The sequence below is a fragment of the Sebastes fasciatus genome, chromosome 6 (genome assembly GCF_043250625.1).
Source record: "Sebastes fasciatus isolate fSebFas1 chromosome 6, fSebFas1.pri, whole genome shotgun sequence".
Taxonomy (NCBI): Eukaryota; Metazoa; Chordata; class Actinopteri; order Perciformes; family Sebastidae; genus Sebastes; species Sebastes fasciatus.
Window position 1 is genome coordinate 22840794 of NC_133800.1, and position 142005 is coordinate 22982798.

A 142005-nucleotide genomic window follows, 5' to 3' on the forward strand; every position below is an offset into this window, starting at 1 on the left:
ATTTGTCATTGTTTTGTGTTGTTAATTGATTTCCAATAATAACTATATATAAACACTTGCATAAAGCAAAAATATTTTAGTTTCAGTTTATTTAGTTTATCATGTTTTGTATTAATAATCTGAAGTTATCAAATAAATGTAGTGGAGTAAAAGGTACAACATTTCCCTCTGAGATGTAGTGGAGTAGAATTATAAAGTAACAGAAAATGGAAATACTCCAGTTAAGTACCTATAAGTACCTAAAAATTGTACTTAAAGGCAGGGTTGGTTATTTTGAGAAACCAGCAAGGGTACACAAGATTTTTAAAAATGATCCAACAACCGAAAAACCCAGCCCAGTGGTGCCAACTCTATTGCAGTGAAGCTAGAAAGCAGCACTAGCTCTAAATTTCACTACACTTTAGAGTGAAAGTTGCCAAGTCGGCAACACTGACAGTCCGTCCTTTCAGGCCTCCCTCCGAAGCCACTCCCCCAAAATTATCATAATGAACGTAAACAACAAACATGGCTATTGTTAGTACTCACAGCTGTCAAGCTAGCAGCTTGTGGAAGACTCTGGTGACGTGCAATGAGTGCACGGGCAGAGTGCACGCAGGCAGGCCGGTAGATAGCCCGTCCAATCATTTCATTTGGGCCGAATGCAATGATAGGATGGATCAAATCTGATCAGATTTTTTTTTTGAATTTTTTGAATTTCAACTAATATAACAAAAACGCTACCTTTAAGTACAGAACTTGAGTAACGTGGTTTCACGTTCTACACAGAGAGCTTTGAGCACTAAGTGAAACACCATGTAAACTAAACACAGGTCATTGCTAGTATTGCAATATTTAGTGGCGTGTGATTATTACAGCCTCTGTATGCCACATCTAACTAATGTGCGCCCACTGCATGTTCCCCTCCTGCACCCATCCCCTCATTGGTCTGGCTGCAGAGACGGAGGGCTGGCAGGCTGGGTGGAGGGACTGAATCAGTATCCAGGGAGAAAGAGGGGGGATCACATCTGGACCACAGACTGAGCGAGAGGAAGAGCAGGAGGAGGAGGATGGGTGGAACATACACTCAGTTGAATGAATCATTGCCCTAACACACACACACACACACACACTCACACACACAGCGTCACCCCGTGTACCCTTCCCCACAGCATGTTGCACCCTGCAGCACCCACTGCCATACAGCTGCCGACCCCCCTTTTAAAAGAGTCTAACACGGACTTGGTTACAGTGCATTCAACTCACATAGAAGCTCAGACAGCCACACGCGTGCTGTATCCAATCTAATTTCATATTTCTCCCATCCATCCAGCTCAACAAAGGAAACTTTATAGAACGCCACATTAACGCTCCTTTTCATCAGCGCCAGATTTGCATTTATGCATGCTTGAAATTTTTCGGATCAATTTAAAGGAGCGCCCTGTGGTCATGTTTGCCCCGTTGTAAATACCAACTCCCAGCTAATGGCATTTACACTGACATTTCTACCACTCTGTCTGCCTCCACAGATGGCGTTAATGTTTTTGGTAATGCCCAGCATGATGCAAAGCCTCTTTATAAGAACTTTGCCCCTCAGCTTTTTTTCCTCCGTGTGTGTGTTTGCGTTATCCACAGACACGTAGGCACAGTCAGGCAGTCAATGGAGCTCCAGTGTGGTGCGGTGATTGTGCTGGTCAATGTGCTCTGCTGTGTGACTGCATGCCCCCAAGACTGAGGCTGAGTCTAGACACGAGTCAGCCAAGCCGCCCTGCTGACCTATATCCTACAGTTACACTAAGCGAGAGACATAGAGAAACAGAGAGAGAGAGAGAGAGGGGAAGAGCAAGGGAATAGAGAGCGGGATGGAGATGATGTGTGGGGGGGGACACGAAGAGAGGATGCAGAAAGTGAAAGGCTGCCATAAAGTAAGAGAGTAAATTAAGAGAAGGGGGACGAGACGGCAACGAGAGACAGAGAGCGAGCGGAACGTGCAGACAGGAAAGAGGGGGATGGAGAGGGGAAGAGAGGGAAAGTGAGGGAGCGATGCGGCTATGGATAATTCAGAATGAGTTAAAAGGGGGATGGGATAGGAGGAGAGGAGAGATTGGAAGTGGCAGCCACTAAAGCAAAGAGAGAGCGGTGGCTAAGTACAGTATGTGAAGCAAAAGAAACAGAAGAAAAAAAAATCCCAGGAGGAGGACGACAGACGCATTAAATTATCTGCATAATATCAGAGAAAAGCATCGAGAAGAGGCATCAAAACTTGTATTAGGATATTACCTTCCAACCCTCTTTAATGTGTCATTATTGTAAGATATTTCTATATTTTTATTATGCTAATAACAATTTTGTTCGGAATTTGTGATTCAATTTTCAGTTGATTTCAGTAGCTGGTAAGAAGTCATCAATTAACCATTTATGAACTTTTAAACTCAGCACAGCAGCATTTGTGTATAACCTACAATTCCATTGTTTAGCAGTCATTAAAGTGTGCGCAAGTAATATTAATTATGGCTGTCAAAGTTAACGCGATAACGCATTAACGCAAATTTGTTTTAAAGGTACTAATTTCTTTAACGCATTAACACAACTTGCGATTTTTAGGTTGTTTAGGAGACTAAATGATGCTCCAAACTTGTGCTATATTTTGGTGAGGAAAAACTGGCATGGCCATTTTCAAAGGGGTCCCTTGACCTCTGACCTCAAGATATGTGAATGACAATGGGTTCTATGGGTACCCACGAGTCTCTCCTTTACAGACATGCCCACTTTATGATAATCATGCAGTTTGGGACAAGTCATAGTCAAGTCAGCACACTGACACACTGACTTTTTTATGCTAAATGCAGTACCTGTGAGGGTTTCTGGACAATATGTGTCATTGTTTTGTGTTTTTAATTGATTTCCAATCATAAATATATACATACATCTGCATAAAGCAGCATATTTGCCCACTCCCATGTTGATAAGAGTATTAAATACTTGACAAATCTCCCTTTAAGATACATTTTGAACAGATACAAAATATGTGATTAATTTCTGATTAAATATATATATATAAATATTTTATTCGATTGACAAACAATAAATATTAATCATTATTTCTTATTATTATTTATTTATATATATCATTATTATTTTTAATTAACATCTGTTGATACTGAACATTTGGTAAACTGCAGAACCAGTCATGGCCATTAACAGGTGGGCTTTGAATCATATGACTCAAACTGTATTCAGTATAATTATGAATGTTGTTTTCTTGCATTGAATTTTGTCAGGAAAACACACCGTTAATATAATAATACCATACTAAGAAAAAACATCCTTTTCTGCAGGGTGAGGAATCGCAAATATACATCAGTGCTGAAACCAGTTAGGTTTCTGTTAAGTTTTACTGTCTCTCCAGTAGCATCATATGATAGTGAATACATGATCGGTGATATTGTAAATACACAATCCTATTATTTTAAGCACAGCAGCCATCCTTTTGTTAAGATGTTGTACACATCCACACTCACTAAAGCCACTCTGAAGTAACTTAGTGTTTACCATCTCAACCATAAACCTCAATGGACAAATCATCATCTGTGTCTTTCCAATTTTTCCTTTCTCTTTTCCCCATTACTCTTCCTCCCATGTATGGGAGAATGAATAGGCCCAGACAGAAGAGGACAAAGACTTAACATGTTTTTCTCTCTTTTCTTCTGCGCATTGAGAGGATGAGCTGGACTGTACTAATAGTCTTTGTGTGCGTGAATGGGACAGAGGGCTTTTTGTGTGTGTGTTCCAGACAGCGGCGCATAAGGCAGGACTTAAGTAGATGTTCGCCAAAGCGTACGTAATTCCAGGGAAATATCAACTAATCCCTACACTTTTCTACTCTACACCCCTCCCTCAACATCCATTCTTCTCCTCCTACTACTCATCATCACCATCATCATCATCACCATCATCATCCTCCTACCATAACATTAAACTCTTATAAGTAATATTTCTCTCTAATTTCTACATCTGACAAGATGTTCAGGAAAGGAAGTGTCAAAATCAAAATTCAGACATGCAATCACACACATGCTGTACTGCACTCTCTCTCTCTCTCTCTCTCTCACACACACACACACTCACACACACTCGCACACTCAATGGGGGATTGTTGTTGTTTCTTAATCCTTGTGGATTAACAGACTAACAGACTCATTTTACCTCAGCCCAAACAAAGAGAGATGTCAAATCATCCACCCAACGCTAAAGGTGATGATGGTATTAACGTGATGAAGCTGTGTTTGTGTGTGTGAGTGTGTTTGTGGGGGGGTCAGGGTGTGGTGTGGTGGTGGGGGAGTTATGGCACCCACTGCATGTCGATAAAAAAAAAAAAATCAAAAATCATAACACCTGTTGGGAAGTGCATAATCTCGCTCAGAGGTGTACACTCTTTCTTCCACACTGCAGAATCTGACATTTGTATATACTATACATCCACGTCAGACCAGAGCATTAAAGCACGCGCCGGCCCTTTGATTGCATAGGATGTCGTTAGCCAATGTGCTAACTCCAATATTCTCACAGAGCTGTGAGTGTAAACTGCTTAAAGACGTAATCTTATATGCTCTGTAGGAAACGCGGCGTTCTGTCAAACGGTGGTGCCGCAGAGAGTCCACTAATCCACATGCTAGACTCCAGATTAACGAGAGGGGATGGGGACGTGGGCGAGGGAGGGGTTAAAAAACATGCCGTCCAGACCCACCCCCACCATCATCACACGTACACACACACACACACACACATGATCACTCCCCCTCCCTTCAGATTATAGTGCTTAGTGCTGGCCCTGTGCGACAGACAGTAAGAGGATCTCTGGGTGGCGTCCCCCAGGGCTCCGTTATTGGTCTTCTAGAAAAGCCCCCCCGGACTGGACACCTAAAGGATAGGGTGGGGGTCAAAGGTCAAGGGGTAGGGGTGGGAAGGGTATGAGATGAGGTGGTTATAAAAGATACATCTGTTTGTTTTGATGAGAGGGATTACTGTCACAAGCCGGTGATGCCTCGAGAGAATAAGGAAGAAAAAAAGCCGAGAATTCACTGAAGCATGACAAAATCTGATTATGACTCCCCATTTCACAAAACAACAGTCCAGGATGTGACATAAAATGATTTTTAATTGTACTCGAAAGGCTACGAACGCACAAATCAGACACACAGTTTCAGTGGTCCTCTTCAATAACGACTGATAACAGGAAGTGTCTCTCTCTCCAGAACCGACCCGTCGTTCACAAACCATCAGTGAATATCAAATGAAGACGCTGATTTGCAAAACTGTTGCCGCACCCTCCGTTGGTTTATATCATTACGAACCACTTCTGAAAATCAACATAACTATCAAGTAGCCCTGAACATGAAAGCCTCACACAGTCCCAGTTTGCAATTTCCTTCCCGTTTCAACGTCAACGTTTATTAAGCTCTCCCAAAGAAATCAACGACGACTAAATTATTTTGAGAGAGAGCCTCGGGCTACAGAAGCATATTCAATATGCCTACCAAAAAAAAAATTATTATATATATATATATATATATATATATTAAGAGGAACAAGGAGAGAGGAGAGAAGGGGAAAATGACTGACTCAAAGTAAAACTAGATTTAATATCTTAATGGCTTTGTGTGAAAAAAAAAAAAAAAAACAGATAATAGAGAAATCCAATTAAAATCTGATGATTGGCACTGTGAGGTAGAGACATGAAACTGTTTGTCTGAACCACTGGCTCTATATAAAGCTTTGATTAGATGATGCTAGTAATAGTACCAGCCAGACTAATAGGTTGTATATTTTTAACTCTGATATACCACAGGCTCTAAGCACTTAACACAGATGTGCAACACTGAAGCATCAAAAAAGGGCTCTGACAAAAAGTGTCTGAATACAAATAATGGAGTAACTCATTACAGGAAGACAAGAGGATAAAATATGTGATTTGCATATGTGTGTGTGTGTGTGTGTGTGGTGGGTAAGCGTTTCCCCTAATGCTTCTCAAGGTGACTTGGCCTTCCTCCTTCAGGGCTTTCCTTTCAATTCTTTTTGGGATTGAAATTATGATGAAGTAATTTTTCTACAGAAATTGCCTATGTCACTTGTGGTATCTCTCGGCAAATTTCTCAAGTGTATTTTCAATCTCTCCCTCTCTCTCTCTCTCTGTGTCCTTTTCTCTCCATCTCTCATCTCTCTCCCTCTTTGGCTTCCTTTCTCGTTCTCCGAGCTCTCACTTGACATGTCAATGCGTCAATGTCACATTACACGGGGGCAATATACGCAAAACAATTTGGCGCATGATAGAAGAAAAAAAAAAAAGAGCAACCTCTTTATTTCGTACTAGCAAAACAGCCCCCTCTTTGAGGTATACGGCCATGCTCGCATACATATATATAAAATGCATAAAAAGACACGTGCACACACACACAAATACACTCACAAAGTCACAGGCACACGTGCTCGTACCCCCCCCCCACACACACACATATAGTCTCACAGTGAAAAATCACCTGCTTGTTTCAGGGGAAAATAAAGAGGCAGTGTGGAACATGTCGTCAGATTGGAGAGGGAGATTCCTCAGAGACCTGTGGCCTAATTTCTTATTTTCAAGAGGAAACTTATCTAATTATATATAAGTTAACTTCCTAGTGGTCGATTCAAGGGCAGCACTGACTGGTATGAATGAGAAGCCTTAAAAGAAACAAGGCTATCACGTCCTGCTCTCTTAGGGCTAATTGTTTTCTCTCTCTTGTCTTTCAACATATCTCTCCACTGGTGTTCTGTTCTCAAACAACAGCAGCTTGCTCATAATGTTGTTTTGTTGTTACGATACTCCAAATAATCAGGGAAATTCGTTCTGATTCAGTCTTTTTTTGCGCTGTGTTTGAGTTGCATTCACATTACATCCCAACTCAAAGATGAACAAATCCAAATTACCTTGCTTGCATGCGTTCATTCAATCCACATAGATTATCATGTTTTATTTTTTTTAAATAGCCTTATGATGCAGATTAATTCAGCAAGGTGCTTTAAACTCTAATCAGATCGACTCTATAGGGGGTGACTGTAGTGAAAGTATGAAGTTGTCTGCCACTGTAATTCCATTTCGCAGCAGGCGGCGGGATGAAAAAAAACACATTATTTGCAACGTAGTGTCTGGAAAAACTAAACTTACACATATTGAATATGTTTGCAACACGTTAACCGACTGCTCCTGCTTCAAAACAACATCTCTGTGTAGCAGGTAGGGCGTTAGATGTTAGATGTGATGGTAAAGGCTTTGCAGGAGAAAAGGTCAGTGTTTAATGTTACAACAACAAAGCCAAACGGAACAAAGACTTAAGCCTTGTCTACACAGAAGGCATTTTAGTTATCCGTCTCACATGCGTCTTACGGAAGAGTTACGCATCAAGCCTGTTTTCTTCCATTTTACTTGCGTAACTACTAGAGGTGTCCTGAGTTGATCCCAAGGATCAGGGCATATTTTAATGTTTGTGTTGCAGCACCGGGCTCTACACTATACAAGCATTTCGCTGCATATGTGAGTGAAAATGACAATTTGTAAATGTGAAAAATTATGATTTTGGCACTGGTGAGTGACTGAGGTTGGCAAAATGTAGGGATTCACTAAGTGTCAATGCGAATTACCATTAGAGCAGTGTACAACACATTTAAGTAGTATGAACCAGGACCTCCAGTATTTGGATCACGTAGCTCATGAAAAATAAGGTGTCAGATTTAGTAGTCAACAACTGTTATTTAAATGTGTCAGATACATATTAAATCAAAATTTAGGTAAATATAAAGACCCGATTTGACTGTTATCAGGCCATTAAATAGGGGTTATCGGTTGCTATAAGCACCTAGATGCCGGTCAGTAGGGGCCTACTACACCCACCATGTTGTAAAATTGAAAGCGAAACTTAAAAGCAACACATTTTAACACGTTGTAAAAGTGAATGGAACATTATGTTTAGGTTTACGCAACAAAACTACAACTTTTTTAGGTTTAGGCACCAAAAACACCATGTTTCAAAAGCAAAAGTGAAACCTAACACTTGTAAACATCTACATGTTCACACGGGATGCAAACCCCAGCCTCATGGGTGAAAGCCCTATGTTTTGTGTCCAATCCATCGGCGCCCAACCTCCACTCCATTTGGAGTTTCACGCTGTCAATACTACAGTACTACTACCGACTTCCACTTCTGCTCCTGTCATAATTACTACAGTAGCTAGAGGTCGCTGTCATGTTCTTTTCTACCTAATTTAGGTGTTCTACCATGTGAATAGATGATAAAACCTAATATTGGGTTTAGTAGGCCCCTAATGACCCACATCTACAGTACTGTTAGCGACCAATAACGCCTATTTAATGGCCTGATAACAGTCTAATCGGCTGATAAAAGTATCGGATCGGACTCTGCAAATACCCAATACTAAAGGACTCAGATTGGGAGGTGGGCCAAAAAAACTTCAGGACATCTCTAGTACAGTGATTGTGTATTGGGCTCGCAGCCTGTGTAGATATTGTAAGAATCTATACAGCCATGCTAATGGCTCTGTGATGCTGTACTTTGGCTAGCACGCAAACATTTGCTAAACAAAATGTACAGTTGATGGGAATGTCATTTGTTTTTTAGGTATTTTGCCATGAACCAAAGTGTTTGGCAAAGTAAAATTTTGACATCTTGGTGGTGGTGGTGGAAAAGTTAACGGATCGTCAACGTCATTAGGATTCATCCTCTCTGGGAACCATGAATGTCTGTAACAGTCTCCTGACAATCCAGCCAATAGTTGTTGAATATATTACAGGCTGGACCAAAGTGGTGGACCGACCGACAGATCGTCATCGTCATGCCTAGAGCCACGCCGCTAGTGAGGCTAAAAAAAGGGAGGGAGGACAGGAAGGAAGAGACAAACTGAAATAAACAACAACAAAAAACTGCACAAAATAATAATGACAGACGTGATGCTCACACAGCAGATTCACAGCCAATCAGTTAGTATAAATTTGATGACCTTCAAGGAAGGAGGACAGTCAGTCAGACAGGTAGACAGACTGACAGACAGAGATAGATGTAGCAGGCAGGCGATCAGGCAGCCAATAGAAACACACACTGAAACATAAAGGCAGAAGGACCTAAGATCCCATCTCGGCGCAGAGTGCTGCTTTCTCCCTCTCCAAGTTCAGCCCTTAGGCATGGCCCGGTCTGCTTCTCCTGCTCCCTTCCTCCCTCTTACCACCATATGGACAGAGCAGCCTACACTCCAGTATATCTCATCAAACACAACCTCCATGCTCTTTTTTCCTCCCATCCTCGCTCAACAGACGACGTACATATTTGGCCATGTTTAAAGTCTTTTCTCTGCTATCTTTGTAGCTTTGGGAGAGCAGTGAATAGTTGGCAATGAGGGGTAATCCTTCTTAATGGAGTCCCCAGCCCTCAGATGGATTCAAGTCCACGCAGATCACATAAGGACACATTTTATAGCTTTGACATAAAAGGGATGAAGCCTTTATTGTATTTTGAAGAGCTAACTAACCCCCCCCTCTCTTTCATTTCACCCCCCTCCCTGTCTGTCTTTCACTGTCTCTTCCTTTCTTTATCTCTTTCTTCTGTATGCCTGTCTTCAAGCGCGCTTCATCCTGACCAGTCTGGGATTTTATCACGCCTGCTTTGGTCATTACATCACAATTATGGCGCTGTTGGTACAGGAGAAATAAGAGATGAAAAAAAAAGGGTAGAGTGGAAAAAAGCGACAGATGAAATATAGGTCAGTGGAGATGTGCTCGGGGCAGTTTCTCTCTCTGATTCTCTCTGTTTCTCTCTCTCCCTGGGCCACAGCTAAAGAGGCTAAAAGAGACTGGGGGTGAAAGTGGCTCTCTCACCCACACCTGCCTCTCTCCTTCCTCGCACAGACGCACAGAAGCTCCGCCAGTGTTATCTCTTAGAAAACCGCTCTATTGACAGACGGCGAACGCCGGACGTGACGCTAACCGCGTGTGACAGGAGTGGCTCTTTTCAGACACTCACTTCTGTCCGTTCATGACATGATCAGTTTTTACATTTTCTTAAAATTTTGCTGAGCAGAGCGCCAGAGGTCACCAGGAGTCAGTCCGGGGTCAAAAGAGACCTGGTGACCTTTTTGGCTCAGTCAGTCAGTCAGTCAGGGTCTAATAGCCTTGTGTTCCCTGCTGTGGTTGTAAATCTGCGAGTACACTGTAATGATAAGAAAACAACACTGTAAAATCATCTGATGGCTCAGCTGTCCCTGTTTAACCTTAAAAAATACAAGTCCAGCAAGTCATTAAAAATGTTATCTCATAGTTTGGTGTACATATTGTACAATGTTCTACTATAAGGTCAAGCAATTTATTGCACTAAGACAGTATGAGTGTGTTAAGAGTGAATATACATTGATGATTGACATAACGCACACTGAATCATACACTGCACGCCAAATTTTTTGTTATAATATACTGAAAATAAGCCTGAAAAATATATTAAAGAGACAATCATCCATCCTCGTAGTTTTAATCAGTAAAGCAGGAGGTGAAAGTCTGGATCAAACATAGTCTACTGTACATGCATTTTAATACGTACAGTACAGTGGTCTAACATGGACCGACTCTTTCTTTTTCCAGGTCAGTTTCTCAGAGGAAGAAGAGGACGACCCCACCCTGAAAGCCATCCTGAGGACACCTGAGACAACTCCTGTCACCCGAGCTGCTCTTCTTTCTGCGACATAAGATCGTTTAGCCTCTCTCCAGCTCTATAGGACAAATGTATTGTCTTAAATACATATATACTTTTATATAACAATCACAGCGTCACTTACTGTAATAATCAGCATGAGGTAATCTGTTTTTCTGATAAAACATCCTGCACTAATCCATGCACATATTTACTTAATAAACAAAAAAATCTATTTAGTTTACATTCAACAAGAACTTTATGTATTTGGTTCTAAGTTCCTGAGTTTATAGTGAACCAAATTAATAATATTTCTTAATTTCACTATTTTTTTTAAATGCAGTGCTCAATAGTCACTTCAATTTAGACTCTTTCATCGACATTTTGGTCACTTATCAGCTTTTTTTTTTTTGAATCACTCTAATATTTGAATCACAAGCAACCAATCAAGTATATGACTGTTTTTAAAGCTTGAAACTATTTAACTTTTATTGTTTTTACTCTGTTTTTATTGTTGCTTGCTTTGTATTAACTTTTATTATGGACATGTACAGCACTTTGGTCAACTGCGGTTGTTATTAAACGTGCTATATAAAAAAAGTTTGACTTCACCAATTTGTCAAACAGTGTTGAGACAACTGATCAGGTTTGTCCTTTTCTTTAAACATACATGTTTCTATGAAGTTTCTCATACAAATAAAGCTGCAATGGGACCAAGAGGAGTAAATAATCTCTTCCCACTGTGTAGACTGTAAGATTTCAGTAGCCTCCTGGACATGAGACCGGATTAAAGATAAATATTACATTTTTTCTGTGCATGCATGGAAATAGCCTAAATTTCATGGAGCTGACTAAAAATGTGGAGAGGGTGACATTAAAAAACGTTGCTGTGGTGATTGTGTCTGTGTAGCCTATACTGTAGTGTATTGTAAACAATTGCTGTTAATTTACAGCAGGATTTCAACAGTATTAACCTGTTATTGCTAAAAACAGTGCTTTACTGTTAATACAAAAGAAAACCTGTTAAATTACGCTCATAGGCCGTTTTTTAACTGAACTATAATGCATTCTTAAAAAACAACACTTTACTGCTGATCAGCTGTCTAAAGTATCATCAGTAACAGTTTCATGCAGTATTTTTTTTATTCTGGGACCTGATCTGCTCATGTGAGGCTTGTACATTGTACATGATTGTAAAATCAGTGAATTAGCTTTATTGTTCTTCACTCACATGTTGTTATGGTTTGCATTCTGTGCTTGTAGCCAGCTATAGACAGACATTTAGGGAAAAGTGTCAACAAGTCTATTATAGCCTTTTTCCTAACAAGTGCCTTTAATTGTATTTAGTGTGACTATTCCTATGTCTGTAACCTGCTAAGTCTATTCATCTAGGCAAAAAATAATGTTTATTAAAATGTATGTAAAAAATACAACCTAAATAGTGCATTAAAACAAATCAGTAAGATAATGTAAAAGAAAGGTGGAAAAACAGATATATAATGTATCTTTAAACAGTAAATGAACTGTAAAATACTGGGAAATTAATAAAGTTCAAACAGTATTTTTCATTAACAGTACAAAGCTGTAAATTTCAGCAACAGTATAATAATGTTGATTTTACAGTAACATAAAGGCAACCCTGCTGCCAGCTCTTTACTGTTATTTTACTGGGAAATTCTTAACAGTGTAGATATTTGTTCTCTATGCATGCATGAAAATAGCCTAAATTTCATGGAGCTGACTAAAAATGTGGAGGGTGACATTAAAAAACTTTGCTGTATTGACTGTGTCTGTGTAGCCTATACTGTAGCACCAGTGTGTGTGTGTGTGTGTGCAGGCTGAAGAAGGAGAGAGAGAGAGTGGGAGGAGCAGAAAGTGCTCCAGTCCAATCACCACCGCCGGGTAAAGCCTCTCCTATCCGCTCTCTCCTCCCTCAGACCGGCAGAGAAACAGTGAAACCCTCCCATAGAGGTGAGAGAGCGTGTATAGATGTCATGAGAAAAGCGACCAGAGCACAACCAGAGCGCAGCAGCCACCGACGCACCGTCCGACCTCAGCCCGACTGCCTGCGCTCAAGTCTGGGATGCTTTTAGCGCAGAGACTCCTCCACTCAGGGCAGCCAGAGGACGTCGACGCAGATCACCAAGAACACTCTTTTTGTTGTTATTTTTAAACCGAGGATCTTCACCACCACCACCACCACCAAACGACCTCCTCCTCCCCTTCCTCCAAGCATCCCCCCCACATTTTTTAAGTGTTTATGTTTGTTTCTTCATGACTGCTGCTTTGGGACACGAGTCTCAGCACAAGCTCCAGCAACGACGGCTACCACTATGCGAGGTAAGACCATCAACATCACCATCACACTGCTCCAAAAACACCATCACACTTTCACCCAAAAGCTTCATCCTGCTAAACACACATGCACACACAAACACACACATTGCACGACAGGCTTTATCCCACTTTTGACCTTGAAAAAGTTTATTCTAGGGAGTTTTCTGTCACTTTTTCCCAGCCAAAATGAGGATGTGTGTGGTGGAATATCTCAGCACCTAAATGCGTAAAAGTTTATTTGGATCACCCTGAGTGCGTGTGTTTTTGAGTCTGAGTGTGTGTGTGTGTGTGTGTGTGAGTGTGTAATAGGCCTACAGTTTTTTACAAATTCATGCGCAAAGGCTTTGGACAAGTCCACACTTGAATTCAATCACTGATCAGGTTTGTCCTTTTTCTTTAAACATACATGTTTCTATGACATTTTGTTTTATACAAATAAAGCTGCAATGGGACCAAGAGGAGTAAATAATCTCTTCCCACCGTGCAAAACTGTAAAATTGTAAGATTTCAGTAGCCTCCTGGACATGAGACCGGATTAAAGACAGATATTTTTTCTCTGTGCATGCATGAAAATAGCCTAAATTTCATGGAGCTGACTAAAAATGTGGAGGGTGACATTAAAAAACTTTGCTGTGTGACTGTGTATCTGTGTAGCCTATACTGTGTGTGTGTGTGTGTGTGTGTGTGTGTGTGCAGGCTGAAGAAGGAGAGAGACTCCAATGCACCTTTTACACTGTAAATGCGTAAAAGTTGCTTTAGATCACCCTGTGTGCGTGTTTTGAGTCTGTGTATGTGTGTGGAATAGGCCTACAGTTTTGCAAATTCATGCACAAAGTCATTGGAGTCTGGTGATTGCAAATGAAAAAAAAAGTGGTGCATGGTGATGTTTGATTAAAGCTTTAGAGCTCATTTGAGCTCCACAACCAATGAAAACAGCAGATATAGGCTGACACCAGATCAGATCAGACTGTGCAGGAAAAAACTTTATTTCGTTTTGGTCTGGGGATAAACTTTTTTTGGAGACTTTTCTGGCGCTCCACTAAAAATTCAACGTCAATGTCGTCCTGCAGTGCGCACAGACGCACATTAACACAACTTCCCACTCTCACTAAAGCCTCTCCATACAGTCGTGCGTAATTTCCCCTTTAAATCTGGAAAAAAACACGTTTATTCGTTTCCCCTCCATCAGTATATCTGCAGTTTACAGGTCATTTTAAATCCCACAACAATGTTTTAATATTTTACTATCCTCTCTTGAGTGTGCGTGTGTTTGGATTTGTTTTTATTTACCTCTCTTCTCTTAGTGTTGTGCAATTATCGCTGACGCAGAGAGAGAGAGAGAGAGAGAGAGAGAGAGAGCCGCAGCACTCGTTCAACTGGATGATCTTGAACTCTTAATTTAGAAGTCAATCTGTTTTTAACTGGAGGAGCCTCCTCGTGTTAACCTGCTGTGGCGTTTGAAACAATTACTCTGATTTCTCAAGAATGCTTTGACATCCAAGTTGGAGACGCAAGAGAGTGAAATTGTTCACATAAAAGCTCAGCAATATAATATGGGATGTCAAACTATAAGCAGCAGACAACAAGCAGTTTGCATGTGCTTAAAAAATAATAAAAGACATGCTTTTACTGACTTTTTATGGCCATATTGTAAATCAGATGTATAGTTCTTGTAGTAATAATATCAGATGATAAATGATTGGCCAGTATTATTATTTAACAAATTCGTTTTTAACATTATTAATTATGGTAAACATGAGTTATTCAACTAACAATACTATTTTATGGGTTCAACTTGATTTGAATCCAGTTTTTAGTTAAGAAATAAATGTCAAACACACAGTAGCTAAACTATCTATCTATCTATCTATCTATCTATCTATCTATCTATCTATCTATCTATCTATCTATCTCTCTCTCTTTCCGGATGCTTTTTGTGTCATATAAAGCTTTCTGTTACCTCAGCTTCAGGCCATCAAACCTCGGGCAGGAAAAAACATGAGAAGGCCAAACACCCCCCACCTCTCTCTCTCTCTCTCTCTCATCCCATGGCAAACTCCTCTGTCATGCACCTTGTATTTTATCCACATTTTAATGGGCCTCGCGACCACTCTCGTGCATGGGAGGCTTTGGGGGGGTATACCGAAAGCTCCTGCTTTCACTTTATAGCCGTGGTTGGCAGAAGAGGCCCCCGAAGCGTCTCTCTCACCCCTCTTTCTCCATGTCTCTCTCTTTCTCTCTCTCTCTCCCTCGCTCTCTCCATCTTCCTCTCTCCCTCTGCACGCCCCAAAGGGTTTTGTCAGATAGAATTAAATCAGTGTGGGCCGTGCGGCCCCCACTCTCAACCTGTGTGTGTGTGTGTGTGTGTGTGTGCGCAGTCTCGGCTGCCCTTACACAGAAATGTGCTCACAACCACAAGGTTATAAAAAATAGAGGCCCCTCATGAGCCGTGGTAATTATCATTTAACAATAGCCACTACTCCTGAAGCTCTGACCGAAGATGATGTCACCCCATCGCCTTACCAGGAAAGAGACAAATAACACACATTAATATCATCAGGGCCTTTTCTGCATCTCAGAAAATGGAGCATTGTGGGTTGTTGTTTTTTTCAATATGGCTCAGTGTTGTGTAGGATTTTGTAAACAGGATAATTATTTCTGTATTTTCAGCGGCAACAGGATGATGCTGTGCTGTGAATAGTGCTCCTGTAAAACCCAACAAAGAAGTTGCGTAATGAAATGGCATCAGTAACAGTGGCGTTATATTTTCTGAGTGGCAAAAAAGTTTCGTTGTTAGCAAAGTTTTATTTTCAAGCAATAGTCATATAATAATCAAACCTAAATGGACAAAAAAATAACAATTATTCTATTTTATTTTGATTTGAATTGATAATATTTTTTTTCATCATTGCATTTAAATGTTAGATATCTCATATTTTGCCAGAAATAATTTGTCCAAAGCACAACATCATCAACATCCTCCAACTAAATGTTTCATTTTGTTATAATCAATATAAACAAAGTGCCTCTACTGAGATAACCAAATGCATATACACACTTGGAATCATATAAACATTTACATAAATGTACACAACCACACAAACATAAATTGGTATTGTAGACATGTATTCTGCATGTCAATAGCTTCCTTATATTGCTGTTTGTGTATTACTGCTTTGTATTACTGGCATAAGCCTAAGAGCTTCTACACCACAGAGATGCACCCGGGTCAGACAGGTCAAAGAGTTCAGCGATGGAGGCAGCATCAGAGGGAGGAGCTGTTCGCAGAGCCACTTGATCTCCACCTCTGCTAGCGATACGTGTCAATCAATCACAGTCTCCCATGCTCGTTCACCATGGGAAAAGATAGGATGACAGAAACTGGGAGAGTGTGACAGAGCGAGAAACCAGTAAGGTGATGACGAGCAGTGTCAAAAGAAAAGCACAGAAACCACTAAAAATGTTAGAATCTACAGCGAGATGGCATACAAACGCATTAAGCACTAAAAATACACACACACACACACACACAGACAGCTGCAACACTACGCATGACGGCCTCATGCCAATAGAATTAGTCCCATCCTGCTTTGCTTCGGAGGCTTGTGTGAGTATCGATTTGTCCGATTCTAAAGCATCCCGGGATCAATGTTTAGTCGAAGCCAACGGAACCAGTCTGTTTAGATAAATCTATGACAAATGACTTGCACGGCTAAAAGTCTGTAGGTTTAGATCTACAGGAAGAGATTCAAAATATGTATTATTTCATTTATTCTCAGTATGTTTTCCTGTTATGTTTGTTCCTATTATTTGTTATACTATGTATGAAATTGGACAATGTGTTTAGAAGATATTAATAACAAGCTTGTTTATAATCATTTATAAGCAAACACTGAATAAGTGGTTTATAACATAATTTTAAGCAGATATAAATGTTTATTTATGCATTTGTCAACAACTATAACTCCTCCTGTGGGCACCAATAAGATAAAACACACTTGTAATAATATATAATTTGAGATGTTATAATTGTTTACAATTCCTAAACATTAATAAACACTTAAAAGTGTCCTTACATCTGCTTACAATGACATTATAGTGCATTATAAACCATTCATTAAATATTTCCATAGTGCTTATAAATGCTGAATGGGGGGTTAAGACATTTAAAGTGTCCCAAAGATGATTAAAATCATTCACAGGACGTCTATATGAATCACCTGTAATACCATAAATTGGTACCAAGAATGAACACAAACAAACAACTGGCACACTTCATACTGATTGATGAGGGAGCCTGTTTGGAAACCAGCATCACCGTCCTCAGTCAGAAACAGCAGGTTAGCGCCAGCTTGTGTCACCAAATCACTGTTTCCCATTGTTGCCATGAAATCACTTATTACGCCACAACAGTTGGCACCTGGCCCGAGTGAATGTACAGTTTGTGGCGTTGTCGGGGTCTGTGTGGTCTGTTGTCGAGCTCGGTGTTGTCGATTGTGTTGTTTATTGTGCGTTTGTGCTGACTAATGGCCCGGTGTTATGTAAGAAGAGAGGAGAGATTACCCCAAGCCCATGCAGGCCACACTGTTAATCCCTCAACACAGCCCTACTGACTGACTGAGGGACCGACCGCCACAGCGTTGCTGTTGCAACACACGCAAGCTTACACTCAGGACTCACTTTCCACTGTCTGTGCACCTGTCTTCAATCTACTCCTCACCCAGCCTGACCTTTTTTCAAGCCGTCTACCAAAAACATCCCACCATGCTGAGTGTGTGTGTGTGTGTGTGTGTGTGTGTGTGTGTGTGTGTGTGTGTGTGTGTGTGTGTGTGTGTGTGTGTGTGTGTGTGTGTGTGTGTGTGTGTGTGTGTGTGTGTGGCCTGGATGGCACTTCTGTGGTCCCACTGAGCCGCTATCATCACTCGTGTTTGTTTAGCATGTGCTCAGCGTGCGCTCCATGTTGGTTTTATCCCTCTGCGGCTGTCTGGGGGAGTCTAGGCGAACAGTTTTTTTTCTCTTCAGTCAATTCTCTCACTCTCTCGCTCTCTCTCTTTTTTTTAATCTTTATACACACAAAGCGTGGGCTATACGGCACGCTTTGGTTTGTGTCTCCGCTTTATCTTAGCCGGGAGGAATTTCAGCCTGAACCACTCCTAAACTCTAAATCTGCCTTGAAGTCATAGAGTCCTCTGACAGCTCCTTCTGTTTCGTCAGTTTTACTCATCCATGAAGCCAGCATGTCTCAATGGAGCCACAATGATATTCAATATTCGCATTTTCCTTCGATTTGCATTGAAGTAAAAAAAAGCCGGGGGAAGAGGGTGACTGCGCTTGTTAAGAGCAGAAACCGAGTAACGTATGAACAGAGAGTCCGCAGATATTATTGGATGGGTAAAAAAAATGTGCTCGTGTCGAGAACACTTGAGCAGGAATTGGGTTTTGCTTTCTCACAATCAGTCAGAGAACGTAATGTTTGATAGTCCAAAGTCAGAGAGCGTGTACACCTGCACTTCTAAACTCTGGTTTCAAGAGTCATTTAGAACATCTACTGTTGGATTAATGCAGGAGTAAATAGCATTGTGGCTAGGTCTTCCATTTCAGTCTCTTTGTGAATGAAACTATGTCCTTTTCTGCATCTACTTTGAAAAGATTGTGAATTATTTGAGAATCGAATTGAAGCGAATAAAAGAAAAGAGTATTAAAATGCAGGAGATAAAGAGAAAGCAGAGAAGGGAGAGTGTGAGCGAGTGAATGAGTGCGATAAGAAAAGAGAGAGCAAGTAAGAGAGAGACTCAAGAGTTATATAACAGTGCAACCGTGCATGTGTGTGTGTGTGTGTGTGTGCGTATGTGCAAAAGAAGGGATAAAACAGTAGATTGTGTTTACTTGCATGCACATTGACACACACACACAAAGATAGACTATCCCGTCCTCACATTACACTTGCACACTGGAGCTGCCCTCAGCAATGAATAACGCCAGCAGCACCCGTAATAGTAGTATCCAAAGTCCACACTTTGCAAACCGCCTATTAGACTTTAGCTAGCACTCAAAGCAGATTAGTCCATATACTGTAGGCTTGTGTCGGTGTAACGTTCCAGTTTCTACTTTATACATATAGATGAAATGCTCATTTATGGGTTAAGAAACCTATTTCTTAGGCCTTGACATTTTAAAATGTATTGTTACTGGGACTACTTCTGCATGAAAAAGCAGCATTTGTCTCCCCATAGTTACAATGAAGATGCAAAACAGTTGAAACATAAGACTGTGTTGCTAAATGCCTATACTCTGTGAAGGTGTTCAGTGTTAGCAGGTGCATAGCACGCACTAGCAACAATAAGCCTATAATATGACTTAGCCTACTGCGGCATCTTTTCTTAATGACAAAGATTAGCCTGTTTTAGTGCTTGTAATCTCATTGAAGAGACTCTTATTAGGTCTATCTGTCTTTCTCTCTCACTGTGTCCAAATCCTGAGTTACCTCTATTAACCCATCTGTGTGTGTGTGTGTCTGTATCCATGTGTGTGTGTGTCCCTGTTGATGTGAGGTCTCCTGTCATTCACAAAGAGAATGCAATTATGAAACTGCTGCTGCTGCTTTCGCTCTCTCGACTCAGATTTAATGTTCATAACGCATTCTGTTAAATCATCCCACTAGAGAGAGAGAGAGAGAGAGAGAGAGAGCAGGTGAAGAGCAGAGCAGGCCGGGCCGAGCTGAGCCGAGCCGAGCTGTGTGATAGTCTTTGTGATCAATTTGCCTCTGTGAGAGATGCCCCTGGGGCCACTTTGGGGAGAACCTTGTTAGGCTGAGTTAAATTGTTGCCCGAGGCGAGCTATTAGCGGCCATCCCTGGGAGAGGACACACACATAGACTCGCACACACATGCGTGCTCACACAGTCGCTTAAACAGACGCATTGAAACGCACACATACATTAAAACCTTTATTAAAACAAACGCACGTAAACTCAAACGCTCACGTTCAAGCAGATAGTTTCACTCAAAGGAAGACATAAGCCCACCACCAGTGGGGCAAGAATCTCTACTGAGGTAGTATTAATGAAAATACTACTATAATTAGTGAAAATACTCCACTATGAGTAAAAGTTGGGTTATCACCATAACATTTAATTAGAAAAATGAGGGAATTAGACAAAGTACTACTAATGCTACAATGCGCTTGCATGCTTTGGTTGGTTGTATGGAAACATACAAAAAATAACCGGTATGGTCCTTTACAAATACAGAAGTATAATTAAAAAATGTACTGAAAGTATCAAAAGTAAAAGTATTCATCGGTGGCCCTTTAAGAGATACATTATATTATGTCAGTACTATGTCATTTGGACAATAATTATTGATGCATTAACTTATAAACTGTATTTTGGTCGAGGTCCTAAGCAAATCTTAAGTGCTTTATATACTGTCAGGTAGTTTAATGTAAAACAATACATCCTATTTTATTTGTTGATCATATGTTTTGTTGGTAAAATGTTTATCTAACTAAGTACTTGTAACTGGTTTTCAGATAAATGTAGTGTAGTTAAAAGTACATTTCCCTCTAAAATGCAGTAGAGTAGAAGAATAAAGTAGAACAAAATGAAACTGCTCGAGCAAAGTACTTCAAAATTGTACATTAGTACTTGAGTAAGTGTACTTTATTACTTTATACCACTGCCCACAATTGCACATGTTTTGCATGCACACACAGGTCTATACATATATATCCTGTTTCTATACATTCTCATAAACAACTTCAACAACACCAGTAAGACTTTCTCTCAGTGATTTCATTGTTTCTATTCACACACCAAGTGCTGCTCTCTTCATTAGAGCTTTAAAGTCCATTCAACCACACTCATGTTGATGTTCCTGTTTTATCTGACCGACCGCCGACTATCACCATAACGGATGCGACACCGAGGGCAAATGTCTCTACACCTTATGTAAGAACTAAAAGCAATTTTCTGTCTGTCTCTCCATGGATGTCCCTCTCTATTCTCTCTATCTCTCTACGCTGGGATAGCCACCTTTCCTCTCCCTTCCCCCTCAAAGACACACACACACACACACACACACTGTCATCTACAATTAGGCTCAAGAGAAACACCACAGTAGGAGGAGCGTGAGTTTACGGGAAGATGAGGACATGGCCGAAGCCAACAAAATGTTATTTCCTCACCTCGGAAATGAAACGACAGGATTTCGGTCAGTGTGTGTGTGTGTGTGTGAAAACATATTCTTTTCTGCATCCGGACAAAACGTAAACACCACGACCCCCGCTCTGTGCTTTAACAGCTCAGTGTGCACACATGTCGTCTGCTATCGTGAGGGTGAAGGCGTGAGAGAGGGAAAAATAAATATATAAGAGAGAGCTTAAAGCACTCTGTGTGTGTGTGCGCGTGTGTGTGCATGTCAGCGAGTGCGCTTCAGTGTGTGTGTCTGTGTGCATTCTCATGGCTGATTTCAGGACGGTAATGACCAGATGCAGACCTCTCACACTTGGACTCGTTGCTTCCACTCTGATGCACTCGCTCAGTCCTTAAGGAAAGGTCAAAGGGCATCAGGGTCCTACAGGTCACCCAGGGGGTTCGAGTGTGTGTGTGTGTGTGTGTGTGTGTGTGTGTGTGTGTGTGTGTGTACAGTGACCATGAGAGGCAGATCTGAGGAGGCAGATGGGCAAACTGTGTGTGTGTGTATATATGTGTTCAGGCAGGGGTTGGGTTTACCCTGTGGATTTTTTCCCACGCCTCCATCTCCTCTTATCCATCTGAGGACACATGCTACACTGGGTGGGAGACTGTGTGTGTGTGTGTGCGTGTGTGTGTGTGTGTGTGTGTGTGTGTGTGTAGGGGGGGGAGCGGGCCAGCATAAAAAATCATACTGTAAAGTCTGCTTTTTCAAAAGCAGTTTGCAGTAATGTATGCATTCAAGCATGTCTGAATGTGCCTCTGTCTGTCTGAACGTTTCTCTGCGAGTGTGTGTGTGTGTGTGTGTGTGTGTGTGTGTGTGTGTGTGTGCGCCTGTGCATGTGAATCGATGCACTGGATGACAGCCAGTGGCCCCCTTCTGTTCCCTCTCCGTGGCGTCCAATCACGCCGCCGCGCAATATTCTATGAGCAAACCGCAGCTGATCCCAGACCTGCTATCTGAGCAATTACCCAGAGTGCTTTGGTGCCGCATGGCAAGCTGGACAAGCTCATGCCCTCTGACATACAGCGAGAGGGGGAGGGCGAGAGAGACTGTTTTTCTGACTGTTTGTATGTGTGTGTGTGTGTGTGTGTGTGTGCGTTGGCAAAGTGTGTGTGTGTGGGGGGGTCGATGACGATGGACTGATAGGAAAAGCGGAGGTTGGGGGTGGTAGCATTAATGCTCATGCAGCAACAGTGTGACTGTCTATATTACGGAGTGGACAAAGACATGCATGGCGGCGAGGGACGGTAATGGGGGAGGGGAGATGGCATTATGATTATTACTATATAATAACACACAAAACAGCGGACTGTACTAACGAAGACAGAACCGGTACAGGACTGCATCGTCTTATATTAATGAGGTTACGTTACGTCAACGTTAACGTTTATCAATCAGATCTAGATGTTTGATGATAAGCACTGGCATTGAGTTCACTTCTGCTGTTTAGAGCCGCAACCAATGATTGTTTTCATAATCAGTTTACCAATTATTTTCTCAGTTAATTCATTAAATGCACAATAGAATGTCAGAAAATAGTGAGAAATGCCCATGACATTGTCCAACACTTGCTCTTCAACATCTTCAGTTAACTTATTTTGTCCCACCAACAGTCCAAAACTCAGAGAAAATTAATTTCCAGTGACATAAACCAGAGAAAAGCAGGAAAGCAGAGAAAAGCAGGAGAGAATGATTAGCAGTTTTGCTTAAATAGTTGCCAATTAATATTCCGCCGATCAACTAATCGATTCGTTTGATTAATCGTTGCAGTTCTACTGGTGTTTACAAGCGGTTTTCTAAATACATTGAATAAAAGCAGTTGATCAAGCAGCAATGCTATCAACCAGCATTCAACATTGTTATTGTAAATTATAACATAATGTTTATTTATCCTTGAGAAAGTGTTGAGCAGGAAATCCAGCATAAAGCCAATACATATGGCTCGGTATATGTTTGGTACCAACCAAAATTTGTCTGTAGCACTATGTATTATCAAGTACCAAAAGATGGCATCAAATGCCTGGTCAGAATTGTAGTCTTTCAAATATTAACTGATTTTAATCATATTTGTGCATATTTTAGGACGTATTTTATTCCTGTAATGGCATTTGTTTAGTTGTCGTTCAGAATTTGAGAAGTTTGTTCTCTTGTGTTAAATGGAAAAAAGGGTTTTGTTGGAGTAAATATTTATATTCCTCATGTTAAAGTTTTGAAAAAAAGTATTGTTTCAGTTTCATATTAGCACTATATTGAAAAATTGCAGTGGTCAGTTGTAGTTTTTTTTTCACCTAATGCTTTTATTTAAGAACAGATAGAAGAGACAGACCGGAAACGAGGTGAGAGAGAGACGAGATGAGATAGCCGGACTCAAACTTTGCAATTACATGGTCAGCGCCTTAAACCGTGAGGCCACCAGGGCTCCCAAACAATGACTTTTATGGTTCATCCTGTCACACAGAGAAGTAAAGAGGACATATGGAGTATGGAGGACGGATGAAAGTGAGTAAAATGCACTTTTTTTATATATATATTTCTTAAGGAGAGCAGATAGTCCACCACTCTTCAATATATGTTTTTTGATGTTTCAGACAGGAAAAACAGACAGGAAAGAGAGAAAAGTGTGACAGCACATAGCGCGAGTCCGTTTGAAACCAATATGCAGTGGCAGTGCTTCATTGATTTTAATGGGACAGTATGATGTGAAAACATGACAGGAGACACAGGGGAGATAACCCAAGCAGCACTGCTATACGCTATTCCCAGCTGTATGAGTGTTAATCCACTCAGCGATCACGCCACCAAAAGTTTTTCTCAGTGTTTTTCATCATCGGCGGAGGGAGAAAAAAAAAAAAACGCTTGTTCCTCTCTAAGCTCTCTATGAGACGAGGAAGACGGAGTAGATGGAAATAGATCATGAAATACAGAAACTGAAATGATTTCCCAGTCACACAGCCACTTACAGCGAGAAGGAACAAAAAGTGGAATGGATGGCGAACAGTGATAGCATAATTCACAGTGTATAGACATCTGAGGCCGGCGCCGGAGTTGTTCAGATTTAACAAGGAGTGGTGGGGGGTAAAGTGCTGATCTCCTTCCTTTTCCCGGAAGATATCTAGTTAACTGGCAAGAAGCTATGCATACATTTAATGAAGTGGAGATACCACCCACATTCATCCCTCAACAGATCAACCCCTGGGACTACAGTAGGAGTTGTGTTAGCATTTCTTAAGTGCCTCACATTGGCAAAAGTTATGCTAGAAAGTGATCTCAACTGTTCCATAAGCTGCGCCAACCTCTAGTGTATAACGCTGTGTTGTGTTACTGCATTATATTGTGTGTGTTGCTCTGGGTGTGTTTCTGTTGTAGACCCACCCCGTAGGCTGAATGAATGAAACATGCATGTCCAGTCTGCCCATCTTGAAACACACACAGAAGCTAAACATGTATAGCAGCACCTAGTGGCCTTCATTTGCTGTTACATTGTCAGTATAGACGGTGAGAGCTGCCCTTTAAAATGGTCAAGTGTGAGTAACCCTTACTCTGTGTGAGCTACTTAGATGAAGTATCGTTAACATATTGGTGGTAGGCTGCTGCTTTTTTTCTGCAGCGCAATGTAGATAATTAGGACTCTATTTAGAGAGAGGGCCAGCCCAGGAAATACACAGGAGATCCTCGCTTCATTAAAAATCAATTATCATAACACACGTGCCAGCGCAATACAGCCCTCATGGCCACAATCAGCTACACACACACACACACGCACGTGTGCAAACTCTCGCTGTAGTGCATTAAATGTAGCGCACACTACGACTCTTCTTTGTGAAATTCATCTTTAGTTAGTTCACTCCATCTTTTTTTTCCCTTCCAAGAGATTGTGCGGGCCTGATCCTCCTCTTAGCTGAGGAATCGCCAGCGCTGCAGTCCCGCTCTTACATAATAACCTCAGGATAACACTCGCGCTCTCACTTGGCAGAGGACGCTGTCAGTCACTCGGCTCAGACGGAGTCAACTCAGGTTGGAAAGAAGGCCCTCTCACTCCTGTGAAAGACATGTAGCTAAGAGCAAAATAATCTTTTATCCACTGAGGTTTTGTTTGGAATTGGAAGCCTCCTTTCTCTGAAGTCCTAGAAATTCACTTTCACGACTGCTTCGAAGCTATAAGTTTGTTCCTGTAATGTAAAACCGTGAAAACAAATACCCCCAAAAAATCCATTATCACACATCCTAACTTTGAAAACAATAAGAACACATCCTCCTTGAAACACCCAACAGATAACACGTCTTAATTCTGCCGTAATCCAGCACTGCAGCTAAAGTGTAACAAGGCAGCAAGCATGCATTGTTGACTGGATGTGGAAGTGGGAGTCCTTTGGTAAACAATTCACAAAGCCTCCGCCGCTGAGAGAGGGCGACGGGACGAACACTGATGATGATAACACCGAGTTGGCTCCGCACACCGATGACATCACTTCCTTTAAGAGTGTGACAGCTTAGCACATCATCGCTGTGACAGCCAGACGAGTGCAGCGAGTGGGTGGTCACCCTGGCAACAGCGATGCTGTCATGACCGTCTCCCTATATCCTACCTGACAGTCCCCGCTGGCAACGTACACTCAACAATGCACACACCCACACACACACACACAAACACTTTGTCAAACGCACGTACACACGTACGCATGCTTTTTCTTTTCTGCGTCTTTTTTATAAGTGAAACGCTCAGTCAAACCCTCTCGGAAACACACACCGAAACAATGCACATGCCCACACGCCCGTGCTCCTTTGGGCATAATTACGGGATACAAAGAGGAGTACAATCTCCCATGGGGTAAAAAGAAATACAGTGAAGATATAATGTAATCACTGGAGAGATACAGTAAACACACACTCCTCTAAGGTGGGAAAATGTAAAGAGCTTCTTTTCTCAAAAATCAACAGAAATAATAAGTATGTATATCCACATCACAGCAGCAGCAGGTGTGGGCTGAACACATTCAGATCGTCTAAACCCGTAGAGATTCACTTGTTTGTCCAAAAGTATGTGATAAACAGTCAAAATCGCAAAAAGAGTAAAAGTAAAAGGAGTAAGACTGAAGGTGATAAGAGGCATCGCTGTGCTGTCTTCTGTTTATTGCTCACATGTGTCTGTCTGTTGATAACAGCCACGTCCTGGGCGCAACTGACCTGTTTTGCAGACTATAAATAGCGTGTTTCAGGCCACATTCATTGACAGCTCTGTGTATGTGTAGTCTGTGTGTGTCGTCCCAGTCCAGTGCTCCGCTCCGCTCTGACCCAGTTTGGAGCCAGTTGGCCGAGAATTGGTGGAAATGGGTCACGTCTTGAGCCGCAGCAGAACTCACTGAATGAGCTACCTCAAGCGAACAGTCAAACTGCATGTCGCTCTGTCCATAGGTCATTAAACTGCAGACAGTCTACTGCAAAGGAACACAGTGATCTATTGTTGAGGTACTAAATGTAAATTATAATTTCACAAGAGACAAATAAAGGGGCTGAAGGCCCATTCACATCTTGAATGGCAACTATAAAGATAACTATAACAAAGCATAACGCAATAGACATGAAGGACGGTGCATAGTCCAGGGTCAAGTCAGACTGGAGGTCAGTTTGTGATTTGTAGACATGTTTATGCCTCCTGATGCCACTAGGGGGCAGATAGGCAAGTGAATGAATGAATGAAAATACAAACAAATGAATGACTACATGAGCGAGTTGTGGATCTATTAGGTTATTTGTTTCTATAACTTTTCCATCATTATCTCCATGTTCCCAATTCTCTTAACCCGTGTTGTCCAACAATGTCTCTACAAAGTTGTTCAGGTTTATGTAGAGATAAAAGTTGGTTGTGGTGAGTATAGGCATGGGTGTATTGAGGCAGGGATGTAATGATACTTTGCAGGTGAAGCAGTCAAACCTGAGGTGCAGGTAGAGCGTATAGGCAGCAGTGACTGACTGTTCCTGCTCAGTCGCTTAGACAGACAGAACTGTCTCCATTGATCCTCATATAGGATTATCCAATTATATACTGTATACTGCACACTCATTCCTCCGCAGACTGCATACCTGTGTAGTGCACACACACACACACACACAAACAAGTCATGCTGTCAAACCAGAACATATGCACCTGCTCAAATGCACAAAAATAACCAGATACAACTTCTACAAATGCACTTCAGTGTGCACACACACTTATGCATACATACAGGAGACACAAGCACACTTGTTCTCTGCAAATTAACACCTCTGACGCACCAACTCCAGCTAAACTGTGCATGTTTTGCATTGTTCTTAAGGGGGAATCAATTAGGCAAAATTCATGCAAACACGGAATATAAAACGGCCAAACTATTTCTATTTCTCAGAGCGTTCATAAAACTTGCAGAATTTCCTACAGGTGGGACTATATATGCAAGGAGATTACATGCGAATGGCTATTTCAGCTGTGGCTAAGCCCGTGCTCATCAGAGGAGGGAACCAGCTCGTCGGGAAATAATTTAGGATTAGATGGGCTGTCTAATCTCTTTATAGAGGGTGTGCCATCTCAGCAGACATACCTGCCTACCTCTACATCCATCTCATATCTCTTTAGGAACTACGCCTCTCTCTTTCCATATATATACTATGGATAATAAGTCCAGTGATAGGTGCCTCTGCGCGCTACATTGAAATACATTCTGCTGTTCATATTCTGTGCCTTTGGTTGTGTGACTGTACATGGAGCTGCCAATACACAGTGAGTAACATTTTGACGCATATGAAAAGTAGTTAAATTAGTACATTTGTAGATTAAGAAAAAGCGAAATACTAAAAAGGTTGTAGAACTCAATGTGTCGGTGTGAGAGAGAGAAAGAGAGAGAGAGAGAAAGAGAGTTGAAGAGTAAGTGTGGTCCTTCAGCGTTTTCTCATTATGGGCAACCTTTCTAACCTGCAGGGGTCTCTCCTTCAAGCATGCAGGGGTCTTCTCCTTCAAAAGGGCCCACACACACTATTAATGCTCTCCTGTCCTTTATGCGTGTGTGAATGTGCGCGCATACGAAGTCCCCGGTGTCCCAGTCATTAGAAAAACTCACACAAGGACATACAGAATGTCCAGATGTCACTGCGCCCTTGTGAAGTCGAAGTCGCATTGTAACCTCAATTACATCCTACAGCCAACCAGGATATGTGCCCCCAAATTAGACCACCAGCTGAGCTCTAAAAACCTGCGAGGTGACTGAATCAGGTGTCGCTCTCAAAACTGTGAAACAAAAGTCTATGTCCAAAACGTGTTTTGTAACGCCACGTCCTTTCTGTCCCCTCTCTTTGCTTGCAGCCCAAATCGAAGTCATACCCTGCAAAATCTGCGGAGACAAATCATCAGGTATCCACTATGGAGTCATTACGTGTGAGGGATGTAAGGTGAGTCTTGACACGCTGTTTCATCAAAACCTGTTTGTGCTCAGAAATTGTGCACTCAATCGTGCACCTACGGGTACCTGCACGTCTTTACTCATGCCTTTCGTTGACATGTGACCAGGGTTTCTTCAGACGGAGTCAGCAGAACAATGCAGCGTACTCCTGCCCCCGCCAGAGGAACTGCCTCATCGACAGAACGAACCGCAACCGCTGCCAACACTGCCGCCTGCAGAAATGTCTCGCCCTAGGAATGTCCAGAGATGGTGAGGCCCAGTATCTATATCTGTGCATATACAGAAATGATCATCACTCAATTATCATGTGTCTGGTATACACAGATACATGCAGATCCCATGCACACTTGGCATGCAGTTTAAAGCTCTGCCAACTGTTCTGCAAAATAAGCTTTTACATAGTTTGTTTCTGATTTATACTACCTGAAGAAACTGGAAGATTGTGACAGTTTTTTGTTATTAACTGTGTCTCCCTTTCTTGCTTTTACAGCGGTAAAGTTTGGCCGCATGTCCAAAAAGCAACGCGACAGCCTGTATGCAGAGGTCCAGAAGCACCAGGCGCGACTGGCGGAGCAGCGGCAGCAGCAGACGGGCGAGGCGGAAGCTCTGGCACGCGTTTACTCGTCCAGCCTAACCAACGGACTGTCCACCCTCAACCATGAGATTGGGGGCACCTACGCCAACGGTCACGTCATTGAGCTGCCCAAGGGTGGCCATGGCAACGCAGGCGGAGTCCCAGGGGGATACTATGGGATGGATTCCACCCAGCCGTCTCCAGACCAGTCAGGTTTGGACATGTCGGGCATGAAGCACATTAAGCAGGAGCCGGTGTATGACCTGACGCCGGTGCCCAACCTGTTCAGCTACGGAGGCTACCAGGACAGTCAGCTGGGACCCAATAACGTCAGCATGGGAGAACTGGGTAAAGACTAAATTATATTTTGCCCAGTTTGTAAGACAGACGCAGTAGAATGGGTCATCATTTCAAATCTACACGAATTATCCAGGTGGAAAAAAAAGCCTGAGTCAGAGTGCTAATCTGAGGGCAGAAAAGGAGATCAGACAGGCTTACAGCTAGCTGACAAGGTGTCATATTAGGCTGTATGTAGCACAAGTTAAGATTAAGTTAAAATTAAAGATTTAATACAAATCCAAAGGAATGTTAAATTAAGCATTAAATGGGTATCAATGAGAAAATGCCTTACTTCTCTCCCTCTAAACATACAGAGATCATAGCTCCTACAGTACAATGTGCAGAACACACATTTGTTTAATACACTGCAGCCCCGCTTGCCCCAGCCATACACATGCCATATACCACTGTATCAAATGTATAAATGATAAATAAATAAATAAATGATGAATGGCCATACTGTACAGTAAGAAATAAATGAATTAATGAACAATCCTCTCTTCCAGACCGTATTGCTCAGAATATCATCAAGTCCCACTTGGAGACGTGTCAGTACACAACAGAGGAGCTGCAGCAGCTGGCCTGGCAGACACACTCCTACGAAGAGGTCAAGATGTACCAGAGCAAGGTGAAACTTTATGTATAGAATGTAACAACTTTTGATTTTTACAATGTCCAATTTAGCACAAGTTAAAAAAAAAAAAATCCTCTTTTTGTCTTATACATCAGCATAACAACATTTTCCTATTTTTTGGCTACTCCTGCTGTTTTCATCAGGACCTGTAAAATAATAAATTATGAAACGGACAAAAGCCATTTCATTAGTGGTGATTCAAATACAATTCAGCTTGTCCTTTTTCCCTTCTTTTAACATGAAAATGAAACACACCTGGCAATGGCAGTTACAGCAGTAATTAATGTAAAACTAGAGACCATCTTGCGATGGGATCACACCAGCCGCGACGCCAAATCGTAAACCATAAAGTGTGGGGGGGCCAATGGCCTCTTCCCCACTTCCTACCCCCTACTTCCTACACCCTTGCTCAGACGACACCCATATTCCAACTAGAGCTGCAACAATTAATCGATTAGTTGTCAACTATTAAATTAATCGCCAACTATTTTGATAATCATTAAACGCTTTGAGTGATTTCTTCAGGAAAAAAAAGGAAAAATTCTGATTCCAGCTTCTTAAATGTGAATATTTTCTATGTTTTTTACTCCTCTAAGACATTTAATGATTTCATCTTGGGCTTTGGGAAACACTGATCGACATGTTTCACCATTTTCTGACATTTTATAGGCCAAACAACTAATCGATCGATCGAGAAAATAGTTGACAGATTAATCGACAATGAAAATCGTTAGTTGCAGCCCTACTTCAAACTCGCCCTGCATTTTGATCTTAACTACACACACCTGTAAAGTTTCATGACTGCATCATGCACAGTTGTGACGCTATCGTGGTGAAAAAATCTGTCCACAGACAGACCGATAGAAAGAAATATATTATAAACACCTGGCAAAGTACTCAAAACTGCCTCTGTGGTAGTTCCTGCTACAGTAGATGTCCAGGACCACATTTTGCCACGGTGACACACACACAGACTCATAAGGTGAAAATAATACCTAGTAATGAGTAATACGTACAAGTTTGACAGCATAACTATACTGTAACCACATAAATAGGAACACCTAGCACTAAACTGGGTGTGTTTGGTTTTAGCCCCGGGACGTGCTGTGGCAGCAGTGTGCCATCCAGATCACCCATGCAATCCAGTACGTGGTGGAGTTCGCAAAGCGCATCTCAGGGTTCATGGAACTGTGCCAGAATGACCAGATCCTCCTGCTCAAGTCAGGTGAGTTGATTGGACGGACAATGTGTGTTAAGTCAGTGTATCAGCTTCAAAACCATCCCGATCTGACTCCGTGGTTCTTCCAGGTTGTCTGGAGGTAGTCTTGGTGCGGATGTGCAGGGCGTTCAACCCTCTCAACAACACTGTGCTCTTTGAAGGGAAGTACGGAGGCATGCAGATGTTCAAAGCTCTAGGTAAGACATTATTACCCGTGCATTTCATCTTGGTATATACGAGGGAAAAGGAATCGAAATTGAAAGAAAAAAGGGGGAAAATAAAAAAAAACTCCTCTACCCTGTGAGGCATTTTCATATCTCATCAGCGCATACATGACCGGAATAAGTGTAATGAAAATCTCTTTCTTTGTGTCTGCCCTTCTCTGTCCTCTTCTCCGTGTTTCCCTCCAAGGTTGTGATGACTTAGTGAGTGCGGTGTTTGACTTTGCCAAGAGTTTGTGTTCACTGCAGCTGACAGAGGAGGAGATCGCTCTGTTCTCAGCGGCTGTACTAATTTCCACAGGTCAGTGCACATCCCCTAATATTATTATTATACAGCAAGCAACCTGCGTGAACCTCAGTGCATGCACATAGCAAAACAAAATAGTCACTCTGTTTACATTTGTCAAGCAGCAAAGTAATTAAGTCCATGTATTTCAGCTCCAAAGTATATAACACTTCCTTTTTCCTGCTCAGATCGGCCGTGGCTGATGGAGCCTCGGAAAGTCCAAAAGCTCCAGGAGAAGATCTACTTTGCTCTGCAGCACATTATGCAGAAGAACCACATGGACGAAGACGCACTGGCTAAGGTAGGCCAAGTAGTAGTGTGATAAATCATAACGAGGTAGCCCCCGAGGCAATGTCCTTGCATCACAAACAACAAGGAGAGGTGGAGCGATGTGTAAAAAAAACAAAAACACAAACTCACTTCTAACCTTGTCCCTGTTTGTAGTTTAGTCTAAATTTCCTCGTCCTTGACCGTCTCTCTCTTGTCTGACAGCTGATCAGCCGAATCCCAACGTTGTCGGCCCTGTGCACGCTCCACACCGAGGAGCTCCAGGCCTTCCAGCAGCTCCACCCAGAAACAGTCAACGTCCTCTTCCCTCCGCTCTACAAAGAACTCTTCAACCCCGACCCCAACTCTGCCATGGCCATGCCCAAGTGACTGCCTGTGGTCCCAACGCAACAAACGGCATCAGCGGAGGACCAAGAAAACAAGAAGACGGCCACGTCCGATGAGACGACAGCGGCCGTGTCAACTATGTCACCATCGTGGCAACCACATATTCCTGAGCTCCCCGAGCCTCATCTCCGGCTGGGGGGTGAGGAGTCATCTGCCAGAAACTTACAGTTACCGCCAACAATACTAGGAATGTCCAGCACTTATCCCATCCTGTTCACCGATACAGTCTGAAGAATGTATATATAAATGAAACGCGCCCCGAGCCACAACTTACAGAGGGGCTTCCTCCCGTTTCCTGAACTGAACTGACTGACCAGAAATGTACAGACTTTAAAAACAACTAGGAACAATTTTAAGCTCTCAATCATTAAAAAAAAAAAATGGGTAAGTTAATTTGTTTTAACTTTGAAAAAAATCTTTTTTGGTTTGTTTGATTTTTTTTTATTTTCACATGAAGAAATTGTGAAGTTGAAAGAGCTGGACGGGGAAGAGAAATGTGGATTTAGAGAAGCTATTGTAGATATTCTTCTAGTGCAGAGCGGATTCCAGTATTACTTCTTGTTCTGTTAAAATAAGTTAGTCCTAATTTAAATATACAGCAGTCCACCGTGGCTGACTATACCTTGTCTATGTGTTTTTATTTTATTTGATAGTTTCTTGTGTACAGAATTTGTAAAGTTGAGACTTGTAAAAGAATATTTGGGTAAAAACCGGAAGTCGATTCAGGTTTTGTTGATATATAGAAGCCTTGTCTGGATTTTGTTCATATGTAAAGAAGGTGCCGCATCCTTCTGATGAGAACTTATAGAAATGTAAAGAGAGCATATGAAGGATTTAAAAAGAAAAATAATGGCTACTACTTTTCAAGGTGAAGATATATACGTAAATATTCTATTTTGCAAGAAAAAAAAAGAATCTGGCAGATTTGCCATCCTATCAATCATTTTCTTCTCGCTGCAATAATTACGTCCAATAAAAGCTGGACTGCTTTCGAACAATCAACCAGAAACAACCAATCAGATACTAGGACCTCACAATAAACCCCACCTCTTCCCAAATTCCCCTCACCCTGCCCCTTACTTCTGATGTATTAGGGCCTTGACGTGAGATTTCAGCAGACAGAAGTGGATAAAAAATCACAATGAAGATGTGGATAAAGATTCCACCAAAAAAAAAAATCAAGACAACCTTGAATTTAACTCACAACTTTCCAATCTGCTGTATGCCCTCATGTATCCCATCACTATTTGCACAATTCAGTCCGTGGATGTCAATCACTCCGGGCTGTGAATATGAAGGACCCTTTTCTCTAAAGAGCAATAACTTTCACACTGCCTTTCTGATCTTACTTCTCTCCTTTCCTCCTCTTCCTATCTCCAGCTGTTCAAAACAGGGTAGCAGTTTTAACTAGAATGCACTATATATATATTTGACTCTTGATCATTGATTATGTCTAACAATCATCTCATTCCACCGCAGACTCAGACACAATATGATCTGGGGTTAGGAAATAGCACAGAGCACTGACTGAAAGATGTGAATAAAGATTAGCCTCCGATGATCTTTAACACTTTTAAAGCTGCAATATTACATTGATGATTCACACAGAAAGCTGTAAAGTGTCAGACAATCACCTTTTTTGCTTTTTTTTTGTTATCATTCCATAATTATTAGCACTTAAAAAAAAAAGCGTTTTTTTTGTTGCTTTTTCTACATTAATGTTGATTAGTATTTGGCCACTGTGTAAAATCGCACTGCCTTTACTGGGCATTTATACCATCGAAGCATGTTGTTATCACCGTCTTTTTGCATTCAGCCACTCGATTAACTGTATGAATTACTTTTGCAAAGAGATCCATGATGAGCTATGACAAATCTCCAAGTACTAACTAAAGAGCTTCCTTTAAAATGAGCTATTTACCAAAATAAGTGACCCGCTACATGATAATAACATTAATCAGCTGATGGTACTGTTACAGTTTGTTCCCTAAATATTTGTTTGACAAAATGAGAAAAGACAGCACTTAGACTTTTACCTCAACCTTATTTAGTGGACTCTGATCTAGTGTTATTTGAGCACTAACAGTGGAGATCTGCATTAGGTTGTCTGTTCATTGCACAGTGGCCAAATCTTCAACTTGCTACACAGTCAGACTAGTTATGCATTCATTAACATTAAAAACACTTGAACCATTTGCATCCTCACATGTTTTTCTCCGTATAGTGAACAAACAATGTCGACAGCACGGGGGAACGAGCGTCAATGTTGAACATTAGCGATCTGCTCGCATCCATCACAGGATCTTTCCTCCGACCCCCGACCCGACCCCAGATCAGAGGCCAGTGACTATTAAGACAATCACTTGCTCATTAAGGCTCGATGCACTACACAGCATCTCTCAGGGAGCAGCTCTTTTTCTGACTTTGCATTAAAAGAGGGTTTAATATTTTTGCAAATTTACAAAAAATTATAAAAGAATAACTTTTTAGGATAAAAAATGGCATACGCCGCCAACGTATGCTGGCAATGGAAATCTGCCCAGACAAGGCTTTGATAAGTGTGTGTCTGTGTGTGTATGTGTGTATAGAGCATGAATTCACTGTCCAATTCTCTTTTAGAGCCCAGACAATATGACAAGCATTGTTACGTAGCACACGAAGAAAAACAAAAATATATAAATATACTGTATGTCGGTGTGCTCTTGTCACCACTGTACACTCATGTTTACTGCTTATTTTGCTGCTTTTGGGACAGTGAGGGAAGTCCACTGGGAAGCTACGAATCAAGCGCCATGGGACAGTGAATTCCAACTCTGAATATGAAGTTTTTGTGTGTGATGCTATTATTATTTTCCCTTGTTAGACTGTGAATCAGAGGGGTGGGATTGGGTTACGAGAGGGGATGTGCTGGCAAGAACGAGTGGCAACGCAACACTGTAAGTAAGATACTGTAGCAATAAGAACTGGAGGCATTTACTACTGTCATGTTTGCATTGTAAGATTATTTTTTATTTTATTACTATTTACTATTATTATTGTTCTTATTATGACTACTATTCTTCTATTACTATTAGCCTATTGTTGTTCTGTTCTATTTGCATGACGTTTCATTGCAATGAAACATTTGGGGCTTATTTGTGTTTTTCTCTTCTCATGATATTGTGAGTTTTCGTGGGAGGGAGGGGTTATCGGCAAGGCGGGCGACGGGTTCGGGGGCAAATTCCACGTCAATTCAGTCAGTTCGAAGCAAATTCCTTTCACAAGCTGGAAGAATTTTGAAATAAAATGCTCTTATTTATACACAACCGATTTAAACTTTGTTGTTCGATTTGAAATTATTGTTTTTTTCTCAACGTTTGAATGTGTGAGTTGGTCAGTGAACGGCCCTTTCTGAACTGGCCTTATTGAACCGGATCAGAGACCCTTAAACCTGCAGCGGGAGGGAACAATGGGGGGCTGGGGAGGGGGTGGGGGGGGTAATCTATTCTGAATGTTATGGAGTAACCTGTTCAGTGTGAGGGGCTGAACGCATCATGCGCCTTTACCACTCCATCAACACAGAATGACATCGCAGAGCGCACAATAAAACCAGTCGTCGATACTACGCGACGGCTCGGACAAACTGCGCAGACATTTTTTAATACACTTGGTTTTAAATGCATTTCCTACACTTAGACAAATACACTCCACCCCAAACCTCCTCCTCCCTTTCCTGAGAAAACCTGTGTGTGTGTGAGTGTGTGTGTGAGAGAGAGAGAGAGAGAGAGAGAGAGAGAGAGAGAGAGAGAGAGAGAGAGAGAGAGAGAGAGAATGAGATGTTTGCTCTACCAATGCTTTGTAAACTTTCTTGATGCATTACACATGCGTGCAATTTGGAGTAGTGTTGAAAATTGTTAATTTATTGTTTAGAATGTCTTTGCGTCCCAGCAAGAGCAAATAAAAACAAAAATGTAGCACTCTGTAAACCGAAACCTGAAAGGTGCTCGGGCTACAGAACCTCTTTTACACAGGACTAACAAAACAAAAGAAAAAAAATACAATAAAATGAGACTTTTTTTTTGTTTGTTTTCAAAGTGCCATAGCTAGTGAGGAGAGGAAGGATTGGCAGAGTGGGGCGTAGATGCTTTACTGTGTGAGTTTACTTGAGAAACCAATCAAAAAAGGGGAACTCCAAGGAAAATGTGTATTTGATTACACTGACGAACAGTTTTTACATTTTATGTTTTTTTCATTTGGTGAGAGAGGGGACTCTGCTGAACTCTGAACTCTGACTCTACTACAAATCCATCAGCTCTGCTGCAGATTTTTTATTTTCACGTTGAGAATGAAAGAGTGTGTGTGTGCGTGCATTTGCATTAAGGAGAGCCACAAAACACCCACATTCGATGGATCAGCATGGGTTGAAGTTCAGAGCTATGCAGGGCCCTGACTGAGTCCTCCTTTGAGATGTATATACAATGTGAAGGTCTGAAGTGATTTTTGTTAAATTCTATATTTTATCGCTTTTGTAGACATTTTGTTGTGGGAAGAAAAAAAATAAAAGAAATTTTATGGGTGCATTTCTGCCTCGTTTTTCTGTCGCACACATACACATTGTTAGATATTAACATTTTTATTTATTTATTAAATTAATACATAAAGTATAAATGCATGTTAAGTATAACAGTAATTGTCTCAATATCAAAATATTTATAAAGTACAAAAAAATTATAATTTTGACTTTTGTGAAGTCTTAAAAAAGCAGAGTTATTACTGTATTTTTATTATGATTCATGAGACACAGTTTCATGATATTCATCCTTTTTTATAAGAATAAACTCTCCCTTCCTCCTGACAGTATTTACTTAATAAATTGAAAGAATAAAATAGCATCCTTTGTACAAATTAAGTAATTAAATCCCTGGTGTCCAGTCACAGACTGCTCATGATAAGAGATCCCTCTTCTATCTCCTTGTTTCCATTGCAAAGGAATCAGTATTTTATGAAAACATATGTGTATGTGTGTGTGTGTGTGTGTGTGTGTGTGTGTGTGTGTGTGTGTGTGTTCAGGCAGACATGCCTCGGTACGTGTGTTGGTAAAAGTGCGTAAGTATTTCTTTTCCCTACTTCCTGGGTCAAAGGTTACACCGTGGTTTCATCGTCGTCTTGTTCTTCTTTCCCCGACGTCGGCTCTGCCGCCTCGCTGCTGTTCTCCCAGCCGTCCGGACACGTCCTCAAATCTGAACAACAGAAACATCAGTTAGCGACATGTCGCTCCAATAACACAATCATTACCACAAGAAAGAGAATACTGACAGGCCTGGGAGGAAGTCCACGCATCCGGCATGAATAATTTGGTTTGATTTGTTGGAGAAATCTTGGAGAGGACACAAGGAGAGGAAGAGGAAACACAACGCACCTTTGAAATATCAAAACAACTGGTGTCGGAATGTTTGTGTGTTTGTTTGCCGGGCTTGTTTGTTTTTGAGCACAGTTTCTTTCCGAGCAGTTATCCTCTAGATGCCGGTATCGTGCCTACCCAGAGACGTTAATTAATAGCTAATCAAAGCTAATGTCTCAGCAGCACATCGCCAGCACAAAGACATGATTAATATGTAATCAAAGGCCGTGGAGCACAACGCACAAAGCAGGGCCCACCCCCATGCCTCAAACACTACTGTTGTTATAGGAATAAACGAACACTCGCGGCTTAATTAGCTGGCTGTTGGTGTGTGTTGTCTTCATTTGAAGTTGTCGGGGATTTATCTCAGAGCCAACGTTGGCCTCCTGAGTGACGACACAGAGGTGACACATGAATACATGACAACAAAAAAAATCCTATGTATTCGCTAAGGAGTGCAAATCACATATTGGTTTAGAGAAACACTGTATTCTTCACGCATTTTAACAGTGTTAACACACATTCTCTCTCTTACACATACACACACACAGCAATACTGAACATGTCTGACCTGCTAGTCCCAGTCTGCGGCAGCAGGCACCGCAAGAGTGTTTCTGCAGGAAACCGCTGATGCCGGCATCTCCCAGGTTATCTGGACCGAAAAGCATCTCACCCCTGCTACCACTGCAACAGGGTCAGAAAAAGGTTTTATATGTTTTACGTAAATGATATTAGGGCTGGGCAATATGGCTAAAATCTTCTATCCCAATATAGGTCATTTCATATCGCAATAACGATACATATCATGATATGGCATGTTTTCTGATACAGTGGAAACCGCTTATATTGATCACGTCTGTCCGGGTCAAATTGATTACTATAAGTGGATGATTATTATAACCGAATCTTTGTTGATGTGCATCATTTCTCATACAGATTACCATCTAATTGACATCTGTATATTTATTACATGAATACAAAGTAATGAAACAGACAGCTGTGCTGTTAACTGTCTCACTGCCTATTCTTCTGCCTTTTCCCTCACCGATGGTGCGGCATTGCCGTTTTTGGCCAGCTCTGCCGTGCGAATGGTGCATGCAGAACGGCAGCCCTTTGCTGAGGCTCCTCATTCTTTCCCCCGGTAGCAGCATGGAGGGAGACGGGTGCCGGTCTGCATATGTGCCGCAGAGCCGGTTAAGGATCGGCAAAGTTTCACTTTGGGGGCATTACATGACCAGCCCACTTGACGAGGGGGCTTTCCTGTGCGCATTCGTTTTTTATTCAGAGAGGACTGTCCCGTCATGACATCAATGTGCACGCAGCATCAGCCTCAGGTATCCAACCCGAAAACAGACGATCCGAGAGGCAAAGTATCAAAGAAGTAAAGTAAAAAACAAAACAAAAATTCTAACCTAGTTATACATTTTTTTTTCATATGTTGTCATGTAAAGACCCAAAATTAACACTATAAGTGGACTACTTGATTATTTTAAGCAAATTATTTAAACAGCGTCAGCTTATTATTCCATTTAAGCGGATCACTGTAACCTTGACCACTATAAGCAGTTTCCACTGAAATTCAATAAATAAATAGTCTACATGAAATAACCACATGGTAAACTCTATTTTCTATACTCCTGTGTGAATTAAATACTTGACAAATGAAAAGTACTGAGTATTTTCTCATTTTAAGATTATGAGTGCAAAATGAACACAACAGTTCTAAGTGATTTTATAGAGAAAAAAGAAATACATATAGGCCTGGCTTTTAACGCGATAGAAACGATATAGAAAATATATACGATAGACCATTTTATATCGTTTTGAAGATATATATCGTCATATTACCCAGCCATATTTGATATCATTTGAAGTCCTAAAATCATTAATAACCTTGATATGTTGCTGGTTACTGCTGTTACCTTTGATCGTCGGCCATAATGACTGTTGGATCTGTCAGCTCCTCTCCTACTCCTGTCAAGAAAAGAACACATAAATAAATAAAGACAGAGAGACAAAAACTCAACATGTGTGTAGATACACAGGCATGCCGCAAACATACACAGTAAAGGAATCTACCTTGTATATCGAGCACCACAAGCTCTCTGCACGAGAACTCGTATGTCCAGTGGGAGAACGCTAGCAGCATTTCCTCCAGTGAACAGCAGGGCGTGATCTCCTCTCCTGTGTTGTTGTTGTATTTCCTGAAGTCACCGGACATGTTCCTCTCAATAGTCAGCCACTGGCCATTTGAATGCCAGAGGACCAGAGCTACATCTAGAAACCTGATGGGGGTAAAACGACAATTAGTGCATGCACAGATACACACAGACGCACCAAACTGTACAAGAGAAAACACACACCTTGGTGAGTGGTGCATGTCATCAGGTATGACCTCGTTGAACTCTTGCATCATCTTCTGGGCTGCTCTCTGCTGCTGGATCTCCTTCAGGGATGTCAAACAGTTTGACCATGAAGTTAAAGCGATAGGAAGCTAAAGGTCCAGGAGGTTTAAAATTGTGAATGTAACTAAATAAGAGCAATTTGCAAATTGCCAATGGCATCAGCTGCTAGAAATGTCAACAACTATCCAGTGCTTCCCTGCCTATGTGCACTTTACTTTTTAGGTACACTTACCCTTAAACAAAGCTGCCGTGCCGTGCTACCATGGAAGTACCTCTGCCAGGCACGAATAACCTCCGGCCTAAATGCTTTGACCACGTACACCAGACCAGGTCTGAGCACGTCCCGTTCTGCCCAGGTACACAGCACCCTGCAGCCCCGCCGGAGACCCCCGTCCAGAGAGCCCTCCTCACTGGAGAGGGGCTGCAGCATGGCAGACAGGCCTCGTGACGACCAGGAGGAGACTGGGCCGAGTTCAGGGTCAGCATCAGAGGGCACTTCCTCCAGAGAGTAGATGCTCACCTCTTCACCTCCTGCAGACAATGAGAAAAAAAACAGTAAATAAATTAAGCCAATGGAAGGAGATACCGTAAGAAACAAGAAATAAGACACCAAAAAATAGTGACCCAGAATGGAGACAGGAGTGAAGGGAATGGTGTGAGCCAGTCTCATCAGATTGTTTCTCTCCACCGCTGTTAAGACACAAACACAACACAGTCAAAACTACACAGGAGCTAAAATGCAAGTATAATAGCTCAAAAAACAGATGCACAATAGATGAATCTAGGTAGAAAAAAACTTTTGGAATCTAGTGCACCAAAATGTTCAATTAATTCAATATTCTGCACACTATCTCAATACCTGAATAGTGCGGATACAAATTGTCAGTGGACTGGAAGGAGGAGCCTTTTGCTGCAGAAAGCAAAAAAAAGAGAAATTAAAATACAAAAAGAGTAAATCTCACAATAATTAATAAATTAACTACATAAACATATTCTATAGTAACTGTTCAGAAATACCTTCAGGTGCAATCCCACTCTGTAAACTGCAACAAAGACATAAAGAAAAACATTTGATAATGACAATCATCAAGTATTTTAAAATTCATGGATATTACGGCACCAAAGGAGAAGCAGACTTACGAAGACCTGCGGCTCATGGATCTGGCCCAGCTGTTCCATGCTGAATGAGTGGGGCTATACACATCCTGAATACCAGTGAAAAGATAATCAGACCAATCTCACTGACATATTATACACTCAACACCAATATTTCTAATGTTTCCACAATTACTACAGTATTTCGCCACAAGTTGTCACAGGTTTACCTGATGGGGAAACACCTGCTTCTGCAACAAATCCATTGGCTCAAAATCTGAAAAAAAATATTGATATTTTCAATATTCAGATCTTTAAAACAAACCTTACTCTGTAAGTAACTTGTAAATTGCACATTTTATTAGCTCACTGTTCTTTTATTTATACGCTGTGTTGATTACATGATAACTTCAGAGAGACCTTCGTTTGATGAACCAACAGGCTCGTTATCATCCTCTCATCCTCCACCTTGTCATTCTTCTTATTGTGCCACTGTGCATTTAGACTCAATGGGATGACCTGTGCTTACAGTATCACTAATAACTAATATGTGCTTGATTTAAATAGGTTCTTACTGAGCTGATTTAGGCTGGTCGAAGCCGACCAACATGTAGGTTCTCCTCTCAATCTCCGCCACCTTCTCCAGCAGGCATCAGACAAATGGGACTGTGTGGTTGCCTGTTTTTCCACAAGAGATAAAGAGTCAAAGAATATAAAACAAAACAATTAGCAGGGTTTAATGATCCATGCAATATTCAATGCATTACTGAGCCGTCATTGGAGAAATTTCAATTGTCATGAATAAATGCTCTGAACATCTTACAGTATCTGGACTGCTCTCTTGTATCTTCACTGTCTTCCTGTTATGGTTTTTGCCTCTGCTGTCTGAGGCTTGAGTGAAGTCAGAGGACTTGGACCATTCTGCAGAAACAAAAACACAAATGATCTGTTGTGAAAGTGTGTGCATTATAACACAAAAGCAAAATCAATACACAAAAGTAGACATAAAGTAGTACATCCACATTTTTTTACATAACTACATGGTTTGTTTTTCTATTATATGCAGGGACAGACATGGAGAATAGTCCATGTCTCTTTATAAATGGCCAGTTCAAGTACTTTGGCAAAAATGAGATAAAGATTGGCATTCACTGCATGCTTAACATGAAGATTAATGAGCTAATTCTTTTGTCTTAAACTGTCCACTACAACGTTACCTCTGCTCCTGCTGCATCGTAGCGATGTGTCGTCCCTGAAACCCCTCCCATCAGACAAACTCTCTTTGTTCATTGGTTCGTTAAGAGAAGGAAATGATCCCCTCATTGGACTGAGAGGCGCCCCAGAGAAAGCCATATTCTCCACGCTGCACGACAGGGACCTGCAGTAGCCGTAGGGACGGTCTCTGGACAGACACGCCCACCTGGGAGATTTCACAGGTCTTTCCCATTGGCTGGAAGGTCTGGACCGAGAACTTGGTTGGCTATCATCATGAGAAAATGCAGGATTTACCAAACCCTCAGAGATGTCTCGAGGGTCGGACAGAAGGACAGCATCACTAGAGGTTCTGGACACTTCTGTATCAGACAGCTGTTTATGTATCCTTTCCTCCTCTTGCTCTCTCTCTTCTTCCGCCTCCTCTTCTTCTCCCTCTTCCATGGAAGTTTCCTCTTGACTGGGATACAGGTACGGCTCACATGTCCAGAGTTTATGATGTGGTGAATCCAAGCCTCTGTGAGAAAGAGGAGACCCAGAGCGGGACGGCCCACAAGACTCACAGGGTGTCTGATCCCTGAACTGTGGATCCTAAGGAAAGAAATATGTGTAAAAAAAACGGTAGAAGTCATTAACTATGTGGTAGTTTTATTGTTATAAAGCTGAGAAGACAGTGCTAGGTATTAAATCCTCATTTTCTTTCACATCCTACAACAGCTTTTATTATGAAATGACAACAGTAAGTACCTCCTTTGCTCCGTCCTCTCCCTCCTCAGTGTGTCCTCGTCTTCCTCCCTGACTCCCCCAAGCTCCAACATGGCACTCCTGTGATGCCAGCCGACTCGCCACCAGAGTATAGCCCTTCAGCAAAGAAGGCGGGGTACTTTTGCACGACTTGGGTATCACTCGCCGCATATTAAGTGCATCGCAGTCTGCTCCGCTTCTGTGCGGGAGGGTCCAGCTGTGAGGGAGGATGTGCCGGGACGCTGTGATGGGTCGACATTGAGCCAGGCGTGCCTCCTCCTGGTGCAGGCTGTCGGAAGCAGAGAGCAGAGTGAGGGTGTCGACGGCCAGCGCAGACAGGTCCTGGAGTCGACCCAGCTGACAGTCCAGCTCCGACAGGCTGTCCTGAATAAAGATGACCTTCTCCGAGACCTCCCCCATCATCATGTACATCTCCTCGACTCTAGTGGAACAAAATAAATTCAATATATCAATTCCACATCCTATACTCCTGGTTTATACAAATCAATTAGAATATCATTCCAACCTCTCAGCTGTGGCTCTGATCCTGTTAATTTGACTGCTGTGGAGATCATCACTCTTCTCGTGGAAGTAGGCCTCTACACATTTCTCCTCAAACTCATGGAGCTTCTTACGATCCTCGTGGCCCAGGTTGAGCTCTGGTAAAGACGACAGGAGAAGTGATTTTATAGATGGACAAGTGTGTAAGATGTGTATAAATAACTGCTGAATTAGTTTTATATCCACACACACACACAGCGGTACTCACTGAGTCCAGAGCCTCTCTCCTCCCGCTCAGCGTCACCAATACATCTCCTGTAGATGGTTCTCAAGCTTGAGGTCATGTGACTGAGGAGTATAAGGGGCGGAGGCAGCCATGGCCTCTCCTGATAGGTCATTATGTAGCGATAGCGGTTGTACTTCCACAGCTTATTGGACGACGATTCCATGTCAAAGTAGACGTTGCTGTAATTGAGAAGACAACATTTATTTAAATAAAAGTACTCTTTACTGGGGGTCTTGTACTGTAAAAAAAAAAAATTTAGATTTTTTTAAAAAGATATAAACATGCTTACTTAAAAAATGCAATGAGGATGTTGACCATGATGATATACTGGAAGAACAGATAGACAGCCTGGAGGAACGCCGTAAGAAAGGAGGCAGGAGGACATGGAACACCGTCGTCACAGGCTGTTAACACACCCAAACACACACACACAGACCTTACACTAGTGACAGTCAATACCATCATTAACAGTGGGAATACACCGTAAAACATCATGGGTCTTTTACATCCTTAACTAATTAACAAATAATGTTTGTTAAAGCTGGGGTAGGCAGTTTATTTTTGGCGTCATTGGGCTAAAAATCCACAATAACTTTTCAGCATATTGTACTTCATGTGGAACCCTAGGGTAGGCAGTTTTCTGGAAAAGGCAAATGAAACGTCAGAATTTGAAAATACAGCCCTGATAATGATCCCGATGCCGTTATGTGTATATCCGCAATTCTATGAGAATTATCGCTCTGTTTACTTTGCAAACTTGTGGGCCTGTAAATTCCTTTGAGATGATGTACTGTGACTCGAGGCTCTATAGCTACAATATTGGCGAAGCCTTTCAGAAATGGAGAGACAATGTTGCTAATAGTTTAGCCTTCCGCTACCCGTTAACTACTTTACAGTCTATTGGCATCTTCAGTATACAGTATGTTGTACGTGTGCAGTATCAACTGGTTAGTTCAAGTTATCAGAGTCCTGAAACAATGAGGATAATCACCTCATTCACCTTTAGCCTGCAATTAATAACACACATTGTAAAACAAAGGTGAATCAAGCAAGCATCACTGGAAATGAGGTGAAACTGACTGACTAATCTGAAAATTAAGCACCTCCACTAAGAAAGTTAAGGCAACACCAAAGTCATAAGGGTTTGATTCTACTGCTTTAAATCAACAGTGGTTAATAAGTATCTAGTGTTTTCTATTGGACAACTCACGATCTATCTCCTTTGCGTAGACCTCTCCGTAGATCATCCAGTAGGGCTCGAAGACTATGTCTCGAGCTAGGCTCCAGGACGGCTCCTCGTCTGGTGACAGGATGGCCTTCCTGGACACCCCGAAGCTCAGCAGCACTATTGCCATCATCACCACTATGAAGAACATGTTTTTGGTCTGAGCAGACAGAGAGAGAGAGTGGAGAGAGGGGTGACTAAAAAAGAAACACATCTCTTCCTCTCCAACAAGTAGTGATCAGTCTCTACCCACCATCTTAGTGATCATGGTGAGGTAAGGGCCGGCATGCTGATTGACAGCCAGCAGATCCGTCACCCTGACGAACCAGAAGATGATGTCCAGACAGTAACTGATGCGTCCTGCCCTCCGGTAGGGATCAGCATGCCAACGCAGAGCCAATCCAGCCAGGAAGAGGAGGATGGCAATGAAATCTGATACGTTCCAGTACTCTGAGAACCAAATCTTCAGCTTCTGGCTCAGCTTCCTCGGCTCAGACATTAGTACCTAATTAAGAGGTATATACATATGAATATTCTTTTGTTACGTAGTATAAAGCTGTATTCCTCTATTAAAACAAGATTATTAAGCATTGTATTGTGTCTTAATTACTTTCATTCCGTATTCAATATCACACTTTTTTAGTAATACCCCCTATAGAATATATAATATATACAATGCACATAAAATAGTTAAACATTTACAAAGGAGAGAGGAGAAATAAAGCAGAGAACATGTCTCTCTATTGGCTCTCCTCTCACCTCTCTGGTTTTCTCCACTGCAGTGGACAAGATGTACGCTATGACTAGCCACTCCTGAACACTGGGTCGATCCCCCATCTTCACCAGCACGACGAAGGAGAATAACATCAGAAAGGCCAAGTACGACATCTAAAGTGGAAACAGAGACAGTTAAAAAAAAAAATTGGCAGATTTAAAAAGAGAAAAATAAAAGTATACATAAAATACCACACATGCTGCATCCAAGACAAACAAACAAAGTACTCTCAGAACATCCATGTAATGTGTTTTCAGAAAGAGAAATATTTTATCCACAAGTATAACAACATGCACACCACCTACTGTGTGAAACCAGAACTTGACAACAGGAGCTGTGTAGAATTCATAGACTCTTGTGATCCAGGACAGACACTGTACGGTGATAGAGGACACAGTGTCTGACACAGGACCAAAACATGTGTCATCGAACGACGTGCGTCGCTCTGCATCCTGAGTAGAGTAGAGTAGAGTAGAGTAGAATAGGATAGGAGAAGAGATAGTACGATACTAAAGCTATTAGGATTCCAGTCCCAGTTTGAAAACATTGCTGGATAAGTGCACTACTGGCACTTTACCGTGTGATCAGTTCCCTCGTGGGCTGGTGCGGTCTTCACAGACTCAAGTCCAAACGGCATTGCCTCATGGGACTGTGGTACATGGCACATTTCAGCTTTGCTTTTAAACTCCAGTAGCAAGATGGCAGGGGGCAGAAGAAGGCTCAAAATAATCTGAAAGAAAGAGATAAGTGTGTCATGTATGCTTACAAACATCTGGAAAACATACCTCAAGTATGAGCTCAGTGAAGCAATATTTTTTTTAATTTATATTGAATCAAATGACTCGTGGTAATGTGAGAGGGACACTAGAAGTGTTGGTATGGAGGATGGAACCTGTCAATATCAAAAATAAATAAATGACTCAATAAATAAATAAAAATGTCATCAATTGGAGCAAAAATAATATAACAAAATAAATGTAGTAATTAATGAATTAATAAAATGTGACAAAATGGTGTCTGTCAATCTATGCACTCTGACCCATGCTCTGACCCCATGACCCTCATTTGCATAATAATGAGGCAGAAATGCATAAAGAAATATTTAAAGAAATATATAACAAGTAATACATAAATAAATAAGTTTGGGGAAATAAATAAGGGGTGAAATGCAAAGGGAAAATTGTGCAGGAATAAATAAATAAATGCATAAATAAATATATACATTTAAAGTAAATATAAAATAAATACAAAATAAATAAATTAAACATAAATGCAAAAATAAATTAATAAATTTAGAAATGAATAAAAATAAATACATACAAGCCAATTAAAACAGAAACATCAATTTGTCCCATTTTATCAATTAATTAATGGCTACATTTATTTTGAAAATTGATGATAATATTTATTTATCTATTTATTTATTTATTTATCGGGTCATTTATTTATGTATTTTTTATTTTGGCAGGTACCGTCCTCCATATGCTGGACCCACTTTAGATTTATGTTCAAGTTTTACTTTTTCTTTTTATAGCAATATAAATACATCATACACTTAGATTATGAGGCTTACAATCAGAGACTTTACAAGTGAAATAAATGTAACTGGTTTATCTGACAACTCTTGCAATGTTTACAATGTTTACCTTCAGATAGGAGTTTTTTCTCATGTTGAGCGAACCAGTCCAGAGATCTGTGAGGAGGGTCTGAGTGCAGGAGTGTGAGACGAATGGTCTATGACATGAAGAGACAGCCATCTGCAGACAGGTGAAATGGCTCCATGCCTCCATCTCTATAGTCAACAGCTTCATGGCCATCTGCTCGTTCTGACGAAACGCACAGTCTAATGCGTCCACCGCCAGCTGACCAAACTCACTGAGACACAGAGACAGGAGAGACACGGTCATCTGCATGTTTTCATAGAAACAATGGCATATAAAACAATACAATCAACACACACTCACAGTGAATATGTCTTGAATCGCTCTGAAATGTTGTCGTCCATACTGCTCTGCCGCACCTCAATGGCCATGGAGCGGTAAAGCTTACAGGCCACTGTGGCGCGTGCCAGCGCCTCCTCGCCGTGCTGCCACAGGAAGAGCGCCATCTGCTGACGCTGCTGAAGCACGGCCCACACGAACAGGTCGTTGAAGTTGAAGGTAACCAGCAGCGGAGCGTCACCAAGGCCAGGGCTCGACGGGATCTCTCGACTGCTCCCAGGTGACACATCTTGCTCCTAGATGGTAAAGATAGAGGTATGGACAAAAGAATCGACAAAGGAATGGAGATAAAGAAGGAGAGATGCCATAAGGAAAATAGAAAAAGAGGTAAAAGGGCAAAAGGATGCAGGGTAACAAAACAGTTGATAATGTTAAAATAAAATGTCTGTTCAAGGCTATTTTAAAGATGTTAGGGCTGCCTTAGATATCCAAAAGATGCCTACAGCTATACATGACTAGAGAATTTCTCAAAACGCAAGGTATACAAACACATACTGAAAAGATCCCTACCAACCTTGGGTTTGTAGGGCTGAGCCGTTCTAAAGAAATACTGGTTCTGGAGAGTCTTGACCCTCGTAGGGTTTGGTATTAATCCCCGTCTCTGTCTAGACAAGGAGGAGGAACTGTCCCGTCTACCCTCCTATACACACCGAAACAACAACGTGGAGAGTGCATTATTAGTAAGAGAGGTCAAGCATAATTATAATTAATAAACACAAGAAAAAAACCAAGTCCAAACTTTTTTCTAGGACATTTATCAAAACACAGTGGACCAAAAAAAAAAGAGTTCAAGCGATCAATGCTCACTTTGTCCTTCTGGCGGCTGTAGGCAGCTCTGAAGTGTTTCCGTGTGTAGGTGCTGCGGTACGCTCCTCCTATGAGGTACTCTACCACCAGGCCCATGTCAATGAGAGAGAGACGGTACCCTATGGGAAGAGAAGTCTCCACACACACACACACACACACACACACACAGATAGAGTAAATACACATACAATATAAATATAGCTATGGCTGCTACAATAAAAAGTATACCTACAGTATAGTGTACATAAATGCAACTCAATTAAATATCCAGTGTAAGAGCTAGTGTTAATTTTGTTAACAAAAACTATGACTACATTTGTTAGTCAACAACCATTTTTTTCTTTTTATGACTAAGACGAGACAATGACGATGTGGCACCTACGTCATTTACTTATTTGTGCCCGCAACTGAATTTTTTTATTTGGTTGAAGTGTTCTCTGGGCTTGCTTAAGCACAAGACATTTTCAAAAAATCGGTTGGCTGAAAAGTGAGTTTGTCTTATACTATATCTAGTCTTTGGGCACATGGGACAACTGTTTTTGAAAAACAGTAGTCCCATGTGCCCAAAGACTAGATATAGTATAAGACAAACTCACTTCAAAACTCTGTCTGGTAGGGTCCAGCTGTGAGACCAATTGCAATCATACTGCAAAGAAAAACTGACCACCATTTGAAGTAATTCACGTTATAGATTTTAAGTTAGATAAGATAAGTTAGATAGGAAAATGTCTGTATCTCAGAAACTACAAGGAGCATAATCAAGTATTAGGTATCTATTTACTCATAACAAATTGAATATCAAAGATTTGCACACATATGCAGTGTAAAAAAATCTTATGGACAACATTTAATAAATGCAATGTCAGTGTTATTCCTAATTTTTTCAAAAGTCCTGACTTTGACTATTAATAAAAGTGTGATTTTTCATGTGATCTAAAAAAAAGTTTTACTGTTAGCTACTTGCCCGAAGTATGCCCGTAACAATTTCAAGACTTTTAACCAATCAGAACAAATGTTGTCATTTTTCCTTATCATGCTAAATATAGTCTACAATGTCCCTGTATCAACACGCAAAATTGTTGACAAAAAATGCTATACTAAAATGTAGTTTAAAAAATAAAAAAACAAATTTCTCCTTATTTTCATTGACAAAAAAGAGGAGACAAAATATCATATAAGATATCATCATTTTTTTCACTGCAGCAGTTTTGTTTCCTGCGCTGTGTGCACCATATCATGCGTTGTTTTTTTAACTAAGATAAGACTAAAATGCTCAGACTTTTAGTCAACTAAAACTAATAAACAGGATGACTAAATATGATAAAAACTAAAAAGGACTATTGACACACGAAGACTAAGGCTAAATAAAAGAAATAGCTGACAAAATCAACACATGTAAAACTCAATAATATCTGAGTAAAGTGTGTTGTCTGTAGTGTAATTTCATATTCATATGATTATAGGCGTTCTCATTCTCACTAATCACCTGTTTCGCATCTTCAACGAGGTGGTGCAGGAAACGGTCTGTCTGCCCCTGTGTCTGTGGACAGAAACTTGTATTATTATTCAGAGAAAACAGACAAGTAAACAGAAAATACCAACTACCAAATCAGAACAAAAGAAAAGATTGATACTGGTTACTTTTTAACACAGTTGCATTTTGCATACACAGTAGCAGCCCTGAGATCCTTGGCTCGTTACTTAGGAGGACTTATTATCCCAGAGTTATGAATAAATAAACAGGCTTTGATACACACAAGATAAAGGCAGTGTGGAGAAAGCCAAGTGTGAGTGCATTGATGACAAAGAGTCTTGTGATCTCAAAAGCATCCGAAAACAAAAACAACTGGGAAAATACCCCGAATGCAACTGACCAGGAGCTGCAGAAATTATTAGTGCAAAACACTTACAGTGCATTATTGTGATTTCAATCAAAGCCACAGTTTTCGAATTTGTGCTTCAAGAGTCACAAACAAAAGAACTGAATTTCTTTTGTTTGTATGCTAAAGTGCGAGTCAAGGGTAAACAAAAGAGTAAATAGTACAGCAAGACAAACAAAAGTACCGTGGGGTGAAAGTATTTTCTAAAAAAAAGTATTTTATATATTTGTTGTATTTCTATTCAGGACCAATGAGATGAGTAAATAAGAAATTGTGAAGGAGATGGTCACAAACATTAGAAGTAGATACTTAAATATATTATAATAACCGTGTTATAGAGCTCCTCGAGGCGATCCACAGTAAGGAAGCGGTTCATAGTCATGCCGTTGTCAATCAGCAGTTTGACAAAACTGACCCGGTCCATCACCAGAGCGTCCAGCATCGCCTGCTCCAAGGAACCCACCTACATACAGCATACAATAATCATGATTAGACAACAACTATGAAGATTTTTAGAATGAACAATATTCCTTGTATGCAATAATAGCATGTAATTACACCACAGCTTGCTGTAGTGATTCACTGAGTCAGTCCCACCTGCCAGTGCTGTCCGTAGACCAGGACATCTTTCTGTGCAATGTCAGCCCTGTCCCAGGCTAAGGCCATGCTCAGCTGCTCTGCAGGACTGGCCTTGGTGCCTGTTCATCATACAGACCAAAAAACATACAAAACAACTTAAATCTCTGCGTTCCTAGACTATAACACACCTTTCTCACGGCTGACATTTTGACTTGTCATAGCAGGTAAAGCCCACATCTAACATTGATGATTGTTGCTCCATTCAAGTGCACCTGTAAGTGAGGCCGGTTCTAAGCATGGGTAAATGCTTACGGATGGAAGGACGGACACACGGAGCGCTATATACCCCCGACTACGTTGTCACGGGGGTATAATAAGTATTCAAACCAATCATGAAAATGCCACACCGAAATAATATGTTTTACTAATAGGGGTGAGAATCTTTCAGTATCTCAAGATTCAATTTTGATTTTGATTTTGATTCTTGGGGTCACGATTCAATTCAAAAATTGATTCTCGATTTAAAACGATTCCAGATTCAAAATCTATTCTCAATTAAATACATAGGGTTGCTAATAAAGGTGGTGAGAAAAATGATGGCATGAAAGCAGAGTAAAGTGTGTACAAGATTATGGAGTTTTTATATTTGAAAAAGTTATATCAACTGATTGCAATAATGTAAACACACAAAGGCAAAATGTAACATTTATTCATGCTAAACTTGCACAAATAAACACTTTCTACTCAAACGCTTTTAGTATTTCTCAATTCTCAGTGGCTTCACGAATAAAAAGTTCAAGTTATACAAAAAATAAAAATGGTGCCTCTTACATGAATACATTTGGTAGGCTTGGGCTATAGCTGCCTTTTTATTTCTCAGAAATGTGCCCTTTTCAAAAATAAATTGTCCACAAAATAACACTATAAAACTGGTATTTTGTGTGATTTGTTTCAACAAATCACACGCATTATGTCCATGACACCGTGTCCTAAGTAAGTCTTGCCGGTGAGTCAGCCTGCACAATAACAAGCCTGGAACTGGTACACCTACAAAGAATGCAGCGGTTGTTAATGCTATCAATTCTACATGTGGTTTTCCTGCTGTGACATGTCAAATTGTCTGCAGTGAAAAACGTCTATTGTCACAACCAAGAAGACAAATAGAAGTACCCTTGAGACTAGTTGTCAAAATGGCTGCATCGGGTGCCGTTTGGTCCTCTGACTCGGAGTCAAAGATGGTAATCTGTTGTTCAAAGACATATTGAAGTAGTGCGAGTAGTCCGTGTGTTGAATCACAACATGTACACATTCCCAAATGGTGTTTTACTTACAGACTGTCTGTGATTCATACACTGCAGGAGGAGACTGCAGAGCTGAGAGGCTTCTGCTATATCTACTCCAAACACATTTCCAATCCTGACAAGGAAGTCCTCTTTAATGTCAGTATCCAACTGCCTAAAAAAAATGCAGCGAACGTGTAAGTAATCATTGTGACATGTCTGCTCATTAAACAGTTGCTACATATAGTACAGTATAAAGACACTATCAAACCAAATGTTCTTTTTACACAGTTAGGTAGATCCATTAGACCTACTGCTGTAGATTCAGTGAGGTAAGCATTCATACCTGTCAATAGCAGTCTGCTTGTGTAAGAAGGCGAGCAGGTCAGCAGCCCTGCCCGATCCCTCGAACACAAACACTGGCACAGGGGGCACATTGCTGACATAGTCCAACACTGTGGACACAATGGCAGGGCCTCCCTCCAGCACCACACACACCACAGGTACTCCTTGGTTCAGTCCTACAAAGAAGGGAGGAGAGGGGGATATAACGTCAGTCACATCAAACCCCTGAGCTTTTCTCCCTTCCTGTATATGTATTACACAAAAACACACACACTGACTCACGGGGGTGTATCTTCTGTAGACGGATGTGTTTCTCCAGCTTCCCCCTGAGGCCTTGTTGGTAGCCATGTTTTCCCAGCGTTCCATCATCCACCAGCAGAAAGTGGGAGTGGAAACCATTAAGACGGGCCCGCTTGCTCAAAGGGTTCCCCAGTGGCTGGTAGGGCCTGAACACCTGAACCATGTTGAGTGGAAGTCAACCAGGAGTCAATCATGGCAAAACAATGCACTAGTATTATGTTCTAGGACTTATTCAGTATCAAACTGATGTTATCTCATTCAATAACACACAAGGTTTTAGTACTCACATCTCTGCCTATAAGGTCCGTGTTGTTGTCAATGACTCCCCATGGTGTGATGCCGACTGTGTTTCTCTTCCTCAGGTTGTGGCCCCCAAATGTTTTCACTGCCTCACCCACATACTTAGACACACCTAGAGAGTATGTAGAGAGCAGCTGAATGCACAGCAAATATACAATTCAACAGTATAAATAAAGAATTCAGCTCACTTAAGAGCGGCATCAAACACACCATTTTCAGATTCCTCTTTGTGCAACTGCAAACAAAGCTTAGACCGAGGGACACTGAGAATGACTGGACTGAAATCCTTACAAATGAACAGACCTACTTGAGTTCACACAGCCAAAAAATGATCAGGAAATACTTTTACAGCAGCATGATTGACAGGAACGTACCTTCTGGTTCATATAGGCATGACAGAACATGGTGTTCTTTAACCATTTCCCACCAGGACCAACACTGATTAATGTGCATATCAGACAAATTGATCCAAGATCCAGTGTTGTTCAAGAGTAATAAGAGAAAAGCAGATCTTACAACAATTTACAACACCTACCTGTATTAATACCATCAGTGAGTATCCATGCCCCCGTGCTGAGAGCGGCAGTGATCAGCCCTTTGCTGAAGGCCTGCTTGACTTTAAGGGGTAGGGTGAAATTTTCAGAGCCCCCTTGGACAGTCAGTAGCAGCTTGGGTCTCTCCATCTGCCACTCCTTCAGCATCAGTTGGAGCAGCACCTCCGGCTTGGAGTCCACAGCCACACGGACGTACTGGACAGGAAACACATGGAACGTTTAGGGACTGAGAGGCTCCTTGTGCTTTTCCCAGGTACTGCTAGTGTGACTGTTTTTGTGAAGTAGATACTATCTCAGATCATAGCAAGCCACCGCTTGTTTATACAACAATCAAAAGCTGAATCCCTGTCTTATTCACTCCTGGACAAGCAGTTACCTTGATTTCTGGAGTAATCTCTTTTCGAAAATGGGAATAAAGTTAAACAACTTTGGTATGATAATCAAACAAACAACCAATTTATTCTTAAACACATTCACTGTACAGTTAGTCGAGTCACAGACCTTGGCCCGGCAGACACGTGTGGCAGTGTCCTGAAAGTCTATGGTCCCATAGGCATTGGTGGGACTGGCTTTGGTGTGGAGCTCTACGGACCAGTCCTCTTCCAGGTCCTGTCCTGGACCAGGATAGAGGGATATGGGGGGGAGGGACTCTTGCCAGGAGTGCTCCCCCATCAGGTGACCACAGCAACATCTGGCCAATGAAAGATTATTAAAGTAACTGAGCATAGCAGGTGGACAGAGACAGAAATTCAATTCAGTAACTTGTGTCTCACATCATTCCATTACATTTTATTTCACTTGTGAACTATCAAAAGTAAGTATTTGCTTGTAAAGCACATTAAAATAACGGTAGGGCTGTTAGATAAAATTCACAGGCACCTTACAGGCCTCCACCTGGCCTATATAAGCCAGGCTGCTACAATTCCTCCCCCTTTCCTGTCTCTCTCTCTCTTCCTCTTCTCCACCCTTTGTTCTTGGGTCTATGTTTGATTGTGTTTATCATTTTACAGCCCAAAAATTTTCCCACACATCTCCCACTCATTCATTCATAAATCTACACTGATGATACCACTAACTTCCGTGTTTATTTTCTTTATATAGGATCGCAAACAACGTCAAATTCCTTGGTATTATTACTCTCTTTGTGCCAGTTTGTGACACATTAACCAATTCATTCATTTCTAAACATCCAATGGCATTAAGCAAGACGTGAGAAAAACAAAAAGAAAGCAAAAAGGGGAAATTATGAAATAAAAGGGTGTGGGGAAAAGTGACAACAAGACCACACAGTAATCAAAACAAGAGCTTTGTTGGAATAGGGGGTGGGGCTTAGGAGGGGAATTTAGTGTGGGTTTGAGGATGGTTTAAAGACACACATGAACACGCAATTCATAGATTGTACCTGATCAAGTTTTGGCATACTTGACATACGGGAATACATCTGTAAGAAACAGGAAATAACACATTATCAAAGAATCCACACGGTCTCTATTCTTGGAAGGAAGGGCTGATTGCCAAATAGTTTTGCTCTCATGAAAATTTTTTCCAACCACTGCTGATTGGATCATACTATCTACTAACTAAACAAATCATCCTGTATTTCTTCTGAGAATCATAAAAACTTGTACTATATCTTTTGGAAGCTCATCAATGTTATCGGATTCCAGTTTACCTATGTAAGTCCCGAGATGAAGGGATAAACTTCACACACTCTCTCTTGAAGATGGTTTCCTCAATCCAAGACTTTCGTGACTGGAATAAGAAGAGAAAATATTTACTTACAGTACACAGATCCTGGAGCGGCTAAGCACTATCTTCTCAACTGAATTGTCAAACTCATCCCCCAGCAAGAAAACACACTATTCTTGAAAAAAATGTAAAGAGTGACCTTCTCAGTGAAGCTCATTGCAGTGCCGGCAGCAGCCTACATGTTGGACCCACAGGGAACTGAACTGTAGGTCCCTCCCCTTCATAAAAAAACCTGAGCTGCACTCTTAAAAACACTGGCGGGATGTGAGATATAACAGTCAACCTCTCATTCAATTTCACAGCAGTCTTTTCTTCATGCTTCGCCTGGTCTTTCAAGGTCCGTCCTGCTCCTGTGGTCCAGTTTCCCAGACAAATTTAACAATGGCCTTACTGAGTGGAGAATTGTTGGGAGGAAACATACACAACATCCCCTTCCTGAGATTAGTACACATGGCTGAGCTGCTGTGGGTCAGACTGTGTAAACACTAAACAGGGTTCTGAAGTGTAGCCCACTGTGTTTTTTACAATAAATATTTTTCAGTTTATAGACAATAAAGCTCTCTATTTTAACATGTGCTGCAGTGACAATTTTAGAATGGCCACATAAGAAAACATAAATCTACTAAAGCACTACTTTAAAGGTCCCATATCGTGCTCATTTTCAAGTTCATACATGTATTTTGTGGATCTAATAGAACATGTTTACATGCTGTAATGTTAAAAAAAACAACTTTATTTTCCTCATACTGTCTGCCTGAATATGCCTGTATTTACCCTCCGTTTGAAACGCTCCGTTTTGGTGCATTTCAATGGTATTGCAACAGAATTTTGTTGCTAAGCAACAGCTTTGCAACAGGAAATAAACTGGGACATATTTAGAATGTTTACATTTAAAACCGTGTAATGGTCTAAATATTGTATATTTGTGACATCACAAATGGACAGATATCCTAACGACTTGTTTCAAGTGCACAATTTCTGAATACGGGCTGTGTGTGTTTCTCCGTATATTGAGCGTTTTGATAGTTAAACAGTATTTATAAAGCACTTAAATCTGCTTTATAATATAAAAGACATGAAAAGCTCACTTTTTACAAAATGGGACCTTTAAAGACCATCCTGTGCTCTATATGGGAATTTATACATAAATTCACATAGCTAGTTAGTAATGCAGATGTATATGGCCATCTGGTGGGTGTTGTTATTCCATAATTGAAGAGGTAGTTTTTCATGAGACATATTATTAGCATCTTTTACAAATATTTAGACAAAAATTGCATAGTATGTCTCAATTCCTATGACGATTTTCATTCGTTTTTGATGACAGGCATTAACTTTTATATATATATATATATATATATAAATAAAATAAATAAATATATAAATATATAAATAAATATATATAAATAAATATATAAATAAATATATAAATATATATATAAATAAATACATATATAAATAAATAAATATATTTATTTATATATTTATTTATTTATTTACATATATATATATATATATATTTATTTATATATATAGATATATATTTATTTATATATATTTATGTATTGTTCAAAACAATTCAGTGAGAAAATCCAGAGCAAATCACATCGACCTACAGTATAGTGCCACTTTCTCAAAGCCTTTAAAATGAACTTAAATCCCCCCAACTTATATTTAATGTAATGTAATGTTACAATCATTATCTGGTAATAACTGGTGAATCATCATCAGATAAAGAGTTGAATATCTAATATTTTAAGTTATAAGTGATATAGTGTGAATGTAAACAGTAAGCTGTAGAAACAATATGTTATGTTAAAGTGTAAGCTGGAGACGAATAATTAAATATAAAGCCCAGTTGAGTGGTTTTACTAACTCATTACGAGGCCACGTGTTTACTTTAGCTAACATTAGCTATTAGCTAACAAAAGCTAATAATTAGCGTTTAATAAATAGTTTTACAACTGTCATAAATAGCTGAGCTATTAGTTTACATCCACTGGAAACATGTTGGACTCTTTACTTTATAAGTATTAGTTATAACATAACTTACCATGGCTGTAAACTGCAGTTAAAAAGGTGTAACTTGAGTCTACATGCATCTTTCTTGAGTCAAATCCCACCACTTCATTTATTATTACTCCCCTGGAGGACGGACTGCCCTTTTATCAGCCGCAGGTCCAAAGGGCAGAGCCAGGAGCCTTGAGGAGTCCATGACCTCCTCCTTCAAACACAACCAGGACTCTTTCACCTCCTCTTCCTCCTGAGCTGAGCATGTCAACACAAGATGCAGGAACTATTGAGTCCTCCTACAGCCTTCAGACAAGGAAATGTGGTTATTAGGTGTGAACTGGGTTGCTCAACACACCTTTTTAGTTTCATTTCATCTTTCCCTTGAAAAACCGCATGATTAATAATATTCCTTTTAAATGTGTAATGGAAGCCTTAAAGGTCAAATATAATTTTTAAAAAGTGAGATTTTCATGTTTCTTTTATTATAAAGCAGGCTTAAAGGGACTGTTTGTAAGAATCAGAAATGCTTGTTAACAGCGACACCTGTGGCCGTTAATGGTACGTGTCCACAGGATCCGTCCTTTCCACGCTCCCCATTCATTGTCTATGGAAGCAGTCGTGCAATGCATTCTGATAGCGTGGCGGAGCGATTCGAGAGACGGAGCGTCACGAGTCCCGCTCCTCATTTGCATAAAGTTGGGTTCTGGGCTACTTTATGCAAATCACGGACGTCCGACGCGACTCGCCGCCTCTTGAAACTCTCTAGAAACTTTTAAACTAACTGTTGTCGATCCAAAATAAAGACAGATTCAGCAGCTGCATGGATTATTTCTCGCCTCAAATGTTTTCAGAAACACATTTCGGTGAACTATTTCCGTGAAATAAGAGAAGAAAGTTTCCAAACGAGCCTCATGTTGGTTCCAGTTTGAAAGCCGGGAGCAGCAGCCCACGGAGGGAAAGCATTCGTCCAATGAGGTGGGGGGAGCCTTGTTTCTAGTGACAGCCCACCAAGCGTCCAATGCTGGGAAGCGGCGCGTCCCCTCGCGATAAAAAACGCCCGTGGGCACGTACCATAAGTCAACGTCGATATAAAATTACATCTACAACACAATTAAGTGTGCAAAAAGTGAAGAAGTCTGAATACCTTCTGAAGCTACTGTAGTAAATAAATTGGCACCTACCTGAAAATAGCAGCGCTTGGAGGCCATTGAGCACATCTGTTCAACAGCTGGATCACATCCGAGTGGAGGAAAACATTTTCATTTACAGAAAACAATCAATTGTACAGCAAACAAACATGACTGTAAATAAATAGTATTAAATTTGTAATTATTGTATATGGTCATGTGTGTATTATTTAAGACCATATTTATCTCTGTAACTTGATTTTGTAGCCTTTGAACATCTGACCTTCTGGTTTGTTCAGTTTTTCTGTTGATCAAATGGCACTCCCCGACAAATACATTTATTTTTTTTATTTTTTATTAAGCTAAATCATTTTAAAGTAAACAACAATAAAATCCCACAGGAGTATAGAAAACTGTTCTATTACCAATGAAAACAAGTAGCTGAGAAATAAAAATGTTAATACAGCTTACACTGAAGACTTTAATAAAGTGTTTTGACAAATGTATCTAACATCTACAACTCAGTCGTAAAATCTACAAACAACAACTTTGGAATGACTTACACAGAACACACTCTGAAAGATATTAAAGACTGATTATTATATGAACTGTTATGTGCAGACCCAGCTTTTCATACCTAATTTCTTTAAAAGGTGCTCGATACGAGATTGGGAGCATTTCTATTGCCTCCGCACAGCTCTCAACATGGCGACGGCTGAGCCAGTGGCTAACAGCGCTAACAGTGGAAACAATGACAACAGTGCTGACAGAGCTAACAGTGTTTACCTGAGGTGGTAACCGGAGGGTGGGTGCTACGCTTCCGCAACGATGCCGTCAGTCGGGACGGTGTTATAAGCTGTAAACGCTGTATTAGAGCAGTGCAGAGCGGCGGCCTTGAGCTAGCCAGTGGGGCACGCTCACATGCACTAAAAGGCACGCTTGGCCTGTCCAGCTATGTCAACAAAGCACGGAGAAACTCGGATTACAACACACACACAGGGGGAGAGCGACTTCATTCTCTGCTCAGGTAGACATTACTCCTCTATATTTTTACATAGCATAGTTGTTTGCTGCTATATTAATGCTCTGGATATCGTATAGAGCACCTTTAACATTATACATTTATAAAATACTAGGTTTGGAAGGTAGGGATTCTGCACAAAAGAAAAAGCATTGCTGTAGTCACAATTGCACACCAGACAGTCAGACTTTTCACAAAAAGATGTGATATCTTACATAAGAAAACTATCTATACTTTGAGGATGGATGAGCAACACTTCACAGAGGTTTACTAAAATTTCACCAAAATTTTGGTCAAAACTGTAGGAGCAGTATTGTTGCAGTACATATCTCATTGTTGCTTCGCCTAAATTATCGAGATCTTACACCTGCCTGAAGCTCAGCCTTTGTGACTGATGGAGCTACTTTGGCAATCTGCGACATCAGGTTGTTGCATCTCACCAGGATGCAATTCAAGCAACCTTAATGTGCTTCTGATGTCTCTATCTGCTGAAAAAGCATCACACTTTCATCATGTTTGACTGCTGATGAAAGGACAGAGTAGAGCAGACTCGCTTGCACCTGTCATCCTCAGGTTTCCATGGCATCAGAAGAAGAGTCTTTGACTTTTGACTCCTCGTCTTTTGTTTGGGATCGGTCACTAGCATCCTCTAGCAGTGAAAGGTTAAGTTCAGGTAAGGGGACCCTCCAGTACTGGAAGCAGTTGAATGTGCAGTCTTCAGAGTTGGTGTCTTCTTCAGCCTGAGAGTGATGAGAAAGAGAAAAGGGTTGTGCTTAGGAGAAATTACCCAAATGAGAGCCATATTTTACCTAATGAGAGAGATGTTGACAGGTAGCTGGGCTATAACATCTCAACATCTCCAAAACTCAAGTGATGTGTGTAAACTCCACCCCTACAGCACCAACTCTTGTAAATGGGGAACCACTTTGAGTTCACGTACCTGGGCAGCCTCATCAGTTAAGACAGCGCAGTGCATAAAGACATCAAAACCAGGCTGGGAAAGGCTCAGGGTGCTTTCTCCCAACCCCGTTCCATCTGGAGGTCCAAGCAATACAGCCTTAAAACAAAGATGCTTTTGTACAACAGCAATGTCAAGTCTGTCTGCTCTATGGCTCAGAGAGTTGGCAAGTGATCAAAACCGATATGAGGAGAGTGGAAGTTTTTCACAATGGATGCCTCAGACGAATATGCCAGATCTTTTGGCCAAACAAAATCTCCAACCACCAACTGTACAAAAAAAACGGTAGCCGGAGCATCACCAAGGAAATTACACACAGACATATGAGATGGTTAGGCCATGTGCTGAGAATGGAGCAGGACCGGATCCCGAGAGCCGCCTTAAGATGGACACCACCAGGCAAGGGAAAACCAGGGAGGCCCAAATCCACCTGGCGCAGAACTGTGATACAGGAGCTGGACAAGATGAACCTGTCATGGGGAGAGGCCCAACATGCTGCCAAGGACACAATGCAATGGAGAGAGCTCATTGAAGCCTTATGTCCCATAGGGGATGAAGAGGAGTGTATCGTATCGTATCGTAAATTTGTGAGCCTGGTTTGATAGCTCAGGGCTTATGCCCTTTTCTATCCATAGGAAATCATTGGAAGGAGGAGAGAGGAGAAGGAGGAGGTGCCCAGTTGGTGCTGAGGCATCATGGCCCATGCCCGGCCAGTTGAGGAGTTTTTGTTTTCTTTTTTCTTTTCTTCCCTTTCCTCATAACAAAATAAAATAAAATGAAGTATGGATAAAAATAAATGAAGAAAAATAAATTAAATAAATAAAAAATAAAACATAAATAAATAAATAAATAAACAAATGAAGAGGAGTGAGTGTGAGTGAGTGGGCTATATAATGGGTGAAGGGTGACACCTAGTGGACATTTACTGCTATTACACTGAAAAATAAATTAAATAAATAAAAAATTAAAAAACATAAATAAATAAATAAACAAATGAAGAGGAGTGAGTGTGAGTGAGTGGGCTATATAATGGGTGAAGGGTGACACCTAGTGGACATTTACTGCTATTACACTGACTCACTTTCTCTTAAACAGGCCCATTATCTGCACACTGTAAAACTTCTGCAATGACTTACTTTATCTTTAGGAATAACAGTGTCTGAACCGTCATCTCGAGGTCGTTTCTTGGAGCTGGTGGGCGTGCTGGAGGAGGTGTGACGTTCCTGGAAACTACCAGAAGTTTGCACAGTCAAAACTGGAGCCGCATGCTTCCTGGTGTCGCAGTGAGTGGGCTTGAAGAAGAGAGCGGCAGCTTCTTCTTCTTGTTGTTTCTCTGGGTCTTCGAAGTAGTGCGGCCTCTTTCCGCAGCGGCTGCCCATCAGATCCAGCAGGGAAGGCGGACTCACACCCCTAGTAGGATCCATGCTCTCCAGCTGCAGGTCAACACTGCTAATAAGTGTGCAGTGACGTTTTCTGGATGCAGAGTCGAGCAGCAGAGTGTCCTCGGCACTTCTCTTCGCCATTGAATGTCAGCTCTTGTTAGCACACAGGTATACAGCAATGAACCAAAAACACGTGGGGACTTCTGTAGTCACTAGCAAGGATGTGTTGTTCAGCAGCTTCAGCACCGGTAGTAGTATTATTGCGCGACAGTGCGGTTAACCAATCAGAGGAGAGGATCTGCTGTCTAGCCCCGCCCACAACATCCTCTCTTCCGGTGGCGGTACATAAATGCTTTCATCTCATCCAAACTATATTATTGTAATCAGTTCCTCTTTTATTTATCTCTGTAACTTTACATTTTGACAAATACATAGATTTTTTTTTTTTTATTAAGTTAAATAATTTGAAAGTAAACAATAATAAAATCCCACAGGAGTATATTAAACTGCTCTATTACCAATTAAAACAAGTAGATGAGACAACTGGCAATGAGGTGTATCAGTAACATGTAGTAAAAGTGTTAATACAGTTTACACTGAAGCCTTTAATAAAGTGTTTTTAAAAATGTATCCAAAAAATGTCCAGTCACAACAAATAAAGTATTTAAAGGATGATTTTTCATATTAAAGCTGCAGTGGGTAGAAATGGAGACAATATGATTAAAAAAAGTTAATTTTATAAAATGATCACTATATCCTGACAGTGGTGTATGAGACAGGTAATCTGAAAAAAATGAGCAGCTGTCAATCACTCGAAAACTCCGATCAAACTAGGCAGCGCTGATCAAATATGAATCAATATTCTGTCACTGTAATGCCCATTTCCCCCCTCAAATGTTTTTTGAGAAGCATCTTGTAGTGTAGTGCTTAGCTGTAAAATGAGAACGTTTGAATGGTAAATGGTAAATGGACTTGGACTTATATAGCGCTTTTCTAGTCTTCCGACCACTCAAAGCGTTTACACTACATGTCAGTATTCACCCATTCACACACACATTCATACACTGATGGCAGAGGCTACTAAGGGGCCAACTTTGCCCATCAGGATCTAATCTAAATACTCATTCACACACCGATGGCTATGCCTCCGGGAGCAATTTGGGGTTAAGTGTCTTGCTCAAGGACACATCGACATGTGACCCGGAGCAGCCGGGGATCGAACCACCGACCTTCCGATTGGTGGACGACCTGCTCTACCCTCTGAGCCACAGCCGCCCTTGAACCAGCAGCCATGTTGAGATCAGTTGAGGAAATACCAAGCACCGCCCACGAGCCGGAGCACAGCCAATAGGAATGCTCAATAGGAACGCTCTCTCTGAAATGACCTGTGATTGGCCAAAGCCTCCCATCACAGGCTAGATTTTATAAAGCCTGGAAACAGAGCCATGAGGAGGTACAGAAGTCTAGTTATCTGTCAGAACACTTGAATTACAATATGCTGAAAGGTTATTGTGGAATTTTTGCCCAATGATGCTAAAAACATTCTGCTTACTGCAGGTTTAAGTGTCTATTTTTTCTGACTCCCCAACATGAACGTCTTTCTTCACACTGCCAGGAATAAAATTCTGTATTAGTATAGTATTTTTAATCAGGTTCTGCTAGACTGCACCTTGACCAAATGCTCATGTTATTTTCTCACACTGTGACTGTCATACTTGGCCTTCTGTTTATTACACAGGTAACATCCAATCTAGGTTATGTACCATGTCAACTATTAAAATATCAACTGGCATATTTTTTTACAAAGCCGAACTTTGCTTCTGACATTGAATATTTCATTTAAAAGTTGACATTCATACATCATCCAGTAAATGTTAATCCACATCTCAGCATTTAAACACCTTGGGTTGTTATGCAATTATTCTTATATGTATTTAATCTAATTATATGTTTTTTAAATTTCAAAATACCTTTTCATTGCGAACATTTTTGAAAATGTCTGCAGTGAAATATACCTATTATGGTTTAGTACAAACTAAGGTGTATGTATCCTCTTTTTGACGCCTGTAACCTTCCTACTCCTAACTGATGAGCAAGCCTGATGTAGAACACAAAACACGTTCGCTTTTTCAGTATTTGCACAAATGCTGAAATAACCTTTAAGTTTGGCTTTGGGCTGCGTTTTAGTGATGTTACCTTACAATAGTAAGGAGGTTAATATATGGTAAAATGCTTGGCTTTATTCCAAAGTGTGATTAGAAACCAGGAAAGTCAATGAGTCATCTGCAATTTTAAAACAACTTATTCCTGAAAAGCTGTAACATGTTTTGATTACATTTTCAGTGTTGACCGATGATCAATGCAAATGAGTAGACAGTTATTATTGGCACCATATTTGAAAAAATAAATACATTTCAAAAGTTAATGTTCACATCACATTGTCCTATCTCACACACTCACACACTCACACACACACACACACACATACTCTCTCTCTCTCGTTCTCAGGCAGTGAAAGTCAATGGAGATGTGAATTAGTAAGACCGCAGGCAGTCAAGCAGGCAGGACTGCAGTTAAAAGAAACATACTCTTCATGGCTTGTAGCTGATACACAAACCACTAAAACAAAAGAGTAAACAAGGTTAACTGACTCATCTCAAAGCCAGGCATCATGTAGTATTTTGATGTTTTTCAGGTGTTACACAGAGCCAGCGCAGTTGGGCACATTTCTCCATGAGATAAAAAATATAGATGACAAAAAAGAAAATGTATGTCCACTGATTTTTTTTCCTTGTGTCCACTTTCTTTTTTCGTTTTTCAGTGTAGTCTTCGCTTAGTCGATGGTTGCGCGCCTCTAAGTTTACTGTTTTTGTCAAAGGATTTCCTGTCACGTCAGGCTGTCGGTACCGTCTCGCCGTGGTGACTTAGCTGCCCGTGGAGAACTCTGTTGTTGGTCGTCGTCTTCTTCTTCTTCTTCTTCTTCTTCTTCGTCTTCTTCTTCTTCTTCTTCTTCTTCTTCTTCTTCTTCACCGTTAAAGTACAGGTCTGCAGGTTTTCGTGCCACAAAGTAGACACAGTCGTAAACGTATCTCAACATAGAGCGGTCGTTCTCTGTGTAGGTGGTCTGAACCGATGGTTTCTCCACCTGTGGGAGAAATATAAATACTGTTTTACTACCGAAACCAGATTTCTGAAGATGATGTTAAGTCATGAATGTAAATCAAAATCCTTGGCTCACCTCAAAATGGAATCCAAAGTTAACAATTGCCGTCCTAATGTCTTCGTAGCTAAGTTCAACTGACAGCTCATTTGCCATGTTCTCAAAGTGGTACAGCAGTGGACCTGGAGGAACATTGAATTCAAACTTTGAGATAAGTTTACAGAGACCCGAACTGTAAAACCCTTGATCATACAACTGTACTTTCTATTGAATAAGAAAAATTCACCCCACAACGCTTTAAAACAAACCGTAACATTGATGTCCCATTTTGTTGTTGTGTTATTTTCTTTTATTTGCAGATAAAAGTTCAAACATAGATATGATTACTAATGTGATTAAAATGTAGTCTGATAGCTGAACATATTGCAGATTTAACTACTTTGACTACAGTGGCCAACTTCACTAGTTCAGCACGTTATCTACTCAAGGACAGCATTTTGTTTCTGTAAAGAAGTTTACTATACAGTACTACTGCGCGTGTGTGTGTATATATATATATATATATATATTATATACCGTATTATAAATATAAATAAAAGCTGACTCACCCAGGTTGATCCACACTCCACCAGGCTTCAGAATCTTCCAGATAGTCTCCACATACTCAATGACATTATGAGCTGTGTCAATAAAGAAGCAGGTAGCCACACAGTCCCAGGATTCTGACCGAAACAAATAATATATTATAACATGATCACTTTTAATTAATGTTGCTAAGGTGCGCAATTCACCAATGATCTATTTACAGTATATTCACATCGGAATGGTCCATTTTATTAGAAATAACTGCATTTGCAGTGGCTTCTCTAAAAGACTGGATTACATTTTTTGCGGCTTCTTTTTTTTTTTTTTTTTTGTGATGTGTCAGCGTTTAAAAACTGCAAGGCCACAGGAAGGAGAATTGTTTTGTGGAGTTTGCTGATGGCAATATACAGTATGAGAGTGAGATCTGCCTGAAAAGACATTTCAAAAAATGGAAAAAAACACAGCTTCTACTGACCTGATTCACTGTAGACTTCCACAAAGTCCCCTGCTACCATGGAGAAGTCTGCATCTAGCGGTAAGCTCTGAGGGTTGACATCGGGGAATATGATTGGTCGTGTTTGGTCGGCGGATTTCTTGTTGTTGCTAAACTGGTGGATCCAGGGGTACAGGGTCAGAGAGTTCACCGTTTCACACCTGAATGGAGCAGTCCAAATTTATGAGGAGAGGTGGATGGATTGAAGTGTTATTCAGCAGAGTATGAGGTCAGAAGTGTACTGCCAAACAACTGAATATGAATTGTGTGTTCTGTTTTTTACATGTGATCACTGACACATTGACAGTTATACCTCATGCAAGCAGAGATAACCTCCATGAATGTATGCATATGGAAGTGATAGTCCTAAAGTGTTGTGTAAGGCAGCTGTAGTCACAGGAGTGTTAGTGTATGCTGTACCTATTGAGGATAAAGTTTGAAGAGAAGAGCATGAAGAAGCTCCATTCGTTGCCCTGGCAAATATAACCCAGCCGTGCTATCTCCCAGGCTAGACGGCCAAGCCCAGCACCCGGAATCAGCACGCTCACCTTAGACACATCACTGACATAATAAAATGCACAGAATGCACATATCACATGGAAAACGTCATCAGAATTATTACAAGATGTTCTGATACCATAGCACATGGAAAAAGTGTTCACATATCTTTGTCTTAGCATGAATGCAGGTGTTTGTGTGGTAGTGAGTGAGTATGTGTGCTTCCTACTATTGGTCACTTGGGAATAGTCTTTGGATCTCTTGAATGATGGGCTTGTAGCAGGTGTCCCTCTCAGCCCGGCCCGTCTCGCTCCAGTCTCTGACAAACTGCTTTATGGTGGACTTGAGCTTGTCCATGTCAAATGTAGTGGATTGTCGCACCTTCCGCGGATCCTCCTGAAAGTTGAATGAAGACCTACCTAAATTACTTGAGTAAATAACATTAAAAATTGTATACTGTACACATCCAGTAGACCAGGGGTTATCAGACTTTTTGGGGCCAGGGACCCCTTACAGGGGAGAAAATTGTCCAAGGACCCACTCATAATCGTATGAGTGGGTCCGTAAAGTACATGAAACAGGTAACCTGAAAAAAATCATGTGCCTCTGTGTCCTCTGGTGCTCCTAATGGCATCTACAAGATTTCACAGACCGGAGGAAAACAAGCAGTCAGAGCTGATCTGAGGTCTGCTGTCCAATGATGCCAAAAATATACTGCCTACTGCCACTTTAAGCCTATGCTACTACCATTTGTACTCTTATTAGATGCCATTGGATCTATTGTCTTCTAAAACTTTTCAACATGTTGTACTTTTTCAATGAACTGATCTAAAAAAAAATCAGAAAATGAACTGTAGCAAAACTAGCATAGTCCTAATAAATCCGGATATTTAAATTTACCAGTGTAAAGCTGACTTTCAGTATGTGCTTCAACTTAAAAATAATTAACTTCTTACAGTGTGTACTATATACTTGTTATATTGGCTCAAATGGTCCCTATCTGCTCATATGCACTTTATAATGATACAGTGCCACGAACCTCTGGGGGTCCCCGGACCTCACTTTGAGAATCACTGCAGTAGACTTCCTGGTGTAAGTCAAACCTTACCCTCTCGCCATACTCGATGTTCTCAAACATGTGGAGGCTATTGTGAATGATGGCCTGTAGAATCTCCTGGTTGTGGTCCGCACAATGGCTGATCCGGGCCAGGTTGGACAAAACATCTGGCAGCAAATTCTGGTGGCGCTGCGGGAGGCTAAGGAACTGACGCTCGGCACGCTTGACCTGCTCCTGGACATGGACCCTGACAAGAAGAAAAGACACAGGTTAGGTGTCCCTTGAAGGATAAGTCACTCATTCGAGGATTTTTAAAATTATTCCACTCCTAAATTTGTTTTATCTGGTGAGCAGTGTTAGGTGAAAAATAGTGATGTGTCGGTCGCGAACGAGCCAGTTCAAAGAGCCGGCTCTTTTAAGTGAACGATAAAAGCCGGCTCCCGTCCGAGAGACGTTTTTTTCTTCTTTTTTTTTTAATTAATTCAAGACAGAATGATAGGACGATCTTCTCCGCACCACGGGCAATCCATGCACTAACTGTGACTGAATGTTGTGTTAATGACGTCCGTTGACCAATCAGGTGATGACAGACAAGGATCATACCATCAAGCAGGGAGGGGCGGGCGTGCGGATGGTATACAGGTACAGAGCAGGAGGGAGAGGAGGAGAGAAAGAGAGTGTGATGCGCGAATAGCAGACAAGATGAGTGACAATCGGAAACGAAGCAGCATGTAAAAGTATGGTATTCTGGAAATTATAAGGTTTAGTATAATTATATTGCCTTGTGGGTTCCATCTAAGGGCCTGCCTGGTGATGCTGGTACTCGGTTTCCGGAGTGTGTGGCCAATCCATCCCCATCTCCTTCTCCTGATCTCTTCTTCAACAGGTTTTTGACCTGTTCTCTGCCAGAGATCATTGCTGCTGATGGTATCTGGCCAGTGGATGTTTAAAATCCACCTCAGGCAGTTGTTTATGCATGTTTGTACTTAGATGGAACCCACAAGGCAAAAGAAAGAGAGGCCGGCCCAAGAACACCCGGCGCAGGGACCTTGACACGAACATGAAACAGAGCAGGCGGACATGGAAACAACTGGGGAGGAAAGCCGGCTCTTCTTTGGTGAGCTGAGCCAAATGATCTGGCTCACTAAAAAGAGCCGGAATTCCCATCACTAGTGAGAAAGGATGGATCATGAAGTAGAGAAGTGTTGCCATGACATGAGTGGAGCTAAAGTCAGAAAAATTAGCACATAAATGTCACCAGAAGCTGGTTAAATACAAGTTAACTTAACCGTGGGAAGCACTAAGTAATGCTTGAATACATGGGAACCATCTCAGTTAGAGGTTATCTGCCCTTTGCTATTGTCACTTGCTAACGACCAGTGGCGGCCGGCCAATAGTCACACACAAAAAACATTACTACTACTACTTCTAATAATAATAATAATAATAATGCAAATTGTACAAATTGTCAATATTTGTGTTTTAAATATGGAATGCACCCAGTAATATGTGTAATTTGATTGTAATGTGTAATTTGATTGTAATGCAATGCATTCAAAAGTAAAAGTGCAACAAATATTACCATCTGAATACTTCAAAGTACCAAACATAAAAGTACTCATTATGCAGAATAATGTATTCTAATAATTGATGCCTTTATGTGTTCAACTTTAAATGTTGCAGCTGTTTAAAGTGGAGCTCATTTTAATGACTTTATATACTGCTGGGTAGTTCAATCTATAACAATACATCATTTATTAGTTGATTATATTTTGTATTAATAATCTGAATCTGTAAAGTAACTAAAGTTGCTTTTTCAAAGCATTATTTACTCTTCCTGTTGGAATAAAATAATTAATTATTTAACTGCAAAGTAGTAATGTGTTTTTGATACCTTCACTTTTTTTGCATTAAACAAATTATACAAATTGTCAATATTTGTGTGTTTTAAATATGGAATGCACCCAGTAATATGTGTAATTTGATTGTAATGTGATTATACTTTGTATTAATAATCTGAATCTGTAAAGTAACTAAAATTGTCAGATAAATGTAGTGGAGTAAAAAGTAATATTTCCCTCAGAGATGTAGTGGAGTAGAAAGTAGAAAGTAGCAGAACATGGAAATACTCATGTAAAGAAGAAGTACCTCAAAATTGTATTTAAGTACATAGTTACATTCCACCACTGAGTACATCTTATACTCAAAGCATTATTTACTCTTCCTGTTGGAATAAAATAATTGTTAATTATTTAACTGCAAAGTAGTTTTTTTATTACTTTTGTTTTTGCATTAAATCATACTGTGATGTTTGCTGTAATTGGTTGGATGTGGCACCACAGCCCTGCAGAGACACATTTCCACCAGCCGCCACTAACGACATCGTTTTATTGACACACAAACTGTCGCATACCTGGCTCGGTACAGTGTTTTTAAGCATTGTTGTTATACCTGTAAAATCTAAAAGCATCGATTATTCTCCAGAAGTGCTTCCTCTCCAGCCTGGCCTCCTCCTCCGGGCCGTGCTTCAGTCTCTCTTTGTTAAAAAACGCTGCAGCTCCTTGCTGTCCTTCTCCTGTTGTTGTCTCGGCCATGACTGAAGCACACTCACAGCAGCCGGCCAATCACAACACGACAGACTTCTTCTTCGTGGGGTTTATTTAATTTCAGCAGAACAGAACTCCACGAGGCGTGTTGCTGCCACCCAGCGGTCAGATGAGGGGACTGCAGTTAGTTGCTCTCTGATACAGTATCTACCGGATGAAGGTAAATATTTATTAATATTATTATTATGTATTATTATTATGTATTATTATTATTATTATTATTATTATTATTATTATTATTATTATTATTATTATTATTATTATGCAACATATCATGTTTGCAAAAACTACAGCACAAATTGCACAGGAAGGAAAATGCTCAAAAAGTGTGTCAGTGGGTATTAATACTGTTCTACTAATACTGTAGCTGTCCTGTCAATAAGGATTTAAACATCGTAGTCTACTTTGTGTTAGAGGTTTGTTGTAATTTAAATTACTAATTATTAATTTAAATAAATAAATAAATAAATAAATAAATAAATAAATAAGTAGTCCTTCATGCTGGTAGCCATCAGGCTCCACAACGAGGAGGAGTACAGAGCCCTGGTGGAGAACTTCATAGGGTGGTGTGATAACAATCACCTCCAGCTCAACATTGGAAAGACCAAGGAGCTGGTGGTGGTCTTCCGGCGGAGCAAGAGGCCCACAACTCCCATCACCATCCGAGGGGAGGAGGTGGAGGTGGAGGTGGAGGTGGTGGACACCTACAAGTTCCTGGGAGTAGATATGAACAATAAACTGGACTTGACCGACAACACCGAGGCCCTCTACTGGAAGGAGGAGGAACTGAGGAGGCTCAGGTCATTCAACATGTGCAATAGGCTGCTGCAGATGTTTTACCAGTCTGTATTAGCCAGTGTCCTCTTCTTTGCCGTGGCATGTTGGAGGGGGGGGGGTAACACCAACACAAGGGATGCCAACAAACTGAACAGGCTGGTGAGGAAGGCTATCTTTGTGGTTGGATCTGAACTGGACGATCTGGAGGTGGTGGCAGAGAGGAGGATGAGGAGGAAGCTGGACGCTATCCTGGATAACCCCTCCCACCCCCTCTATGATGAGCTAGTCAAGATGAGGAGCACCTTCAGCCACAGACTCATCCCCCCTCGGCACAACACAAAGCGCCTGGGTCAGTCCTTCATGCTGGTAGCCATCAGGCTCCACAACCAAGGCTGACCCCCATATGAGAACTATGAGGACTTTAAGAACTTTAAACATGCACTATATCTGCAACCATCTTGGACTCTAACCACTGGTGCACTTTACACTTACTTTACACTGTACATCCAATATACCACTTTATAGACTGCACATATGTACATATTACATTTATTTATTTATTCTACATACTACATTTATTTATTGACGGACTGTACACACTAGGTTCACCCATTCACTCTGTATCTTTTATATTTTTTTTATTTATTGTTTTTATAATTTTTGTACACCTTTACCTCTCCTGTGTTTCACTCTGTTTGCTGCGGTTGCTGCTTTGACACCTGAATTTCCCTCCGGGGATTAATAAAGGTTCATCTTATCTTATCTTATCTTATCTTAAATACAGCCCCACTTCATAAAGTTCATTAGTGGGGCCCCTTTCCCTCCTCTGATTGGTTCAGAAAATGTACATTATTACTCCAGTATGTCCCTTGGTGCCCCATATGCTTGGTCCAGCAGCTGTTGAGTCCCATCTTGTTTTCAAATTATGTTAAAAGCTGTTACTTTGTTTTACTACATAAAGCAATATGGAGCTTTTATTAAGAGGAATAAACCAAAACAATTTTTATTAAAAAAAGGTTTGATTGTGTTGGGCTGCTTTATTTTAAAACTAACTAATTACTAACTAATGTTATTTCTACTATGGTAAGAGACCATCCATTTAAGAAATGAATACTTTACCTTTTATTTTTTGTTGTATTTGGGCTGTCATGAGATTTAATTTCCCTCGTGAAACCACCTGTTCATATATAGCCTATGCTTACTTGTTAAGTTGCTAACCAACCTAGGCACTGGATGATTTCAGAAAAAAAGCAAAAGCCTCACATATATTACGTACAGTATAATCTCTGAAAAAAATAAGGTTAATATACAGAATATCTAATTCGAAAAAATCTATGTGTTTTCTGTCTGGGATATATTTATTTTTTAAAGAAGAGTCCAAAGAAAAAAATAGTTATAGGATAAATTTAAAAATTGCTTTTTGTAAAAGCTGATCTGTTATATAGAATACAAAATGCTAATGGAAATTCTTGCTGATAATTTATCCCTGTATTATTTTACCTTCAAAAACATAGATAAAAACAAACACCATGTTTGCTCTCTCAAACCACAATCAGAGCAAGGGATCACAGAACAAAGTTTGTTTTCTGTTTGTTTTATATGTGATGCAACAGCTGTGCTTGAGCAAACACAAAGTGCTTATTCCATCAGATGTTTGGGTTGATAATCTTGCCCATGAACAGGATTGATTCTGTGTTGCGTTCAGTGATGACGACCATAAATGGACGATTGAACTTCAAGACTGGGATGTAGCGGAAGGACAGAAGTGTTATGCCGACACCTGTGACAGCTGCAGCGGCAGCTCCGGCCTCATCGACATCCAGGGTGGCTTGGTGCACAACCTGCGGTGTGATGGAGGCGAGGTTAGATGACAAATGGGTTGCATATAGGGAAGGAAATATGTAGGAAATAAATAACACAATATGCTCTCTGTCCTTACCTCTGAGACTGACAGTTTTTGCTCCTCTGAAATGCCACTGAAATTTGCACGATCACCAAACATGTCTGTCATTCCCATTTCAGTCAGCACATCATTCAGCTTGTAGGAAGCCTTGATGGAGAACTTTGGAATATATACGTCATATGTCCTAAAAAATGGGAAATAAATACACAGGGATTAATCTGACAGGACAAAGCTGAGTTGTTTATACACTGTCAAACTGTCCATATTGGAAACCAAGAATTTCAGGATGATTTTGGATTCTCCCAACCTGGATTTCATCCACTTCAACCATTTGGTGAGATGACCGGGGCAAATGGCGTTCTCCAGTGTTGCCATGTCGTCGGGCAACAGCAGCAGCATGGAGTAGGAGTTGTTGAAGGGCAGGTGGAGGACTGATGTGTTAATCGCCTGGTCGTAATAGGTATCAAAACGGTCCTCCATATTCATCATCTGGACTGGAACCTGGAAAAATGTCAATTTAAACATGAGGTCCTTTAATTGGAAAAGACACAATATGAAGGATACTTGATGATTCAATGGTGCAACTGTGAACCTTGGTGTTCTCATCCACCGTGAAGAAGTCTTCCTTGGTGAGCTTAGGGTCAAATGGATTCGCCCACTTTCCTGTTTGACGATGAGCAGAAATAAAACACAACTTATGGTTGAAACCTAAAGGTGTGACCTCAAAATTAGGCAAAATTCAAATCAGATCTCATCTGACGTGACCTTTTACCTTTGTAGTAGATGTAGCTGATGAGATACATGACTGTGGTTGGATCCAGGCTGTCGACCAGCTTGTCTATCTTCCCGTTGGTCTTCTCCTCCACGTACTTATTGATGGTATCGGCACTGTCTTTGGCCTGGAAGAAGTCGACGATGAACCCATCTGCAGCGTAGGACTGCTTCAAGGTCTCCAGGAATTCGGGTCGTGGACGAAAGCGTCTGTCCACGAACACAGCGGTCCCTTCACTGCTGTCTTCCTGAGACGCGTTGTTCGCCCTCTCGAAGAGCATCTGGAAGGCCTGATCTACATCTGACTGCGTCAGTAGGGAGTTGTTGAAACCCAGACCACTGAAAAGCTGACGGTGGGTCTCCTCCCGCGCGCCTACCGACAAGGCAGACAAGGCGACAGACACACTAATCGGGGAGAAGAAGATGTTCTTGCCCTCTGAGTCAGCATGAGCTGCTAACTTCAGGTACAGGCGGTAGGCAAACTCTTTGTTTGCTTGAGTCACCATCGAGCGGCTGTTGGCGCCGGTGTCGACTGTGGTGTCTTGGTCAGCCTCATGACCAATGTGGTGATGGCCTCTCCCCACGCAGATCACTGCTGATAGGATCCAGACACCCACGGCTGCATGCATCATTGTGAACTAAGACAGGAGTTCAAAAGGGCAGCATTGTTCATTTGGGTTACACAATGTTTGCTATTGGAAATACTCAGATTTTCCTGAAGGTTACAATAAACATGTTGTTTTAAAGGCCCTGAAAACCTGTTTCCTTAAAGGAACAGTGTGTAACATTTCGGGAGATCTATTAGCAGAAATGGAATTTAATATTCATTATTATATTTTCATTAGTGTATAATCCCCTGGAACTAAGAATCGTTGCGTTTTCGTTAGCTTGGAATGAGCCCTTCATATCTACGTATGGAGCGGGTCTTCTTTACGGAGTCCGCCATGTTGCTCCGCCATGTTTATACTGTAGCCCAGAACGGACAAACCAACCACTGGCTCTAGAGAGAGCCTTTTGTGTTTTTTACTTTTCCTGAAGGCCACCGTAGTTCTCTGACACGCTTGTGAAACTGTGGTAACATGAGCCGCAGGGTGTAAAACCGTGGTACTGCCATCAGTTGGTTGCAATCTGCAACCACACCACTAGATGCCGCCAAAATCCTACACACTGTACCTTTAACTCTCTTACTATGACTGATGGGCTCCTGCATGAACGCACCATTTCATGCCAACATTGGAACAGATTTGGTTATTTTACATACTGGATAAATTTCTGTATTTCTTTATCTCTGTGCTTTTCTCACATCCGTGCACCAATCATGGTTTAGCAACATTTTAGTCAGAATCTGTTTGGTTACTGTCAATCAAATCTGATCAAACCACACAGTCCTCAAGTAGCAAATTAGCAGAATTATTTAAATAAATAAATAAAACTTAAAGATGTTTTTTTTTTATTATTATTTGTTTGATTAAAAGTCATGAATATTTGATGTTATTGAGAAATATGGAAAGTTTACAGCGGCCTTTATCTTAAATTCCTGAAATTACAACAATACATTCATTGAATAAGAAGAGTAAGTCTAATCACTTCTAAAGAATTTACATTTACAGTTGTAACATTTCCAGCGTGTCCAGCTACATCTCAAACTCAAGATGTCAAACATAGTTTTTAACAGTTGGCAGATTAGTTAATTTTGTATATATGAACAATTCATCTGAGCTCTATCAATCTTTTTAACCACATACCTTTTCCTGGTTGAAGCGCAGACAGCGAAGCACAGGCTGGACACAGAGAGATGACCCTTTTATAAAAATTGAGCAGAGCAACTGAACTTTGGCTTTGTTTATTCTCTGTCTCAGCCTCTTATTTGCTCTGCGCCTGCATTTGTTCTGTGTAATGATTACTGTCCAACCATGGCCTCAAGCTTACATACAGTGCCTTCAGAAAGTATTCAGACCCCTTCACTTTTTTCACATTTTGTTATGTTGCAGCCTTATGCTAAAATCAATAAAATTACTTTTTTTCCTTATCAATCTACACTCAATACACCCTAATGACAAAGTGGAAACAGAATTTTAGAAATTTTTGCAAATTTATTAAAAAGGAAAAACTGAAATATCACATTGACATAAGTATTCAGACCCTTTACTCAGTACTTAGTTGAAGCACCTTCGGCAACGATTACAGCATCGAGTCTTCTTGGGTATGACGTGACAAGCTTAGCACACCTGGATTTGGGGATTTTCTGCCATTCTTCTCTGCAGATCCTCTCAAGCTCTGTCAGGTTGGATGGGGACCGTTGGTGGACAGACATTTTCAGGTCTCTCCAGAGATGTTCGATTGGGTTCAAGTCAGGGCTCTGGCTGGGCCACTCAAGGACATTCACAGAGTTGTCCCTAAGCCACTCCTGCGTTGTCTTGGCTGTGTGCTTAGGGTCATTGTCCTGTTGGAAGGTGAACCTTCGGCCCAGTCTGAGGTCCTGAGCACTCTGGACCAGGTTTTCATTAAGAATATCTCTGTATTTTGCTCCGTTCAGCTTTCCATTGATCCTGACTAGTCTCCCAGTCCCTGCTGCTTCACCGTTGGGGTGGTATTGGGCAGGTGATGAGCGGTTCCTGGTTTCCTCCAGACATAACGCTTAGAATTGAGGCCAAAAAGTTTAATCTTGGTTTCATCAGACCAAACAATCTTGTTTCTCACAGTCTGAGTGTCCTTTAGGTGCCTTTTTGCAAACTCAAAGCAGGCTTTCATGTCCGTCTGGCCACTCTGCCATAAAGCCCAGATCGGTGGAGTGTTGCAGTGATGGTTGTCCTACTGGAAGTTTCTCCCATCTCCACACAGGATCTCTGGAGCTCAGCCAGAGTGACTATTGGGTTCTTGGTCACCTCCCATACCAAGGCCCTTCTCCCCCGATTGCTCAGTTTGGCTGGGCGGCCAGCTCTAGTGAGAGTCCTGGTTGTTACAAACTTCTTCCATTTACAGATGATGGAGGCCACAGTGCTCTTGGGGACCTTCAATGCTGCAGATTTTTTTCAGATCTGTTCCTTGACACAATCCTGTCTCTGAGCTCTGTAGGCAGTTCCTTCAACCTCATGGTTTGGTTTTTGCTCCGATATGCATTATCAGCTGTGAGACCTTATAAAGACAGGTGTGTGCCTTTCCAAATCATGTCCAATCATTTCAATTTACCACAGGTGGACTCCAGTCAAGGTGGAGAAACATCTCAAAGATGATCGAGGGAAATGGGAGGCACCTGAGCTAAATTTCAAGTGTCATAGCAAAGGGTCTGAATACTTATGTCAATGTGATATTTCAGTTTTTCCTTTTTAATAAATTTGCAAAAATTTCTAAAATTCTGTTTCCACTTTGTCATTGTGGTGTATTGCGTGTAGATTGATGAGGAAAAAAAGTAATTTTATTGATTTTAGCATAAGGCTGCAACATAACAAAATGTGAAAAAAGTGAAGGGGTCTGAATACTTTCTGAAGGCACTGTAAATGAAAATGTTAGTGATGATTACTGTCGAGTCCAGACTCTGTATCATACAATACCATACAGTAGAAACCAAATTAATGGTTTTGTATGCAAGTAGCACTGATGTGCAGATTGACTTCCAGACATTCACCAAAAGCTGCATCAGATTCGTATTTTTTTAATGTAAAACTTCATTCCATTTAACATGTACAAATTGACAGAATATACATTTTTACCTTAAAGTTAAAGGCAATTAAAACATGATCCAGGAAATGATCAGATGCCGTAAGTCCCTTTCCAAAAACATCTGTACTACTAAAAGTAGGCTACTGTGAATCTCCTCTTTTTAACAATGTGGAATACACTTGAAATATCTTTATTTTATTTTTCCTGATGTTGTGGACCCATGAAATCTGCCCAGTAATGCTACCAGGCCGGGTTCAGTGTGTGCCAAACAGCTGGCCATCCAGCTTGATGAGCTGTCGGAGGAAACCTCGATTAGGGATGACACCCCGGTTATCTTTCACAGCAGAGATGGCCTCCACGAGGGTCAGGTGGTGCTTCAGCATCAGGTAAGCCAGGACCAGGGTGGCGGAGCGGCTCACTCCCACATGACAGTGCACCAACACTTTGCCTGCAGAGTAACATTATATTGCAATATTCATTTTCAAAAAAGACTGCCTTTAAATTAATTTCCTACCCCTTCTCTCACCTCCTCTGCTGAGAGCCCTGTGCATAAAGTCTGCTGCTGCCTGGAAGTTGACACTCATGTCAAAACCACAGGAGTCATGGGCCTCTACGCCCATGTAGGTGATGTCCATGCCCTCGTAGATGTCTGGCTGTACTCCGCGTTTACTGTGAGCTGCGTTCAAGATGTGAGTGACTCGATGCTTGGACAGGTCAGCCCGGTTCTCTGCACTGTGTCTGAAAAGCACAATGCTCTGCATTCACTGACAGTGTCTGACAATGTACAGTCAAATGTTGCAGGTGTTGGTAACACTTTATAATAACTATCATTTATAAATGGTAAATTGATAGTTAATTAAACTTAGTTCATTGTTATTTGACTGTTAACAAACAATGAAATTATAATTAACAATGTTTACTAATTATTAGTAATGCTATAATGTTGGTTATTTTATAATTAATTTGTGTAATATGAAATCATTGGTTAATTAATTAGATATTGTATCATAGCTGATAAAAGACGATAAAAATTACATATTTATTAACAGTTTATTGTTGCATAACATTATAAAATGTTTTGTACTTTTGTAAATGATTACCAAATGATTTGTAAACCTTTAAGACGTTGTTTGTAAACACCTATAAATATTATCTATCTATCTATCTATCTATAGCCATATATATACAGTACATATATATATAATCTATATAATAATACATTTGTTTGTTGCTTTATTAACCATTAAACAAGGTATAATACGCTCAGTTGCAACTTTATTATAGCCATCCAAATAATGTTTATAGACACTTTAAAAACCAATTATTAACCATTAACAAATTGTTATAAATATCTGGTCTATGTATCTATAAAATGTTTATGGATGTTTTACAAACAATTTCTTAAAGCTTTACAAATCATTTTGTAATCATTAAGAAATACTTATATATATAGTATATAAAATGTGCAATGCAATGCAATGCAACAATAAACTGTTAAAATAACAAATTATAGGATTACTAATAATGAGTAAACAATTAGCATTTAATATTTTGTTTAACAGTAAAATAACTAAGTTTAATTAACTATCATATTAACCATTTATAACTGATGGTTATCATAAAGTGTTACCCAAGTATTTCATAGTGATTGATTGATATTTAGAAGACAATTTTAGACATGCCAGTTGAACTTGACCTGAGACGTGCTTTCATGGCAAGGCTTCAGTGGAAACTCTCACATAGCAGAGCTGCAGTTTACGCAATGTGGAATGCAACTCCGTGGGATCTTAAATTACTCATTTAAATCTGATTTATGATCAGTTGCTCTTTCACATATGTGAACCTAATCCAATTGTCGACTGAGGTTATGTTTGTAAAAAGGTCTCAGTCCACTCTCTCGGTCATAACACAAGAATATTTGGAAAGTAACATACACAGCAAAGAGTTACAAGGAAGGACATGCTTCATTCTTGTCAGCCAGTAAATAGTGAGTTACTTACTGGTCACCAATGTAAAGCCTTGGCCACACTTCATCTGCATGGCTGATGATGGCTTTGCCAGTAAACAAGAGTCTTTCCAACTCAAACACTGCCAAGCCAGGTGAACTCAGGTCAATTTCCACCTTCCGAGGAGGAGGTTTATCATTCCAGGACGCGGGAAGTTTGGATGTGTAGGACATTGCTTTTTCCGTGCGATTCTCTGAGGTGACGCAGCAGTTTTCCTAACTTATGAGGCAACTTATTGTCCTTTAAAAATACAGTACTTCTTCGTTTACAAAAATAAATGTTAGTCTTCCAGAGGAAAGCTGTAAAAAATACAGTATTTCACACGAGTTGTCCAGAACGACTGCGGCACACTGGGCAGAATGAACGGCACAGGGGATTTTAGTCTCAGATGTACCCACCACAGGGTGTCCTAAAGTTTGTCAGGCCATTTGACCCTCGCATTAAATCCAACCCGTGTGCTTCGCACCCTCAGGGGCCTGTGTTATGCTTTTGCATCAAAATAGCTGTCTATTTAAAGATGCTGCCTAGCAGATGGAGGGAGAGTGGACCCATGCAGCAGTTTCCACTTAACAAAAAAAAAACAGGCAATTTCTCATTCTTTAATTTCTATAAGAGAGGTTTCTATTTCTTTTTAAGAATGGAATATGCTTATTTATCCGTAGCCATACAAAGATAATTTTCTTAGATAAATTTGTTAACTGTATTTGATTACAATATAAAACAAAACAAAAAATAAAAATCATTTGATCACAAGTTAAAAAATATACTGACATTTAATTTTTTCTCTGAAATTTTCTCACTCTTAATAATTGCAATACTTAATCAGGCAAGGATTCCCATCTTGTGTTGGAAACATGCATTACATGTGAAACTGTACAGTTGTGCTCCATCTAAAACAGAAACTTGACGTCACAAGAAAATGAACACATATGACGGGTTTTTTCATGCAAAGCTTGTGATCTTATTTTTATTATTTTTTTTTTCTAATTATATAAAACCATCCCCTGAAATATGGCACTCTTTTTTTCTCTAAATCAACACATCAATAATGATTGAAAAAAACAAACAAAAGACTCTTAACGAGAAAATGGATTACAATGCAAATCTGGATTTGTATAACAAGGATATTAAGTACGACAGAAAAACAGAAACAAGGTCCAAATTAAACACTTGATCCAAGTGCTGTGACCAACATTGTCCTTAAGCACAAAACATTACTGAAAATGTTAAAGTACATCCTTTCCTTTATCCTTTACAGCAACTGATTGAACACAATACAATTCCCTTGCTTAGTCATGTATATATTCCAAGTGTTCAAAAAGGGATAAAAAGAATATAACTTAGCATCTTTTCAAGTAATTCTTAAACTTTTCCTTATGTCCTATGTATCTGTAATAACAGTAGTTCCTATATTGAAATACATGGCATTCATATGTAGGTCTGATTCTAGGTCTAGGTCTGCACCCAGGAAGAATTTTCATCCAAGAGATGGAATAATGGGGACAGCAATCTTTAGGGGGTTTTCACTAAATCTGCTACGCTCTAGGCCCAATTATGAGCTTTGAGATGTCGTGACTGCATCGAGTGTTTGTCTGACATTACAGTGCATGCAGGGAACACAACTGAAAAGGAAAGCTTTGCACCTATTCCTGCAGAGACTTGGAGAAGTAATGGGCAACTAAGTGTATGGCCTCTATCGGGAGGGAGGGGGTGAGGACAATATCATGCAAACAGACTGTAAGATGTAATAATAGACGGCTGATGAAGTGCATGTGTTGTTAGATGTAGGATCAGGCTAAAACCGACCCACAATCCTGAGGGACAGCCTGACCATAAACTGGATATGTATCACAGGTCAGAGAACAGTTGCAACGTGGCACTGAATAAATCCAGCTTCCTGCGACTCTGCCCTGCATTATGCTGGCAAAGTTTAAATGACGCCAAAGAGGAAGCTGAGCGAGAGTGTCAGGTTGTGTAGCCAGCACGGTCGCTCACTGAGGCTGAAAGTCACTTATGATATGTACAACCGTCAGTCTACACTTCCAACACCATCACTTATACCAGCATAATTAGGCGTTAAAGGTTGATTCCATGTACCAGTAATTGCTCTGTCTTGGTCGCGGGTCCATGCCACTTATTTCAGGCATGTTATTATATCATGGTGGTGGAAAAAAATCTTAAGATAACACAGCTCAGAGAGAGAGAGAGAGAGAGAGAGAGAGAAGAATAGACCCTCATTGTGTCCATGGAAGATCTGGAAGAAGAAAAACAGCAAGACTTGGTGACCCACAAACCAGTAAGTAAGTCCAGTTCAGAAGGCTTTCTTCTCCAGCCGATCCAGAATGGCCTGGACCCTCTGTACGGCCTCCTTCCGGGCTTGCCGGACGATCTCCTGTCCCCGAGTCTCCACGGAGTCCAGCTCCAGCAGCTCTTTGGTCAGCAGTTCCTCCAGACAGCGATAACTCTTGTCTGACTTTTTGCCGACAAACTCGTCGACGTCTTCCTGAAGCAGCATCATTCTGGCCATGACGTATTGGACCTTGGCTAGGCCGGGGTTATCGCTTAGGGGGTGAGGTCCAGCATGGCCCGGAGCCGGAGCCTGGGCCGCGGCCGACGGCGGGGGGTCACCTTGCGAAGGGTTAGGCTCACCTCTCCCGATTTTGTTGTACATTTGGGGCGGCGAGCTTATTTCGGCGGGCTTTCCATTGGGGGGATTCAGGGATGGGGCCGGCCTGGGTTTAGGTCCCACTTGAGGGGCGCGTTGGTGCTGTTGGTCCTACAGTAACATAAAACAAAAGACTGTTAAGATATTTGATAATCCTCAATCTCAATACCATATAAACACAACATGTAAATTGTACTGATTTATAAATCCAGTTCTCCAAAATTAGTTTTATAAAGTCACATCACTGCATGTCTATGCTTGACCTGAAAAGAGGTCTTTGTGGGTTCCATTTCTTCTTCTGTTTACCATCATTACAGCTTTTATGCAAAATGTACGAGCATCCAAAATGTATTTTACCGGCTCACTTGATCAACAATACCAAAGAATCATGAAAACCACATTGAAATAATACAGTAGCTGCAGATTCATACCTTGGGTTGGTAAGGTGGTGGAGCGCCAGTTCCGGTCCCCGGCCACGCTGGAGGATGCGGTGGACGGACAGGATTTCCGTAGTGGCCTTGCTGAGGCTGCTGGCCTGGCTGCCATTGCTGCTGTGGGGGGGCGTACGCACCAGAGTGCGCCCACCCATCGGCCTGGGGGTTTTGGTGGAGAGGCTGGCCAGTGGGGTATGAGGGGTTCGAAGGTATTGCATGACCACCTTCACTGTAGTGTGGGTACGCCCCAGGAGGATATCCAGGAGCCTGGGAGCAGAGGCAAGACAGATATATGTAGCATTTCCAGAAATACTTTGTTTCTTTTGGATGTGAAGGTAATTTTGGGACAGAGAAAAAAAAGGAAGCAAGTTATTTTTATTACTATTTTACTTTAGTATATCACAGTCAGATACAATCAATAGTAGGGCTGAACGATTATGGCCAAAATGATAATCACGATTATTTTGATCAATATTGAGATTACGATTATTTATCATGAATATTCATTGATTTTTGCGAAAACATATTTTTATTGCACTTTCACATTAAAATAAACAGAGCACTGCTTTCACTTCCATACTGTGCTACATTCCTGCTAATGCACAAATTAGGGCTGTACGATGTTGGAAAAAAACTGCTATATACAGTATATATACAGTATATTGCAATGTGAAAAAATAAAAGGAATATTTCCCCTACTCTTTTGTTAGCTACATTTGAAAGTTAAATGCTTCAATCTGGTGCACTTCGAGAGCAAAATTAACAACATTAAGAGCTAAATAAACAATGTTATGCTCTCAATTTAATCATAAACACATTGGTTGTATCTATGAGCAGAATGCATATTTTAAACCTCAATATAATATCGCAGGCGATCATGTTCATGGCCAAAATCGTGATTTATATTCAATTAAATGTGCAGCCCTAATAAATGTTAATGTTACAATATTATTTCCGATATTTAACCATGGTGTGTGTTTGAATAAACTCACCCCTTGACAGTGTGGACCAGGATAGTGATGATGTTGGTGTTGAGCGTGTGGCTGTCCAGACGGCCCGCTGCTCTGCTCCACTGCACAGACCTGGTTAGGATAAGGACCTGGAGCTGGTCTCTGAGTGTCGGCACAGTAGAAAGGGTTGGAGGGGTGGAAACCACTTGTTGAATACTGACTCTGCGCTGGGCTGTAGACACCATGGCCATTTGGATAACCTCCAGGCATTACCTACATGGAAAGCACGAGAGGGGGGATTAATCAAAAGACATGCCATTGCCTGTACATAAATGTAACTGTAGTAGCTGACTGTTGGAAAAATGTGAGGGAAAGGTGAAAGCACTTAAGAGTCTTAAGGATAATGAGTAGATTTGCTGCTACTGTACAACCTCGGATTTAGAGGGCCAGGTTATGTTGCTGCACCATGAGCACACCTAGCTGTACCTGTTGATTGTACTGAGGCTGAACTTCTGATCCAGAGGGATAGGTATTTGCATAGTGTCCTGTGGTATGAGACTGGGGATACCAGTAGTGTGAGGGGTAGCCTGGATACTGAGGAGCGTCCTGTGAACACAGAGTATATCACACAGCAGAGTTATTTTCAGAGAATATATCTGTTAAGATAAGATATTCCTTTATTAGTCCCGCAGTGGGGAAATGTGCAGTGTACAGCAGCAAAGGGGATAGTGCAGAAAACAAGATGCAACAGCTAACACAGTAAAAAAAAAAAAAGGAGCTAAACAAAGTGTAACAAAATGTGAACCATTTAAATAGAAAGGAGCAGTATATACAGTACTGACAATAAACAGACTATTAACAAAATTGCACAAGTGGAAAATGATATTGCAGTGAGAATTACACCCGAGTAGTACTGACAGACAGTAAAGTGTACAGTAAAGTGCAGTTCTTGTCAGTTTTTTGGTAGATATAGATAGATAGTAACTTTATTGATCCCGAGGGAAATTCAAGTTTCCAGCATCACAGTTCCATAGTGCAAAACATGTTAGTAAAAAGAGTTAGTAGTGCAAAGTACAAAGTACAAAAAAATATACCAGATATAAAAATACAAGGAGATGAAGAAAACTGTTAAAACTGAATATAGTGCAGGGTAACAGCTGTGATACAGGACTATTAAAAAGTGTTAAAAATAAGTATAGTGCAGAAGAGACTGTTAAAAATGAGTATAGTGCAGAAGAGACTGGTACAAATGAGTATAGTGCAGAAGAGACTGTTAAAAGTGAATATAGTGCAGAAGAGACTGGTACAAATGAGTATAGTGCAGGGTAACTCCAGCAACTTAGTCTATGAAAGTGCACTGTGTGCATTATTATCTGTCCTGCAGACCGTCCTCCTTTGTATGTGGTCTACTGGGAAAGTTAAGTACCAGGAGTACTATTTATATTCTAAGCTGTCTTTGGTGCAAGCTAACAAGAAACTATATAACCAAATGCTTTCAGCATCTATCCCAGACAAGACAACAAGTGACTCATTGATTGCATGCTGGCAGATAAATACTGTATGAGCTAACAGAGAACAGGCAAAGAAAGACATTTCTCAAACATGTACGTTTTGGACACAACTGTTGTACTGATAGCAGTGTTGTCACATCAAGACAAACATGACACAAAGTCAAACAACAGCTGAACTAGTGAGCAGTGTAGCAGCAACTATTACATAATGCTAGTTAGCTGTCTGTTAGCCATCCAGCTAGCATGTTACTACAGAGCTCTACTGTAACACAAGCTGGCTGAGTAACTATGTGTTTCTGTGTAGACTCAGGTTGTTTAATGAAAACTAAACACACTGAAAAGACTGCTTAATGTCTCTAAGCTGTGTCCACATGATATTACCATGGTGTTGTTCCAGTTCCCGTTAGCAGTCTCAGAGTTAGAGGGCCAGCCGGGCTTCAGGTTTGGCTGCATTTGATGATGTTTCTTCAGCTAAACACGCTCCACAGCACATGTCCTGTTATCTGCCATTATAAACAACTATTTAACAAGACTAACGTTACTTATCTGTTAGTCCAGACTGTTAACAAACGATGCTGCCGTGTTTTAATCTAGAGAAGTAGATGATCGCTTGGTTTGAATCAGGAAAGGATAGAATGGCAACGCAAGGCTTATAGAAGGAGGATGGGTCACTGGTGTTAGGATTTGGGGGTATGACGCATGCGCAGTGCTGGTCATGTTTAACTGCGTATGTGTGGTACCCCCCGAGAATTGACGCATTGATGACGCATAATTTAGCCTCCTTTCTATAGGCCTTGTTTGGCAACCGAGCTCAGGCTCATTCATGTCATGTCTCTTTAAATGAAGAGCACGAGTAGAACTACAGAGGTCTCACTCTGACGCTATTTTCTCGCACCACGAACGTCTTTAATGGATTGAGGGAGATTTTACTCATGATGCATAAAAGATGTGCGATTATGCGGATGGTCTACTGTTTGGGTGTGTTTGGATGATACGACAGGGCTGAGATTTTGTTACGAGAATAAAGTCGTCATTTTACGAGAAAAAGTCGTAAAATTATTAATTTATTCTCGTAATATTACGACTTTTTTCTCGTAAAGTTATGACTTTATTTTTCGTAATATCACAACTTTTTTCTCGTAAAGTTACAACTTTATTCTTGTAAAGTTACAACTTTATTCTTGTAATATTACGACTATTTTCTTGTAAAGTTACGACTTTATTCTCGTAATATTACGGGGTTTTTTCTCGTAAAATTACGACTTTATTCTTGTAAGAATTACGACTTTTTTTCTCGTAAAGTTATGACTTTATTCTCGTAATTTTACAACTTTTTTCCGTAAAGTTACGACTTTATTCTCGTAATATTACGACTTTTTTCTCGTGAAATTACAACTTTATTCTCGTAATATCACAACTTTTTTCTCGTAAAGTTACGACTTTATTCTTGTAATTTTACCACTTTTTTCTCGTAAAGTTACGACCTTATTATTCAAATTTTACGACTTTTTTTCTCGTAAAATTACGACTTTATTCTCGTAATATTTCAACTTTTTTCTCATAAATTTATAACTTTATTCTCGTAATTGTACAACTTTTTTTCACGTAAAGCTATAACTCTATTCTCGAAATCTCAGATTTTTTTTTCCTGTGTCCCTAATACTCCGTCGTAGGATCAAAAGTAAAAATTTAAAATACAATTCAATTTTGATAATTTTATGGCTACACAATCAAAAAGTGTCACTGTCGATTGTAAACGATCTTTGGTGTCGCCCCAGCGTCAGATGACGCTATTAGCCAATAGAAAACACGTCATAAAATATATCAATTGTTTTCAACATTTACTAATATTTTAATCTTCAAACACTATACATTTCTAGTGTTACATGTTTTTAAAGATGTTTTCTTAAAAATTTTTTAAATAAAAATAAAAATAAATGTAATAAATAGACATTTAATTGTACTGCAGCGCTCAAAGGGTTAAAGGTCTACAGGAAGTTGATCCCGGGCGTGTATAAAGACGCTTCCGGTTCTCCTCTTGAAAGAAACATATTTTGAAACATTCATGGCTTAACGTTCCAAAAAAGATACAAAAAAGCAACAGCTCAAGATGAATTACGTTCCAGGGACGGCCAGCCTCATAGACGACATCGACAGTAAGTCTGAGGAGGAGAGGAGGATCAGATAGACATGGTTTACTGATAAATCGTGTCAAGATGTGGCATCGTGTCTGACACTAAACTGGATCATTTGTGACCGTTTAATGTTGTTGTTGAACATGTTTGTGTTTGTTGTTTTCCTGCAGAGAAGCACCTGGTGCTGCTCCGAGATGGCAGGACTCTGATCGGATACCTCAGAAGCATTGATCAGTTTGGTATATCTCATTTATATTTATCTCCCACTCGTTTCTATTCATATAGGGTGCAAAACAACAAGCCAACAGCTAATTACAGGGGCTCAATTAAAATGTTAATACGATTCACACAATATTTTTTTCTTCTTTCTATATAACACTTTATTTCTCTAACCTGTTTCTCTTGTTGTTCCCCACCAGCCAATTTAGTTTTTCATCAGACAGTTGAGCGCATCCACGTGGGGAAGAAATTTGGTGACATCCCCAGAGGAATATTCATAGTGAGAGGAGAGAATGTGGTGCTGCTGGGAGAGATAGTAAGTGGGAATATCCTCCTTGTATTTGTGTGTTTGGATCAAGCTGAAATGGATGTGACAGTGGATGGTGAGCAATTACTAAATTACTACTAAATATTATTTAAAGGGACTGTTTGTAAGAATCAGAATTGTTTGTTAACAGCGACACCTGTGGCCGTTAAGTCAACGAAAAGTCAGCGTCGGGTTCACGCTTGTGCTCGCTCTACATAGACATGAACGAGCATCGCTCAAAACAGTGAGGCGACACACATCAGCTAAAACCACAATATCACTCTATATTTCACCTGCTTGGCAGTAATGTTAGCTGACCAGACAAAGGTCCCTCCGTGAATCACTGCTGATCCTAGTGTTGGCTTTTCCTGCTTCTGCTTCCCGACCGCGGTCGGAGGGAACGGGGGAGACACCGGAGTTTTGGTCGGAGACGATAACGTTTCTCGCTGCGGAGCCCCGTCATTTCAAAAGACACGGGAAACCTCTGTTGGTCTGGAGGAGCTGCAGCATTTATTTCTGCACAAACGTCCACTGTACATTTACTAGATATTCTCAGAGCTAAACTAACTCTTCTGCAGTGTGTAGTGTGCACGCATGCATGTAAGAGTGGAGCGAAATAGCGAGAACGAGCGTGGCGTATGAGTGAAGGCAAGCACGCAGAGGAGCAGAGTACTGCAGAGACTCCGGTCCTGGAGACCAAAGCTACGGTCTCCCCCGCGTCCTCCGACCGCGGCCAACACTGTTTTGCAAGATGGGCTTCACTAGATATAACTTTGCGGTTTTGGTGCTTCCGTGTAGTTTGTGTTGGAGTCTTGTTGGAGTCTTGTTTGAACAGCGTAGCCACATGCGAACGTGCATGGGACACCAACCCGGATTGATTTATACGTGTAAGAAGTTACAAACAGTCCCTTTTAAATTTGCCTCAGTCAAAATGATGTCATTCACACATTACAGTAAATGTAGTAATGGGTGTGGGAGTGGAGATTCACAAAAAGGGTCCAAATAAATTTAAAATAATGAGATTGTTTATTCTACATTTTTAGTGCTTATTCTATATATTTATTTTCAATGGAGACCTGTTGTTTGTAGGGCTGTGTTTTAGTAAGAATCTGGTGATACGATACGTATCACGGTACAGGGGTTACGATTTAATATATTGCGATACTGAAAGTAAGGTGATATATTTTTTTAAATCTAATTTAAGGAAAACTGTCAATAGTATAAAGAACGCACCACCATACGCATAAGATCAGAGTTAAAAAAAGTTTACTTTCTTTATGAAATCTTACTTTCTTTATGCAATCAGAACAGTGGGATCTGCATTTGTATTTATCACGGTCCAGAGGGCGCATCTCTTTACAAATTTAATAAAGTATTGACTGAGTTCATCTTTTCATGTAAACTATTAATTAAAAAATCAATAGTGTTTTTGAGAATCGATACAGTATCACAAAACATAATATCGTGATATTCGTTACTTTCGATATTTTCTTACACCCCTATTTGTTTGTATGGAACAGGTGAACATAATGTTTATAAACCCAGCTTATTTACCCAGGCTAACATTTATATTTTTATTTTTCCGGGCGGGACGTCACTAGGTTACAAACTAAGTAAATATAACAGCTCGGCTGCTTTCTAATAAATCTGCCCAGGTTATTATTATGGGATAAGGCTCATTAATTATAACACCGCTTGTTTTTATAAACAAAGATGCAGACTAAACTGTTGGAAGATGGGATGCTGAGATGTGTTTTATGCAACTTCCTACATGGCTGGTTAAAACTGGCTTGAGTTTATGACTAGAATCACTCAGGAAAGCTCACACAAGCTATAAACTTTCAAAACATATTAATCCTGCCGTCTTGACGTACTGTGAAATACTGCAAAATAAAAACAATCTTAATATATCTGAAACCTACAGAAAAATGTAACTCCTGCGCCACTTAAACGGACTCTTATTCAGAACATTAGAGAAGAGTTAAAGTAACAGAGACATTAATAAAATTAGATTTTTGTTATCATCGTGCATCTCTAATGTGTGTGTGAATTTGTGCAGTGACATCTTAAACGCACTACAGGCACATAACAGTGACTGTATAGGACCTTCTAGGCCTGCACACATGACTCATGAACCCAGACTCTGCATGTCCCTCTATAAATATGCTTCATGCATTCAGTTACAAATCTGCATTTTGACAGCAGCATAGCCTCTACAGCTGCAGACGATGTACAGTATGGCGAGTACAGCAGTTTGTGTAATTAACAAAGAATGGATGCATAGAAGTTACGGGGATCATAGCACGTACGCAGTTGTCAAGCTCAGTGCTCTAGAAGATGTTAACATCTTTTTGTGGTAGGAGAGGTTTGCGGTAGTCTGATAATTACACTAGTTTCACTTCATTATTCATGTATTTATGTTTTAAATGCTGGAAAAAAGGGAGATGTGGTTGGAGATTGAGTCTGCACACAGGCTGGGTTGTGGTTGAGTAGGACTGGTGCCTTTTTCATATCTATCCGGTGAGAGTGGATGATCATATTTGGCCAAATTTGACAAGTCCTTATCAACAGGAAAATCCTTTTTATGTGGTTCTTTGGCTAAGCTTTCATCTGAAGTTGTTATGGGAGGAAAGAGTGAACAGTTTGCTGATATACATTATAATGTGTGATGAATTTATTACAAGCCTGTGACTGATGAAATGTTGACTTCTGTAGGATGTGGATAAGCCCTGCGACACGGTCCTGCAGCAGGTCTCCATCGAAGAGATTCTGGAGGAGCAGCGGTTGCAGCAGCAAACCAAGCAGGAGACGGAGAAAGTGAAGATGCTGGCCCTGAAGGACCGAGGCCTTTCCATCCCCAAAGCTGACAACTTAGACGAATACTAACCTCGATTCCACGAGCCTCTTTCTCAGTTTATCGGACTGATCATTTTTACTTTGAGTTTGAGAGAGCATGAGAGTGTTGTGTTTTTTTATGGGTACAAGGCTGCATCATGCTGGGCCTGTATAGTGTACTGTATGAATTTCAGTTGAATTATTTGGAGAAAAAAAAATGTGATAGCTGCTCTCACTTCTGCAGATCCTTACAGCAAAATGAACGAATCCTGTGTTTGTATAAAAGCACTCTGTTGGCAATTTAGCATTTATTTTACAGCAGCACTTTCTATTTTGTCAGTGATATGTTGAGCCTTTTCATTTGGAGATTATGCGGGCCTGATATTGACAAAAACTACACGCTATGCTCCATTAAAGAGTTTAGTTTTTCATTATGGAAGGCCTGTTTGGACAAATTTGTGTCATCACACCACCTCACCATGTTGCACATTCTGTTTTTCTTACTGTGTTTTAGTTAATATGTTATTAAGGCATTAAAGCTGCAGTCAGCAACTTAAAGCAATATGATAAAAAAGTTATTTTCATAAAACTGTCACCAGTGGTGGAATGTAACTAAGTACATTTACTCAAGTACTGCACTTAAATACAAATTTCAGGTACTTGTACATTACTTGAGTCTTTTCTTTTCATGCCACTGTATACTTCTACTCCACTACATCCCAGAGGGAATTATTATACTTTTTACCTCACAATATTTATCTGACCGCTTTAGTTGCCTTACAAATTCACTTTTTTTTTTGCATATAAAACACAAGATGGGCTCTGGGTAATTGTGAAGGCATTTATCACTATTTTTACAAACCAAACAATGGATTAAAGGAGAAAAATAATCGGCAGATTAATCCATAATGACAGTAATCATTAGTTGCAGTCCAATAAAAATGAGCTCCACCTCAACCAATTACAGCAATAACATCCTGCTTTTACATGAATGAATGCCTGAGTAATAATAATAATGTAATTATACGTTGTATAATAGTACAACAGTCACAGGGGACATTATACTGCATTGAGTTCTTTTACTTTTGACACTTGGAGTACATTTTCCAGATTATACTTACATACTTTCACTTCAGTAACATGTTCAATGCTCAACTTTTACTATTAACAGTATTTTACAGTGTTGTATTTGTACTTTTACTTAAGAAAAGGATCTGAATACTTCCTCCACCACTGACTGTCACTATATCCTAACAGTAGTACATGAGACAGATAATCTGTGAAAAAAATAATGTTTCTCTGCCTCCTCCACCTAATGGCATTTGCAAGATTTCACAGCGCCCGAAGGAAAACAACCAATCAGAGCCAAGGAGCCTCTAAAGCAGCTGTCAATCACTGCAAACTCCAATCAAACTGTCAGACTAGGCAGCGCTGATCAAATATGAATCAAGATTTTGTTACTGTAATGCCTGTTTCTCGCCTCAAATGTTTTCAGGAACATCTTGTAGTGTACTGTTTAGCTGTAAAATTAGAAAGTTTGTGACGCGGACACCATGTTGAAAACAGTCGAGCCAAAACCAAGCACCGCCCACAGGCTGGGTCACAAACTTTCTCATTTTACAGCTAAACACTAAAATATGTTTCTGAAAACATTTGAGGTGAGAAATAGGCATTACAGTAACAGACTCTTGATTCATATTTGATCAGCGCTGCCTAGTTTGACCGTTCGATTAGAGTTGGCCAGTTTTGCAAGCAGTGATTGACAGCTGCTGTAGAGACTCCTCGGCTCTGATTGGTTGTTTTCCTTCGGGGCATGCTGAAATCTTGCAAATGCACTAGGAGGACTCAGAGGAATATGTTTTTTTTCACAGATTATGTCCCATGCACTATTGTAAAGATATAGTGACAGTTTTATAAAAAAAAAAAAAAAAACTTTTTATCACATTTGCTCAAAGTTACCAACTGCAGCTTTAAAGGCTGAGATATTTGGGTCCCTACAGCAGCCACAGTGCCAACATGCAGACCACGTTGCATGTTGCTATGTGACATCAAACATGGGACTCATGCATTTGTTATGCCAAGATCTAATAAGAGGAAAGGGCATAATTAATGTGAGTAATTCAATGTTGGCATATCAGTGCAACAGATGTCCTGTTTATAAAGATCAGAGCTCGTCTGGAGAGATCGATCCTATCTGCCTTCATCAGTCAATAACAAGCTTGTTAATCGTTTGGACAGATACAGTGAGTTCATATAAAATAACAGCTGTAACAGCAGGCAGGTCGGCAGTATTCAGGCCTGCTGGCTGGTATGAACTCTTCAACCAGTTATCTTGGTACCACGTGAACCAGCCTTCCGCCGAGATTCAATGTATGTTGAGTTTTTTTTTGTACTGTGAACACTGTACAGCAGCCTGCATGCAAAAAAAAAAAATCCAGAAGGATGTCAAGCTCTGTAAACTACAGTTACACAAGTATGAGTTCCAGGTAACCTTCAAAATAAAAGTCCCTACAGAAGGAGTTAGTGGCATAAATTAATCAGGAGGGGGAAAGTTGGATAGTGGTCAAAGGGGCTCTTTGTTCTGTGCCACTGACTAATCTTTAGGATTTAAATAAGGAATAAGATTTGTGTCAACAGTTTCGAGCAAACATTCAAGATGTTTTTATTCATTACATAATGATGATAACCCATAGGTTACATCAGGCCAACTGCTTTTAGGTCATCTGGACATGATGGGAGATATGAGCCTCCGACTCAAATATAGAATTGTCATATTGCAATATTTACGATATTATTATTATTATTATTATTATTATTATTATAGGTTGCCTATAGGCACTTTTGGAGGCTCAGGATTTGGATCCAAACAAGGAGATAAAAGTGTTATGGAAATTAAAAACGTGCAGCCTACAGACCCAAGTAGTTTGTAATCATGGGTCATGGCATCATCTGTAAATGTCAGCTGTGACGTGCCCTCACCTGTGTTTCAAAAAAAGCCCCCCAAAAAATATTAAGGCCTTTTCTTTTTACTTTTAGTACATACTGCAGCTGCCCTTACACACTGTTGCATGCAGTGTGCATACAATTGGGACATACTACTTCGTCATAACATTGCATTTTGAACTTTGACCCTCTTGCTCATATATCCACTGTGCAGAGGACTGTGGGTCAGAATAGCCAGAAAAACATGCGGGCTTGCATACTGCAAAATGCGACCGGCTGTAGTAGGACATCCTGGTATTTTTTGGCATACTGCATTTGACATACTATGTATTGGGACATACTAAATACTTATTCTGGCATACTTGTAGTATGAGTATTGGAACGCACAGTACATCTTAAGAGGCATTGGTGCCTAATGCAATGTATCCATACTAAGACATTTCTATTATGTAGTTAATCATGTAGAAGTTCTACCACCAGAGGGCGACTTTACCTTTTTCCCCACTCTATGTTGACTACTACAGTGATTTGCTAATTTTACCCCCATTGCAATAGAGACAATGTGCAAAAAAGGGAAAAAGTCCAGAGTGCTCGGAAGTTCAAATCAGTGTGATGAAGGTGCTCTTTGGTGGGGTACAATGCTGGTACATGTAAGATTGGCTAACACTTACCCAATCTTACATGTACCAGCATTGTTTTTAGCATTTCATCATGAAATAGCCAATTGAATAAAGGCTTTCTATATTTTTTGCCAGAAGAGTGCCTTGGACTCCCCCCTTTTTAGAGACAATGTGCAGTTTAAACCAAGAGGAAGAAGAGAATGAGAATTTATGTGGCTTTACAACAAGTGGTTGAGCCGACATGCATCTATGCCCAGTAATGTAATGTGTGACAAAGAGCTCCCTCACAGTTGTTGTATCTGCTCAGGTTGGCACTATTTTATTTATTTTATTTATTTTATTTATTTTATTTATTTTATTTATTTTATTTATTTTATTTATTTTATTTATGTTTTTGCATCCTACAAAATACTCGTATTATGCTTTTATTTTGCTGGCACATTAGCTTCACTTCTGCTTAGGTTGGTTCTATTTTATTTTATTTTATTTTATTTTAATTTAATTTAATTTTATGTTTTTGCATCCTACAAAATACTCCTATAATGCTTTTATTTTGCTGGCACATTAGCTTCACTTCTGCTTAGGTTGGTGCTATTTTATCTTATTTTGTTCTATTTTATTACATTTTATTCTATTTTATCTTATTTAATTTATTTAATTTAATTTAATTTAATCTTATCTTTTCTTATCTTATCTTATCTTATTTTATCTTTTCTTATCTTATTTTATTTTATTTTATTTTATTTTATTTATGCTTTTATTTTGCTGACCCATTAGCTTCACTTCTGGTGGAGTGGTTTGTGTCTCCAACTTGACGCATCTGTAACCGAGAGGCCCAGCCCATTCTGATTACGCACCAACAGAGGAAGGGGTGCTCGCTTGATGTTGCTGATCTCTGGACCATCTCAACCAACCAACCTCCTGCTGTTGTAATGTAAAGCTGCTAGTGTCCTGCTGGTGTAGAGATCCGCTGTGAAAAGGAAAAGGAACATACAATCAGCTCCTCCAACTTGAACACAACCTCTTCTGCGTCGGAGAGATTCCGCAGCCACATTACGCATGGACTGGTTTTGGGGTTTTGGGGGGATTGGAGTAGAAATGCAGCAACAAGAAGAAGAACCATGCACAGCTTACATTGCAAGCGAATCTATGACATCCTGTTTTTATCCACTACGACTTTGATATGAGTGAAATCCGCTCGGATACCAACGAGGAGTGAAGAGAAAACACACACACACACACACACACACTCACAGACACAGAGCAGAGGCGCACCAGCTGAAGGACGTTGTTTTTCCTCTGCAGACGCTTGTGAACCGAGAAACCTCTGCATTTAGGATTTTTTTTTTTTGATGGAGCTGGAGAACATAGTAGCCAACACTGTACTGCTAAAAGCGAGAGAGGGTAAGTTGGCACATAAAAGAAGCTTAATAGTTCAGTAGGCCTGGCTGTGTTACATTTATGCAGAAAAGGTGGGAATAATGGTAACGATGACGGCAGTAGGTGGGTAGCCTGTATACTGCTCAGTACAGCTGCAGGTAAATCCTACAGATGCAACAGAAAAACACTTATGCAATAATACAAACAGCATGAGCACATCTCACTGAAAATGGTGATAAATTCTAACCTAAAATCTAATGCATCATTTTATCCTGGATGATTTTGACAGATCAAATGCGTTTTCCCACGTATGTAAGAGGAGAGAAAAAAAAAATCTGCCTCCCACATCCGCTTCTCACTGTCTGCGCAAATGAATGCGCTCTTTCGCAACATTATACATGCTGAGGCACACACTGATTCAGGGAATAACTCTTTTTATACACAGAGAATAAATGAGTGCAGCCTGGCTGGCTGGCATTTGTGATGTGATGATGATGTTGAAATCTCTGTGTGGGGCCTGTTCTGCTCTGCACAGCTCTGTTATCAGAGTGTCTGAGAAGGCCACATGTAGTCTGACTGGAATATAAAGGTATATGGTGTTATTAATAGCTCCTTTTCCAGGAAGACAGGGTCGTGCTGAGGGCAGGAGGAAAGGCCTGCAGGTAAACACCATGCAGTCTGACGCCATGATTGTTTCCCTTAAAGGGGATATATTATAAAAAAGTGTGATTTTCATGTTTTTTTTATTATAAAGCAGGCTAAAGTCCTATACAAATACGGTGAAAGTATCAAAACGCTCAATCCACAGGTAAATACCCACAGCCCGTATTCAGAAACTCTGCATTTGAAACAAGCTGTCAGGATTTCTGCCCATTCGTAATGTCACGAATATACAATATTCAGACCCTTTACGCAGTTTTGAACATAAACATCCTAAATGTGTCCCAGTTTTTCCTGGTTGCAGTGTATGTGAATGTCATCAGCTGACAGGAAGTACACATGGACCCAAGCTATTGCCTAGCAACGCAATACCGTTGCATTTCCGTCACAATTCCGTCGAAATACGCTAAAACGGAGCGTTTAAGACAGAGGGTAAATACAGGCATATTCAAGCCGACAGTATGAGGAAAATAAAGTTTTTTTTTAACATTACAGCATGTAAACATGTTCTAGTAGAAACATAAAATACAAGTATGAACCTGAAAATGAGCATGATATGGGACCTTTAAAGTGTATAGGGAACTTACTTACTTACTTAGTCCTTGTTGCGCCTGGTGGCACATAGGGCAAGGACTAAGGATCTCCACTCATCTCTGTTGTTTGCTTTCTTCTCAAGCTGTTCCAGCTGTATCCTCTCGTCTTCATCTCTCCTTCGATGGTTCGCCTCCAGGTTGTTTTTGAGCCTCCCTCTTTTGCGTTTTCCCTCTGGTGTCCAACGCAACGCCACTTTTGTCATGTCATGTCAGATGGTTTCCTTAATACATGTCCAAGCCATCTCCATCTTCTTCTTATCAATATTGTTTCCATGTCCAAGCACCCTGTCGTTTTGTGTAGTTCATGGTTTGTGATCTTCCTATAGGCCAGAACATCCTCATGGTCTTTCTGAGGCGTGTAATGGGAACAAGTGGGTTAAAAACATCATACTTCCTTGGAACTCTGGATGTGTGCCATATCTTTTCAGATAAATTAAATTATGAAACCTTTCACTAGAAATACTTCTTAATATACACACACACTCTCACACAACTGCACACCATAGACTCTATATAAACAGTCCATGGTGTGCACACACAAGAAGTTTGGTTGCACGTGGTTTCATGTGGCAACAGTCTCTGTGGAGTTGCGGGGTGACGCAGGACAAGACTCTGGCAGCTCCTTCCATTTATCTCACATGAGGACATACTTGGGAGGAAAAAAGAAGGGGACAAGTCCAGGCACAGAGAGAGAGAGAGAGAGTTTCATGGGAATTAACGGAGTGATGAAGTGAAACAGGAAGTTGACATGCTGTCAAAACCCCTAACGAAGGACGCTGTTCGCCTGGGGGTCAGTCTGGACGTTTTTGTTTCATAGGCAAGGCAGAGCACGACACGGGCTGGGGTGAATTAAGCTTCATGAATTAATAAGAGCAGTTAATGACCCGTGACAGATCTCGCTTGTCCCAGCTGCTCCATTGGTGCTCATCCAGGCCCAGTGTGTGGGAGAGAAAGGGCCTTTTACAGTTTCACATTAAGGGATGAGACGGTTCTTTGAGTTAACAGCTGAAGCACGACTTTTCTCCGCAGCCTGATCAATGGCCCTACAAATGCAGCCGTGTGAGCGTATAGATCCAACAGTTGAATTCAGATTTGTTGCACTGAAGCGTGTCACAGGTTGTTGTGAGTGTCCTTTTAACTGTGGGGATCATTAGAGGTTTTATCTTACAGGGCCCGGAGTGGTAACTCTCCTGCTTCATCACTCATGTGTATGGCAGTATACACAGAGTTTCACTTTAGGCCACATACCAGCAGCAGCGAGAGGATGTGAATGGAGCGAAGAAACTCCTGTTTATTCCCTGGTTGTTTATGCGAGTGAGAGCCGAAGCGAGAGGCATGCATCCTCTTGTCCAAAACACTCCCAGGGACGCACAACAGGAAGGCCCAGTTTCCACTTTGCCGCGTTTCATGCCAGCGTCCGTCCTCACACCTCCCAAAATCAGTAAAACAGTGTGAGTGGCAGCGAAGCGTAGAAATAAAAAAAGGGATTGATATCCCCCCGGGCCAGGAGTTAGAGCAAAACAGGCCCCTGTGCCAACTTCCATCGCTCTTTGGCTCTTCTGTGTCACACAGTACTGGTCTGGATTTTACCATCAAGTGAACACTTCTCATTGATTAGAGAGGTGGGAGATTAAAACCAGCCGGTTTTAAACTTAAGGATCAGAGAGGATTTACGACCAATATGCTGTTTCACGTTTATCACCGAGTGGAAAATCTAACTCATATGGATTTCCATAGGAAAGTAGATTATATTGAACCATCTCGTCGAGTGACCACTCTCTTACGTAAAGCCAAATGGTATTATGCACTATCAGTTAGATGCAGCCCATAAGCTATTTAATCAAATTGATCGTTACATAACAAACTGAGTGGGCTACTGCCATCCGAGCTCCATCTTCCTGTGGAGCTGCTCTCCGGTCTCTGCGGAAGATACTTTATGGATGATGAGCATGCAGTGAAATGAAACACCCCGATCTCCTGCGCGGTCATCTGAGTATCATCTGACGGTTCTGCTGTTAACCCATCGTGAAAGCTCAGCTGAGGAAATTGGGGGGTCGCAGCATGATCCAAAAGAAGTTCCGCCAAGTTATTCATGGTGGTTTGTTTCAGCGAGATCTGTTTGGATCTTTTTTAACGTTAGCTGACATGTAGTGACAGGGAGGGAGTAGGTTTAATACCAGGGTATACTGTAGATGAGGGGTGTGGGGTTGAATTCCTTTGTTTAAATGTAACCTGAACCCAGCTGCTCTGACGAGAGCAACATCAGCGCAGTAGACCCTGGGCTTATTATGTGTGTGTGTGTGCGTCCCCATTCACAACTCTTGCTGGCAGCAGCAGCAGATTCCAAGCCAGGCGAGCGAACGTCATCAGCTGTCCAAGTGAATGAGAGTGAGGGGGGAAAAACTGCATTGCTGCATCCAGATGCCTTCCCTTGAATTGCTGTAGCAGAGCCGGGGTATTTAGTTTGGGCCACTACACCGAATTCCACTCGGATGCCTGCTGCTGGCTTTTGCATTTGGGCTGTCTCTGTGTTTTTGGAGGTTGTGGTTGCGCGAGTAAAAAAAAAAAAAAAATCCCTTCTGTCACATTTGGTGTAGAAGTCAGTACAGGGAAAAGCTTCATACTGCAGAAGCAGTACGTTAATGGATACCTCACCTGAGTAGTGAAGGATTAGTTTATTTCCAGGTGACTAAGCTGAGACATGATGATGGGAACATGGCAGCTGTTCTCTCCATTTGTTTTGCCTTCCGCATCATTTTCTCAAACAAAAGATTTAATGTCATCAGACTGAGAGCCAGACTGGTTGAAAGAATGATTTTGGAAGACATGTCTACAGTGATACATGTGTTTGTTTTTGGTGAAAAATATCGATCAGTGTTCCCCAAAGCACAAGATGACGTCCTCAAATGTCTTGTTTTGTCCACAACTCAAAGGTATTCAGTTGACTGTCATAGAGAGGTAAAGAAACCAGAAAATATTCACATTTAAGAAGCTGGAATCAGAGAATTTTTACTTTTTTATCTTAAAAAATTACGCAAACCGATTAATCTATTATCAAAATAGTTGGCGAATAATTTAATAGTTGACAACTAATCGATTAATCGTTGCAGCTCTACAATATATGTATGCTTTGGATAAGGATTACGGTATAATTAGCCAGTTAATTAATTAGTCAATCAAAACAGAATTAATCGGCAACTATTTGGATAATTGTTTAAAGTTTTCCGTAAATCTTCAAGTCAAAATGCCCAAAATGTGTTGGTTGCAGCTTTTCCAATGTCAGAATTTGCAGATTTTTCTGTTTATATAATTGTAAACTGAATATATTTGGGTTTTGGACGGTTGGTCGGACAAAACAAGACGTTTGAGGATGTCACCTCGGACTCTGAGAAACAGTTTTTTTCTGTTTTTTTGACATTTGATGGACTCAGTGATTAATCATAGAAAATAATCAGCAGACCAATCGATAATGTCGTCAGTCCAGAATTATGTGGCTGTTAATGAACATCGGACTCATTTGTGTGCTAAATTACAAATGGGAGAATCCACAGAGAAAAGCCTTACATGATTAGTAGCTAACTATGGTGGTATATCCAGTCATTTGGGATGCCCTGAATGGATTCTGTTGTGTTTGAAATCAATGATATCATGTGTTTTTGTTGTTTTATGTGGCCCGATTGCACTCTCAAAAGAATGCATTCATCATATCAAGCCACATGTGATACAAGATAACATGAGATAACAGGCATGAGGTATTTGTCTGTCCAAGCGATTTGTGTGGGCTCTGAACATGCACAGTGTCTTCGAGCTCTTTGAGGGGGTGGGGGAGTGGGAGTCGGGATGGTGTAGCTCCATCATGTGATGCTACAACAAGCCTCAGCAAGCTGGAGGAGCTGCTGTCGTCAGTACTGACAGATTTCTAGTGAAACGAGCCGAGTAACCTGTTTGAATCAAACACACAACTCGGGTCTTTGTTATCCCGTCTGATCCTTCACCTGTCAGCTAATGCTAACGTCAGTATGAATAATATACACCAGGCTCGCCTCTCACACAAAAAACTTTCTCTCCCACTTACAAACAAACAAAAGCACTTTTCCGGAGTGCTCCTCCTCCCACAGGACCCCTCTGAAAGGACGGAGACATGACATAATGCCGTCGACTTTTATTGGGTAGAGAGCCTTAATGGAGGGGAGCGTAAAATACACGAGGGGGAAAGCAGCCTGTCGTTTCCTCGCTGGGTTCTTCTGACGGGAAAGAAGCAGAAAAGAAAACCTGTGAAGAAAGTCTGTTGCAAATTGCTGCAGGGCTGTTCGTGACCCACTCTTACACATCTCATATTTATCACTTCTCTCGGAGGTGATTCACTTTGATTATTAAAGCCATAGTTGTGATTTTTTTATGTTTTTACTTCCCGGCATGTTACAGGAGTGCGTAGCCTGCAACATTAGACCCCACAGAGTTTACTGAAAGTCAGGGTTACTGGATACTGGTAATATTAACAGGGATGCACCGATACCGGATCGGATATCGGTGACAATGGGGCCAATCTATTCAATTCAGTTCTATGTTTATATACTATATACATTATAGATTGAATTGTAATTCTTGTTAATTTTGAAGATTTTTTTTACCAAGTTGCTGGAGTAAGATTTATTATTTTAATAATAAATAACAATTCAGTAAATTTATATCTATGTAATTATTTGTCACATTTAGTTTGACAAAGTTAGTAAAGTAATCTTGAAATCAAGCCTGATGTTGCCTTACACATAAAAGAATGATCCCAGTCATTTCCTCACAGTGAGGCATACAGCTTATAAATTAAACACTGGTATCAGACCGGTACGCGGTATTGGACGATACCCAAAGCCCAGGCATTTGCTGCATCCATAAATATTAAGTCAGTGGCCACCGAAAACAAACATTTTTAGCCATGCTAGTGGCGTCCGTCTCTTTGGTCCAGATTGAAATATTTCAATTTAGTACAGACATCCCTATAGGGTGAAGTTCGGCTCTCCGCAATGCTTACATTTTTATCCAGCCGGGAGGCGTATTCTTCTGATTCAGGCGGGAAGAAATTCCTTGTAACATAGATCAACATGTCACAGGAGTCACAAGATCTGTTTACTGATTGGCTGCAGGTCCTCTCTGGCCGTACTTCGCCACTAAAAGTTCAACTTTTCCCAACTTTAGTTTGGCCGCATTTTGCCGCAGTATCAAACGGACGCAGCTCGCTGAGCTCTGGGGCGGCCGCCGCAGCTTTTCATAGACGTTGCATGGCAGCTAGCCGCAGGCCGCACTTCGGCATAAAGCCATATTGGCTGAACCTCATCCTCAACTTCATAACATAGGCCTTCATAAACACATACTTCCATATCATTCCTTCTCTGTCAAGACATTATTTGGCACGCAAGTTTCAGATTATCAGTCAGCAGAAGTTCTTCATTTCATTTTTCATCAACCTTTATTGAAAATAGTATAAGTGCAAACTAGCGAATGTTAGCATGCTAATACGATAATCTTGTCAGCATTGTCATTGTGGGTATGTTGGCATGCTTAGCAAGTATTTGGTACTGATATTCATTCCTTATGAATGTGTTACGAGCATATATATATATTTTTTTTAAGAAAATTAAATTTTTGCATTTACTTTCAGATGTTTATGCAAATATTCCTCCAAATTAAAACGATGGCAAAGGAGAGAATCTCTTATATTTTTTGACCAATTTTGTTTGCTTCTTTTTCATGCAGGTTTCTGTACAACGTAATTATTTCATGCTGAGATATTTTCAGCATGTTTCAGTTGAAATTGACAGAAACATTTCTGCTTCGACAGTTAAAATCCGTTTTTTTTTTGTGTGTGAATACTTCAGAATTAAAGCGCTGGGGCTTTTTCCTTGGCTCCCCATCTTCTACCAGCAGATAAACCTGGAGAAATAAACCAAAGAAGAAGTAGAGATACATTTCTCCATCGACAACACGCCACAAGGCTCGCTGTGTTTTGAGTAGGAGTGTGACTCATTTTTTCTTGAGTGGAAAAATTCAGCTCTCTAGCTCTTACTATCTCTATTGTTATTGCTGCTTCTACCCACACATACAGTATACATAACTCAGCTGGATGCAACAAGTTCACGCCTGTTCTCTGGGGGTTGTCGAGTGGAATTCTGGGAAATATAGGAGATAATTATCGAAAGTAGAAGTAGACAAGGTGGGCTGAGGGAAAGTGGATGCGGAGAAAATGTGAATTTGAATAGCTCGTCACTAAAGTACTCCAGGAATGCACCGAGCAGCCAAACTGATGATATCTTTTTTCACCGTGTCAGACATACAGGTGATTACTTATGCACCATTCTATCGTGTCTTGATGCATACTATACGGCCAGAGATGTGCTTCCTGTGCTGTGCATTGCTGCCACATCTCTTTAATGGAACATCCAATGAATATTTGATGTGCATTAATCGTGCGATAATCAATACTGTAGCTTATGAAGCTTCCTTCCTAATGTCTCCTGTTGTATGAGGAGCTAAATGCTCGACTATGCACTTTTCAACATATCCATGGAAACTTATGTACACACACGCAACATGGTCAGACATTGTAGGGCTTGAAATTACATAAGGCCATATAATTTAAAGGGGACACATCATGAAAAACTCACTTTTTCAGTGCTTGTGCACATACGTTTGGGTATCTGGAGTGCCTACCAACCCACAAACTGTGAAATAAGACAACACAGTATTTTTTCTGTGGGCTGCCAAGAAGTGAAAGTCAATTGTTTATTCCATTGCATCATCAGCGCCCAGCAGCAAAGCTATGCTTCTGCCATCTTGGACTGAAAGCTGCTACCGGACGCCAGTAAAACGTCCGCTTAGAAAGTGCCGTAAAAAAGTAAAACAGAATTATTTTTATTCTATTGTCATATTCTACTGAAATGGTCTGTGTTGAACCATAAAATATTACAAATATTATTAGGGCTGACCAGAATGCTTCGAAGCTTCAACCGTTGCCATGGTATTCGACCTCCAAATCACAATTAGAGTGCTTCGTTTAAAAAAAAAAATTCTTCATTTTTTATATATAAGTATGTAATAATAAATTATAAATCCCAAAATATCCCATGAAATAAGGAATAATCCCACAACATTATTCATTATTCATATTCAACATTAATTATTATTAGTTTGACGGTTATCACTGTTTGTTGTGTGTAGAGGTGTGTGTGTGAAAAAATGGTATTCGGGACAGCCGTAAATATTATAAGCGTTTTCAGTCAAAAATGGAGGCAGCGGCTGTTGTCAAAAAAACATCAGGGTTTTGTCTCTTTGCTTCTATACTCCGCCCACAGCTTGAGAACTACCTTTGCAAAGGTGCACCACATTTTTCTCGCAAGCCAATCAGAGCAGACTGGGCTTTTTCAGGAGGGGGTCTTAAAGAGACAGGCGCTAAAACGGAGCGTTTCAGACAGAGGATGAATACAGGTATATTCAGACAGACAGTATCAGAAAATTCATCATGTTTTTTTAACATTAAAACATGTTGTAGTAGAAACCTAAAATACAAGTATTAACCTGGAAATGAGCACGATATGACCCCTTTCAAATCTAATGAATTGTGTTAAATAAAAACAAAGGGATCTTTTCACCATGTTTATGTTTTTAGGAGGAGGAAATGGTTATGTGTGTGTGAGACTATAATCCCACTGTAGGTTATTTATGGGAACATATGGCCTAGGGATTCTTTAAACGTGCATTTTGGGAGAAAAATAGAGGCGTTTATGACATCTAATACTGTAAAAACTAATAAATCTCAGCTCTTCCTTGAGGCCTGCTGTGAGTTTCCAACGATAGACCCTCTCAAGTAGCCTACCTTTTTTTTTTTTTTCGAGGTATGTTGCCAAAACAGAACAAAAGAATAAGGAATGTCAACACAGGAGCGAGACGTGGAACAAACATCTTCATAAAGAGAGAGTGTGTGTGTGTGTTTGAGGACAAAAAGGAAACAGCTAGAGAGGATAGAGGCCGCTTGAGAAGGGCAATGTAATCACTTTAACCCTATTTCCGGGATGGGTTTTTGTGCGCATACACACACACACACACACATGTTCAATAATGTCTATCCACATGCAGTACAGTGCATCATGTGCTCCATCAGTTTGATAAGTTGGACCTCTTTGTTTTCATTGGAAGCACTTTGCTCGATGTTTGCTCACTTGTGATGTAACTGCAGAGTTTCGCTCCGAGCGAGAGGAAATAAAATCATCCCTCACGGAGCCTTAGGATTACATTTCCATAATGTTTCAACCCTATCAAAACATTTATGGAGGTGAACAAACACACTGACGCCGTGTCAGAGCGTAGCAGCGTCCCATTATGGCTATAGCTTCATGTGGACTATGCTCTGTCCTCTTGGATCTTTATGGATGAGCAAACAGCGTGTATTACCCAGCGTGCCCTGGGCTGTGTGTGTGGTGCTTTGACCGGACAGCCTGGTGGGTTATATAATGTCACTCTATTGAATGTTTTTCCCCCTCCTTCACATTCCATATTTTATATATTTATAGGACAGGAAACTTGTGGCACATGACTCTGTCCCAGACAGGAAATGTACCCCGGCCTTCTGCTGCCTTTGTGAGATTTCTGCCCTTGCATCCAAGTTTTCACACCGATTACCTTCCCCGCACAAACACACACACGGTTGGTCACTTATGTTGTTACAGACACGGTTACTCTAGCGACAACTGTCGCAGCTCACCAGCTTTGAGGTCATGGACCGGTTTGACCACCTTGGTTTGTATTAACAGACCGCTCCTGCCCTTGGGACGGTTGCTATTTTTAGCAGCAATGTTTACAAGGACATAAAGAGTCACACTTGTGTATTTTTTTTCTTAAAGCTTTGAGCTGTGAGCAACATGTAACGCACTGATTTCATATGTAAATCAATGTTAACATGAACATGTAGCTTTCATGCTAAATACAGCTTATTCAGGTGTTATTGTCAACGCAGCACACTCGGGACACAGCTGTGCTCCTAGCGCCGACACTGCCGATAAGATCTCTCTTTAATTGTTTATGACTGATTTAGATTTTATGACCCTTCATTAAGTGGTTTAACATGTGAGACTCGCAGCAGCCAAAAGAATAGTCGAGTGTTGCCAGGTAAAAGGTGTATACGTCACCGATGTGCGCTTTGAGAGCGTTAGCAGATGTTAGATTGTGCCGTTATTACTGCGATAATGAGGAATACGTGGTCGGAGAGGCTCGTTCGGGTTGGCAATAAGGCGGCTGGACAGAGAGAGGGGGCCTAAGTGACATCATGGTGGAACAGGGCAACAAAGAGCTTCTTCCTGCTATAGTCCTCCCCTTCTGCTCAGGTCTGGGCAGTGTTTCCCTCAGCTTCCTGTGGCACACAGACCACACACACAAACACACACTCGCTACTGTTAAACTGAACCCGAGGGCTAACCAATGACCTCGTTTCAATAACAGGTTTTTTACACTTAGAGATCACAGTTGCTAAATAAGGCCTCAAAATTTACTATGGGGCTGAATCAATGAAAAACTAGAACAGGATTTATTACAGTGATGTTTGCTGGACTGCATTAGCTTGTACATAAACTGTACAATAAACTTGTAAGATATAACATATATATTATGGATGCACTGATCCAACTTTTTCAGTCCCGATACCGATGAGTGATACCCGGGCTTTGGGTGTTGTCCGATACTAGTGTTAATTAATAAGCTGCAGGCCTCACTGTGTGGAAGTGACTTGGATCATTCTTTTATAAATTTATGTAAGGCAACATCAGGCTTGACTTAAACATTGCTTTCCTAACTTTGTAAAACGAAATGCAACAAATAAATACATAGATACAAATTTTGCGAATTGTTATTTATTATTAAAATAGTAAATATTACACCAACAAGTTGGCAAATTTTTTTTTCAAAATTAACAGGAATTACAATTCAGGTGTAAAGTAAACCTTTTTTATTACACGGCTTTGTTGAATACTCAAATCTGATTGGTCAATCACGGCGTTCTACGGTCTGATATTTCTTCATAGTAGACCGTTGCTATGGATAACAGACCGTTGCTATGGGCGCAGTTCTGATTTCTGACTCCGGCGGACCGCTTTGTGTCAAATTATTGATTTCTTAAGTAAGTAGCCATGTAATAAGCGGGATAATGTACAGCTAGCGGGTCATTGTTGTGAAATAGGGGGTTTATTTCACAACAATGACCAGCAACAAATTGGTCAAACCATTAACAGGAATTCAAATTCCAGTATAAAATGTATATATTATAAAAACATAGAATTTAATTAAATATATATAGGCCCCATTGTCACTAATATTTGATCCAGCTGTTTGAGTCAGTAATGGCCCGGTATCCGATCCAGTATCGGTACATCCGTAACGTATATATTAGTGTTAAGTTTATCTTCCATCTGTATTCATCTCTACATCCCTGCTCATACTGTATACATAGTAACATGCAAGCATTTGCTGCACAACCCACAAAAAGCACATTCTGCAAAGGTGTGATTTATTTCCAACCATCTCAGTCTTTATTTCGCAAGAGATAGATATCTAGTTTGAGATGTTTAAGCTGTTAAGTATCACTCTGCAGGGCCCTGAGAAACAGGAAGAGGATGTTTTTTTACAGGGAGTGCCAATGCAAACTTCTCTCCTTCGCTTGATAATCTGCTTGTTGTGTATTTACAACTTTTGCATACACAAGAACACGCGCCCTTACCTGCTGCGGCTCTAATGCAAATACATTCCGAGTGTTGAACAGTTGGGCATTGTGGGAGAGGAGGAAGAGGGAGACTTTGAGTGAACAAAGGCGTTTATATCATCGTCTGGTGCCGGTTGGCTTCGCTGTCGTTGTTGGTACCTCGCTGACCACCACGGTGTGTGACTCAACCACGAGGCCGACATTTAACGGATCAGACAAAGGAGGTGATGTGAGAATAATCAGAAAGGGATAATCGGTTGTTTGTGTGCAAGGATTGAATTTTAGGTCGGCACACGGGAGGAGATGTGTGCAAAGAAGAATCACAGAAATCTACCTCCCTTTTTCTGCACAGTGTAGGTGTAGAGAACAGCACGTATTCATAGCGCTCCTCTCTGCCAGCAGCAGCACTCACACATCACATTCTGCTGCAGATGTTGTTGTTACATGTATGCCAGATGCACAGCGTGAGCTTCAGGATGTGGTTTTCGGCTGCTTGTCCACAGCAGATCTGAGTGCACGTCTGGAGTGACAATGCAAGTGGAGGTGTGTGAAACCTCAAGAGACCCTGTGTGAGTGTGTGTGTGTGGATGCTTTTGCGTGTCAACACTTTGTGAATATAACCTCACAGCCATGAGGACGTTTTTGAACGTGTGGATGGATGATGGGGCCCACAGAACTGCCCCGAGTCGGTTAAATTGAGTGCGAGGACATTACTAGAGAGAGGTCACACTGGAAACAACACACAGATGTTTGGGATGCCGGTAACCCCCTGGTGTCTCGCCAGACGGATGTCGTTCCCTCTCTCTGACCTTATTTTTGCTTCACTTGACATGCCTTCATGATGTCAGAGCTGCTTAGCAGAAACATAAATAAAGGGCGGCGACCACACTGCCCTCATGGAACAGATTAGACTGACAAGTTCCTGTGCTGCGTACCCACGCCGGCGCGGTACATATTTCTACTCGTGTGTAAGTGACAGACCATGAGAGAGTGAGAACTGTCTAATAGAGAGAGAAAGAAATGCGGGGAGCGAGCACAAGAGGGTTTATGGACAACATTTACGAGCATATTCAAACTTTTAATAGCCCAGTGTTGTTAAACATGAACCCACAGTTGATCTGCACATAAAACACTTGTAAGTGGATCTTTTCTTCCTTCAGCTTCATACCACAATATTAAAATATCCCTTTTAAGTTGATATTTACAATCCTTTTTGTAAAATTCCCCACCCCCCAACCCCCTCAGACCTTGTTTGCTACATCCCGCCAGAATATTTCCCCTCCAGCGAGCCGATATACAACAGCTGACGGCCACCAACAATGCATCAGAAAATTTTAACTCGTTTGACCTGACATCAGAGACGTCAAAAGACACTGCGGCCATGCAGGAAATTGCTCGTTACATCCAGATGGACGAGTCTCTGATGTGGAGATTGAATAATTTATGCACGGTATTTGCATGTTTGTGGGAGAAGTTGGGTGTGTTTGCGTACAAGTCTTTGCACCCAACTCGGCCTCTGCTGTTACTCATATTCCTTCATGGAATGAAAGAGTTTGTTGCAGCTGGCTGACAAATTAAACATGCTGTAAGAGGTCGTCAAGCAGTTTGGATGTTTTTCATTTCCGCTAACTTTCCCACGCCCTAACTATCTTTTTTTCACACACATTTATGGTTTTATTCGCCATTATGAATATGCTATATTTGGCAAAATGAGGGCCCTTAATTGTACACCATCTTCACTGACTAGTTCTAGAGATGAGATGAATAACAGGATATGAAAGCAGAAAAACTTTTTTTTAAAGAGGACCTGTTATGCTAAATTGCAGGTGCTTCTACTAGGACATGTTTACATGTTTTAATGTTAAAAAAAACATTTTATTTTTCTCATACCGACTGTGCTTGGCGTGGACTTTGGGTTTTGTAACTTTGCAGAACTTTTAAATGAACAAAAAACTATATAACACTAAAGTAAAGGGAAAAGCACAAAAGCATAATAGGTCCCCTTTAATTCTAGAGTTGGCTCTAATCTTTGCTTTAATCAGTGAACTACTGGATCATTTTATCACCCCCATCAGTATACATCACTTTGTTTCATTGGTCAAAAGGCCAAACAGGAAGGGAACCACTGATCTATAGCGATGTTCTGTTTATATGCCCATAAAGCTGTAAACACATGACCTTATCCAACCCTAAAACAAAGGAGGTTGACGGGCCCGAAGCGGCGAAATGAGGTCAGTCATTGGCTGGCAGCGATGATGTAGAGGTGATGGTTGGTGACAGAAAATCCCCAAGAGAGTCTGAAAAGTAAAAAAAGAAGCTGAATTGAAGGAAATCAAGAAAAGAACTGAAGGTGATGGCAGATGGCAGGAGAGACGAGGAAGCGGGTGGGATGAGGAGGGAGAGAAAATGAAAAATAAATAGGTTTGGAGAGCAGTGAGAAGGAAAGAAAAAAGAGGAACTACATTATTTGTGGTTGTCTCAGCATTGTGTAGAAGTTGAATGCCTGGGTGGAGCACAGACGTTTGGTACAATTATCTGACAGGGCATTGACCCTCCACAGGAAATCTACGCCATTTGCTGGACGCTTTTTATCCGCAGACACCTTACAGTAGCATTCATTTTTAGCCTGGTGGCCCCCGTGGGGAATGACCTTCTCCGCTCACTGCAGATGTCATGTTTTTATTAAACATATTGGACCACACAGCAACACAGCAGAGTGAGGTTTTGCTGTGGACTTTACATATTAACTGTTTTCAGAGAACAACTGGTGCTTAAATAAGGAAGTGTGCCTGTTTATAGCTTGTTTGGTCTACAGTGATGTTGATGAGGAGCAGGTGCTGGGAGTTAATGATTCTCTTGAGGGATATTTTGACTTGAGTTATTAATACATTCATGCTTGGCGTTTGTCCATGGTGATATGGCTCCTACCACTCTGTGTGTGTCGGCTGTGGTGACGCAGGGTCATTGATCTAAAAACATACCTGAAGTTATAATAAGGGTTCCTATAACGCTGCTTTTTTTGTGGATTTTGTGGATCAAATGTGTTAGGAAAAGTGTGTTTGACTGCCCTAACTTCATGTACCAAAACATATGTAAAATCAGTGCTGATATTTGCAGGAATTTAACTTTTTTTGTATTCACTGTATGAAAAATACAGCAGAATGGTACACATCTACCTGTGCATATATTCATGCAAAAAAAATAAGAAATATCGGTAATTGCAAAAAAGAATTGTGCATTTGACAAAAATACAACACCTTAAAGGGACAGTGTGTAGGATTTGGTGGCATCTAGTGGTGTGGTTGCAGATTGCAACCAACTGAGTACCCCTTCCGCTCACTCCTCCCTCTCCAAGGAGCGGTAACGTGAGCCGCAAGTGCAAAACCATGGTAACGCTGTTCGCCTCGCTCAGAGGTTAGGAGCAATGGAAGTCAGACAGCGGCTGGCGGTACCACGATTTTGCACTCTGCGGCTCACGTTACCGCAGTTTCACAAGCGTGTCGGAGAACTACAGTGGCCTTCAGTTAACGTAAAAATGAGAAAGGCTCTCTCTAGAGTTTGGTTTGTCCGTTCTGGGCTTCTGTAGAAACATGGCGGTGCAACATGGCGGACTCCGAGAAGAAGACCCGCTTCGTATGTAGATATGAAGGGCTCATTCTAAGCTAACAAAAACACACCGATTCTTAGTTTCAGGTGATTATACACTAATGCAAACATAGTTATGAATATTATATTGCATTTCAGCTAATAGATCCCCCAAAATGTTACACACTGGCCCTTTAAAACAAATAAATAGCCTTGAAAAGTTTTTTTTTTTTTAAATAGCAGCAGCTTCACCATAACTGTTTGACATAACAATAAACGAGGCCTGTATGATGTCTAATATCACACCAAAATATAACAATTTGAGTATTTAATCTTAACATCTTCACATCTAAATTTCTTGAATTTAAGTCCAAGTGAGTGTATCATATCATATTAGCAAAACAGTGTATTAGAGATATAGGTTTCAAACAGCAGAGGAGGGAAGGATGAGGCAGGAATGCAGAAGCATTGATGGGAAAACCTGTGAAAGCTTTCACTCAGAGGCTCCAGCATGACGTAGTGCCTCTCGCATTCCTGCCTTATTACTTAAAGATGTCTGCTCGTCATTGCTTCTCCTGCTCTCAATGTTGCCTCTCACAAGCCGCTCGCAGCCAATTTCCACAGCGGAGAGCGGTTAAAGGAAATCCCTGTCAGTTCATTAGAGCAGTCTTCTCGCATTAAGAAAAAAATAAAACTGAGACGAACATGACGTAAGGCACGGCAAGCTGGAAAACAGCGAAATGAGTTCTCACAGTTGTGTTTAAAGAGAGGAGGTGATTTTTATATGGTTCAGATGGGAAATGTGGAGGCGGTCACATGTGAAAGGCAAGATAAATTGCATTAATGGATGACTGCACTGTAAGTTTTCCTTTAGGATCTAAGTGATTTTTGCTCATGGTGGTGTTACGTTGCTGGAGGAAGCTGATCCATGATTATTCAGAGCCGTGGAATCCAGTCTGGCAAGGTCCCGGGTTCTGATGGGAACTGAGCCGGTCAGAAAAGGCTTTCTGTCTGTGTGGACACACACACACACACACACACACACACACACACACACTGTTCCACTTTCAGAAAAGCTACTGAGTGAGGGAGAAAGTCAGCAGAGAGAGGAGAGATTTACGGAGGAAGTGAGACGTAATCTATGAATTATATATACACACTGAGACTATGATTTCATTCAGGGGAGAGCCCACACACAACCGCCCCCCCCTCCTCCTCCTCCTCCTCTTCCTCCCTCTCCTTCTAGGCCTTCATTTGCTCCTCGCTGATGAAAATAAACTTTGAAAACGTTATGAAGTTTTCTCATTATGTTCATTTTCACCTCTTGTTTTTCAGGTGGAGGAGGCAAGCGGAAAGGGAGGAGCAAAAAATGGAAGGAGATCCTTCGCTTCCCCCATATAAGCCAGTGCACTGAGCAGGGAAACGGCCTCGGTACGTGTTTGTGTGCTCACCTTCGTCTGAAGAGAGTGTGTTTGTCTATTGGTGTGTTTTAAAGTGTGCTTTTTTTTTAATTTCTGCAGAGAGGGACTATGTCAGCATCTGTGAGAAACAGCCTATCGGACGGCTTCTGTTCCGCCTTTACTGTGAGACCAGACCGAAACTGCAACGATGCATCCAGCTACTGGACGCAATGGTAAACACACACACACACACACACACACACACACACACACACACACACACACACACACACACACACACCGCACTGAGTGGGTGTCTTTTAACCAAACGTTTGCCATTACGAATCCTGGAATAACCCCAGGAAACTATGGGGCAAGTCAACTCTCTTTTTCCTTTTAATAATTACCATCAAAGTGACTGTGAACAAAGCATTTAACCCCTAAATGACCGTTCATTAAGGCTATAGCTCTAACCAGGAACAGCTGGCCTGTTAATATTTGGATTTCTCCAGCTGCTGAACCCATAGGTCTCTAACAAGAGATAGCCTATATATTGGTATCTCAGGGGGGGGTGGTGGGTGGTGTCTTTTTATAACCCTTCCAAAACCAAAAACACAAGAGCAGAAGTATAAGGAATGGATTAAACAGTATGGTTATCCATCTCTAATGTGTTCATTAGCATGTCTGGCCAACTATTTTAGGCGACTACCTAGAGGAGTATAGGACTAATGTAGCATTATTTCCAAAAGTAACGGTCATATCTAACAACATTATTTTGTTGCGTTTACAGGTTTGTAAAATAGCATCTACCCAACCAAAGGAACATGGAAGTATATAATCGTGAGTAGAGTAATGATAGTGGCTCTGTCCTACTCTTAATCTTGGTTTGGGGGAAGTTCAGACTTCAGCAACTCCAGCCAAACTTGCCTTAGATATTTTTACATTTGCTTGGTAATCCTCATCCTCAAATCCCTTTCTCTTGAAAAAGTGAAGCATACTGTTTGAAAACCCAAACAGTAAAGCATAGATCTAAAGCATTAGTCGTCTACATGGATCACTAACTAGGGATGTCGACTCTTTGTAGCATGGGATTTTTGGAGCGGATCTGCATCACGGGGCTGCTACACACATGATTTTTCACTTATGGAAACGGCCTTGGTGGAGATCTGCACCCTTCTAGTTGTAAACTACATATTGTACCGTTATATAATGGAAAGCTTGACAGGCGTAGCGACGGTAACTAACAGGGGGAGGGGCTTAGCGAATAGTCAATTCCTCCGATGTTCCCAGGTGTGACTAGAGTAGTGGGAAAAGCAGCACTCTTTCCTGGATGAATGCAGGTCTGGAAAACAACCCCATCCACTTTTTCAGTGCACTCACTTTCATTACAGCGTAGCCTGAAAGCACCTCGGTGCTGGGTCATGCAGCCAGAGGAGACAATTAAACTGAGTAGTGATTATTCAACCAGCCCCCCGCCTCCCCCCTGCTTGTTGTCCCCTCTCCCCCTCCCTCCAATCTCTCTTCCTCTCTGCGTCTAGACGGAATAGCTCCCACATGACACATTTAAGTCTTTATCTATGCCCAGAATATCTTTGCGGCCATGTGTCAGGACAGAAAGGACAGCATTGTTTCCCACATCACCCTCTTCCGATCCCTGCACCCCCCCACCATTCGCTGCCCCCTTCAACCACCCAGCCTTAAAAATGATCGTCAGCCTCCGCGAGGGGGAAACCACTTTTACAGGCACTCATCCCAAACACATGCTGGCGCTAATTCTGCGATCCATGTGACGAACTCCGAGGCCGCGCTCAGTCACCACTTTACAGTCTATAAACCAGGCCTGAGGGCGATTACAACCAGGCAGGTGCTTGTATCTCAAGTGGTTAAATAACATGTGATTTCTGTGCAGTTTATGAGGTTTACTAGAAACCGTTTTATTATGTATTCTAGTCATCATGCATTTCCAGGAACTATAAAAAAAGTATATTAGTTTGTTCTGTAGTGGAATACGCAGGAACTTCAGTGTGTGCACTGCAGGAACAGCTTTGTAGTTGGGTTAACATTAACATTAAGGCATTCCTTTACCTGGCCGGAAGGATTTTTCCACCTAGGAACAGAGATCTGTAATATAGGTGACCTATATATATATCAAAATGAACTTTGCCTCATTTGCACAGTTACAAGCACGTTTGTTTTTACAAATTTGAGACTATGTCAGGAAGCATAATGCCTAACTTTGAAATCTCGAACAATCATGAGTCCCTGTAGGCAATAAATAAATAAATTAGATCCTGTTACCCGCGGGGCGGTCTCCCTTCTTCCTTCTTTTTTTATCAGATCCTACATAGCAGAGATCTGTTGAGCGCATCAGGACTCAAACAGGCGTGGGCGGACGAGCTGCATGTAGATCTAAAAGATGAGGTCGAATGGGACGAATGTTTAAAGAGATGATTGTCCGGTCAGTGTCAGTCAGACAGTTTTATACAATTTTGAAATGTTACACAGACTCTATTATTCAAGGGGAAAGTTACACAGCTTTTTATTGATGTTTCACCCGTTAGTAATCAATTTAATGATCAGTCATTTAACACATTCTTTCAGATAAACGTTACACTTCCAATTTTATATTGGAAAAGCATCTTTTATTGTTTCAAGGAGACTTTTGGGAAGCATTGGGAATAGGGCTGCCCCCTCTTAGTCGCCTAATTGGTCGTTTTGGTCTTAGTCGACTAAAAGTTCTTTAGTTGATTAGTTGATTTTAATGCTTTTTCATGCTGAATGACTTATTTCCAAGAAACTCATCAAGTGTTGCTTTTGTGTGATTCTTTGTGGAGAAACTCAGTTTTACAGATCTGTCGATTAAATCAACTAATCGATTACTCAACAAAATTGTATGAGTGTTAGTCGACTATGAATTTCTTTGGCAGAGGACAGCCCTAGTTGGGAACCTAATGCGCTCATAGCCATCCTCGGAGCTACACGCTCCTTATCTTTTGCCAATAAGTATGAAAAAATGGCTGTTTTTGTTTGGAATGGTGATTGTAGAAAAGTGTGAGTGTGGAAAATGGACTCTGTACCCACATATGATTTGCAAACACATTACATCTGGAGACACTGAGATTGTATAATGAAGATAGAGGAGGTGTGTTCGATAAGATCTGGGACCCTGCATTGAATTTTTTTCAGGACTAATGTGTTGTGTCCAATTTAAAGCACCTTGCTGTATATATTTCTTTCTTTTTTTACTATGTACAGTAGGTACTTTTGTACTTTTTAAAGAAAAACTGGAGATTGCATGTTCTCCCCATGTTAGCGTGGATTTTGTCCGGATTTTGTTCCTCCCACAGTCCAAAGACATGCATGTTAATTGTTGACTCTAAATTGCCCGTAGGTGTGACTGTGAGCATGAATGGTTGTCTGTCTCTATGTGTCAGTCCTGTGATAGTCTGGCGACCTGTCCAGGGTGTACCACGCCTCACCTAATGTCAGCTAGGATCGCCTCCAGCACCCCTGTGACCCTGAATAGGATAAGAGGCTACACATAATGGATGGATGGATGGTTATTGTTATTAAGGATGTGCTTTGTCCTTTTGTGTTTTCTTTTCTTGTTTGTTCATATTCCAGCTATGCTTTTAAAAAATAATAAACACATATTTTAAACTGAGCAGGAGTGCGTAAGCCATGAGAAAGCATGAACGCGACCGTTTCGGAGGAACAGGTATTGTGTGTGTGTGTGTGTTTCGGTGGTGTGTGTAACAGAGGAAGGAATGTGCTCGGGGGTTCCACTGGTTCCTCTTACATCATGACAAGAAGACTTTTACTTGTGCATTTGTGTGTATGTTGGGTTCCCTCTGCTTCCTAAAGGCTAAAGTCTTCTTTTCCCTTTGGCTGACCCCCCACCGGCAAAGGGTGGGAGTCAGACCGCTCATTTACTCTGTGTGAGTGTGTGTGTGTAATTTCTATGGAGACTCTGATAACAAAGACTCAGTTAATCAACGCTTGGCAGCAATCACAATTTGCTCTTTCCCCCCTCTCTCTCTCTCTCGCTCCGTGTCTTTCACTCATACTCATATATATTTACATTTGTATATATGCAGTATGTATTTATTTCTGGACTTCTTTTGGCTTTGTTCTGAAGTGTCAGTGACGCTGTGTCTTTTTAAAGCTTGTTTTTCCTTAAGCACCAGGCTTATGTGTGTATGTACTGAATATATATGGGTCAGTGTGTGTGTGTGTGTGTGTGTGTGTTTTGTAGTGGAAAGCTGGTGACGCTGGTGTGACACACTGTGACACTCCAGGACCTCAAGGAATCCCGTCGTGTTTACTGTGTGGTTGCCAGGCAACACAGGACCGTGTTGGAAAAAAGAGCCCCTGATAGAAAGAGTCAGGCCAGCGTGCAGCACAGGCGCCATGTTGCTTCCCCCCCTTTTTTACCCCCTCTTTTTTTGAGAAGTTAAAAGTGCTGGCTACGAAATGCGTCAGAGCAGAGCGCTCTTCATGTCGTTGCCTCTGCGAGAGAGAGAGAGAGAGAGAGAGAGAGAGAGAGAGAGAGAGAGAGAGAGAGAGTCCAATATGTCCAGCGTGCAGCGTCCAAAACCTGTTTGTGTCAACAGCTTTGTATGTTGAAACACGGAGCCAAGAGCAGCATATGTTTATGTGAGAGTGACAGCGACACACAGAGATGCAGAGTGTGAGGTGTCCCCGTCACCACTAAACAGCATCATACAAATTAAACAACAAATTATGCATTTTTTTCTCATTTAAATCAGAGAGAGAATTTGACAGAAGTTTTGTTTTTTTCACAGTTGGAAAGCAGAGAGATCATGAATCATCAGTACATTTTAAGAGGATATACTTTTAAGTACCATTTCCCTCATCTCAGCAGACTTCTTCTGGTTGGATGAAACCAATAAAATCGTTCCTTCCTTTATCCAAATTGAGGGTCTGAGGATAGAGGATGTTGTAAGCTGTAAAGCTCTTTGAGGCAAATTTGTGATTTTGATATTGACTTCACAAGGAAGGGCGCCTTTTTGTGGTAAACTGTATTTTTCCAGGACAGAGGAGACAAAGTTCTTTATTACTTAATGTTTTATGTAAGAAATTAAGTTAATTTTTTTTAATAAATGCTGTTATACCACTGCAAAAGTATACTTGGTATCCTTTAAGGCGCTCTGGGCTTGGTGCTTTTATGTATATGACACAAATATGCACCACTTTCTAATAAGTCACCCTTTATAAAGTTGTAACTAAAGGATATATTAAATAAAACCTAGATCAGTTATAAACGATTAATATAAACTTTTAGGTTGCCACGTTGTGAAAAATCCCCTTTGCTGACGTTTCTCTTTATCATTAATAAAGGTGACCTGAGCTAACTTTTTAAGTCATCAATTCTACAGTTACAAATGATGTCATTAATGTATAAGCTTATGAGTTCATCAGTTTCTAATAAGAAACAAGTCTGCATTTAAAAATGATAGTAAATTGTGAATGCACTGCAGGTTTTTTCCCCAGAAGGTCAAACCGTCTTCCTGATGCATTAAAGACCTAAAAAGATGAAGTGTCATGTGGAGGAGAATAAACACTAGCCAGAGAGATATTTCACAACCTGGCAACCCAAATGTTGAGGTCATTAATATCTTACATCTGACCTATAAGGTGTTAGTAAATAATTTATTAACCATCACTAATTATTAATACATCCTTATAAAAGGTGATTTATAAGGAAAGTGGCACACACAGATGAATAACGACATCTACTACGACACGTTTCATTACATCTGTTGATATCGATAATACTGTATTTAAAAAACAAAACAGTACAGGATGTTGTTAATGATGTGATTTATTTTGTTATTTAGGAAGACTATGAGGTGACACCTGATGAAAAAAGAAAAAGCAGAGGGGACAAAATCCTCAAGACTTTTCTCTCAAAACAAGTAAGTTTCTTTATCTGGTACATTTTTCCACCTTTTTTTAATTTCACATGTCGTTGTAAAATTGAATTTAGTAACCTCCTATAGTGATCGATGTTTAAATCCCGTGGAAAAAGCAGACAATAATGTTGAGTTACAGCTGAATGAAAATACTCGCAAGGGCATTTACAAGGGTGTAGTAGTCAACGTACACATACAAAAATAACAACGTCATGTTTGCACAGCGTGCATGTGTTGATGCTCTACGAGGAGTTATGTATGTCTCGCCTCAGTCTGATGCAGTGTGTGTAATAAAAAGTAATGTATTCGTGCATGTGTGCGCGTGTGTCACTGTGTGTGTTTACATGTGTTGATGTAGTCACCTCAGCGTGTAGACATAGCGGAGGTTTTCGCAGACCAGTGCAGAGAGAACCTCGAGCTCAGTCCTTGTAAGGAGATCTTCAGCAACTGCAGCAAGTGAGTCTCCGTCTTTATCCCCTCTCACCTGTCTGCTGGACTCTCACCTGTTTGTTTTTACCTCCTGTTATGTATGTAACAAATAGCACAGATATTGCTGTCTGAATTACATTCTCAGTTGTAACTGTTTTGTTGTGGGACACAGGGCCGTCCATGACTACCTGAGTGGAGCTCCGTACCTCGACTACCAGAACAGCATGTACTTTGACCGATACCTGCAGTGGAAGATGCTGGAGAGGTACGCACATAAGCTCATTATTACTGAGGTCGTAGTTAAAGGAGCTGTTGGACAAATATACAATATATTGAGAGGCGTTTCAAATTTTTTGTCTCTGTTTACACACATGAATAATATTAGCACACCTCTCAATATAATGCACAACACCACCACTAACTGAACTCAATGCTAAATGATATAATTGAATTAACACCCCTATGACAGTGTTTTAGGCATCATAAAAGTCAACTTTGTAGCAGAACTGTTGAATTGGATTACATTAGACTGCACAGGTGTACCTAATAAAGCTGAAATAGAAAGATAACTAAAAGTTACCCATCGTCAGTTCCTAATTTTAGCACTTTATGATCTCTAAAAAGCACATACACAACATCTTGCAACCTGTAACACACTTTAAAGGTCAGCAACATTTTAACCAGTGATGGAGGAAGTATTTAGACACTTTACTTAAAGGTACAGTGTGTCAGATTTGGTGGCATCCAACTGAATACCCCTCTGCTCACTCCTCCCTTTCCAAGACTGCGGTAGCGTGAGCCGCCAAGTGCTAAAACCGTGATAACGCTGTTCGCCTCGCTCAGAGGTCATCCTTACCATAATAACACTACTTAAAGGACCAGTGTGTAACAATTAAGGGGATCTATTAGCAGGAATATAATATGAATAAGTATGTTTTCTGTAGTGTATAATCACCTGAAAATAAGATTCGTTGTTTTTTTTTGTTACCTTAGAATGATCCGTTTATATCTTCATAGAGAGCGGGTCCTCTTCACAGAGTCCACCATGTTGTTCTGCTGTGTTTCAACAGTAGCCCAGAACGGACAAACCAAACTCTGTTAACTTTTCCTGCTTGGGCCGGAGTCGATAACAATACTCGCTCCCATCGCCGCCGCCGCCGCTCTCTCTCTCGCTTCACCACTCACCTCCCACGTACACACACACACTCTAAGCACTTTACTCTTACTACAACTGCCTCTAAAGAGGGCCATTCGCGTTTCCACGACGTCCTCCGTAGCAATCTCACTCGCTTGTTGTACACACTGTTCCTTTAAAGTATTTGTTGAACGACCCCTGTGATTGATATATTATTATATATCGTATTATTGGAAAAATGCTACCAATGCATGAATGTGGAAGCAGCATTTTACTGTTGTTGTTGGTATAGATGCAGCTACTTACCTACTTTATACATTGTTGGGTAGTTTAATCTATAATAACGCATCATATCTTATAAGGTGATCATAAGTTTTGTATGTAAAATCTTAATCAGCAAAGTAAATAGTAACTATAGCTGTCAGATAAATGCAGTGGAGTAAAAAGTACAATATTTTCCTCTGAAATGTAGTGAAGAAGAAATATAAAGTAGCATAAAATTAAAATACTCAAGCAAAGTACAAGTACGTCAAAATTAAATTGCATAATATGTGTACTTGGTTGCTTTGGACCTCTGATTTAAACACATGGAATTACTGTCAGCTGTGATTTCCCACAACATTATCTCAGTTTGAAGAACAAAACAATTGGTAGGTGAAGAAACTTGACTTGGATAGACTCCCGCTTCACTTTAGAGACTCTTCAGAGGAGTATGATGACTCCAGACAGGAAAATATTTTATGCAGAGTGCATATCAAAGGCAGTAAACAGCAGGCTTTTAGAGCAGCCTTGATTGTATCCGTGTCTGGAAAGTGAAATTGCGTCCAAGAGGCCCCACCCTCTGCACAGGAAACAGACTCAGGATGGTATTGAGTTCCGCTGATAACATCTCTGCCCTGATCGATACTATATGAGCGTCTATTAATGGGTTTTGCTGTGTCTGTGTTCTGTCAGGCAACCAATCACTAAAGACACGTTCAGACAGTACCGAGTGCTGGGGAAGGGGGGATTCGGAGAGGTAAGAGATGATGATGAAGATGATACTGATACATGTTGATGACGATTCTTTAAGTATGAATGACAGCATTGTGTTTTGTTTTTTTACCTCAGGTGTGTGCCTGCCAGGTTAGAGCTACAGGGAAGATGTACGCCTGCAAGAAGCTGGAGAAGAAGAGGATAAAGAAGAGGAAAGGGGAGTCCATGGCTCTCAACGAGAAGCAGATTTTAGAGAAAGTCAACAGTAGATTTGTTGTGAGTATAAATGTTATCTGCATGTCTGCTCCTTTTGTCTAAGCACTTTTATACCATTTACCAATGCTCCTCTCTTCTTCTTCTTCTAGGTGAGCTTAGCGTATGCGTACGAGACCAAAGACGCTCTGTGTCTGGTGCTGACCATCATGAATGGTGGAGACCTGAAGTTTCACACCTACAACATGGGCACGCCGGGCTTCGAGAAAGACAGGGTCCAGTTCTACGCCGCTCAGATCTGCTGTGGGCTGGAGCATTTGCACAGGGAATCCATCGTCTACAGGTAGCACTGTCAATGTTACACGCTCTTAAATGCATTTTTGAGATGTAGTTCAGCTCCATTCTTGATTCTTTTATTGAGTTTTAAAGAGGACCTATTATGCTTATTTTCAGGTGTATACTTCTACTTTTTCTACCAGTACATGTTTACATGCTTTAATCTTCAAAAACACTTTTCTCATACCGGCTGTTCTGCAGCACCTCTTTTCATCCTCTGTCTGAAACGCTCTGTTTGAGCTCCTGCCTCTTTAAAATCCCAGTCTGCTCTGATTGGTCAGCCGGCCTACTCTGTTGTCATTTGTTCACCAGACCAAACCCTTCGAACTCCCCTCCAGCTCCGCTCTACCTAGCTTTGTTTGAGGGTGTGCCAAACTAGCTGCTGGGCAGGTATTATGCAACTGTGTTACTTAGTGACATCACCACGTTACGGAAAAAAGGCGGGACTTCAAGTGAGGCGTTTCAGGCAGTTCAGGAGCAGTGTTTCTGTGGGGAAGAGTAACTCCCTTTGGGCTTTGTAACTTTGCCGACCTTTTACATACACAAAATATATATAACATACTAAAGGAAAAGGAAAAGGCGAAATAGGTCCTCTTTAATGCTTTCCCAGAATCAGGTTTCTAAATGATGTGAATTATAACATGTGAATCGATACTTTTGGTCTTTAACACTTGCTGTCTTACTTGCAGGGATTTGAAACCGGAGAACATCCTGTTAGATGACAATGGTGAGTTTCAGCTCAGATTACTGGTTACTACATTGCACAGCATTTTTTGTTTTGCTGCACAATTTCAAACAACATTACGGCTTCATAATGTACTGAGCTTTGAATAAATGAAATGCATTATGCCCATCGCTGTTATGTTGCAGGACACATCCGTATTTCTGACCTGGGGCTGGCCATCAAAGTGCCTGACGGAGAACTCATCAGAGGCAGGGTGGGGACTGTGGGCTACATGGGTAAGAACACCTGTAATTTCCATGAGTACATTCACCTGAGTAATTACCAACTTTCAACCGTAACAACCTGTCTCCCTTCCTCTCCAGCTCCGGAGGTGATAAACAATGAAAAGTACGCCATGAGTCCCGACTGGTGGGGGCTGGGCTGTCTCGTTTACGAGATGACCGCCGGGCGATCGCCCTTCCGCGCCCGCAAAGAGCGAGTGAAGCGGGAGGAGGTGGAGAGGAGGGTGCAGGAGGAAGAGGAGGAGTACAACGACAAGTTTACAGAGGACACAAAGGCCGTCTGTAGAATTGTGAGCGTTGACGGACGGAAAAGTGTGTGTACGTGGAGGGACGGACAAATGGCGATTAACTTAATGATTCATCTCTGCTTCTTCTTCTGCTCGCCCAGCTGCTGACCAAAGACCCTAAGCAGAGGCTGGGGTGCCTGGCGGACGGAGGGGCGGGCGTCAAGGCCCACTCGTTCTTCAAAAACATCAACTTCAAGAGGCTGGAAGCCGGAATAGTGGAGCCTCCCTTTGTGCCTGATGTGAGTAATGTATATTACCGTACACATAGCATGTTTAAATCAGTCTCTCTGCACACAAAACTGCACACATTTTCTGCATTTAGTGAAGACAATAAATGGTCCACTACAGCAAGTGAAACTCCATGATTATAAATGATCTGTTTAGATAAACTTGTTTCCTGTTTTTTCTCTCTTTTCCGTGGTCATTGCCCTCTCCCAGCCTCGGGCAGTGTACTGTAAGGATGTTTTGGACATAGAGCAGTTCTCCACAGTCAAGGGAGTAAATTTGGACCAAACTGACAATGACTTCTACACCAAATTTGCTACAGGCTGCGTTTCCATCCCATGGCAGAATGAGGTACGTCTGTGCACTTAATAGGACATCTTTAAATGGCTCGGTTCAGTTTATACAACTGCTGGAAGTAACAAAGTTCACCACATTTTCTCTCCTCTTCTCTCCGTTTTCTTTCCTCTCATTCAGATGATAGAAACTGAGTGTTTCAGAGATTTGAACGTGTTTGGGCCTCAAGGGACGAGACCTCCGGATCTGGACTGGAATCAGCCACCAGAGCCGCCCAGACGCAGCCTGCTGGACAGGATCTTCAGGAGGCATGTAAGTAAACACAAACACACACACACACAAACACTGATAAACTAGGGCTGTCAAAGTTAGCGTGATAATGCGATAACACGTTAACGCAAATTCATTTTAATGCCACTAATTTCTTTAACACATTAACACAACTTGCAATTTGACCTCTGACCTCAAGATACGTGAATGAAAATGGGTTCTATGGGTACCCACGAGTCTCCCCTTTACAGACATGCCCACTTTATGATAGTCACATGCAGTTTGGGGCAAGTCATAGTCAAGTCAGCAAACTGACACACTGACAGCTGTTGTTGCCTGTTGGGCTTGAGTTTGCCATGTTATGATTTGAGCATATTTTTCATGCTAAATGCAGTACCTGTGAGGGTTTCTGGACAATATTTGTCATTGTTTTGTGTTGTTAATTGATTTCCAATCATAAATATATACTTACATTTGCATAAACCAAGCATATTTGCTCACTCCTATGTTGATAAGAGTATTAAATACTTGACAAATCTAACTTAAAGGTACATTTTTAACATATAAAAAATGTGTGATTCATTTGCGATTAATCACGATTAACTATTTTAATCGATTGACAGTCCTATGATAGATGCATGCAAATTAACAAACGCACACTAATCTATATTTCTCTCTTTCTCCCCAGCACCCAGAGGTGTCTATTTCCAACAGCCGTGTGCAGTCTTCCAGTGTAAACTCTGTGGACTCTATGTCCAACTCTGCCCCCTAGTGGCAAAGTGACAGTGTGGGAGCCACACACACACACTCACACAAAGGGAAGGAGCTCTGAGGGGCTTCCCCGCTGCTGATTGGTCCACAGCCGGGGCCTGAGCAGCAGCCGGAGACAGCCTGTCTAAAAAGCCTAAATGGTCAGCCCGTGGGTGGGGTTGGGGTGGGTGGGTGGTGGGTGGGGGGGTTGACCAGGCCCTGAGACCCCGGGCATTTGTAGTGGGACAGTCAATGTTGCAAAGACGTTTGAAAATATTGGGACAAACCTTACTTCACCCTCAGGATTGTTGGACTATAGAACAGAGCCACTGACGTTGAAGAAAACAGAAAAAGGATAGAAAACAAGCTAATATTCAGGGGATCCACTGTATAATAAAGACCACCACAGGGATTAGAAGATGGGGTCTTGGTGAATTTTTGATTTTTTTTCCAGAAAAATAATTTCTTTTTCACTCATTTTCAGTCCTTTTACTTTCTGGCCTGTATCTCTCCATCTATCTGCACCCTTCCGAGCATCACCGTCTGTACAACTCTATTTCTTTCTCTGCATTTCCACCTCCCATACCTCAGCTCACTCCTTAACATTCAGAACACATCACCTCAGCAACCTCAACACATAATGTACATTGCCTTGCGTACACTCAGGCCAAAGATTATAGTTTTGTGATACTGTTGTCATGTTGATTTATTGGTTTTTGGAAGGTTGGGAGGATCCGTTTTATACACTTTCTCTAAATATGAGCCTGCAGACATATCATACTGCTTAATACATACAATCAGATAGACATACACAGACAGAATTGTGAGAATCGTGTTGTGTTTTCATTGCATGGACAAAGTGTAAGTATGGACAGCTGTATTCCCTTTTTCGCTTCTGCATACCTCATTCCACTGATGTTACCATACCTACCGTACAACACGCAGACGTCTCCCTCGGTTTACAGTGTCACTTTATATTTGACATTATGTGGAATTAATATGCTGTACAGAAACAGAAATCTTGAATTTTTTTTTTTTTGCTCAACTTTTTCTGCACAGTCCCCCCAAACCCCGTGGAGTGGAGAGGAACACATGCACTCAGCCTGACTTCCAAGTTGCACAATTTAAAAATGTCATGCTGTTTCTTCACCAAATGAATTTTTACCTCTGATCATTAAGGCACATTGTTGTATTGATATTGTCACGCACCGCTTGTTTTCTACATCTCAATCTAAAGTGTTCTTGCTCTCCCTATGCCTTTTTTTCATTTCAAAGATATTGCTGCATAGCCATTGTTGTCACGTGTACAGTTTTCTAAATATATATTTGGCCCCTTAACATGCTCTTCAAAATGCCTCCCAAAATTAAAGGGCCTTCCTCTTGTTTCGTGCCCCAACCGTAATCGAACACACAGGGTATCGACGGCTACGTGAAAGGTTTATCTCCGCTGAATTTGATTTGAATCTGTCCAGAGCAGAAAAGGAGGAGGAAGACCATCAGGAGATCCGAAGAAGTTGCCTTCTCGCAGCAGCACAGCCAATTAAAAGAGAGGAAGAGCTCACTCTCTTCTGCTTGTTTTAAGAATGTGGTATTTTTCCCTAATTGAGGTAGTGAAAGCTGGTCCATGCAGTAGTTTCACAGATCTCACGCAAGCCTGTTTTTCTTCTTTTCTCTGAATATGAAAAAAAACAGAAAGAATCTGAATCAGACTGAAGTGCCTCCTTGTTAGCATGATCTCCCAGACAATGCCCACACAGACATCAGCACTTTGTTTATTCCCTGACTGTCATGCTCTGTTTGTTTCGCCGAGGAACGCCGTGTCAACACAATACAACACAGACTCACAGTTCTGTTGGAAGGAGGAGCGAAGGATGGAGAGGAGAGGAGAGGAGAGGAGAGAGTCAACAAGGGCGTTCTCCTTCTTATAATGTGATGTACAGCAAAGTGCTGAGTGCATGTGAAAGCCAAACCCACTGTGTCCTTCAAGTCCCAATAAACTCTGTGCTATAGTTTGAGTACTCCACAGTTTGCCTGTCTCTTTATGTCCCTGTGTCCTCCGTCCATGTGACCACACAACATGTCATATTCAAATAAATGATTAGAGATTTTCCTACTTGTCATTTTGTTATAGATCTTCATGTATATGGAAGAGTAGGCAGCAAAGCTCTCATCTTTATAGTGACACAATACTGCTATAGTTTTGCAGTTTTTTTATTTGCAATACTTTAATAACAAGAGAAAAACATTTGGCCATAGATGCCCCAGTGGTTTAAATTATTACTATTTTACAGTTTTAGGAAAAACATGACTTCCATATGTGACAGCAAGGTCATAGGTGACTTTCCCTCTAACCATGTACTCCTATAGGCAATTATAAGTCTGCTTTGAATCTATAACTTTGATTTTATTTAAAGGATAGGTTCACATTTTTTTAAAGTCCGTCCTAAAACAACACCTTCATGTCCGTGGCTGCTGTAATCATTCCTTTGCATCCTGGCCCGAAGAGATAACGTGATTTAAATGTAAGAGATGTGGGACAAAATCCATCAAAAATATATTCCGAAATTCAACCAAAACTGATATGAGGCTTATGCAAAATGAGATTATGACAAATCAAGTGGATGTTTTCCAAAGTTATCAGTGTTTTTAGTACCAAATTCTCACTTTGTGTCACTATACCTCCATCAAAACACTATAACTTTCCTCTAAGGAAGCCTATTACTGTATGAGACTGGACATCACAGTAGCCCTGTAACGTACAAGGACTAGATGCACTGTGTTAAAGAGGAGCTATGGCCATTTTCAAAATTCATACATGTTGTTCTTGTATTCTAAGACAGTCCAAAAAATATAAGTAAACATGAACAACTCTCTCCCAAATCCAAAAAACTACAATGATAAAACTCAGACTTGTGATGTCATCGGGTATAAAGTGTGGAGCTGCTCCATAGACAAGGAATAGAAGAGATGTTACAGATGATACTGAGAGCACCCAGGGGGATGTCCTGAGTATATGTGAACATTTTCTGTTTCACAGCTCACAACACTACAATAGAATAAAGCTCATTTGGGTATAAAAAAGAAAACAACACAAAATCAGTCTCCCATTCATTGCCTATGGAGCAGCTCCAGACTTTATACCCTATGACATCACAAGTTTGGGACTTACTTCTCTGGTTTCTGGCTTTGAGAGATAGTAGCTCATGTTCACAAATATTGATTGAACTATATTAGGCCATGGAAATAACATATTGGAATTCTTAATTTAGGTGGTGTTCCCCTTTAAGCGCTTATATTGAAACGCTAATTTACAACACCTGTCCACAGGAGGCCTTTTTTTTAAAAAAAGAGATAAAAATACATCGACAAATACATCCACAATGGTACAAAATTATACGAGATTGTCTCCAGGTACATTTATTAACTGAATAACGTTACATCTAAAGTGCAACAACAGGATATTTGCGTTACTTCATGCACCATGGATCTAAAAAAAAATAATAAAAGGCCAGCTCTTTCTCACAGTCACCATTATGAAGTTACAAATATGAGACGTGACCCTTTGGAAGTCCATCACATTGACTAAATGCAATGCATGTGACATGTGAGTAAAAGAAGAAACTTCTGTGTCCCAGTGTCATCATCAAATCCAGCAAGCCTCCTCAGCTGTAACACACATCATCATTTAGTAATGCTTCCATTGTCTGGACATCAAAAGCTAAAGTGCTTACAGGAAGGCACTTACTTCTCAGAGACACTTTTTTTAATAGGAAAGACTCTTTAACTTCCTCCAGGTTCCTCGTCACCAGTGTGGATCCACATAAGAGAGATGCAGTTTGCCCCATGCAGCAGGACTGAGGCTCATTAAAGCATAATGCTGCTCTTGTCAAATAGGGAGCCATTAGAAACAAGCAAATGACCCACTTTGGCTTCTGATTCTTTGTCTCATAAAAAGAGTTTTTTACAGTACAAGAGACAGGGCTGAGTAATGGGTCAGATAGTACGAGGCCTTGGTGTTCCCATATTAAATGAGAGACCTCACCCTGCAGAAGGCCAGAGCGATTGATGGATGGATATCCTGCCATCCACCCAGAGGGACGCAAGGTTGCAGGTTAAGGTGACTTCAGTCTTCTTTTGGATTTATTAATGTGTTTCTGTGTTCTCTTTTCTCTAATCCAATGGCCTACTTCTCTCTTGACAGGTTCCCATTCCTTTGGTCGTGTGCACTGTTGACTCTGCGCGCACATCTGACGTGCAACTCGCTGAGGCAATATTGCTGTTAGATAGTTTGGATTGTGCTCGGACGGAGTAAGCAAGGTTGTCAAAACACATGAGCAGCTTGATAAAACATGTTATTAACAGATCACGGTTGCGCCATCGGACGATTAAGCAAGCTTTTGGAAAAAACATTCAAAGAGTGATTCAATTTCGGTGACAGAGAGGTCGAAAGCAGAATAATGAGGCTGATGTGTGGATGTGGGTATTATGAAATGATGATGTGTTTGACAAGTCTAACCGCAGTGGAAAAAGTGACAGGGCTGCTCTTGAACAATAAATAAATCCCCATTGGGTGGGTTTGTTTAACCTTTACTTTTACAGGGTAGGTTGATACTGTAGTGAACATGATTGTGTACTGTGATGTATCATCTATGACTGTTATCTTTTTGCAAATAAGAAAACATGGGTATCCAAATATGACACACAAAAGATTGAAAAATTGTGTTTAAGGAGACGCTTCTTAACTAAAATACTACAGGCTCAATTTGTAAAACATGTCATCCCCACCTGCTCCTTCACAATGAACTGCAAAAAATATAAACTAAGAGTATACAGTATATTTTTTTTCTGACTTTGTTAAAGGTAGTGTGTTGGATTTAGTGGCATCTAGTGGTGTAGATGAAGATTGCAACCGACTGAGTGCCCCTTCCGCTCACTCCTCCCTTTCCAAGACTGCGGTAACGTGAGCCGCCGAGTTCAAAACCGTGGTTGCGCCGTTCACCTCGCTCAGAGGCCATCCTCACCATAATAACACTACTTTAGGAGCAACGGAAGTCAGATGGCGGTACCACAGTTTTGCACTCTGCGACTCACTGTACCGCAGTTTCACAAGCGTGTCGGAGAGAACTACGGTGGCCTTCAGGTAACGTAAAAATGCAAAAGGCTCTCTCTAGAGCCAGTGTTTGCATTCTAAGCTAACAAAAACACAATGATTCTTAGTTTCAGGTGATTATAAACTAATGAAAACACAGTTCTGAATATTATATTCCATTTCTAATACAGTAGATCCCAAGAAATGTCACACATTGGTCCTTTAAAACCCAATATGAGAAAAAAAAATACTGACCTGGTGACCTGGCAACTCCTCTATTTAACATAAACTGGACTTGCACATTTGCTGGAGGTGATGAATTATGTTAGTGGCATTGTTAATACACCAAAAAATAAAATTATGTCATGTTTACTACAGGCACAAATATATTTCTTTTGTTTGCCAAAAAATAATTCATTGACAAAGACGTATGTTAGTCTACATAGTGGTGTGACTTATGTTGGTGTTAATACGACTGATTGTTTGACCTTTTATGAACAAACTGTTGTAAAGCTTCAATAACAGAAATACAAACGGTACTTTCAATACCAATCACTGATATAGAGCATATGAAAATGTATTGCATTTAACCATGTTTTACAGCTGGAGTCTCCCCAAACAGAAGAAATGTGTCTATTTCTGTAGCTGTCTCAGTTCCACATCATGTTTATAATTAATTCTCATAAAATTAACAAGTATCAAGGTGATAAAACAGTGTTAAGTATGTTTTCTTGGCTGTAAAAGAGAGCCTGAAGTCTCAATGACCCCGCATAGAACATTAGGGTTAATGGTCATTTCCCCTCAGTGATAATGACACTAGAGATATGCTTCTAGTTCACACTGAGATAGCAATCGTTACGGGGGAGAAACAAACCAAACTGAACGGGGGTTTTTTTGCCCTTAAATTCCAATGAGCTCAGCTGTAATGGACCGTGAAGGGATGGATGAGTCACTCAGGGTCTTTCCCATTGACCTCTCTTTTAGGCATTGTCATCACTGAAGAGAGGCTGTCTCTCACAAAAAAAGTGTGTGTGTGTGTGTGTGTGGGCTCCGGGTACTGGACGTTATCTGACACAGTGTCTGTGAGAGTTTGAGACAAGCTCTTCGTGTCCGCCAGTCAACCTTGGCGACATGGCCGTTGGAGCAGTGAGGTAATGTGTGTGTGTGTGTGTATGTGTTTATCTACGTGGTGATAGCCTGGTGGCCTTGTGGCCAGTGCTCTGATATATATACAGACGCGTTCAAACCTCCACAGATAGAAATCCAAGTCCTCTCTGCAGCACGTTGGTTCACATCTTTCAAGAAGTTTTACCGCTCAGCCAACTTGTGAAGCTTGCTTTTACACTTTTCCAGTCCTCTAATAACTGCAAGAAACTCCTATAACAGAAAAATGCTGCCTGCAACCTTCAAACTGTGTGCTGGCATCTCCTATCGGCACACGAGGAACATGACAGGTGAGTCGTGTTAAGACATTCTTGCCTGGTTTTCTCCTTGTTTTACTTTATGCTCAAAAATGCTCATTTTCTCAGTGGAGTTCTGCATGGAGCCCAGGGTCAGAGAGGCTGAATGAATCAATGAAGGAAGCTAAAAGTGATATTGTTACATTGCTTTTGATATACTGTAAGTGTAATCATTAGATATAGAGTTGTAGTAACTGTACTTTTTGCCTCTGTCTCACAGGTTTGAGGAAGAACGCCATGGTGGCCATTCACCATGAGCTGAACAGACTGGCAGGTCATGGCACCAATAACTGGATCAGCCAGGTCCGCCAACGAAGCTCCCTCCTCAGTGAGTTGTTTCACATTGGGACAGATAGTGTGGAGTGCAAGACTTTAAAAATACAGAAACATAATAGTATAAGTTGACCGGCATGTTTTACTTTTTAGGTTCTCGGATTGAAGAGGAGGGGTACAGCGAGGAGGAGATGTCTTATGTGAAGCAAGGAGAGGATGCACTGCAGAAGGCCATCAGCATCCTCAGCGAACAGGACGGCTGGACCGTTGAAACTGTGGCCGTAAGTAATGAGACAAGTCACAGAATAGAAGAATATTTCACTGAAGTATTAAGTCATTCAAAAGTTGCAGCTGCTGCCACCTTGTGATCGAAGGCATGGTTCTAGCGATGAGAATGTGACATTATCCACTTTATGTTATCAAATGTAAACACTTCTAATACTTGTTTACTCCCCTCCTCAGGCAAACGGAGACAAAGTCCTGAGCAAGGTGTTGCCAGACATCGGGAAGGTTTTCAAGCTGGAGGTGATGTTGGAGCAACACTCTGACAATCTGTACGAGGAGCTGGTGGGGAAAATGGAGCGAATGGGGGAGTGGAACCCTAATGTCAAAGAGGTCAAGGTAAGAGAGAGGCACCACTGGGGGTTGATTAGATTCTGTTACACATTTCACGACCAATAACATGCTCTGTCCGAGAACACTGATGGATTTTCACCCTGGAGTCCCACAGATCCTTCAAAAGATCGGCCAGGACACAATGGTCACCCACGAAGTTTCTGCGGCGATGCCCGGCAACGTGGTGGGAGCGAGGGACTTTGTCAGCGTTCGCTGTGCCAAGCGCCGGGGCTCCGCCTGCTTCCTGGCTGGGATGTCTACACAGCACGCCAAAATGCCCGAGCAGAGGGGGGTGGTGAGGTGAGCTCAAATCATTTACTTGATGTGATGCATTTATGTTGAAGGGATCAGACTATTTGTGTGGAATGGATGGTTGGATGGGAATATCTGCCATTTAAATTGATATTGTACATTGATCATTTAATTTTTTTCAGAGCGGAGAATGGGCCTACCTGTATAGTCATGAAGCCCTGTGCTGAAGACCCAAATAAGACCAAGTTCACCTGGTTACTAAGTATAGATCTAAAGGTAACCACACTGATTTGCACTGAAATGTATTCAAGAACTAAAAAACTGTGTAAAGTATCTAAACAAACCCAATCTAACACCGTCTTTGTCGCCTGCAGGGCTGGATCCCGAAGACGATCATAAACAAAGTGCTCTCTCAGACGCAGGTGGACTTCGCCAACCACCTCAGGCAAAGGATGGCTAATAACGTTTCTATGGAGATGGCTCACGCCTGCTGACACAAGACGCTCTCTTGAGCTTTGGCACAGGGCGCTCATTCAACAGTGGCAGAGGAGCAGCCCGTGCTCATTAAGAAATCATACGAGTCAGCTTATAACTGCTGAAACAATATGAGAATCCAGAGTGTATTAATAAGGAGATCAGATGAAGATGATGCTTGTCTTGATCTTAGGAAAATGTGAGCGCAGATTGGTTTCAATTGGCAAATGTGTGTTTTATCTTGCCCACTCTTAATATAGAAAATTAGATTTTACATACAGTATACACATTGATTGTTTCTGACACATTGATCCACATCCCTCCACTCAGATGCACTGAATCAGTGTGAGCAGAGTCACAAACTGCACATTGTTTCCTTCTGATAACACCCCCTGTTATTGTTCCTCCCTCTGCTGCGAAATTGCACTGTTATTCAATGTTTTATTTATTGATGTTGCGCATTACATCACAATGACTGCCAAGCGAATAAACGATTGCAAAGTGATTGTATGTTTTATTATGCTGTCGGAAAAAAGTAATTTGGAGAATGATAACTTTGTCCTTTGCCTGATGCACGAATAAACGCTCATAAAACATTTCAATGGTCATGCTTAACTAAGAAGATAGAATAAAAATCATACTTGGTCACACAGACTTTGAGCAATTCTACTCCCACAGGGAAATAATTACGCAAGCAAAGCTGAAAACACATCATTCATTAATTTGACTTTGACAGGGAGGAGATTTAAAGGTTCTTTTTTAAAAACTATGAGAAATTTAGTTCATAACAAAATGCCTCGACGGGTTTTCAGACTGACAGTTTGCCAGAAGGAGCAGGTGTTTGGCCATTCAGATGTGTGAGGAGCCCAGCAGCGAGCCAGCAGCACATTCCCTAAGATCGAGTAACGGTGGATTTCATCCCAAACAGGAAGTCTGTCCTCCATTATTGCCAGTTGTGTAACATTTGTTTTCCTATTTTGTGTGTCGATCCAAAATGTTTTGTAAAAACTGATTTTCTTGGATGTATAGTGCAGACTACAGGGGCCAGGATTAGTTCAATTTAAGAGTAGAGGTCTCACTTTCTGGCTGCAAGATATTCACCATCAGAATTATTTAATTATGGCATGTTAAAACTAGACTAGACTCAGGTGAAGGTGAAATAGGATGTGACCTGTGACCTGTCCTGTTTCATAATCATTCTGAGAATTTAGGTCGAAGACAAAAATGCACAGTTTGGTTGATCCTTACTCCAGTGTGCTCTAAATAAAACAAACTTTAGCAGAATAGTTCCAATGGGCTGCCTTGTGCAATGCAAAAACAAACATTTTTTTTTTTCCTTGAAAGAATGTTCCAGAGAGTAATAATTGACATCTGCTTGAAATCCCTCAAAATCTGAACATAAGCAGATGTGAGGAGAGTTGTAGCCACTCGGAGATCTTGTTCCATTATTTGTGTAACGAGAGGAGCGGAGAAATTTCTGGGGTAGGGAAGGGAAAATTATTCATCCAGTGTGTAATATAAGTTGTGTAATAAGAACAGGAAGACAAAACAAGCTATCTGGCAGTCATTGAATGATGACAGCCCTCATTAAATCTTCCAGTTTCCATCTATATGTCCTTGACCGAAATACAACCCACAACATCAGCTTTTTTGTGTGTCGGGGGGGAAATGTAAGCACAATCTTGCTCTTCGTAAACTTTCTGGGGGGGTTAAAGCTTCAGTAGGCAGTATATATATTTTTGGCATCATTGGGCAAAAATTCCATAATAACCTTTTAACCTATTGTAATTCAAGTGTTCTGAGAGAAAACTAGACTTCTGCACCTCCTCATGGCTCTGTTTTCAGGCTTTAAAAAAATCACAGGTCATTTCAGAGAGAGAGAGTTCCTATTGGCTGTGCTCCAGCTGGTGGGCGGTGCTTGGTATTTCCTCAACAGATCACAACACGGCTGCCGGGTCACAAACTTTCTAATTTTACAGCTAAACAGTACACTATAATATGTTTCTGAAAACATTTGAGGCAAGAAATAGGCATTACAGTAACAGAATATTGATTCATATTTGATCAGCGCTGCCTACTTTGACCGTTTCATCGGAGTTCGCGAGTGATTAACAGCTGCTCAGAGACGGCAAGGCTCGGCTCTGATTGGTTGTTTTCCTCCGGTCTGTGAAATTTTCTAGATGCCATTAGATGCCATAGAGGCACATGATTATATATCAGATTACCTATCTCAACTTCTTTTAATCATATCAAGTCTTTACTGTATTGTTATTGTTGTTATTATATATATCTTGTCCTAATTGTTTTGTTATCACTATTATGTAGTCATATTATGTCTTTATATTAATCTTGTCTCTAGGTGGAGGCTTCAGATAAGCCAGTGTTTTTTTTTGCCTCTTCCTGCAATGTATATTATTTATACATTTTTTGTTATGTTGTATAGTCTTAAATTGTGCAAAACAAATAGCAAAAAAATAATTAAAAAAAATAATAAAAAAATATATATGCAGCTTTAACTTAAAAACAATAGTAACAATATTAATAGGTTTTTTCATATTTAATATAATCATAATTATGTTCAGAGAAAGAAAGCTGAAACTCTTTACTGTATTTTAAACAACGAATCTGTGCTGAAGGGAGGTGCAGTCAGAAAAGGAGGTCACACAGGCTCCCTGCTCTCTGAGCCTATACTGTGTGTGTGTGTGTGTGTGTGTGTGTGTGTGTGTGTGTGTGTGTGTGTGTGAGAGAGAGAGAGCTGTGTCAGCTCTGTCCACAGAGACAGGTGGAGACAGAGCAACATTTCCTGCTACAATGTAGCACATATGTAGAAATTAGGAAAAAATTCTTTACAAAAATTAAATGTAAACTCCAAGATTTTGATTCCTCTCACCAAAATAAAATACAACGTCTACTTGGAGAAAATAGTGTCATCGCCATAGAAGCTGCAGGATATGTCAGTGCATGTCACAGCCTAAGATACAACCACAACAGCACATAATAGATGTAACTCACACTCTGCCTTATTTTTTACATTTATCCTTTGATATTGCGATATATTGTTGTTAATTGTTTTTTATTTGTTTGTTTGTTTACAAACACAAAATTACTTCTTTATTGTTTTCTTCCATTTACATCAGTGGTCTCAAACTCAATTTACCTGGGGGCCGCTGGAGGCAGAGTCTGGGTGAGGCTGGGCCGCATCAGGTATTCCACAAAAAAAGCTTTGTTAAAAAAAACAACAATCTTCTCAAACGTCATTATTAACAGTTCTTTAACTTGAATGGGTTCTTCTGAACATGAACTGTCCTGAACATTAATGGAACATTGAAGAACATGAACGGTTCTTCTGAACATGGCCTCTATTGCGTCTCCCACTTTTCCTGAAATTGTCTGTGCTCGTCACCAACCTTTCTCTTCACTGCAGGCTTTGAAAAAGACATGATTGGGGCTGTGTGACAAGATATATATTCATTCCACTTGGTGTCACTCCGCAATAAAGTTGTGCCTGCTGTGTTTGTGTTGCTCTGCAATTACACCACCAAACCGCTAGTTGGCGGCGGCGTCTCTATGAGTTTCCTTCTTCTTCTTGTACTACAAACAGAAACTGAGCGGAGTTGGAGCTAATAACTGTTGAACCACAGAACTTCTACTGACATTACTGCAACGCCGAAAAGAGAAAATATATCTGAGTGGATTTGTGTGAACAAACATTGAAAAGATGGAGGCAGAGAGAAGTAGAACTTGGTCCTGGCCGCTCAGCATCGCTGAGAGACTGGACCAATCACAGCTGTTGCGGTCTGCGTCGCCGCGACGTGTAGTTACATTTCTGGAGAGGTGCACGTCAGGCTACGGCGTCGATTCAACGCAGAAGTATAAATCAAGCTTTAATCGAGTTTATGCGATGTTACACGGGCGCCGCCATAGTTGTTGTGAAATGTTTCTCTGCTTGCATCAAGCCCGGCCGATTGCCCGCCCCCGGGAGCCATATACCCCACTGTGATTGGTAGGTTCGTTCAGCTCGGGCTCGCGCAACAAAGGGACCTTCCACGGCAAACTGCCATTCACATAAAACTCGCGGGCCGAGGGCGCCTGGTTAGCTCAGTTGGTAGAGCGGGCGCCCATGTAACAAGACTTGGTCCTGACCGCGGCGGCCCGGGTTCGAATCCGGCCTGTGGCCCTTTCCGCATCCACTCTCTCTCTCCCCCCTTTCCAAGACTCTATCCACTGTCCTGTCAATAAAAATGAAAAAATGCCCCCAAAAAAAACTTTATAAAAAACTTTATAAAAAAAAAAAAAATTTGCGGGCCGCACTAACATTAAACTTTCATATCAAGGTGGGGGCCACAAAATATCGTCTTGCGGGCCGCAATTGGCCCGCGGGCCGCGAGTTTGAGACCCCTGATTTACATGCATGGGACAAAGGAGGACGGTCTGCAGGACAGATAATAATGCATACAGTGCACTTTAGACTAAGCTACTGGAGTAACCCTGCACTATACTCATTTTTAACAGTCTCTTCTGCACTATATTCACTTTTTTAATAGTCCTATATCACAGCTGTTACCCTACACTATATTCAGTTTTAACAGTCTCTTCTGCACTATATTCACTTTTTTAGTAGTCCTGTATCACAGCTGTTACCCTGCACTATATTCAGTTTTAACAGTGTTCTTCATCTCCTTGTATTTTTATATCTGGTATATTTTTCTGTACTTTGTACTACTAACTTTTCTGCTGCCTTTTTACTAACATGTTTTGCACTATGGAACTGTGATGCTGGAAACTTGAATTTCCCTCGGGATCAATAAAGTTACTATCTATCTATCTATCTATCTATCTATCTATCTATCTATCTATCTATCTATGTTCTTTTGAAATATCTATATATTGTAATTTGCTTAATGGATTGTATATATGTATATATATGGTTTTTATTTTTTATTTTTTTTTTTTTTTTTTTATTATTGAATTGACGCTTTGGCAAAATTGTTCACCTGACAGTCATGATCAATAAAGCATATTGAATTGAATTGAATTGAATTGAGAGCAATGACGTAATGAAGCTAGAGTCCGACAGCGAGAACTACAACTCCCATGATGCACTTGTGAATTACCGCTGGCCACTGGACGGGGGAAGGGAAGCTGAGATTGGAGAAACAGTAAGAGGTACTTTTTAAAACGCTTCTTATCGCATAATATAATCAGACAAGCCACAACACGCAATGTTATCTAGCATTACTTAACTACACCTTAAAGACAGAAGCAGATGAATCCGTTCGGTGCTGTGTGATTTAGACACAGAGACCTCCATCAGTTACAGTTCACCAGAGCTACACTCAGCTAGCACCGTTAGTTAGCCTGACAGCTGTCTTTCTCTGCTGTTAGCCTCCTCTCAACTACTTTACCAAGCTGCACATTCATGACAGAGGTTGTTTAGCTTGTTTGCATGCAAAATGTTGGCTGGCTTGCATGCAATATGTGCAGGTAGGTTAGTGGGTTTGTGTGACGGAGCTGTAGCTGCGTCTTTGTGCCTGCGGGGTTGCTAGCTGACATATTGCTGCTGGAGGTTAGCAACAGATACTGTAGCTAGATGGTTGCTACTGTAGCTGTCAAAGCTGCAGACCACTGTCATCTGACACAAGTTGCATTTATTCTTATTATTTGTGATTTTTTTTTCATGATACTGCATGCATTCTGCAGGGACTTTAATGTCACACTTTTTTTTTTCACATGCATTTTTTATATTTTTGTGATTCAGACAACAGACTTGAGTAAAAGTAGTAAATAATAGCATTAAAAATACTGCATTATATTTAAAAGTCATGCATTAAAAATGTGAGGAAAAGGTTGCTACTGTAGCTGTCAAAGATGTGTTACAGTAGCAGACCTCTGTCATCTGGCAAAAGTTGCATTTATTCTTATTATATATATTTTGGGATTTTTTTTCATGAAACTGCATGCACTCTGCAGGGACTCTAATGTCACACATTTTTATTTTTCTGTGATTCAGACAACAGACTTGAGTAAAAGTAGTAATAGCATACAAAATACTCCATAATAATTAAAAGTCATGCATTAAAAATGTGAAGAAAAGGTTGCTGCTGTAGCTGTCAAAGATGTGTTACAGTAGCAGACCTCTGTCATCTGACAAAAGTTGAATTTATTCTTATATATATTTTGGGATTTTTGTCATGACATTGCATGTCACACATTTTTTTCACAGAATTTTTTTATATTTCTGTGATTCAGATAACAGACTTGAGTAAAAGTAGTAAATAGCATAAAAAAATACTCCATTACAATTATTACTTATTATATATTTTGTGGTTTTGTCATGACACTGCATGCACTCTGCAGGGAATCTAATGTTACACATTTGTATTTTTGTGATTCAGACAACAGAGTTGAGTAAAAGTAGTAAATAATAGCATCAAAAATACTCCATAACAATTAAAAGTCATGCATTAAAAATGTCACTCAATTTATCGATTTATTCTTATTATATATTTTTGTGATGTTTTTCATGACACTGCATGTACTCTGCAGGGACTCTAATGTCACACATTTTATGCATTTTTTTTTATATTTTTGTGATTGAGACAACAGACTTGAGTAAAAATAGTAAATAGCATAAAAAAATACTCCATTATAATTAAAAGTCATGCATTAAAAAAGTGAAGAAAAGATAACAAATAGTCAATATGATTAAGTTATATTATAAGTAATTAATTGGTATTCTGGATTGATAACAAATGTATATTTTGATAAGAATAATTATATCAGTAATTAATTTATATTTCTGTATGGCACAGATTAAAGTTAATAATTATAGTTAGAATAATTATAAATAATAATAATTATAGTAAGACAAATTTAGGATACCACCAAAGCATCAAAAATAAAAGTACTCAATGCATAAAATAGTGATGTCATATTATTAATATGAAGTTAGCATTTTTTGACTATGTGATGTGCTGTTGGGTATTTTAATTCATAACATAGCATTAAACTACATAAGCTCCTTATACAGTATGGTATGTATGTAAAATCTTAATTTGTAAAGTAACTTATTATTTATAGATAACCGTTCATCTGACTCATTGACATGATAAAATAAAATAGAATTTATTAATCCCAAAGGAAATTCTTGTGCCAGAGATTACTCAAATATTACAGCAATATAAATATAAAAAAACACAACAGAGTAATAAATGTAATGTGTATAATAAGTAATACTAACACCAGTGCAAAATAGTGTTGTAAGATAAATTTAGTAAAGTATGTAAACTTAAATAATAAAGTAAATTATAACAACCTAATTGTAAAAATGTAAAGTAAACAGCAGTGCCTAATTGAATAACAATAAAAAATAAGATGAGTTATAACAATAAGATAAATGTGCCTGTGGTATTTCTGACATGAGTTCTAGGCATACTAAAATTTGCTAGTGTTTTTTTTTCCACCATATCATTTTTTTTTAATCAATTTTTAACTCCAAATTTGTCTGTCAAATAAATGTAGTGAAGTAAAAAGTGAATTGTGTTGTAGAAGTATAACGTAGCATGGCCTCAAATAAAGTACAACTACCTCAAATTTGTATTTAAGTTTATTAAATGTACTTATTTTACACCACTGAATTTAGGTTGCTCTGCCAAAAAATAACATACAAAGAAAATATTATAATATGGGACATTTTATAATGGCAATATAGCTAATAGTTTTTATTTCATAGTATTGTTTTTATCAATTTTGACAACACGTTTTACTTCACGTTTTTTATGTTATATGCATTATAATGTAATATTTTGATTTGTGTGTTGCTCATTGACAGACGTTTACTCACTTTGTGTAGTTTTAATCGTTCTTTTTTGTTCTAGTTTTCAGATAGTGTGTACATATGACAGCCCCTCCTCAGGACTCTGACCTTACAAGAACTCTATCCATGACCCACATCTCACTGGTCACCTTCACTTCTTACATTGGACGTGTGCTGCTGTTTCATGTGAGGCTGAAGACATAACACAACTTTGGTGCGAGTGAATTGAACTGGTGCCTCTAGGTGCGTACTGGATTTGTCTCGAGTGCCAAAGTAATGAAGTGTCTCGGTCGGGGAAAGCCCAGCCCTGAAAAGCAATGTCATTATCCAGCTTCTGTGTACGTGTGATGGGGCTGAGGAGCGGACCCACTGGCCAGGCAGATCTGCGGAGGAGAGGAAGGAGGCAGGTTTCCAGGAAACTTGTGCATTGATGGATCGCCATTTCCTCCTGTCAGCTCTCGCAGACTGATACCTGCACTGCTCCTGTCAGTGGACACACTCATGGTTAGACTTTAGAGTAGCTAATAAAACCAAGCTGCCATCAAAACTACACAATCATCGCTATTGCACAGAATATGATGTGCACAATATGGATTTCTTCTGCCAGTGACAGTTTTGGGAAATCCTACTGGTGACTGTGGACGTTGAGTTCTCTGTGTATATGAGGAGGAAAGGAGGAAAGCAAAGATACTTGCAGTCACTACAAATGTGCACTACGGAAACCATGGTGGTCCTCGCATCAGCTCCTCAGCCCATCTCAGTCCATGTCTACAGAAGTCTTTAGAGGCCAGGATCAGGAACACGCTCGCCAGCCAACACACTCATATGCAATGGAAGAAGACATTGATGTCACATCCCACACTGAGGTAATGTTATTTCACCTTTTGATCTTAAAGTTTCTAACCATTTAATCTCATTTCAGTGTTTGGGTTTACAGCAACTTAACACCATTAAAACAGAAAGCAACACCACCTGTGTTGGTCAACAGAGTGAAAGTAGGTGCTGTCTTACCACTGTTGCTACACTGACGGAGTCTCCCTCAGGGATAAATGCTGTCCCACATTGTTGAATGATAAACAATTAAGAGCTAATTTGTTTAAGCAGTTCTGTCACATGTGTTTAACTTAAGGCGTAAAGTCAAAAGTTGTCCCTCTGCTTCAGCTGTAATCTCTGGTCTGGCTTGCTTGGCAT

At 40.7% G+C, this 142005-nt stretch overlaps 11 protein-coding genes across 25 annotated transcripts in view; 5 read left to right on the plus strand and 6 right to left on the minus strand.

Moving 5' to 3' along the window:
* Positions 1 to 12622: 12622 nt before the first annotated feature.
* Positions 12623 to 37169, plus strand: rorb (RAR-related orphan receptor B). Of its 2 annotated transcripts, none has more exons than XM_074638520.1 (10): positions 12623 to 13040; positions 28566 to 28651; positions 28770 to 28911; positions 29153 to 29584; positions 30082 to 30203; positions 31302 to 31434; positions 31518 to 31625; positions 31840 to 31950; positions 32124 to 32236; positions 32428 to 37169. In XM_074638520.1, the coding sequence occupies exons 1-10, from the start codon at positions 13034 to 13036 to the stop codon at positions 32590 to 32592; spliced, it is 1419 nt and encodes a 472-aa protein (XP_074494621.1). In that variant the 5' UTR covers positions 12623 to 13033; the 3' UTR covers positions 32593 to 37169. The 2 variants fall into 2 exon arrangements, with proteins under 2 accessions (XP_074494621.1, XP_074494620.1); XM_074638519.1 differs by lacking the exon at positions 12623 to 13040 and adding an exon at positions 27855 to 27986.
* On the minus strand, positions 16286 to 58534 carry trpm6 (transient receptor potential cation channel, subfamily M, member 6). 5 transcript variants are annotated; one of them, XM_074638515.1, is made up of 42 exons: positions 56167 to 57336; positions 55951 to 56030; positions 55681 to 55719; positions 54780 to 54969; positions 54260 to 54473; positions 53712 to 53836; positions 53407 to 53578; positions 53126 to 53300; positions 52831 to 52954; positions 52670 to 52742; positions 51518 to 51618; positions 51249 to 51383; positions 50527 to 50580; positions 49041 to 49175; positions 48748 to 48873; positions 48198 to 48469; positions 47880 to 48108; positions 46811 to 46963; positions 46539 to 46685; positions 46218 to 46346; positions 45712 to 45963; positions 45444 to 45618; positions 44523 to 44637; positions 44216 to 44412; positions 43973 to 44105; positions 43450 to 43888; positions 42708 to 43293; positions 42314 to 42411; positions 42066 to 42168; positions 41721 to 41767; positions 41536 to 41600; positions 41413 to 41438; positions 41255 to 41305; positions 41020 to 41085; positions 40628 to 40926; positions 40354 to 40436; positions 40070 to 40275; positions 39913 to 39964; positions 38562 to 38674; positions 37906 to 37966; positions 37717 to 37829; positions 16286 to 16418 (listed from the first exon to the last, which is right to left on the minus strand). In XM_074638515.1, exons 1-41 carry the CDS (start codon positions 56182 to 56184, stop codon positions 37745 to 37747), a joined length of 5943 nt encoding a protein of 1980 aa, XP_074494616.1. In that variant the 5' UTR covers positions 56185 to 57336; the 3' UTR covers positions 16286 to 16418; positions 37717 to 37744. The 5 variants fall into 5 exon arrangements, with proteins under 5 accessions (XP_074494616.1, XP_074494619.1, XP_074494617.1 ...); XM_074638518.1 differs by lacking the exon at positions 37906 to 37966 and having other exon boundaries at positions 56167 to 57335; XM_074638516.1 differs by lacking the exons at positions 16286 to 16418; positions 56167 to 57336 and adding an exon at positions 58081 to 58534 and having other exon boundaries at positions 36261 to 37829.
* Positions 58535 to 59571: 1037 nt separating this feature from the next.
* LOC141769450 (uncharacterized) lies at positions 59572 to 62775 on the minus strand. The gene is made up of 2 exons (XM_074638521.1): positions 62283 to 62775; positions 59572 to 60928 (listed from the first exon to the last, which is right to left on the minus strand). Exons 1-2 carry the CDS (start codon positions 62667 to 62669, stop codon positions 60758 to 60760), a joined length of 558 nt encoding a protein of 185 aa, XP_074494622.1. The 5' UTR covers positions 62670 to 62775; the 3' UTR covers positions 59572 to 60757.
* Positions 62776 to 64350: 1575 nt separating this feature from the next.
* carnmt1 (carnosine N-methyltransferase 1) lies at positions 64351 to 70944 on the minus strand. 8 transcript variants are annotated; one of them, XM_074638527.1, is made up of 9 exons: positions 70773 to 70944; positions 68373 to 68568; positions 67494 to 67660; positions 67187 to 67327; positions 66749 to 66927; positions 66297 to 66410; positions 65767 to 65870; positions 65559 to 65673; positions 64351 to 65510 (listed from the first exon to the last, which is right to left on the minus strand). In XM_074638527.1, exons 1-9 carry the CDS (start codon positions 70913 to 70915, stop codon positions 65416 to 65418), a joined length of 1254 nt encoding a protein of 417 aa, XP_074494628.1. In that variant the 5' UTR covers positions 70916 to 70944; the 3' UTR covers positions 64351 to 65415. The 8 variants fall into 8 exon arrangements, with proteins under 8 accessions (XP_074494628.1, XP_074494630.1, XP_074494627.1 ...); XM_074638529.1 differs by having other exon boundaries at positions 64351 to 65507; positions 70773 to 70943; XM_074638526.1 differs by having other exon boundaries at positions 64351 to 65513; positions 70773 to 70943.
* A 2338-nt stretch (positions 70945 to 73282) lies between these two features.
* On the minus strand, positions 73283 to 76258 carry LOC141769453 (hibernation-specific plasma protein HP-55-like). The gene is made up of 6 exons (XM_074638531.1): positions 76124 to 76258; positions 74380 to 75016; positions 74200 to 74270; positions 73915 to 74108; positions 73644 to 73791; positions 73283 to 73545 (listed from the first exon to the last, which is right to left on the minus strand). The coding sequence occupies exons 2-6, from the start codon at positions 75008 to 75010 to the stop codon at positions 73351 to 73353; spliced, it is 1239 nt and encodes a 412-aa protein (XP_074494632.1). The 5' UTR covers positions 75011 to 75016; positions 76124 to 76258; the 3' UTR covers positions 73283 to 73350.
* Positions 76259 to 78010: 1752 nt separating this feature from the next.
* On the minus strand, positions 78011 to 80832 carry LOC141769455 (dual specificity protein phosphatase 26-like). Its single transcript, XM_074638533.1, has 3 exons — positions 80039 to 80832; positions 78565 to 78776; positions 78011 to 78486 (listed from the first exon to the last, which is right to left on the minus strand). The coding sequence occupies exons 1-3, from the start codon at positions 80215 to 80217 to the stop codon at positions 78293 to 78295; spliced, it is 585 nt and encodes a 194-aa protein (XP_074494634.1). The 5' UTR covers positions 80218 to 80832; the 3' UTR covers positions 78011 to 78292.
* A 149-nt stretch (positions 80833 to 80981) lies between these two features.
* Positions 80982 to 86333, minus strand: bag4 (BCL2 associated athanogene 4). The gene is made up of 5 exons (XM_074638532.1): positions 85986 to 86333; positions 84580 to 84699; positions 84136 to 84366; positions 83141 to 83410; positions 80982 to 82820 (listed from the first exon to the last, which is right to left on the minus strand). The coding sequence occupies exons 1-5, from the start codon at positions 86055 to 86057 to the stop codon at positions 82356 to 82358; spliced, it is 1158 nt and encodes a 385-aa protein (XP_074494633.1). The 5' UTR covers positions 86058 to 86333; the 3' UTR covers positions 80982 to 82355.
* Positions 86334 to 87599: 1266 nt separating this feature from the next.
* On the plus strand, positions 87600 to 91539 carry lsm1 (LSM1, U6 small nuclear RNA associated). The gene is made up of 4 exons (XM_074638535.1): positions 87600 to 87760; positions 87910 to 87978; positions 88159 to 88274; positions 90981 to 91539. The coding sequence occupies exons 1-4, from the start codon at positions 87715 to 87717 to the stop codon at positions 91149 to 91151; spliced, it is 402 nt and encodes a 133-aa protein (XP_074494636.1). The 5' UTR covers positions 87600 to 87714; the 3' UTR covers positions 91152 to 91539.
* A 3949-nt stretch (positions 91540 to 95488) lies between these two features.
* Positions 95489 to 126944, plus strand: grk5l (G protein-coupled receptor kinase 5 like). Its single transcript, XM_074638534.1, has 16 exons — positions 95489 to 96067; positions 112955 to 113050; positions 113140 to 113252; positions 118881 to 118958; positions 119314 to 119411; positions 119557 to 119649; positions 121474 to 121537; positions 121630 to 121770; positions 121860 to 122050; positions 122733 to 122770; positions 122914 to 123003; positions 123091 to 123299; positions 123398 to 123535; positions 123735 to 123872; positions 123996 to 124127; positions 124774 to 126944. Exons 1-16 carry the CDS (start codon positions 96016 to 96018, stop codon positions 124855 to 124857), a joined length of 1755 nt encoding a protein of 584 aa, XP_074494635.1. The 5' UTR covers positions 95489 to 96015; the 3' UTR covers positions 124858 to 126944.
* A 4229-nt stretch (positions 126945 to 131173) lies between these two features.
* Positions 131174 to 133394, plus strand: star (steroidogenic acute regulatory protein). Its single transcript, XM_074638536.1, has 7 exons — positions 131174 to 131378; positions 131605 to 131712; positions 131811 to 131938; positions 132120 to 132278; positions 132388 to 132572; positions 132707 to 132800; positions 132899 to 133394. The coding sequence occupies exons 1-7, from the start codon at positions 131315 to 131317 to the stop codon at positions 133016 to 133018; spliced, it is 858 nt and encodes a 285-aa protein (XP_074494637.1). The 5' UTR covers positions 131174 to 131314; the 3' UTR covers positions 133019 to 133394.
* A 4667-nt stretch (positions 133395 to 138061) lies between these two features.
* The window catches only part of elmod3 (ELMO/CED-12 domain containing 3), a 12185-nt gene continuing 8241 nt past the window's right edge, over positions 138062 to 142005 (plus strand). For 2 of the 3 annotated variants that reach the window (XM_074638538.1, XM_074638539.1), the window contains exons 1-2: positions 138062 to 138164; positions 140876 to 141680. In XM_074638538.1, coding sequence (XP_074494639.1) covers positions 141579 to 141680 — 102 coding nt within the window. In that variant the 5' untranslated portion in view covers positions 138062 to 138164; positions 140876 to 141578. The remainder of the gene's footprint in view (positions 138165 to 140875; positions 141681 to 142005) is intronic. The other variant, XM_074638537.1, reaches the window with a different exon arrangement.

Excerpts from the sequence above, each read along its gene's own strand:
- rorb (XM_074638519.1), top strand. Across the intron at positions 28,652-28,769 it reads TTACGTGTGAGGGATGTAAG|GGTTTCTTCAGACGGAGTCA; the intron begins GTGAGTCTTGAC and ends ACATGTGACCAG. Across the intron at positions 31,435-31,517 it reads GATCCTCCTGCTCAAGTCAG|GTTGTCTGGAGGTAGTCTTG; the intron begins GTGAGTTGATTG and ends TGGTTCTTCCAG.
- trpm6 (XM_074638515.1), bottom strand. Across the intron at positions 55,720-55,950 it reads TCATCTCGGGACTTACATAG|ATGTATTCCCGTATGTCAAG; the intron begins GTAAACTGGAAT and ends TGTTTCTTACAG. Across the intron at positions 51,384-51,517 it reads TCTACGGACAGCACTGGCAG|GTGGGTTCCTTGGAGCAGGC; the intron begins GTGGGACTGACT and ends TGCTGTATGTAG.
- LOC141769450 (XM_074638521.1), bottom strand. The coding sequence starts at position 62,669 with ATGGCGAAGAGAAGTGCCGAGGACACTCTGCTGCTCGACTCTGCATCC. Across the intron at positions 60,929-62,282 it reads CTGTTATTCCTAAAGATAAA|GCTGAAGAAGACACCAACTC; the intron begins GTAAGTCATTGC and ends CATCACTCTCAG.
- carnmt1 (XM_074638522.1), bottom strand. The coding sequence starts at position 70,915 with ATGGCCGAGACAACAACAGGAGAAGGACAGCAAGGAGCTGCAGCGTTT. Across the intron at positions 66,928-67,186 it reads TCAAACTTTATCCTCAATAG|GTGTGAAACGGTGAACTCTC; the intron begins GTACAGCATACA and ends TGCTCCATTCAG. Across the intron at positions 66,411-66,748 it reads GGAAGTCTACAGTGAATCAG|AATCCTGGGACTGTGTGGCT; the intron begins GTCAGTAGAAGC and ends TGTTTCGGTCAG.
- LOC141769453 (XM_074638531.1), bottom strand. The coding sequence starts at position 75,010 with ATGATGCATGCAGCCGTGGGTGTCTGGATCCTATCAGCAGTGATCTGC. Across the intron at positions 74,109-74,199 it reads CGGTGGATGAGAACACCAAG|GTTCCAGTCCAGATGATGAA; the intron begins GTTCACAGTTGC and ends ACATTTTTCCAG. Across the intron at positions 73,792-73,914 it reads TTGAAGTGGATGAAATCCAG|GACATATGACGTATATATTC; the intron begins GTTGGGAGAATC and ends CCCATTTTTTAG.
- LOC141769455 (XM_074638533.1), bottom strand. The coding sequence starts at position 80,217 with ATGTCCTACACATCCAAACTTCCCGCGTCCTGGAATGATAAACCTCCT. Across the intron at positions 78,777-80,038 it reads AGGCTTTACATTGGTGACCA|ACACAGTGCAGAGAACCGGG; the intron begins GTAAGTAACTCA and ends TGTGCTTTTCAG. Across the intron at positions 78,487-78,564 it reads CAGGGCTCTCAGCAGAGGAG|GCAAAGTGTTGGTGCACTGT; the intron begins GTGAGAGAAGGG and ends GTTACTCTGCAG.
- bag4 (XM_074638532.1), bottom strand. The coding sequence starts at position 86,057 with ATGCAGCCAAACCTGAAGCCCGGCTGGCCCTCTAACTCTGAGACTGCT. Across the intron at positions 84,700-85,985 it reads GGAACTGGAACAACACCATG|GACGCTCCTCAGTATCCAGG; the intron begins GTAATATCATGT and ends CTGTGTTCACAG. Across the intron at positions 83,411-84,135 it reads CTGGTCCACACTGTCAAGGG|GCTCCTGGATATCCTCCTGG; the intron begins GTGAGTTTATTC and ends CTCTGCTCCCAG.
- lsm1 (XM_074638535.1), top strand. The coding sequence starts at position 87,715 with ATGAATTACGTTCCAGGGACGGCCAGCCTCATAGACGACATCGACA. Across the intron at positions 87,761-87,909 it reads CCTCATAGACGACATCGACA|AGAAGCACCTGGTGCTGCTC; the intron begins GTAAGTCTGAGG and ends GTTTTCCTGCAG. Across the intron at positions 88,275-90,980 it reads TGGTGCTGCTGGGAGAGATA|GATGTGGATAAGCCCTGCGA; the intron begins GTAAGTGGGAAT and ends TGACTTCTGTAG.
- grk5l (XM_074638534.1), top strand. The coding sequence starts at position 96,016 with ATGGAGCTGGAGAACATAGTAGCCAACACTGTACTGCTAAAAGCGAGA. Across the intron at positions 121,538-121,629 it reads GGAAGGGGGGATTCGGAGAG|GTGTGTGCCTGCCAGGTTAG; the intron begins GTAAGAGATGAT and ends TTTTTACCTCAG. Across the intron at positions 123,004-123,090 it reads GGGGACTGTGGGCTACATGG|CTCCGGAGGTGATAAACAAT; the intron begins GTAAGAACACCT and ends CTTCCTCTCCAG.
- star (XM_074638536.1), top strand. The coding sequence starts at position 131,315 with ATGCTGCCTGCAACCTTCAAACTGTGTGCTGGCATCTCCTATCGGCAC. Across the intron at positions 132,279-132,387 it reads CTAATGTCAAAGAGGTCAAG|ATCCTTCAAAAGATCGGCCA; the intron begins GTAAGAGAGAGG and ends GGAGTCCCACAG. Across the intron at positions 132,801-132,898 it reads TACTAAGTATAGATCTAAAG|GGCTGGATCCCGAAGACGAT; the intron begins GTAACCACACTG and ends TGTCGCCTGCAG.